Source organism: Prionailurus viverrinus, chromosome A2 (assembly GCF_022837055.1).
Source record: "Prionailurus viverrinus isolate Anna chromosome A2, UM_Priviv_1.0, whole genome shotgun sequence".
Classification (NCBI taxonomy): domain Eukaryota; kingdom Metazoa; phylum Chordata; class Mammalia; order Carnivora; family Felidae; genus Prionailurus; species Prionailurus viverrinus.
Genome location: NC_062562.1, coordinates 54,972,250 through 55,108,422, shown reverse-complemented (window position 1 = coordinate 55,108,422; position 136,173 = coordinate 54,972,250). Strand labels below are relative to the sequence as shown.

The 136,173-nt window shown below is 45.4% G+C and overlaps 4 protein-coding genes across 4 annotated transcripts; 2 read left to right on the top strand and 2 right to left on the bottom strand.

The window, feature by feature from the left end:
- Positions 1–24,085: 24,085 nt before the first annotated feature.
- On the bottom strand, positions 24,086–36,347 carry CHCHD4 (coiled-coil-helix-coiled-coil-helix domain containing 4). Its single transcript, XM_047850764.1, has 3 exons — positions 36,149–36,347; positions 28,426–28,524; positions 24,086–25,191 (listed from the first exon to the last, which is right to left on the bottom strand). Exons 1-3 carry the CDS (start codon positions 36,168–36,170, stop codon positions 24,887–24,889), a joined length of 426 nt encoding a protein of 141 aa, XP_047706720.1. The 5' UTR covers positions 36,171–36,347; the 3' UTR covers positions 24,086–24,886.
- A 171-nt stretch (positions 36,348–36,518) lies between these two features.
- Positions 36,519–54,016, top strand: TMEM43 (transmembrane protein 43). The gene is made up of 12 exons (XM_047849869.1): positions 36,519–36,718; positions 40,925–41,074; positions 41,946–42,080; positions 42,731–42,825; positions 43,854–43,903; positions 44,166–44,235; positions 45,043–45,113; positions 46,000–46,121; positions 46,398–46,472; positions 47,089–47,190; positions 49,650–49,767; positions 51,934–54,016. The coding sequence occupies exons 1-12, from the start codon at positions 36,707–36,709 to the stop codon at positions 52,134–52,136; spliced, it is 1,203 nt and encodes a 400-aa protein (XP_047705825.1). The 5' UTR covers positions 36,519–36,706; the 3' UTR covers positions 52,137–54,016.
- Positions 54,017–55,229: 1,213 nt separating this feature from the next.
- Positions 55,230–84,311, bottom strand: XPC (XPC complex subunit, DNA damage recognition and repair factor). The gene is made up of 16 exons (XM_047846003.1): positions 84,055–84,311; positions 78,355–78,547; positions 75,617–75,735; positions 72,796–72,919; positions 71,696–71,780; positions 70,397–70,554; positions 69,783–69,903; positions 66,651–66,740; positions 64,562–65,455; positions 63,010–63,170; positions 60,112–60,193; positions 59,049–59,183; positions 58,790–58,959; positions 58,176–58,269; positions 57,319–57,408; positions 55,230–56,203 (listed from the first exon to the last, which is right to left on the bottom strand). The coding sequence occupies exons 1-16, from the start codon at positions 84,155–84,157 to the stop codon at positions 55,988–55,990; spliced, it is 2,835 nt and encodes a 944-aa protein (XP_047701959.1). The 5' UTR covers positions 84,158–84,311; the 3' UTR covers positions 55,230–55,987.
- A 62-nt stretch (positions 84,312–84,373) lies between these two features.
- On the top strand, positions 84,374–94,095 carry LSM3 (LSM3 homolog, U6 small nuclear RNA and mRNA degradation associated). Its single transcript, XM_047846015.1, has 4 exons — positions 84,374–84,491; positions 86,689–86,799; positions 89,849–89,944; positions 93,795–94,095. The coding sequence occupies exons 1-4, from the start codon at positions 84,471–84,473 to the stop codon at positions 93,873–93,875; spliced, it is 309 nt and encodes a 102-aa protein (XP_047701971.1). The 5' UTR covers positions 84,374–84,470; the 3' UTR covers positions 93,876–94,095.
- Positions 94,096–136,173: the final 42,078 nt, after the last annotated feature.

The following is a 136,173-nucleotide window of genomic DNA, read 5'->3' as shown; positions in this document are numbered from 1 at the left end:
AATACATCTGCCAACTACGTTTGGCTTTTTTGTGGACATGCTTTCAATTTTCTCGGATAAATCCGCACATAGAATTGCTGAGTAAAAAGGTGTTCGTTTGACTCAGCAAGAAACTGCAAAAACTTTCTAAGTGTCACTCATTGTACCATTTTGTGTTCTTCCCAGAAATATGTGAGCCTTCTAGTTGATTAATATCCTTGCCACATTTTTGTTGTTTGGTTCTTAACTTTAAATATCCCAGCGAATGTGTAGTGGAATATCACTGGAGTACTTACTGCAGTCTCTAAAGGCGAAGTGAGCAATTCTTCCTGTGTTTATTTTGTGTTGTCTAGTGTTTATTGTCCAGACATCTTGCTTTGTGAAATGTCTGCTTATGTCTTTTGCCAATGTTAATGGTCTGCTTATCTTTTTGTTATCGAGTTGTAGTTGTTAAAGAATCTGGATACAAGTATTTGGCTGATAAATATTGTTCACATATTTTCCTTTAGTATATGGCTTTCATATTAATATTTGAAATTTTGACTTATGATAAATAAGAATAGTCTTTGCAAAGTCTAATTATCATTTTTTCTGTTATGGTAATTGCTTTCTGTGTCCTGAGAAATCTTTGCCTACACAACATTGCAAATATGGTCTGATGTTTTCTACAAAAGACTTTTTAGTTCAGCTGATTTAGTTTTGAAGACTGTGACCATCCTGAGTTAATTTTCATCTGTAGTGTAAGGTTCTGGTCAACGTTCATTTTTCTTTTTTTCAAAAAAAAATTTTTTTTAATGTTTATTTACTTTTGAGAGACAGAGAGAGAGAGAGAGAGAGAGAACACAAGTGGGGGAGGAGCAGAGAGAGAGGGAGACACAGAATCCGAAGCAGGCTCCAGGCTCTGAGCTGTCAGCCCAGAGCCCAACGTGGGGCTCGAACCCACGAACCGTGAGATCATGACCTGAGCCGAAGTCGGATGCTTAACTGACTGAGCCTCCCAGGTGCCCCTCCATGTAGATTTTAGATGAAGCTTATTAATGTATGTGGAAAAGACTGCTAAGATTATGATTGCATCGAATCTCTAAACTAATTTGAGAACAAAAATTTAGGCAATTTTGTGTCTTCTGATATATGACTATGGTGTATCTCACCATTTATTTTAGTCTTTTCAAATATCTCTAAACAAGTTTTATAGATTACAGTGTATAGATTTTCCAGGTTTCATTAAAGTAATTCCTAAGTATGTCATCTTTCTTTAATGGCACTTTCAAAGGTTATGATTTTTTACATGTATTGCTGGATTCTGTGTTCTAAATTATTTTTACGATTTTTTTGCCTATAGTCATGAGGAATTTTGTTTCTGTTTTTTTTGTTTGTTTGTTTGGAATGTTCTTGGTTTTGTATCAAGGTAATGCTTGCCTTAAATAAAACAAGTTGAGAATGTGCCCTACTCTTCTATTTTCTGGAAGATATTTTATTACATTTGCATTATTTCTTCCTTAAATATTTGGTATGGTTAACCACTAACTGCATCTTAGAGGAATTTTCCTTCGTGGGAATGTTTTCAATGTTAATTCAATTCCTTTGATAGCCATGGGCTAGTCAACTTATACATTTCTTCTCGAGTGACCTGTGGTAACTTGTGTCTTTAAAAACATTTGTCCATTTGTTTTAAAGTTGTCAAATCTGTCACAATAAAATTTTTCCAGCTAGTCTCTAAATTAGTTTTTTAAAACAAGTTTATTGGGGCACCTGGCTGGCTCAGTCAGAAGAGCACACAGCTCTTGATCTCAGGGTCTTGAGTTCAAGCCCCATGTTAGGTGCAGAGATTACTAAAAAAAAAAAATAAAGAACATTTTAAAGGAAGTTTATTGATTTTCATAGTGGCTGAATCAATTTACATCCCCACTAAGAGTGTACAAAGGTTCCCTTTTCTACACATCCCGACAACACTTACTTCTCATCTTCTTGATGATAGCCATTCTGACAGGTGCAAGGGGATATTTTATTGTGGTTTTGATTGGCATTTCTCTGATGATGAGTGATGTTGAGTGTCCCAGGGGGAGGAATCTCATTTAGCACCTAGTTTAAGGCTGACTGGGAGCCAGACTCTCAGACAACAGCTTTTAAAGTATGCAAATATATATAATCCTGTGAAGTCAACTATATACAGTCCTGTGCTATCTTCTTGTTGAGTATTAAGGATTCTCGTACGTTTCGGTTCCAAGTCCCTTTTTATGTTATTTGAAAATGGTGTGGCTTATTTTTCATTCACTTAACAGTATCATTCAGAGATCATAAGTGTTTAAGTTTCGTAAAGTCTAACTTAATTTTTTTTCTTTTATGGATTACACTTTTGGTGTTGAATCTGAAACCTCATCACCAAACCCAAGGTCATCACATTTTCCCCTGTGTTGTATTCCCAAAGCTCTGTATTTTTTACTTATGTATTTAGGTCTGTGATCCATTTTCAGTTAATTTTTGTGAAGGTGTAAGGTCTGTGTCTAAATTAATTGTTGGCATATGAATGTCCACTTGTTCCTGTATCAAATTTTGAAAACACTGTTCTTTCTTCATTGGATTGCCTTGTTCCTTTGTCAAAAAAATCAGTCGGCTGTATTTTTGTTGGTCTCGTTCTGGGCTCCCAATTCTTTCCCATGAAACTATTTGTCAATTCTTTCACCATGCCATCATGATTATTTAGATTTATAGTAAGACTTGAAATTGGATAGTGTCAGCCTTAGTTCCTCTGCAGTATTTTTATGTTTATTCTGGATCTTTTAAAAATTTCCATATAGGCTTTAGAATCAATTTGTCAATATCCACTAAGTACGTAGCTGGGATTTTGACTGGGTTTATTTTTTTTTTTAACGTTTATTTATTTTTGGGACAGAGAGAGACAGAGCATGAACGGGGGAGGGAGGGGCAGAGAGAGAGGGAGACACAGAATCGGAAACAGGCTCCAGGCTCTGAGCCATCAGCCCAGAGCCCGACGCGGGGCTCAAACTCACGGACCGCGAGATCGTGACCTGGCTGAAGTCGGACGCTTAACCGACTGCGCCACCCAGGCGCCCCTGACTGGGTTTATTTTGAATGGAAACATCAAGTTGGGAACAATTGGCATCTTGGCGATATCGAGTCTTCGTATCCATCCACCTGGACTCTTCATTTATTGAGATCTTCTCTGATTTATTTTTATCAGTGTATTGTAGAATTTCTCAAATAGATCCTGTACATATATTTTCTAGATTTATACTTAAGTATCTCTTTCTTGTGTGCCAAGGTAATGTGGCTTTAATTTCAAATTTCATTGTTCATTGGTGATATATAGGGAAACCATTGACTTTTGTCTGTTAACCCTGTATTCTGCAATCATGCTTGAATCAGTTGTTAGTTATGGGAGGTTTTTTTGTTGATTCTATGGCACGTTCTACTCAAACAATTCTGTCATCTGCAAAGACAATTTAGTTTCTTCCTTCCCAATCTGTATACCTTTTATTGCCTTTCCATGTATTTGTTATTTCGTGTTATTGCATTAGTTAGGATTTCTAGCATGATGCTGAATAGAAGTTGTGAAAGGAACGTCTTACCTTATTCCTGATTGCACAGGGAAGACATCTAATTTCTCACCATTACTATGATGGTAACTGTATGTGTTTTGTAGCTGCTGTTTTTCAGAAGGAAGAAGTATCCCTCTATTGCTACTTTGTTGAGAGCATTTATCATGAATGGGTGTTGGAATTTGTCAAATGCTTTTCCTGCATCCATTGATACAATTACATGTTGTTTTCCTCTGGCCTGTTGATATGATGGTTTGTGTTTATTGATTTTCTTTTCTTTTAAAAATTTTATTTAAATCCATGTTAGTTAACATATAGTGTATTAATGGTTTCAGGAGTAGAATTTAGTGACTCATCACTTACGTGTGACACCCAGCGCTCATCCCAACAAGTGCCATCCTTAGTGCCTGTCACCCATTTAGCCCATCCCGCCTGTTTCTCGATTTTCAAATGTGAACCAACTTTGCACACCTGGAATGAATCCCATTTGGTCATGGTGTATAAATAGTTTTACACATTGTTGGATTTGATTTGCTCATCTTTTCTTGAAGATTTTCGCATCTATATTTATAAGACGTATTGTTCTGTAGCTTCCTTTCTTATAATATCTTTATCTGGCTTTGGTATTAGGGTAATTCTGTCTCATAGAATGAGTTAGAAACTCTTCCCTCTGCTTTTATTTTCTGGAAGATATTGTGAAGAATTGGTATATACTGGTATAATTTCTTCCTTAAGTGTTTGGTAAAATTCACCAGTGAAATGATCCAGACCTGTCGCTTTCTTCTTTGTGGAGCATTTTAGTTATTGATTCAATTTATTTAATAGATGGGGACCCATTCAGATTATGTTTCTCTTCGTGTGGGTTTTGGTGGTTCCTGTCTTTGAAGGAATTAGTCCATTTCATTTCGGTTATCAAATTTACAAGTTTAGAGTTGTTCATAATATTCTTTTATATACCTAGATCAGTAGCGATGACTTCTCTTTCATTTATGGTAAGAGATTTATCAATTTTATTGATCATTTCAAAGAACCAGATTTTGGTTACATTGATTTTCTGTATTGATTTTTCTATTTCAATTTCATTTGATTTATGCTCTAACTTATTATTTCTGTACTTCTGCTTGCTTTGAGTTTAATTGGCTCATTATTTTCAAATTCCTTAAGATAGAACCTTAGATTATTGGTTTTTACATCTTTCTTCTTTTCCAATATATGCCTTCAGCGTTTTGAATTCCCCTGTTGGCACTTATTTCACTGCCTACCACAAATTTTGATGAGTTGTTTTTTCATTTTTGTTTAGTCCTATTTAACTTTTTGAGATTTCTATTTTGAACCATGTGTTATTTACAAGTAGTTGTTTAATCTCCAAATAATTGGGAGTTTCCCACTATCTGTCTGCTATTGGCTTCTAGTTTAATTACATCAGAGCTCTGGAGCATGTATTGTATAACATCTCTTGTTAAAATTGATTAAGATGTGTTTAATGGGCCAGGATGTGCTCTGTCTTTGTGAATGTTCCATGTGAACTTGAGAGAATGTATACTCTGCCCTTGTTGAATAAAGTAGTCTATAGACATCAATTATGTGTAGTTGATTGTTGATGTTGCTGAGTTTAACTGTGTCCTTCTTATTTTCTGCTTGCTGGATTTGCCCATTTCTGATTGAAGGGCATCAAAGTCTCCAGTTATAATAATGGATTCATCTGTTTCTCTTCTCAGTTCTACCAATTATGGATCATATACATTGATGCCCTGTTGTTAGCCACACATACATTAAGGATCATTATGTCTTCTTGGAGTATTTTATAAAAATCAGTCAAGTGTGGGGCGCCTGGGTGGCGCAGTCGGTTAAGCGTCCGACTTCAGCCAGGTCACGATCTCGCGGTCTGTGAGTTCAAGCCCCGCGTCAGGCTCTGGGCTGATGGCTCGGAGCCTGGAGCCTGTTTCCGATTCTGTGTCTCCCTCTCTCTCTGCCCCTCCCCCGTTCATGCTCTGTCTCTCTCTGTCCCAAAAATAAATAAAAAACGTTAAAAAAAAAATTAAAAAAAAATCAGTCAAGTGAAGGTGACTAATGTGTCATTCAAAACTTTGCTTTTCTTACTAATTTTTTTGGTCTTAAATAATTCTATGAATAACTGGAAAGTTAAAAAATCTGTAATTGTGGATTTGTCAACATCTTCCTTTTGTGTTGTCATTATTTCTTTATGTATTTTAGAGTTCTGTAAATAGTTGTACACATAGTATTACTGTGTCTTCTTGAATTGTTTTAACCCTTTTATCATTATGAAATACCCCATTTTATTTGCAAACGGAATAACATCTCAGACATCATGCTTGCTATTTGTAAGGTGTCTCTTTCCCATATAGCAGCCAGTTTTTTTTTTTTAGTTTTTTTTTAATGTTTATTTTTGAGAGGGAGAGAGAGAGAGAGAGAGTGAGGAAGCGGCAGACAGAGAGGGAGACATAGAATCCGAAACAAGCTCCAGGCTCTGAGGTGTCAGCACAGAGCCCGACCCGGGAATCCATCACCAGAGCGGTGAGATCATGACCTGAGCCGAACCACCACTGTGAGTTTTGATGCAGTTTCAAAAACAATGTACACGGAAAAGGCCATAAAAATACTCCTCCATTTCCCATGACATATCTATATAACAAATTTTCTCCTTACACTTTAGCCGTGATACTATTCCGTAAAAGATTGCAGAGCGTGATATACAAAGGAATCCAGCTCTTTTCTCTTAAGTCAGACATTAAGGAGATTGGTAAATATGTAACATAAAGCCATCTTCTCAGTAGATTTGTTTCTGTTTAGAAAAATATATCTACCTTTATTAAAATACCTTCTAATTAACATAATGTTTTCTAAAATCTTTTATTGTTTAGTGAATTAATATAAAATATTTTTAGAATCACTCAGTTTCATTTCTAAAAAATTAAGTTTTTAACATAACCTATGCGAACAAAAGCTCTTTGGTATCATTAATAAGTTGTAAGTGTGGAAAGAGTTCTTATGACCAAAAAGTTCAGAAACTACCACTCTAGAGATTATAATATGTATCCTTAACTTATCCCATATTCTAAGTTAATATTTAATGTAAGTGTATGTGTATATGTATATATATAAAATGTAAGACTTTTGCATTATACTTCCTTTTAACCCATTTATGTCCTTTGTCCTATATTTTAGTTGTACAAATGTTATAAATCCCACAATGTATTACTGTATTATTCTTTTTTCTTTAGTTACTTAAGAAATTAAGAAAGGAGAAAAAACATAATTTTGGTTTTTTTCACATATCTACCATTTTTTATTATTCATTTGATCCATATTTCAATCACTTATTCTGTGAAGAATCTTTTATTATACATTTTATTTATTTCTACTGGTGATTAATACTCTCAGTTTTACTATAGCTGGAAAAATATCACTAATGTTATCATCATTAACCATTATTTTCAGTGGGTATAGAAATCTGTAGAAAAAATTTCTTTAGCTTTTCAGATATTGGTTATTGTCTTCTGGTTGCATTATTTCTGATAGTAAATTGTCTTTCATTCTTACAATTTTTTGTCTATTGTAATGTGTCTACTTTCTGGCCGCTTTTAAGATTTTTTCTTTGTTTTTAAGCAGTTTCACTGTAATGTGCTGAGGTCTCATTTTCATTTCTTTTTATTTGTTTTCTTGTTTGTTAATTTTTTTTAACATTTATTCATTTTTGAGATACAGAGCACGAGTGGGTGAGGGACAGAGAGATGGGGAGACAGAGGATCCAAAGCAGGCACCATGCTGTCAGCACAGAGCCTGAGGCAGGGCTCAAACCCACGGACTGTGAGATCATGACTTGAGCTAAAGTCAGACGCTTAACCGACTGAGCCACCCAGGCACCCCTGAGGTCTCATTTTATTTGTGTTTTTCTTAGAGTTTGTTCAGATTCTTGGTCTACATGTTTTATCAAGTTTGGGAAAACTTTGGCCATTGTTTTCTTCTAATATTTTCCCCCTCTTATTCTGAGACTCTAATGACACATATTTTAGAATACTTCTTTCCTTACTTATGCTTGTTTCATTTTTTTTTCTTTTTTTGAACGTTTATTTATTTTTGGGACAGAGAGAGACAGTGCATGAACGGAGGAGGGGCAGAGAGAGAGGGAGACACAGAATCAGAAACAGGCTCCAGGCTCTGAGCCATCAGCCCAGAGCCCGACGCGGGGCTCAAACTCACGGACCGCGAGATCGTGACCTGGCTGAAGTCGGACGCTTAACCGACTGCGCCACCCAGGCGCCCCTTGTTTCATTTTTAAAAACTTTTTTACCCTCTTTGCATGAATTTGGATGTCTGTTAATTTGTTTTGCAGTTCCTTGAAACTTTTTTTCTGCAGTATCTAATCCTCCATCAGACTTGTGCATCTGAAATTTTAGATTGTAGGTATCATATATTTTAGTTCTTGTATTTCTATTTAGTTCCTTTTAGGTTTCCATTTCTCTCTAGTAACAATTTGTCTTTTCATCCATTATATCTGTTTTAACCCTTAAAATATTGATAATATTTATTTTAAAGTATATCTCCTAATTCCAATACCAAAACATCCATGGGTCTGCTTCTAGTGATTATATTTTCTTTCAATTATAAGTCACAAGGTCCCATTTAGTCACAAGTCTTACAATTTTTTATATAATTTTGTGTAAACTGCATTTGATACTGAAGCATTATATTATCTTGTTTATTTCAGAGAAAGCACAAGATTTTTCCTACTTTCATTAGTTAGAATGAAGGTTGGATTATTCAGATTCCTCAGACAGTTTAATTGAGATGGGCTATGCTTCAGCTTTAATTACATTCAGTATACCTGTGATTACCTCAATTCTAAGCCTCCAGCTCTGCCTCTATTTTTCTCTTTTGTATTTTCTTTTTAAAAATTAATTTATTAAATTGACTCATAGCTTGAAAACTGAAACTATGATTTTGGAAATCATGAAGTACATGACCACTAACACTCAGGAGCTACATGCTCCATCTCAGAACTGACCTAGGCGTGAGGATGCCCATCACACCCTGCAGGAAGAGGACACTCAGAGCCGCTGTGAACTCCTAGCAGGTGGCAGGAATCCCTCACCCCAGTGAGTGGCATTACAAGGAATGAAATGGGATTGTACTAATTTGATCTTAGGATCAAAATGAAAGAACTGGTATTTTCTACTATGATTGTGACTCTTCTGATCTTTCCACACAGATATGGCAAGGAACTTTATAGAGAAGTTTTGAGCACAGATCTTCCCAGATTATTTTCCAGGAGAGAATAAAGTATGATTAAGAGACAGGTAAAATGTTCTACTAGGGACTCCACGGTTCTGTCCTCCCCAGCCAGATCTTTTCACCTTTATACAGACACTAAAATTATGGGCCTACAGAGAGATGAAGTAAGGATATTCTTTCCTTTTGATCATGAAGGTTCTTCTCACATACAAAGATCATCCCACACGTCCATCCGGATAAGTGCCTCTTTATTCCACAGACTTGGAATCAGTACATGGACAGGATCCCAGGCAGGCTGGGGAAAGAGGCAAATCGGGTCTCTACAGTAAGATTTTTGGTAGCCTCTAATAAGCCATCCAGCTCTAATCATCTCCCACAGCTTAGAAGATTATGTTCTGTATAATAGAATAGGGACATGTTCTTGTAAGTATATTTAGTCCTTTAATTTAGTGACTCCTAAAAATAGTCAACCTTTCCATTTGAAATACTGAATTAATTTCAGTTATGCATATATTTTTCTGAATAGAGTTACATTTATTTTCTTGCCATTTCAGTTCTCAAGGAAGATATTACATTTTGTCATTTTATTTTATTTTATTTTATTTTATTTTATTTTATTTTATTCATTTTTAATTGAGAGAGAGAGCGTATGTGCACACAAGTGAACAAGGGCAGATAGAGAAGCAGGGCTCACCCAAAGCAGGGCTCGAGCTCATGAACTGCAAGATCATGACCTGAGCCGAAGTCAGACACTCAACTGACTGAGCCACCCAGGTGCCCCATTTTCTCATTTTAGAGCAGAACATTAGTAATGCATATTTGTATTCTTCATAAAGGGATACATTTTAGCTCTGAGTTTTCATTAAAAATACAGTTTTGAAAAAAAAAATACAGTTTTGCTTCTCTCATCTTCGTAAATCAATCAACTGTTCTTTAATAAGTGCCCTCTAATTTGGATTATTAAAAAATAATGTAAGTCTTCAGAAGAAAATGAGGTTCTTTGTTTAAAACATCATTTTATCAAGAGAGTTTGACCTTACATTCCTAGAAAATATTTACCAGTATTTTCTCATGAAGATCTTTCTTGTCCCAGTTTTAATTTCACAAATTTCAAATTAATGTTGACAGTACTTAACCATGTGCTCTAGCAGTTAGGAGACTTCACATCAGAGGACAGTGAAAATGAGGCTGCAATTAGACAAAAAATAAAGAAAACACAGTGATGATGATAGAAACATCCCTTGCCTATCTGCAGAAGACCTAAGCATATAATCTTACAATATTTGGTGAGGAGAAAGACTGTTTTGTCTATTTATCTCTTCTCCGTGTATTATTCATTTTAAAAATACCCCCTTACTTTTCGTTGAGCATGTGCCAGAACCCATTTCATTAAGACGAAAATTTGGAACAGAATATTTTCATCTGCCCTGATCTCTATGCTTGGGTTTTAGATTCTTTCTCCAAACTATATCTTATCATGAGTTTATTATGAGATAAATGAGAACTAATCCCCTTTTTTATTACTAAAATCCAAAAGAAGATGATGTTAAATTAAAGGGAAAACTGTTCAGCAAGAAAGACTACTCTTGTGTCATTAATGAGCGGATCGTGGAAACGAATTCTCAAGTAGGACTGTTTGGGTTTCCCAGTAATGACTGCTTCGTATTCGTGATAAAGCACCTCTGGGGTTTTCCTGTTTCTTTACTTTGGAATAATAATTACTCTTCTCTTGATTTTTCTCAAAATAGATGTAAAAATATTGATACTATAAATACCCATGTGTAAGAGACCACCCTGAGCTGAACCTCACAATCCTTGAAATTTACGAAAGCAGTGAGTAATTCTCACCCATGTTTTTTTTGGAAATTGCTGCTATTCGTGTATTCAAATGTTCCTCAGGTTTCCTGTTTTCATTCCCTTACAGTTGGTGTATTTCACCAACACTCTGTACACTGACATCCGGGTGGTGGTGGTTTTGCCTTCCCTGACTGTGCCAGCTGTTGCCCACAGTTCCCTCCCTGGTCCCTGTGCCGCAGAGTAGAGCATTGTGTCCAGTAAATCCACATGGGTAGTATATTGTTAGTCTAGCGTCCCAGATCGTTTTTGTTCATTTTCACTTCAATTTCTGGAAGAGGATTATAATGATGACAATGAAGGTGAAATTGACCCATATGATGATATGCTCTTTGCTGTATGTAAGTAAGTGCTGAAGATAAATCATATTATTTAGACATTATCTCCATCCTAAGAAATGTCTGCATTTTTATGCTCATGTTGTACAGTGAAAGCAGATGTGCTCTCCCGTTCTTCCTTCCCCCCTGTAATCTGTCCCACTCACAAGGTCATACTGCCCAAATTTGCACTGGGGTCTGGGGAAGAGTTTCCTCCTTCACCACATTCTCCACTTCTCTGACCACCGACTCCAGTGCAGTGAGCTTAGCATTCTTCACTACTTTGCAGCCGATTGGAAGACACTGTGTCACATGATTATTCATGATTCAGGTAATTGTAGAATGACACAGTGTCTAAAGTGACTGCTTCCCTGATCAAGTTTTTAAAGGGTTGTGTTCCCTTTCTCCTGAAGAAACCTCAGCCTTCATGATCAGTTCTAATGGCTCTTGGTGGTAATTTTCCCATAAGAATGTTCATGTTTTGCCTTGACATTTCTTACTCCCACTGTATTTTGTTTTGTTGTGTTTTGCCTCCTTCTCTCTTTTGTTTTGATTTGCTCACTTAGCCCTTCTTTTCCTCTTTCACAGTGTGGCTCTTAGAGTATGATCTATTTCAGATTTTTCTTTCATATTATGTTTCCTGTGATTTATGTCATTTTGATCAGAACCTCAAGTCACCTTGAGGACATCTGTTTTTCTCCAGTTTGTAAAATGAGATTTTTGTCCTTGATACATTAGGCAAGGCAGGCACTATCTGGGCATCACCCACTCCTAAGAGCCTTATTTGAGGAGGGTCTCCTAGATCAGCCTGCTGATCGCTCAGTTGATATTCTGCTCCCTGCTCACCTAAACAGTGATGTGCGAGTCAGGTGGTGAGCGTGATCAAGGGTAGTTGTAAGAGGACGCACAAAGAGAATTTCTTTTAGCTTGTTTTTATGAAATATTCATATTCTCCAGAACATTTTCTAATAAAGCACAGAAGTAAGTATATACTATTCTTTATAATTATAATCGACATACAAATAAAGAACATAGATATTTGGAGTGTGTGTTTCACTAATACAGTTGTATATGATCCAAGAAGTTTGGATACACTTGGATGATTAGAATTTTATTTCTTGTTTTCTGGCACTTCGTGTGAGCTAATGTAAGTGGGCATTTGTGAATGCATTCAATTGTATCACTTTTCCTGATCAATACTCTGGAGAAAAGAGATCCACTTTTTTTCTCCTGGGAAAAAGAATATAAGGGCACCTGGGTGGCTCAGTCAGTTAAGTGTCTGACTTTGGCTAGGGTCATGATCTCATGGTTTGTGAGTTCAAGCCCCACTTTGGGCTCTGGGCCGACAGCTCAGAGCCTGGAGCGAGCTTCAGATTCTGTGTCTCTCTCTGTGCCCCCCTCCCACTTATGCTTTGTGTCTCTCTCTCAAAAATAAACATTAAAAAATTAAAAAAAAAACAATATTTACCAGTGGGTTTTTAAAAAAATTAAAAAAAAAAGAAACAGAATATTTACCAGTGGTTTTAGGTAATGACCCACATATACCATGATATCCTAAATGTCGAGGTAAATTCATGGCATATGCACACACACTCCTGCCTTTCCTTAAACATTTATTGATTTTTCTTGTTTTTTTTTTAATTTAAATTTCAGTTAGTTAAATACAGTGTAATACTAGTTTCAGATATAGAATTTAGTGATTCACGACATACAACACCCAGTGCTCATCACAACTGCCCTCCTTAATCCCCATCACCCATTTACCCAATCCGTCCACCCACCTCCCTTCCAGCAACCTTCAGTGTGTTCTCTACAGTTAAGAGTCTGTTTTATGGTCTGCCTCTCTTTTGTCCCCCTACGTTCATGTGTTTCCTTTCTTAAATTCCACATGTGAATGAAATCATATGGTATTTGTCTTTCGCTGACAGAATTTCACTTAGCATAATACTCCCTAGCTCCAACAATGTTGTTGCAATTGGCAAGATTTCATTCTTTCTGATGGCTGAGTAATATTCCACTGTATAATTATGTCACATCTTCTTTATCCATTCATCAGTCAATGGACATTTGGGTTCCTTCCATAATTTGGCTATTGTTGCCCCCTAAATAATGCTGAAAAAGTAATATAGTCCTATATCCTCAATTTATAAACCATTAGGACATGCTACTTGGCCAGCTTTACAAATTGTAAGGCTCAATTTTTAAAAACCGAATTAAAGCAAAGCCTGTGTTTCACAGAAATACATGAGAAAAGACAAGTTTAGAATGTTTTAGTTTATTTCTTTTTAAGTTTTATTTCTTTATTTTGAGAGAGAAAGAGAGAGAGAGAGAGAGGGAGAGAGAGAGAGAGAGAGAGAGAGAGAGAGAGAGAACAAGCAGGGGAGGGGAGGGGCAAAGAGAGAGGATCCAAAGCAGGCTCCACCCTGTCTGCAACGTGGGGCCTGAACTCACGAACTGTGAGATCATAACCTGAGCCGAAATCAACAGGTAGACACTTAACCAACTGAGCCACCCAGGTGCCCCTTATTTCGTTCTTTTAAATATATATTTTAAATGTTATATATTTATTTAGTGTTATTATTTAAAACATGATCAGTGTATTTGTTATATACTTTAAAAAATTTGTTTTTACATACTTCCATGAAATAGATGTACAGGAAATATGTGTATGTCACTCATAAGTACATGAAAAACAGAGGAGACCATTTAGGGTCATGTGCTTAATGATAGTGTGTGACCAATAAAACTCAGAGACAGCTGCACAAATAGATTAATATTTTTGTTTTTTCTTCTTGACATATAATAGAAGCAAACCTTAATTTGCTGAATTTATGAACAGAGAAAATTGTATCACTTTACTAGTTCAATATTTAGGGAAAAGGTTAAGTTTTTCTATTTCTTACTATGGAATTCTGTAGTTTTCCAAAGGTTTTAGACCATATACCCACCCAGGCTCTGAAGTTTTACATCCCATGTTCATGACTCATAACCATTTTAGTTATGCCTTAGTAACTTATATAGGACAACTACCCTGAGTAGCTGTGAAAACAATTTAGCCTTACACTCTTGATTTTCAGATAACAAATCCGAGAGTATGTGTCTGGACCTATTTTACAATATTATGTATCTCACATTATATTTAGCCTTATAAAAGAGCTGAATTAAAGAAAATGTCTGCATTGCACAATAAAAATCTCCACGTGTAGGTAATGACCAAATTACCTAGTAAAAGTTTTATAATTGGGCTCCTTAACTCTGGAGAAATGTCCTTGCTTACTTGAGGAAGTTTTCAAGTGAAAACTTGAGCTCCTACATCCCATCAGGATGGGAGTGGAGAACCAACCTCTACGTAAATCTTTAGAAAGGAATTAACACAATCTATTTATTTTTGTTTTCAAGTGTTACCACTCTGATTCCACAGTCTTAATGAAAGGAGAGAGAAGAAATTGGAAATGTGGCCCTGCCAATAATTGATACCTGGACTCCGCTCACTTGGACAAGGTTTTCTTGGCATTCATTTCTACAATACAGAAGATGTATAGTTGTTTTGGTGGATTCAGAGAAAAGACTATATATTCCATCAGTGTCCTATGAATAGAGATTATTGAGAATTATTATTTTGGTACTCATTTCCTTTTGCTCTTTTAAGCAAGGAGAGAGCTAAAAAAAAGTATTAAAATAACTCAATACTCTCAAGTCAAATGTATGATGGACGGCATAATAAAAATAATAGCTGACATCTATAGAGATCATTATGTTCCAGATGCTCTCCCATTTTTGGTGCATTTACCCACATAATACCTCTAGGAAGTACTAATGTGATGATATGTGTCTTACAGATGAGATAATGAGCTCAGATGTGCTCTGACTTTGGCTCAGGTCATGATCTCACAGTTCGTGAGTTCGAGCCCCATGTCGGCCTCTGTGCTGACAGCTCAGAGCCGGGAGCCTGAGTCTCTCTCTCTCTCTCTCTCTCTCTCTCTCTCTCTCTCTCATCTCTCTCAAAAATAAATAAACATTAAAAAAATTTTTTAAAGAAGATTCTCTCTCTCCCTTGCTAATGTCTGCATGTACCCTCTCTCTTAATAATAATAATAATAATAATAATGATAATAATAATTAATATTTTATCTTCCAAAGAAGTTTTCACTTCTCCTTCCTCCCAAATTTCAAATGATGATCTCATTGAGAACTTTCTTCCTCAAATATTTGCCAAGCAGAATTTTAATCCAGTCATTGAATTATCACAGATTTCAAATTTGGGGTGTATATGTAAATTAAGTCAAGCATATTCTCCAGTAATTGATTTCGAAGGAGAAGAAAATGATAATGGAGGCTCTTCCCTTCCTGAGTCCCAATATCTAACAATGTAATCTTGGGAAACATGGGAGGAGACTCGAAGACTCGAGACTCGAGGCTCGAAGAAGGCTCCTACTCTTGAGAAGAAAAGCAACTCTCAGGGCATGAGTGAATACAGTGTAAGACACAGCTTAGGTAAAGAATATCAGAATGTCCTGTGTCATTCAAATAGCAGCCAAGTAACTGAGAAGACTCCCAGTTGTTCTTAAACTTCATGTTGGAGTATCCTCTCCCTCACTGGTGATGTGTGTGCCAGCTGTGGTTCTGAAAAGTGTGATGGGTTGAATTCGACTGGTCCTGTACCAATGCCTGGAATATAGATTTTAAATACTTGGTTTTCCTAGAAATTGACTGCTTCATCCTGTTATGAGACCCTTCTGCTATCTGCTGAGATACAAAAGAATTGGCAGGTTGTATGAAAGTCCCACTTCATTCTTTGCTACAAAGACACCTCCAGACTTGATGTTTCGGCTTCCAGCTAAACTTAGCACTGCGTTTGTGGCACAGCTCCTCCTGTTTTCCCATCTCCTCGCTCTGCAGTACCATTTTCTGTCTTGCTACTTCTTCACAGAACACATAGCAATGCCTTGGGGCAGTAAATTCCAGTAGCAAGGAAGACTATTCGCTCCACCTTTCATCAGGGTCAGCTTCCTTTATTCATCCCAAAGGTGTTTCTTGCTCTTTTTTTTATATAAAGATCTATTCCATAGAACAGTTTGACAGTCAAAGAAGAGCATCACACTTCCTAAAGACCTAAGTGTTCCTCTTCTAGGCACACGGCATTTGTATATTCCACAGACGGGATATCCGGCCTCCCTTCACTGTGCCAGTTGTTTCTGTGTATTTCTCTCAATGGTTTTGGCATTGACTTCATGAGCATTATGTCAAGGGCATGGACTCCCAGTGCCTCTGTCTTCCTTTAGAAATGCATATCGATAGGGGCGCCTGGTCAGTCGGTTGAGCGTCCGAATTTGGCTCAGGTCATGATCTCACGGTTTGTGAGTTCGAGACCTGCATCGGGCTCTCTGCGGTCAGCGTGGAGCCCACTTCGGATCCTCTGTCCCCCTCTTTCTCTGCCGCTCACCCGCTTATGCTCTCTCTTTCAAAAATTAATAAACATTAAAAAATTTATATTGGTAAAATTATATGGCTATGGTAGATCTTTAGAATCATTTATTCTACCATTCTTACTATTCACATGGAGATTCTGAGGGGAAATATGACTATATGTATAACATACATATTATATATAATGTACATATACACACATACATACATTATATATACATATATAAACTCTCTCAAGCCAAAGTTAGGTAGTGATAAATAATAAATCAATAGTTAACAGTTCTATAGTGCTTCATGTATGTCACACATTTTCTAAATGCTTTTCATATGGGGGCACCTGGGTGACTCAGTTGGTTAAGCATCCAACTTCAGCTCAGGTCGTGATCTCACAGCTCGTGAGTTTGAGCCCTGCGTCCAGCTCTGTGCTAACAGCTCAGAGCCTGGAGCCTGCTTTGGATTCTGTGTCTTCCTTTCTCTCTGCCCCTCCCCTGCTCATGCTCTCTCTCTCTCTCTCTCAAAAGTATAAATAAACACTTAAAAAAATTTTTTTAAAGATTTTAAATGCTTTTTATATATTGACTTATACATTCCTCCAACAGTGCTATGATGAAAGAACTAGTATTATCCCCCTTTTAACTTGTGATGTTAACTGAGACGAAAGAAGTTAAGTGAGCAGATAATGTTCACCCAGCTAGTCAGGGGTGGAATCTGGGTTTAAACAAAGGCCATGTGGATCTAGGGTACAACCGACTAAATCCTTTATGATTCTCCCATTTCTATAAATAAACAGGGAGACTGGTCCTGTTGGGATTGCTTACTTGGAAGATTCTTACTTTCTCTTGTCCAAAATTTACATCAATAAGTTTTAGTGAACAATTTATATAAGCATCAGTGTTCCAGGTGCTGTGGATCCAAAGACAAGACAGCATCTCTGCCCTTGGGGAATTTGCAGGAGAGAGAGGAAAGTAAACGAAAGGTCCCCATTAAATAGGGTAATAATGTGTGCCGTAAAGGAGAGGCTAGGTACTGGGGGCTCACAGAGAAGGGTGTGATGTTAGTGCCACCGTGAGGCGAAAGGGAGGTACACGGAAATGATTGCATGGGAGGAATCAGTGTTTGAGGTGACACTCTGATGCTGATTAAGAGCAAGTCATATTTATGTAGAATTATTTGGGTTAAAATGATGATTCTACAGATTGAAAATGTGTGATGTGATGAGTCAGAGAATGTCAATGAAAGCACTACTGTTGCAAAATCTCTTGTTTTTCTTTCCAGAAATAATATTATTTGCTTTAACATTCACATGACGATGAACAAACGTTCTAGTTATGTTGCCATTAAAAAAATGCCTTTTATCCTCAAGCTGGTACAGGGGTCTCAGGAAACACCTTACTTCTTTTCCTCCACATTTGAGTTTTCCTTGTGGGACCCAAGCCCAAGTTCACTGACCTGACCATTACCTACTTAGCTATAATATATATAATGGTACTCCATATATACACCAAGGTACACCATAGGGTCCTTTGTGTCTACAGACATTTTGGGGACACAGGATATCCAGAGTGACTTCAAATGTAAAGTGATTGTCTTCCTTTACAAGGTGCTGAGGGGACTCCCCATTTGGGCCACCTGCCTTTTGAGTGTGCTTCAGGCCATCACCAACATCCCCAGCAGCCCCTGCTTCGCTAAATTCACACTTAAATCTCCAAATCCCATCCTGTGTTTCTTTCTCTTCTTATGGATCCTGAACAATGTAGCAACCTGTTCCTCCATGCTGTAGACATGCCCAGTGAGACCCAGGCTAGTCTTCTGTTCCTCACTGAGCGCTGGTCCTTTTGGCCCATGAGCTGCCTCCACAGGGGATGTTTTTCATGCTGATGGCATTCAGAGAGACCTTCTTCATGGGTCTTATGGTCCCATCAAGTCGATACATGATCATTCTCTTATTCAGACATAAGCAGCAGTCACAATGTCTTCACAGCAAGGGTTTCTCTCCAAGAAGCTCTCCAGAAAAAAAGCGCTACTCAGATGATTCTGCTGCTAGTGAGTTGTTTTGTGATCATATACTGTGTGGACTTCATCATTTCATTTTCCATGGTCATGACATGGACAGATGACCCAATCTTGGTGTGTATCCAGATGCTCGTGGCCAATGGCTATGGCACAGTCCTTCGGTGTTAATCACTCTGCTGAAACAAACAAAGATTATGCATACCATATGGGGGAGGAAAGGTCAGTGTTGAACAAAACAGCAATAGAAATATCTTAAGAAAAAATGTTTCCACTCTCATTAGAACAAGCTTATATTTCACAGAATTTTCTCGCTGAAAAAAATGATTAAATATGGAATTATACATTTTCTGTCACAGCATGGAAATCCTAATATATGTAAATATATGGCTATAAAGCACATGGTAGATAATTTTGGCACTTTTTTGAGAATTATGTTGTCTTCATGAAAATTCTTTTTAGGAAAGATTGTTTCTTTTTCTTTTTAGGAAAATTCCCTCCACTCTTAGTAGTCTTAATTTCTTGTATTAAAATATTCTATATTTTCACTAAAACGTACCTACATTCCTTTTCTACATTCTATTGTGTCTTAATATGCTATTGCTGTATGTGTCATATTAAGCCTCAATCCATGTATGTGATTATCCTATCTGGGAAATTCTATGTCTTTATTGCTTCAAATACTTGTCCTTTTCCCTACTCGTGATTTGTGAAGTTCCAATTCAGTGTGTGTTAAGCTTTATTGTTTTATTTCCTATATCCCCTAAGGTTTTTCATATTTTCCATCTCCACATTCTATGAACTACACCCTGAACAATCTCTTCAGTCCAATATTCTAGCCCACTAATTCTCTCTTCAGCTGTGTTTAAACTGCTGTTTCACACATCCATTGACAGTGTATTATATTTAGTTTATTTATTTTTTGTTCCTAAGAGTTTTGTTTTTTTAATCTGCCTTATAGTAGTTTATAATTACATATTTTGTTCATATTTTATTAATTTTTGTATGTCCTTAAGCATTTAAAGAATGTTTGACTCTACCTAATAAACAATATCTGATATCCACACAAATATAATTCTACTTTAGTTCTTGAGGGCTATTCTTAGCATTTTTAAATTTTAAGTTTAGTTTCATATTTGGCAACTTTTTAATCTTTTTTTAACATTTATTCATTTTTGAGAGTGAGACAGCAAAGCATGAGTGGGGGAGGGGCAGAGAGACAGGTAGACACAGAATACGAAGCAGGTTCCAGGCTCCGAGCTGTCAGCACAGAGCCCAACGCGGGGCTCGAACTCACGGACCATGAGATCACAACCTGAGCCAAAGTCGGACACTTAACTGACTGCGCCACCCAGGCGCCCTCACATTTGGCAACTTTTAATTCCGGGGCACCTGGGTGGTGCAGTCGGTTAAGCGTCCGACTTCAGCCAGGTCACGATCTCGCGGTCCGTGAGTTCGAGCCCCGCGTCGGGCTCTGGGCTGATGGCTCAGAGCCTGGAGCCTGTTTCTGATTCTGTGTCTCCCTCTCTCTCTGCCCCTCGCCCGTTCATGCTCTGTCTCTCTCTGTCCCAAAAATAAATAAACGTTGAAAAAAAAAATTTAATTCAGAGGGAAACTGAATATCCTAGTTGAGATGTACTTATCCAGAGGGCATTTAAATTTTCGTCCTCCAATATATGCAGAATTCTGGGGAATTTTCAGATTCATCTATTGTTTAGATTTTTCTGGACTCTACACATCGGGATGAATTTGAACCCCAAGCCAATGTGAATGCAAGATTCTGTTCCCAAAAAGAAGCCAACAAAGTGGCAGAGTAATATCATTGTTAAATTCCTTTATCGGATTCTCCTAACTCAAATATTTGCTAAAGACATCAATCCTTCTGAAGACAGGCTTTATGTAGGAGTCCTTCTTCCTCCTTTCTACCTTGTATGGATTAATGATATTGTCTCTTGTCTCTGCATAGCTGTTGAGATCCAACAGCTCTGCATAGCTGTTGAAATGAGAACCTCATTTCCAGGTTCAGTAAATGACTCAAGAGGAATCCCACCTTCTCAGTTTCAGATCCCTCTTCATTTTAGCCCCCTGAGGATTTCCCATACTATTTTATAAACTGTTCTGCATTTTTAAAAAGGTTCCTTTATACATGGCTTATAAAATATTAGTAGTGGAAAGTTCTTCTGTATTTCTAATCTGTTAAATTGCCAGAAAAACCACTACTTGTATATGAAAGAAAAACTTTTTAGACTAACTATATAAAACTTTGTTAGACCATAGTATCTCATGAGAAATACCAATTTTGTGATGTCCTTACAAATGTTCCAAAATAAATTCCAAGGGATCTCTGTTTCCATTTTTACCTCTTAATTTGGGAATCAGTATGTTAAAGAATAATTATTATCATATTAAATAGAATTAGCCCTATTAAAACCACCTCTCAGCTTATAAAAAAAAAATGGGAGTCTGTTTATATATTTGAAGCCCCTGTGTATCTTTCTCTAAATGCATGCAACCAAAAAACAAAAACCAAAAAACCAAAAAACGTCTCCCAAATGGATTGCTATCTTGATTATTATCATTATTTCCTTGCTTTTCATTTTAAACTTATTGCCATATATGTATATATGAATGTATCATTAAGATATTTAGTTCCCTTCACAGCATATATATGTAGATAATTCTTGATGAAGTCCCAATAGTTCATTTTTGCTTCATTTTCACTTACTGATTTTTTAAAAAATTGTCTCTTTCCCTTGTAGATATTTAAGATTTTTTTTCTTTATCCTTGATTTATCAGTAGCTTCTCTACGTGTGTGCAAAACCTACCTGAGGACAAAGTCTTTCTGCTTTTCTGGGCAATTCTTAGTAACTGTCTCTGGTTATTTCTCTCAATTATTTTTACTCTCATTTAGATCTATGTTAGACTTATTTTGGAATTGTGCAATTTATTTTCAATATTTAATAGTTGTTCTTAAAAAATCTCTGTATATAACTGTGCTCTATTCTGGTAAAGAAGCTTTCCAAGCCCCGTAATTTGTGGGATTTTGCAAAGGTTCCATTATGTGGCCATGGTTGATTAAATCACCGGCTACTGGTGATGAAACTAGTTTAAACTTGATCTCAGCTTTTGAAGAATTTTTCCTTTCGATGATCTTTTATATTTCTAAGTTTTCCATTTTTTTCATATCTGCATGTATTTTTTTTTTTTAAGTTTTAATTTAAATTCCTTTTAGTTAACACACAGTGTAATATCAGTTTCAGGTGTATAATATAGTGATTCAACAATTTTATACATTACTCCGTGCTCATCATGATAAGTGTATTCTTAATCCCTTCCCCTTTTTCACCCTGCCTCCACCCACCTCCCTTCTGGTAACCATCAGTGTGTTCCCCATAGTTAAGAGTAATATGCTCATTCTATAGTTAACTTAAAAAAAAAAAATTTTAACATTTATTTTTGAGAGACAGCACATGAGCAGAGAAAGGGCAGAGAGAGGGAGACACAGAATCTGAAGCAGGCTCCAGGCTCTGAGGTGTCAGCACAGAGCCCTGCGAGGGCCTGGAACTCACCAACCGCGAGATCATGACCCGAGCTGAAGTCAGGTCCATGATCAACGGACTGAGCCACCCAGGTGCCCCTATGTTTAACTTTTTGAGGAAACCCCAAGGTTCCCATGTTTCCATATGCCTACTTCTTTTTCTCTTTAAATCATAGCCATCCTAATGGGTGTGAGGTGATACCTCATAGTGGTTTTGATTTGCATTTCCCTAACGACCAGTGCTGTTAACACCTTTCATATGCAAATGTGCATATCTTCTTTAGAGAAATCTCTATAGGGCCATTTACGTGGGACAGCAATCCTTTGGCTATGACTTGAGGTAACGAGACGTGCTTAAACATTCTTGCTTAGCATATGCTTTTTCATTTTTTATTATGTGATATTTCAAACATATATGAAATTAGAGTGATTCAATTAATAGCCCCATAGAAACTCCTAGAAATGGAAGCCCTGACAATGTTTGTTTTTTCTAAGGTTAAGGGCTTGGTTGGAGTTTTCATTGCCTAGGGAGCCACTTTAAAGATGGCGATCTCAAATAAACACATTGCCAGCCACACCACACCGTAAAGAGCCAGGTTGTCCTCCCTTCTGTCCCAGGCTCCTTAGTTTTAGGGATCCTAGTTGGTTTCTATAACTGACCATTTTGGCCATTTGCTTTTTTTCTTCCCGAGCTTTAAATTCCAACTTTTGTGTTTTAAATTCACCAGTAAAACGTGAGCCCATGAAACCCTAGGCCCTGCCCTCCTCGACCCCAATAAAAGCATAACCCCAGGCCTGCTTACTCACTGTCTGTCTTCTCCTCCAGCTTCCCCTCAATTTCGCTATGTGGTACATGTAATTTCCAGGTGCTGTAACAAAACTTTTATTTATTTTTTTCAAAGTTTCCTGATGGCTACTGCCATAGGGCATCTTGCAACCATAGTAAGACCCACAAGGGCTGGTCCAGCCACAACACTGGTTATTGACAAGCTGTGCCCAGCACCAAACAACCCTACTGTGTCTTAATGCCCAATTTTGATGAACTGTGTGCTCTTTATTTACCCCCTTTGGTTGATTAGAGAAAAAGGTCTATCTATTTATATCACACTAACATTCTGGGCCTACAGCAGATCTTGAAAGTTATGTGTAAAATTATCTAATGCATGTGACTTTTCTTTGGTTCGTCCAGGTGAATGAGAAGCCTTTTATTTATGTAAGAGCTACTTTCTAGTAGTTTGGGCTACTAAAATGTTATTATTCTGTTAAAGTCAATACCATCACAGAACTTACTGAGAACAAAAACAGTAGGGGCAGAACAATGTTCTGCTCGAAGGCTGGCTAATACACTGCACAGGCCTGCATCACAAAGTTAACAAAGCACAGACAGAAAACACTGTGTATGTAGGTAGCTGGCACAAATCACTGTGATCATAAGTTGCACCTTCTATCTTGCTTGCTCTGATGGAAGCCACCTGCCATGTTATGAGCTGACCTAAGCAGAGGCCCACGTGACCGGGAACTGAGGGAGGACTCTGGCCAACAGGCAGTGAGGAACTGAGGCCCTCAGCCCAACAACCCACAAAGAACTGAATTCCGCCCAAAACCACCTGAGTGATCCTGGAAGGCCTGTCAAGCCCTGAGATGGTCACAGCCCTGGCTGACCCCTCGATCACAGCCTCGTCAGACTCTGAGCCCCAGACCCCAGGTAAGCTGTGCCCAGACCCCTGACCAACAGAAACTGTGAGTTACTAAATGTGTTTCAGGCTGCTGAGTTTTAAGGTAACTTTTTCCATGGCAATAGATGAGTAATACACCTGGGCCAAACAAGGCATTACTACATCACGGCCTGAAATTTGTGCTACAGTTGTCTTGGACGAGTTACTTAACCTGTGAGGGCTGCAGCTCCCTACCTTCAACAAGAGAACAACCTTCCCTACCTCACAAGTTAACTGCAGTGTCTGTGTGAAGGATCTGCTCACTGATAAACAACCGGCTTGCTATGAATTCAACACCGAAAATTTTAATGGACTCAAACTGGCTTACCAGTATCTTCAAGGAGGAATTTCAGTGAACTTTTCATATTTATATTTCCTTATAGCAAAAACATTTTTAGTTAGTAAAAACAAAGGACACATTCAACACCAGGTAAAAGTCATATTTTCCTTTTAAGTGACTAAATACACACCGTTTCTTCTCTTGGCTGCTACTTTGGTAACAATTAGGTCCCCACCTCTCAAGAACATTGCATTGAACAGGCTGACACAGAGCCAGCGTGAACAGAGGCCCCAAACCAGGGCTTGTGGAAGAACAACAACAGCAAAACCAGCCTTTCTCTTCACTTAGAAAGGGACTGTGAATCAGAGTGTCCACAGTTCCAGTTTCTAAACACGGAAAACCTGGAGCTCAAAGTGAAAATGGAAACCAAAATGCATCAGAAATGAACTACAGTACCTCCTCACATACTCAAGGTCAAGACGGTTCATGAGAAATACGTATCTGATCATCTGGCCTTGTACTGGGAATGGCCCCACTCCAGCATTTTTAAAGGAAGATGGTTTTGTTTCTATTTCATTTCCCACAGGGGTATAAAATCTACAAGAGCATATAATCAATCAGAATAAATCAGCTCACTCACAAGATACTCCCAGATAATGATTTCTAGTTGCTGAGCATAGTCAGCACATTATTTCAAAGAGGCAAAATTCAGGATAATCTGAGAATTTGAAAGTGACAGCTACATTTGCCGATAGGTTTATAGGAGACACACATACATTTTTTCCAGTGTATATGTCAAAGGACCAAGACCCCCGATCATCAAAATAAGTTATTTTGTACATTATAGTGCACAGAACAACAGAGGAAAAGACACGTTCTCGGAGAATGACCAAAAGGCATCTTATGAAAGGTTCATATCACTCTGAAGGAGCCCAGTGCCTTATGGCCTTCATTAGCTTGACCCCTCCTCTTCTTTGGTTGCAGTGGCCTCAGTGGGAGCTGTCTCTTCTAAACGTTCTGCTGGCTTCTTCTCCTCCTCCTCCTCCTCCTCGTCCTCCTGAGGATAGAGGTCAGGGTATTTCTGCATGCATTCCTGCATGGCCCGGAACTGGTCTACACAGTCTGACCCCTTGACATCCTCTGTGCTATAGTGGAAGCAGGAAAAGGCCGACTTGAACTGTTCCCCACAGGGGCCACTGGCCATTCCCCCAAGGCACGGGCAGTTCCAGTTAATGTCTCCATTTGGCAGGATCAATCCTACAACAGGAAGATGGGCAAGGAAAATGTGAGACAGGCTCTCTACGGTTTCTGAAAAAGCAAAACCAAGGGCAGTCTTTGAAAGCTACTCAGGAGGTGCTGGACACTGTCCAGCTAGGAACTGTTGCCTCGTAGGCCCTTATCTTTGGATTTGGATTGGGTTCAAATGCAGCATTCCTTGGCTCAGCTGGAGAGAGGCCACCATGGCAGCTTTGTCCATGCACGACACTGATCTATATTCTAGGCCGCCTCCCAGTGCGATGCCTGTGGCTGTGCCCCGAGAGCTACAAACTGGAAAGCTACAAACTGGAAACCGTTTAATCCAAAGAAGCAGCCATCGTTGGGTTGCTTAGCAAGAAGCTTTTTCAAAGCCCCAACACCTTAAGAAGCTGAGGTATTGATCTCTTTCTTTCGATCTCTGCTCCCCTCCCATTCAAATGGGTAAGATTAGTCCCCTCCCCCAAAACAGGCACTTAGCTCCCTCCGGCCCCTCTGGCTCTGCCACTGCCCACAGAAGCTCAGCTCGGTGTGAGGCCCGGTGAGAGGAGGCTGATCCTTCTGCACAGGCAGGAAGATGTCCAAGACATGGTGTACAAGGGAAAAAGCTACGGTCTTGTAACAGGGAAAAACCTCCAGGGATGTTAACCATACTAATCAAACTGCTCAGCTGCACGCGTGTGTCAGAGAGGGGTGCAACTACAGACTGATTTTCAGTTGCTCGCTTACCATTTGTAAGTGCTACTGGAGTAGCACTTTTTCATTTCCTTTAAGAGCTTCTCCTCTGCATTCACAACTTGGCTGTTTGGTTTACGAGGCCTAGTTTTTAGCCTATCATGGCTCTTGAGATGCCTTCCTCGCTAACTCAATCATTTCTAATTTCTGATGTGACATGAGAGACCGCACAACTAGAGGCCACTGTCGGATTATTAACCGGCCTGTTTTCAATACTGTCATGTCCGGGAATGGGGAGACCCAAGGAGAGAGAGAGACAGAGATGAGGAAGAGCCAGTTGGTGGAACAGTCAGAACACACAAAACATTTCTCGATTAAATCCCCTTTCTTACATGGACATGGTTCATGGCACCCCAGAAAAATTACAATAGTAACATCAAAGATCAGTGATCACAGAATCACCCTAACAAATACAATAATGAAGAAGTTTGAACTGTTGCAAAAATTACCGAAATGTGACACAGAGACACGAAGTGAGCAAACGCTGTTGAAGAAATGGCGCCAAAAGACTTGCTTCTTGAAGCAGGGTCACCACAAACCTTCAATTTGTGAAAAACGCAGCATCTGCAAAGCGCGATAAAATGAGGGGGCCCATATACAAACGCTCCCTCCGAAGGCTCGAAACTAGGAAACCTGCACAATCAGTTTCCAAGTGAGATGTTATGATAAGAACATTTTTAAAAAAGAGCCCAGCTCTGCAGGAGTCTTCGTTTGATTCTTTCTCAGGGGAAGGCATGCTAGACTGAGGTAGCTCCTCACAGAGGGCACTGAGGGTGCCAATCTGCATTTCAAGGACAACATGTAGAAACACACAGACGTCAACATGTTAAATCAAGCCCAGATGCAGCAGGTTCCAAACATGCAACCAAAGGCCGGCCACTAACTTCCCTGGCCAGTCCCTACCTCCTCCTCCGTTTCCCCTCCAGACCAGGGGATCTTTAAGACCCTCCTCCAGTCTTCCTGAGTCTATGAAAATGACTTCTGCCATCTTGGTCATGACACTCTTAGCCATTCCAAGTGCTGTCTCAGTCACGGAACTGGGTGCCTCGATACAGGCAGCTGGCATAAACTGGGGGCCTGCCTACTCTGCTGAGTCATTTTGCAATTGAGAGCTCAGAACCTGGGTCCCAGGGCTCGCTGCTGAATGTGCTTCTTGGTACAATCATTCACTGGAAGGGGCTGCAAAGGCAAATGCCTTCACGGTCCACGCAGATCTATCATAAATGACAGAAGTGGGTAGGAGAGAAAACAAGAGGAGTGATGAGGCCTGGCGGGAACTGGAGGGGACGCACAGTCTCAGCACAGACACATTCAGTGTTGAAAAACACCACGAAGCAAAACAAGGCCTGATTTGTCCCGTAGGCCCTGCAGAATGTGCTTAACTAATATGCACCTAAAGAGAGGCAGAGTATTGGAACTGACACGTGGCTTATTTTTCTTTGTAAGGGTGCTGGTTCAAGATTACTCCCATGGCTGCCATTCTCAGAATGCGAACACCGGAGAACATCTGTACCTCCCAGCGTCCCTGGCAGGGTGCTAGACACCTCAGCTCTACTCTGCTCTAACCCCCAGAGGCAATAAGGGTAACACGTCAGGTGTCCCACCTAAGAGCACACACTTTAGCTAGCATCTGAGAAATTCCCATCAGGAGCTCATACTCCGCAGGCTGCTGCTGCAAGCTCTTTTCAACCGTATTTCTCACCAGCCAGCACTGGAAGCTTTGTTAGTTCGCATCACAGGTGTCAGAAATGGCTTTAGACTGGCAAGCTGAGGACCGTTGACGATACGGACTGTTTATAAATCCCGCACACCCACACGTCAGCCTTACGCATGCTGCGGAAGTTCCAGTGAGCCCAGCAGTCTAAAGCCTTTGGAGTGGCACCCTCGGCCCATATGACCAAGTGACCATTCACTAAACTGTGTGCAGCAGTTCTGACTAGGCGAGCTGGTCCTGCTGCCAGAAAGCTGTCCCTCTATCTCGAGTGAGCATCTCGTGGAAGGTGCTTCCTGGAGCACGTACAAGGAGACAGCAGAGCTTCACCACCTCACAGAACAAGGTGTTAGGACTCTCACACGCCTGCTTGCTTATAGTCTGCAGATGTGGCAGCGTTTAGGCTGCAGCTGGACTGAGCAGGAGGATCCGTCGCCGTAACCTGCCCGCAGCACTGGAATCCATTTCCGCCCCGCACCCCCTGCCTAAAACTTCGTCATCCGGAAACATCCAGCCAGCTTTAGTCGCTGTAAAACCTCAAAAGAAAAAGAGGCAGAAGACTTCAGTTCAGCAGAAACTCAGGCTCTGGCCTAACAGCCAGGGAAGAGCAGCAGCACGAGAGCTGCACGGCACTCAGCACAGCCTCTCGCACCTCCAAGGGAGGTGGGCTCACAGTCCCTGGAGATGATCCTTGGCTGAGAGGGGCCCGTGAACACCCAGCCTTGGCCAGGACAAAATGGGAAAGGAATTTTGAACATTTCCTCCAGGAAGGATCTGTGTGTCATACCCACCATGCTCCTCATATGGGTCGTTGGGGTCATCAGCCACCAGCTCTGCATTGCTTGGGGTTTCATGGTCTTCTTTGGTCACAAATATGATTCGATCCTTCCCTAGCGTTTGGAGAACAGAGGAAGAAAGGTTTCACTCAAGAGCAGCCAAACAGCCCCAAACCCAAAGAAGCCACACAAACCAAGTTTTAAGACTTCCCGTGCAAAACCCGAAAGGGAAGAGTGCCCATCAAAATGCCCTCCCTGGGCTGCATCACTGAGTCTGTGTGACAGTCTAGCAGCCACTTCTACTGAGTGCCTACAACTGAAACAAAAAGTCCACCAAGGTCACGGGTGAGGAAGAAGATGCCATATGCACCCTCTAGGCAGGAGATGAAATGCCCGATGCAACCAAATGCATGCTGCTTTTAGTCCCCAGATTTGCTGATAATTCAGTGGTGCAACAACTCCTTTCTTCTTCCCATCAAGAAAGGAGCAGTCCCTTCTCAGAACTCCCATGGTGCTCTGACTGTCCCCATTATGTCCCACCAACCTAGGAAGGCCTCATCAGCCTGCCAGGTCTCCCCTCCTCCCCAGGCCCGGCAGGGAGCCACAAGCTGTCATCCTCCAGACAACTCTAGTGGAATGAAGGTGATTCACTAGGGCGACCCCACCTAATCTCACTAGGGCTCAAATGCCTGTGGGTAGGGAAGGGGTGGAAGGGACAGGGAAGGACTTGCTTCTAGCCCCCTAGGGGTTTACCTACAGTGTTCAGAATGCAGACAAAGTCTAAGGGGACTGAGAACTTTGACAAGAGAAGAGGGCAGTGATGTGGGTGCCCGGCCAGCAGCCCACTGGCTGATATAGCCACTTAAGTGTGTCCGAGAAGATTCCCTGTGGGAAAATATCCTGGTCACCTACCGTTGAGTGCCCACAGTCAAGACTCTCTCTAGCCTCTTGGCTCCTAATCATGGCCAGGAAAGAAGGGCTCATGATGGTAGGGAACACTGTGGCAGTTCCCCACAGCCCACGATGCCTGGGGCAACTTCCCAACAAGTGGAATGACTAGGGGGAGGAGAGACCATTCCCAAAGTGCTGATGTTAGCAACTTCTGTGACAATCTGCAGTGTGTTATTTTTTTCAGAACAATCACCCAACCTAAACATAACAGGCTGAGCGGGAGGGTCAGTCCTGAGGCCCTGCAAGGACCAGCATCAGGAAGCCAGCACTTCTTGTGAACACTGCCTTGGTCAGGCCATAGCCCCTGGCCCTACGTGCCTGGCTTGCCAGAGGGTCCTGAACTTTCAGACTGATGGGAGCCAAATGCATGCTCTGTGAGGAGCTTCTCCTCAAGGGAGGCTGCGTAAGCACAGAAAAGGGAATCAGCATTGATTGAACCAGGATGGGCGTGACCCGTGGCTTTTCATACAACAGAAAACCAGGCCCAGAACGGTTATTCAGAATCACCCAGCTGGAATGGCAAGGCAGTCCCCTCAGCTACCCGACTCCCTCCAGCTCTCCCCTATACCTTACAGCTGTCAACACTACCTCGCCTTCCTAAAAATCCCTAGCCATCAGCCAACCACACAGCAGGTGTCCACCTGATAGTCCTGGTGTGGGTGGGAGCACCTTGTCTTCAGCACTCCACACACTGCATGCTCATCAGTTTCCCCTGCAGTCCCTGGAGGGCAGACTGGGGCTAGCTGCTCTCTGGGTCCTGTGTGTCAACTCCCTGCCGCCATCCCATCACCGCCCTGGGGCAGGAGCCCCATTGTACAGTGGGAGCCTAAGGCTCTGGGAAGTGATGTGCCTGAGCTCACATGGGCCTGGAATTTGCACCCAGCTCTGGGCGGCTCTAAACACCACGCGGTGGAGATCCTTTGCACAGACCCGCACTGCCCCCCACCCCAAACACACCCGGGAATGAAAACGACAGCCCAACTGGGTACTTAGCATGACTCGGATGCTGTCCTGAGAGCTTTGTGTGCTTTGGGCAGGAATAAATGTTTTGTACAATAAATACCGATGCAACTCCTGCCCCCAAAAAATGTTTGCTGAGTGAATAAACAGGAACTTTCCTCTAAGCTACTGGGTACCCACCTGCTGAAGGGCAAGGACAAGTTCAATGGTACTTTGAACTTGGTACTGAGTACCCATTCTGATCCATGAAATATGGGATAATGGGACTTCATCTGGAAGGGGATAGGAGGTGCCTGGCATTTAAGGAGACTTTAGGTCCTGCCCAATGGGCCCTTGGACAGGGCCTTAGTCAGTGGCCTGGAGAGAGTGAGCTACTATGAGGGCAGAGGCTGGGTCTGCAGAAATGTGGCTCTCTGAGAGCTCCTGGCATTTTCTCTGATTATTTCAGTTGTTTTCTCTTTACAACATTTAGGAAAGTTTAGTCACAGGCTTGCTAAGAGAAAGCAAGGAAAAAGGTTTGGGCCCACACTGAGCTCGAGTATTTAAGGAAGAGGCTTGGGGAAAAGTACTGGGGCTAAAACCAGAGCAACACCTCCAGAGAGGACAGCTTAGGAGGCAGAGGGAAGGCACCCTTCCCGTGCTTCCACAGGGTCTCCCACAAGGGATAATGGACAGTAAGGACAGCCGACCGTTGGCACACACGGGGACTGGACCTCCAGCCCACCCGAGGTCTCTGCTGTCCCTGTGGTTCTGTTCTCCCGTGACCAGTTCTTTCATGCTTGTCAAACTGTAGCTCTCCCTACACGGGCTGAACTGCAGTCCCGTCCCTGACAATGAAATCCCAGGTTGGAGTCCTCAATTCCTCTACCAGGCCAAGGCCACACAGCTGGGAAGTGTACAAGATGAAGTCAAGGCCTCTCTGACTGCTATTCTCACCAGAGCACAACAGAGCCTCTCTGGGTCCTGGACTGAGGTTTGGTCCCCTCATCGGCATCTTAGTTCTGTAATTACACAAGCAAAATTAGCTTACTCTGGACCGTCTTTCAGATTCCAAGTGCCTTGAGACAAAAGTCCTGGATCTTGCTGCTCCTTGCCTCTTCCACTAGTCTTTTTACTTAGCGGATGTTTAGTTACATGTTTTAAATTAGGCTGAAGCTTAACAACACCTTTAGTTGAATTTGGTGGCTGAAGCTAAGTCTTAGAGGCTTCATGGACAGAAATGAAGTGTGGGGGAAATGGTCCTGCTGAGCTGTGTCTGGCAGAGAATGTAAGGATTCTGAGCCTCCCTGAGTGGCACTTTTCCTACCCTGGATGGGTGTCTTGGTCTGTTCAGGCTGCTCTAACAAAATACCACCACCGACATAGTTCATAAATATTAGAAAGTTATTGCTCACAGTTCTGGAGGCTGCAAGTCTAAGATCAAGGCACCAGTATGATAACCTTCTGGTGAGGGGCCCATAGCAGCTGCCTTCTTGCTGTGTCCTCACATGGTGGAAGGCGCTAGAGATCTCTCTGGAGCCTCTTTTATAAGGGCGTTAATCCCATAAGTGAAAGTTCCACCCTCATTTCTTAAGCACCTCCCAAAGGCCCCATCTACTAATATTATCGCCTTTGGAGGTTAGAATTTCAATGTATGAAACTGGGAGGGGAGGGCACACATTCATACCATAAAACTGAGGAGAGACTGTCCCCTGGGCGATCGGACTGTGGTTTCTGGGCAGGGACATATCTTTGTATCCCCAATCCTGGTATCCAGATGATGCTCCTTTTGTTGCATGGACAAATAACAGTAAGGGCTAGAAACCATGTGTACAAAGAACAGAAGCACAGATCTGAGCCTGAGATAGAAACCCAGCTTCAGAAGGTCTGGCCCAGTGGCATCAATATCACAGAGTTTAGCACTGCAGTTCAAATCTGGGCTTAAGCACATTAACAGCTGTGATCTCAAGCACATTCTTAGGGCCTCAGGAAACAGGTCCCCCAGAAGCTCAGCCTATCTTCCTCCCGTGGTCAGGGCAAGAATCACAAGACTACTTAAGCAAAAGGGGTGAAATGAGTTTCTGCTCTCACCTTAAATCCCACTCAAAAGACAGTAATTTTGTAAATAGCGGCAAATGACAAGGATAAAATGGCCAAGAAAAGAGACCATCACAGGCCAGAGAGATCAGTACAGTTCTGGAAGTGGGAAAGCTGAGAGAGAAGTGCTCTCTGACATAACAGAAAGCTGAACCCAAAGTCACAAGAAGAGAAGTCAGCTCGAAGAAAACCTATCCCCACCCCAGGACCCTGGTAAGGGCCAGGAAGTGGGGGTCCCAGGGCCCACTCTGGAAAACAGGACTTAAGGGTGAGGTTGAGAAAAGAAAGCCTAACTGAGCAGCTGGATACCAAGATACACCCAATTCGGTAGTTTTACTCTCTGCACAGCCATTCTTGACTCTTTTCTCTTAACCTCCATCATCAAATCTGGTTGACTAGGGGCGCCTGGGTGGCTCAGTTGGTTGGGCCTCCCACTTCGGCTCAGGTCATGATCTCGTGGTTTGTGAGTTCAAGCCCCGTGTCGGGTTCTGTGCTGACAGCTGAGAGCCTGGAGCCTGCTTCAGATTCTGTGTCTCTCCCTCTGTCTGCCCCACTCACACACACACACACACTCTCTCTCTCTCAAAGTAATAAATAAAACATTTAAAAAAATAAAAAAATCTGGTTGGCTCTACCTTCAAATATATCCAAAAAGATCTGCATCTGTCGCTGCCAAGACCCCATCTCCCACCACTGGCTCCCTCCACTCCCACCTCCTTGCCTTTACTGGACATGCTGGGTGCATACCTACGTCTGGCCTGTGCACAGGCTGCTCTCACTTCCGGGAGCACTCTCCAGATACCCTCACAGCCACCCTCTCCCTGTCTTTATACCTCCTGATACCACCTTCCCTGATCACTCCCCATCTCCCTTACTCTGCCTTCTTTTTCTCCAAAGTGCTTTTCCTCACCTACCATATTATATTTGTTTACCACCTGTCTCCCCTGCTGAAATATCAGCTCTTCTGGGGCAAGGATTTGTCTATCCCTTTCACCGCAGTATCCCCAGAGCCTAGAACAGTATCCAGAATGTGGTGGGTAATCAATATTTGCGGAACAAGTGAATGGAGAAACCAAACTCGGAAGACCCCAGCCCCAGCAGAGGACAGGAAGACAGAATGGTTATTACCATTAAGCAGATTACAAAAACAAAACCGAAAAACCCAGGATGGGTGTTCTCATTTCCCCCAGAATGGGCACACACAAACACAGGATCTGTACACAGCAAAATCTTCAGCAGATCCATTCCAGAAAGAGCGGCCATCTTTTCCACCAAACCACAGAGTAGATTACGTCACCTGTGCTCACCACCATGTGCCGAGGCTGGCACACTGCAGGTGCCTAATAAATGCTTGTTTGAGGAACAGGAGAGGGCAGATGGCAATAGAAAAGGAGGCAACTAAAGAAAGGAACAGTGTGGCACTGATACAGAAAAGGGTGGGTGGTCTGAGGCTTGGGAGCAAGGCTGAGTCCAGGCTCTGGAACACCTTGAATGCCAAAACTGGGTGGTGGGTGGACCCCCCGAAGTAAATTTGCACGGGCAAGTGACTCACTCAGAGCACAGAACGAGGAGCCAGCCATGGGAAGAGGTGGAGACAGATGTACCAGGCAGAGGAACAACGAAGAGGCCAGTGTGGCTCAGCAGTAACCAGGTAGTTAGAAATCAGTCTGGAGCCCGATCGGGCAGGGGCTTTCAATTCTCATCCCCAAACTAAGAGAGAGATCTTTGACCCAAGAAAAGATAAGGATCCATGCTTTGGTGACAGATGGAAACAGCCTTTCCTTCCCGAAGAACCTGTGACTCCTAGATATCCTCATGGGCAAGAAGTCTTACTCATCTGCACAGCCTCATTCTACCTAAACAGCTCAAAATTATTCACTAAACGAAGTAAATTAGAAACCCAGAGAAAGAAAATTAAAAACAAGAGGCCTACTGTCGAACAAAGTGGTGAGGGCTGAGGACTTTTGTTCATGGCACAGTTATAAATCAATAAAAATAGTACTCAGTAGACACATCAGTGAGGATTATCGCTCTATGACCCAGGAAAGGAGGGGGTCTAGAAGCAGAATGAGGTACTGGGGAAAAGTCTTGACTTTTAATTTTTTTTTTTTTTACATTTATTTATTTTTCAACGTTTATTTATTTTTGGGACAGAGAGAGACAGAGCATGAACGGGGGAGGGGCAGAGAGAGAGGGAGACACAGAATTGGAAACAGGCTCCAGGCTCCGAGCCATTAGCCCAGAGCCCGACGCGGGGCTCGAACTCCCGGACCGCGAGATCGTGACCTGGCTGAAGTCGGCCGCTTAACCAACTGCGCCACCCAGGCGCCCCCATTTATTTATTTTTGAGAAAGAGAGTGTGACAAAGCGTGAGTGGGGGAGGGGCAGAGAGAGGAGACACAGAATCCGAAGCAGGCTCCAGGCTCTGAGCAAGTGGTCAGCACAGAGCCTAATGAGGGGCTCGAACCCACAAACTGTGAGATCATGACCTGAGCCGAAGTCAGACGCTCAACCGACTGAGCCACCCAGGTGCCCCAAGGCTTGACATTTTAGATTGAAAAGTTCTCCTAACTGGATGCATGACCCTGGGTAGGTCATCTCCTTCTCTGGTCTTCAGATCCCTGAATTAAACTGAGGGAACCAGACTATTCACCAAAGGATTTCTGGGTGAGTTCTAACTCTCTCTGTGGCTTTACCTTCTCATGTGTCCACCATCCCTGTCACCAGGCACAGAGAAGATGCCCATGAGTATCTGCTGAATGAATGAATGAATGAATGAATGAATGAAGACCAACTTGTCATTTTAGAAGACTGGAAGCCGGGGCCTGCAGAGGTCAGGTGACAGCTCAGGGACAAAAAGCCAGTTAGTGGCAGTGTGTGAGGAGGCCCTGGGACTCCAGCCGAAAGACCTCTGGGTTCTTCAGTAGAGATAAGAACAGATGGAGCAAAGAGGAGCTAGGTGGAGAGACGGGCACTTTCTTGAAGAGGTGGGGTGGAGGGGTGGAGGGGTGGAGGTTCCCAGCAGAGAGCTCCCTAGAATCCGGTGGCCACCAAACTGGATAGTGCAGCTCTGTGACCAGACTGCTGAAGCTCAAACCCCAGCTCCAGGACTTAAGTCACCTCTGTGTATCAAGGTCTACTCTTGGGTAAAACGCGGATAATACAGCCTCGCCTAGAATTATAAAAACCGCTGAGAGATCAACGAGAAAAGCCATATAAAGCCCCTTGAACAGTGCCTGGTACATCGTAGGGGCTCGATAAATGTCCCCGTTGGTGGCACTTTTACCACTCCAGCACAGCCCTAACCCGAGTGGCAACTTTTCTTTCGGGACAGTTAAAAGGCGGGTACAAATGGAAAGGCGTGGTGTGCGGTTAAGAGCGACGGTAACAATAAATCCCCAATTACGAGGCAGAGGAAGCGTGCTCAGCACTTCCCGCGCCCCCTCAGCCTGGTTTATGAAATCCGCCACGTGCTGGTCCTTCTGAGGTCAGGGTTCGAGTCTCACTGTGACCTTGGGCCAGCCTCCTTCCTCCCAGTCTCGGTTTTCTCATCTGCAAAACGGAGGTGGCGACCCCAGCGCCCAGCCCTCCCAAGGGTCCTGAGGAGGGTATCCCGGGCCGCCCCTCGCGTCGCCCGCCCCTGCAGTGGGGTCGCGGGGCGCCGGGGCCTGTGGGGCGGCGGGGGTGGCAAAACAGCGTGTCCCCTGCAGGCCCTCGTAGGCCCGTCTCCATGGCAGCCAGCTCTCCCTACCTTCCTGCCGGCAGTAGGCCATGGCTGCAGCCCCGGCACTCAGACCTCGCGGCGATAGCGGCAGCGGCCAGGCGGCGGCAGGCTCCCGCTGTGACCTCTCCTCGGGCTGGGCGGGAGGCTCCGAGGCCCACGCGGACCCGCCCCCTCCAGGCCTGCCCGCCGCGCGCCTGCCTGCGCGCCCTCCCAGCCCCAAACCCTGTTCCCCTTCAGCCGGGAACTACATTTCCCAGGAAGCCGCGCGCGGCTCGGCGACTTTTCTGGAGATAGGAACTACATATCCCAGAATGGCTTGCAGTGCGCAGGCGCATCAATGAGGTACAGTGCGTGTTGCAACTCAGTGGCTAAAGCACCTGATCCCAGACTACATTTACCAGGAAGGCTTGCGGCGCGCAGGAGCAGAAAAGTTGTGGCTCACGGGGCACGTCCTCCCAGATTCTGGGGTTCACGCGGGTTTTCGCAGCTGTCCGGTACGTGGTAGGCCGCTGAGTTCTGTACTCAGGCCATCAACCCCTTCCGCAGCTGAGCAGAACGAGGGTGAGCGGCGAGCCGGGTCTCACCATGGCCGCGAACGTGAGTGTCTCCTGGTCTGCCGGACCCCACCCAGACTTCCCCATCTCCCGGGGCCTCTTCCCCGAAGGGGCCGTCTAGGTCCATCTTGCCTGCCTGGCCCTCCTCCGTGTGGCCGGTCCATCTCCCTCTGCATGCCCTTGTCTCGGCCTTCCGGCAGCTAACCCGTCTGTTCATCTCTCTCAGTCTGCCCGGACCTCGACGTCGGGCTGTGCGTTTGCGGGGAGAGAGACTCGGGAGCGGTTGCTCCCAGCACTGGGATCGCCTTGTGCGCGGCGCCTGCCCGCAGCCCCCCCTTTCATTCCCAGTGCCCACCTGGGCCCTTGGGCTTCCCGTTTACACACGGGTTTTGGGAGCTGGACGGGACCTCCGAGGGAGCCGGTCCGCGGGAAGGGTGGGGAAGCCTACACGGCTCAGGTGGGTCTGTCCATCAGCGGACAGACGGGGCTGTGCGGGCGGGCCGTGAGCTCCGCGCCCTAGGGAAGCGTGTAAACCGAGGCTAGAGATGCTGCAAAGGGATGCGGGCGAGACTGAGAGTAGAGGAGTTAGGATGACTGTGGGAGGGAGCATTTCCCCAGTGCCGGGCCCCTTGGCCTCCTAGGGTGTGTTTGGTTAGAGAGGTCCTGGCTGAAGGTGGTTCCCTTCAAAAGGCTGCTGGCCCTTTCTCCCTGCAGCCAGCCTGTCTCTCGGAAACCTTTCGAATGAAGCCCAACATTCATTCAACAAACGGAGCCGTGGGAGGAGCAGCGCCTCCCGATGGAGCGCTGGGTGTGGGAGAAGCCTGGTGACTCACCACTCCCCTCCTCTGTGAAAGTGCTTCTGGAGCCAGCCCTGGTGCACTGCCAGCCCCAGACGCTCCCTCCCTCCTGCTTTGCTGGAGCGTCCTAGCCACTCTCCCCTGACCTGTTACACCCTCTTGCCAGACCCCTGGGTCCTCTCTGTGCCCCACGCCCCTGAAGAGGCAGGGTTTGTTTCACCCACAGCCCTAGTGTACTCCGCCTTGGTTAGAGTTGTCTGGGAGATCTGGAAACGGTGAATGCTGCACCTAGAAACGCCTCAGGGGTAGTCTGAGACCCAGGGTCTGCCAGGGGAGCCGGCAGTCAGGAAACCAGAGGTAGATTCTGTCCACCCCCACACCGCCACCACCACCATATTTTACAGATGGAGAATTTCCCCAGCAGGACAAGGCACTTGCCCAGGGCCTGACAGCCAGCTTGGCCAGATACTTGGTGAGAAGATGCTGTCCAAAGACAGCAGGCTTGGGAGTCAGGCAGACCTGGGGGGCAAATCCAGTTTCTTCCTCTCAGAAGCGGTGCGGCCTTAATCGCTCTGGCTTTGTGTCTCTTCATGGGATCTGTTCCTGTGAAGTTTAAGGGAGTCAGTCTATGGTTAGCACGGTGCCTGGTACATGCCTAATGCATGAGAAAAATCTGTCTTCACAGTCTGGCTCGGGTGGCCCTGGTGGGCAGAAACTATCTTGGGTACAGTGGCACCTGACCTGGTCCAAGGAATGTGGATGAGTTTGGGCATCTTCTGCTGCCAAACCTTTGTTGAGTCATCCAGTAGCTGGGTGCACATTTACAGGAGCCACCAGGCCCAGTGAGGAAGAAAAATCTGATGATGGTGGGGTGGAGCGGGGAGGTGCCACAACTTCTTAATCAGTATAACAACAAAACTGCCCTGGGACAGAGGGACTGGTAACCATCTCCTTTTTATAAATGACTAAACAGGATCAGAGAGGTAGAGCGACTGATGCAACAAGTAGTTTTTAGGGCCCACGTGTCAACCACTGTGCCATCACTCACTGCTCTTTGCTTCTGAGCCTGGAGTGCGCACGGAGGATACACGTATGTGTTCAACACATATCAAGGAGCCAGAGTCAAGGTAAGGGGCTCAAAGGTGGCCTTGAAGGGGAGGAAGAGAGGCACCCGAGGGTGCCCCGCAGGCTAGGGAGATGGCAGAGTGGGTAGCGAAGTGTGGCTGCAGGAAATCGCCATCCTCCTCCTCTCCAGACCCTCCATGTTTACCGGGATTTTGGTTTGGAATGTGGGCTGGGTGTGGCATGTCACTGCCCACCCTACCCCTCCTGTGGGTTGAGGTATATCCTCCTGTGCCTTTCTTTCTTCCCTCCAAGGCCTTCCATGAGCTCCTCTCCTTGGTGTTGGCTCGTAGAGGTATGCTGAGGGGAGGCCCAGAAGGAAGTCATGCCTTCTGGCTTCCAAGTTTTGGGCTGCACTGCGAACAGCAGGACTGGCTCCCTTCCCTGACCCTCTCTGCAGCAGGTTCCCAGTGTTCAACTCTTCTTACAGCCCAGGAAGTGAGGAATGCAGCTTGGAGCAAAGTGGTAGGAGAGTGGCCTCTGGTCTGTCCATATACGAAGCCTAATTCTGCCCCTTAGAGGCTGAGTGATTTGGGCTTAACTGCTGAGCCTCGATTTTCTCATCTGAAAAATGGGATAGCGATAGCTTTCCCATGCCTGGCCTGTAATAGACTGGCATTTGGCCGTTGTCATCATTATGATGGATGATGGTCACCTGCCTGCCTGCATCGAACAGCTCCACTCATGTCCCAGTGGTGTGGAAAGTTAAGACCGTTTCTGAATGCAATGGACATCTGGTTTCTGGGAGGCATGGGCTGGGGGCGTTCGGGAACAATCAGGGAATGTGGCCTCAGCCTTGTTCAAGCAGAAACTGACCCGAGTCTCTCTTCTGGCCCCCTGTGCCAGGGGCCTGGCCCACTCTGATCACTCATCTCAGAACCACTTTACACCTTTGTGACTTTGGTCAGCGTACCCCAGCCGTGGGTACCTGTGCGTTCCTTCCTGTGCCCTGCTCGTTGAGCTGTCTGATAATTCAGTCCTTTGGTCTCAGCAGCGCTATGGATTGGATTATTATCCGCAGATGAGTGAATGGAGAACATAAAGGGGTTAATTGCCCACCCAAGGCGCCATCACCGGTACAGGGCAGGGCCTAGATTCAAACCCAGTTCTTCTGGTTCCAGTGTTCTGCTCTTAATGATGCTAGTCAGCAGGGGACACTTCAAACCATGCTTCTCTTCTTGGCTGTACAAAACCTGACCCACTGACTCTGGAGTTTGAAGCCTACCATGAACCCTCCTGGATGTGTCTAGCCATCCTCATCTCCCCTCCAGCCCATGCCTCCCCAAACCCAGCCAGAGCAGATGGGCAGCCGTGCTCCCAGGACCACCTCCTGCTTCCTCACCATCGCTCAATGGCTCCCCCTCCTGGGGATGCCCTTACCCCAGGATCTGCCTCTCTGATCCCAATCGAATGCCCCCTCTTCTGGGGAGCCTGCCGTGATCTCCCAGCTGGAAGGGGTCGCTCCTTTGGTGCTGGATCTGCTCCTCACCAGACACTCAGCATGGCCTAGTACTGTTTGTGCCTGTAACTCGATGGCCCTGCAGCCCGTCTTCCCCTTCCCTTGCTGCTATGAGCCCTAGCGTGGCCCTCGGGAAGCTGAGCCACCATTTGTTGAATTGAATTAATAATATATCTCTGATAACCCCTTTGGAAAACGTTTGGCAAGTTTCTTAAAAGCATACATCTTTTCTATGATCAGCAAGTTCACTCCTTTGTGGGTATTTGTTACCCACTTTCTCCAAGGAAAAGGAAAGCACCGTATCTGCATACAGATTTCTGCGTGAATGTTCATAGAGGCATTGTTCATTACAGCTGAAAACTGGAAACAACCGACACACCCACCCACTGGCAACTGAGTCAACAAATGTGGTATATTCTTAAGTGGAATACTGTTCAGCCACGTAAAGGAATGAGCTACTGATACACACACCACAATGTAGTTGAACCTCAAAAGCTTTATGCCAAGGCAGAATCCGGACAGAAAAGAAATTTGTGCTGTATGATGGTCCCATTTACCTCAGGCTCTATAAGAGGCCAAGACTGATCTATAATGATACAAATTCAAATACTTGTTACCACTAGAGGGTGGGGAGAGGGGAGTATTGGCAGGAAAGAGGCACAAGGTAACTTTCTGAGGTGGTAGAAACATTCTTACCTTGATCTGGATGTTGGTCAGATGGGGTATGCCCATCAAACTATACCTTTAATACCTGTGCATTTTTACTGTATATAATTTCAGTGAAAACTGAATATAAACAAATAGCAGAATTCAACTTATTTTTAAAAAGCTAATTTCCATTTTGATTTTTTTAAATATTTTTTTTTCTCAGTATTCCAGTACAAGTAACAGGAGAGAACATGTCAAAACTACAAGCAACCCCCAGCCAGGCTTCTTGGAGCGGCTCAGCGAGACCTCGGGTGGGATGTTTGTGGGGCTCATGACCTTCCTGCTCTCCTTCTACTTAATTTTCACCAACGAGGTAAAATGTCTGGGATTCCCCTGTGCAGTATTAGAGAGCAAAGGCTATGAGTCCAGAGGCTGGATGTGGTGACAAGGGCCTAGATTTTACCACAGGCGGGGCCGGGGGTGGGGGTGGCAGTGCTAAATTAGTCAGAATGTTTTCTCTTAGGACTCATGTCACAACTGTCGTAAGTAGGAAGACAAGTGCATTGTTGCACAGTCCTGAAATCCTGGGATGGCCTCAGCTTCGGGCATGGTTGGATCCAGGTGTTCATGTTGGGTCACCAGGAATCTCCATTTTTCCACTCTTGCCTGTTTTTCTCTTTATGGATTCTTCTTTGGCGGACTTTTCCTTTGTGGTGGTAAAGATGGCCAACAACTGCAGGGTCACATCCAACCAGCTTAGCAGCCCCGTCTCTTCCAAGACCAATTTAGCAAAAGTTGCAGGGAGATGTTTCAGTGTCCTGGCTCATCTCAGTCCTCTCTCTGAACTAATCCCTGAGGACGATGAACCCGTGTTCCGACTGGCTAAGCCTGGGTCCCGTGATTTGGACAGCACTACAGACAGGCCCATCTAAACCACATAGACTGGGAGGTGAGGGAGAGGGAGAAGGCAGAGAGAGATGGCATAAGGGCACACAGCAGACAGAAGCACCAGCACAGGGTAGCAATGAGACTGGTGAGAGTGTGGCAGGAAGAGAACTGCCTGGGAAAGCAGGAGTCTTGGGTTCCAGTTCACCTGTGCCACTTGCCAGGCCTTGGTTTTCCGGCTGTGAAATGGGGAGATAAGCCCCATGCTTCCCGAGGCCCCATCCTGACATGATACACTGCAGTAAGCCGCAGTGCTGAGCCGCATCTGAGGTGAAATCCCCACTCGCCTTTGCTCCCAGGGCCGCGCACTGAAGACAGCCACCTCCCTGGCCGAGGGGCTCTCCCTTGTGGTGACCCCTGACAGCATCCACAGTGTGGCCCCAGAGAATGAGGGAAGGCTGGTGCACATCATCGGGGCCCTGCGCACGTCCAAGGTAGGTTTGGTGAAGCTTTCTGACCCGCCGGAGGCTCGGGGCGCATCGCTGGTTGTTGTCTGGTTGGGGCTTTTAAGCACGTGGGCTTTGGAGAGGGACACACAGGTGTGATTCCCGGCTGCCCCACTCAGCAGCTGTGTGGACCTGTCAGTCCTGAGTCTCAGCATCTTTCTCTGCAAAATGCAGACAATAACTGTAACAAACTGGGGAGCCGGCTTCAAGGATTTGGTGGGATCAGATGGCCAACCTCTTGGCCCGGTGCTCAGCACGTGGCAGGAGCTTCACGAAAAGGTGCTTTAGCAGTTACGATAACACGTGTGTCTAGCACAAGGCCCAAAGGTACTCTGGTGATCAGACCTCCCTCTCCTGTTTGAACCCTAAATACCCCGTGGTTGGCGCCAGGGCATTGGTCGTGCAGCCCGAGCCGGTGCTGTGAGGCTCCCGGCCCCAGGCGCTGGGCATTGTGGACTCGGGACAGGCAGCGTCACCCGGTCCTCCCGCCCGAAGCAGCTGTGGTACCTGCCTCCGGGCCCTGTCCTCTCTGCCTGTTTTTCATCCAGTCCGGCTTCCTCTGGCATCCTGGGCTGGTGTGAGCCTTGTCCTGAGTTTTGTGTTGCTTGTGTGTTTTATTTGTTTGATTCTTTTTGAAGCTCTTGTCGGATCCAAACTATGGGGTCAACCTTCCGGCTGTGAAGCTGCGGCGACACGTGGAGATGTACCAGTGGGTGGAAACGGAGGAGTCCCGGTGAGCTGGCAGGGAGTGAAAACTCCAGGATAAGAGGTGCAGACGTCAGATGTCAGGATCAGATGCAGGTGGCTCTTTATTTGGACACTTCTGGAATTTAAAGTATGGTATCTTCCTTTCAGAGGGGGCACCTGGGTGGCTCAGTCGGTTAAGCGTCCGACTTCAGCTCAGGTCATGATCTCGCGGTTTGTGGGTTCGAGCCCCGCGTCGGGCTCTGTGCTGACAGCTCAGAGCCTGGAGCCTGCTTCAGGTTCCGTGTCCCCCCCTCTCTCTCTCTGCCCCTCCCCGGCTCATGCTGTGTCCCTCTTGCTCTCAAAAATAAATAAACATTAAAACAATTTTTTTTAAATCTTCCTATCAGAAGTGTTGAATCATCCCCAAGTTATCAGCCAATGATCTTCTGTTTGGAGGTGGCAGAAAACCTAATGCGAGTGGGAGGATGGGTTAGCTCCCGTGTCTAGGGAGTTACGCAGGGCTGCCCAGGCTTGAGGCATGACTGGATCCAGGCACAAACAGTGCTTTCCTGCGTATGGGTTCCGTGCTCTCTCCCATGATGGGGCAGAGGTGGCACTGGGTTACATCCTGTCCCTTCTGACAGAAGTCTGAGAGCATCTGTCATTAGGCTGGAGTCACTTGGAGCCAAGCAATGTGGACTGTGAGTGAGGATGGGGAGGTGGTTAGGGGAGCCAGGGCAGCTGCAAGGGGCCCTCCGTGGGGCTGGCCTGGGGCAGAGGGTGCAGCGAGGTGTCTGAGCCCAGAGGGCAGGGCTGCAGCCCTTGGCATGAGCCAAGTGGAGCCACATTTCAGCCTAGGAGGATAAAGCTCTTTTCTCCAGGGTGGGCCTTTGAGGGATGGAGCTGGCTGTCTGCCAGGAGTAACACCTGTCTCTGGCTGGTATAGACAAGACCGGCTCCATTTGGAGATTTTGACCTCATGGGCCCAAGTTGTGTCCAGCTGGAGAAGCTTAGACATGGGACTGCCCTGGGGGTGACAGGCTAACTCTGGAGTGCCCTGTGCTTTTCCCACAGGGAGTACACCGAGGACGGGCAGGTGAAGACAGAGACAAGGTACTCCTACAGTGAGTACCGGGCCCCCACCATCCCTGCACACATGTGGTCTCTGCCCCTGGCCGAGGCTGACGGCAGTGGGGAAGGCGTGGAACCAGATGTCGGGATTGCTGGGTGTCAGTCCTCAGAGTCTGGCTCTGTCATGTGTCCACTGAGGCTCCAGGAGCTGTCCCTCTGGCCCTGGAGTGGCCAAGGGCTTGGATAAAAGGACACAGAGCCTCAGACATGTGGCCACTCTTACCATGGTTCCTGAGTTCCCTCTCCCTGTGACAGACACCGAGTGGAGGTCAGAAATCGTCAACAGCAGAAACTTCGACCGAGAGATTGGCCACAAAAACCCCAGGTGAGAGGTGGCCCTGAGCACAGCCTTGCCGGCCACTGGTGGGTCCCCAGCCTCAGCTTCCTCAGCAGAGTGATGGGGTTGAGTTGCTTCTGCCTCATGAGTTGATGAAAGTCTGGGACACAGTTCTGAGGCCAGTTCCTGCGCTGGGCACCGGGAACGCGGAGGGAAATCCCGATTCCTGACCCCCACAGGTCCAACAGGTCACGAATGTAAGGCCTGGACTGAGTGCTGAGAGGCACTTGCACATACGGTATCCGGGAAGCATTTGTTAACAGCCATGGGGATGGGAGGGCAATCAGGAAGGGCTTTCAGGAGGCAGTGGCATTTGATCTGGGCCTTTGTAGGATTTGGGCGGAAGGCAGTTAGCTCAGAGACACGGGGATGGTGAGATGGGCTTGGCGCTGGAGCGTGGCTGGAGCCACAGGCAGGCCTGTGCCTGGAAGGGTCTTGAATATGCACAGTTGAGCTTGGGAGCCACCTGGGGCTGGGAAGGCTGGGAAGGGTCAGGGATGATGTAGAGAACCACAGAGGGTCCATGTGATGACTGGTGGCTGGGGTGGGCCAGGCTGGTAGGGGTCTAGATGTGAAGCTCTGGGGGACAGGAGACAGGAGGAGGGTGCTCCACCAGGCGAGGGGACAGGAGCGTCCGAGGAGTAGATCAGGCGGTAAAGACAAGACCTCCGCAGTACCTGGGCTAGTCGGGACTTGCAGGAGCCCCGGGGTGGAAAACCTGCCCAGCGCAACCCAAAGAGATGGCACAGCCCCCAGCCAGTGCCCCGCTCCGCCGACAACTCCTTCTCTTCACAGCGCAATGGCAGTGGAGTCGTTCACGGCTACAGCCCCCTTTGTCCAAATTGGCAGATTCTTCCTCTCGGCGGGTAAGTTTCTGGCCCCTTCAGATGAGCCAACAGCACCCAGAGGCCTTGTACTTCTACTTGGCCACCTCCCAGGAGGTGGGGTCCCCACTGCCCTGGATGTGGGATCAGCCTGCACTTTCCCGGCATCGTACTTTGGGCTGGGGGCCAGAGGGAATGCAGACCCCCAGGAGGTGGGGGACTTGTGCAGAGCGGCCCCACCTGAGCCAGTTTCCTTTGAAACACGGTCTCTTCCAGAGAATAAGTACCAGGCACCCCTGGTGCCTGATCTGACCAGACAGAGCTGAGAGCCCTTCCTCAAGCAGCCCCAGAGCCAGCCACAGAGATAAGGCTGCCCCCAAGGCCTCCGTCTGTGAGCCCCAGCCGGCATCCTGCCCTATGTGAGGGAGAGGGTGGTTCACTGTAGGCCCCCCAGGTGACACCAAGGAGAGGCTTTCCAGGGACAAGGAGGCACCACCAGCCACCTGGGTCTGTCCTTGGGCCTGCCCCAATAGAGTGGGAGAGAAGACACATAGGCCCCAAATAGCCAGGGAGAGGGAGGATGGGCCGTGCCCTGGGGCCTGGCTTGTCTGCCATCTGCCCTGTTGCCCAGTCAGTGGCTGCTGTGCCTCTAGTGCAATGCATACAGCAGGCGAGCCAGGCTTGGACAGGTAGGGGGATCTGAGGCAGAACAGGTGCAGGGCTCGGGCTGTTTCCAGAGCTGCAGCCACTCCCACCAGCTGGAAGGGGGACGGGGAGGCTTTCCTGGAGGAGATGGAGACTGAAAGGGGCCTGCGGTACGGAAGGAGGGATTGGGGAGGGTGTTCCCGGAAGGCGGTCGGGCTGAAGGGTGTACCGCTCGGGGGTGTTGTTTGCACAGCATCGTTTGTGACTCCCGCACTCTCCTCAGGCCTCATCGACAAAGTCGACAACTTCAAGCCACTGAGCCTGTCCAAGCTGGAGGACCCGCACGTGGACATCATTCGCCGGGGAGACTATTTCTACCACAGCGAAAACCCCAAGTATCCGGAGGTACACAGGGGCTTGGGCTGTTCACACAGCAGAGGTGGAGGCCCTGACAGTGCCAGCCCCCGGACAACACACAGGAGCCACATTCCTGCTTGGGACTCTGATTCGGTTCAGTTGCATCCACTTGGCCAAATGAGATTGGAGGGGAGAAGCCTTGAGATGGGAGCCCCTGGGCTGAGGTGTGGAGGTGGGAAAAGAGCTTCGGCTCTGGGTGCTGGGGACACAGGCCCAGGCTGACTGCTCCCGGTCTCAGTCAGCCCATGTCTCTCCCACCCCCAGGTCGGAGACTTGCGCGTGTCCTTTTCCTACGCGGGGCTGAGCGGCGATGACCCCGACCTGGGCCCGGCTCACGTGGTAAGTGGCTTCCCCAGGGCAGACCCAAGCAGGGCGTCCTGGCCTTCCAGGGCACAGGCACCACGTACAATGCCGTGAACACTTTGGACCCTTCCTGCAGGAAGTGTGTGCATGTGCTCACACCCGCACACAGACGGCTGTGCCTTGGAGCAGTTTCAGAGCTCCGTGTGCTCCACAGCCATCCGGGGACATCCATGGGCCCCAGGCTAAGAACTTCTGTTGTAGGGGGACCTCCTAATCATGCCTGCCCAAGTTCTTCCAATCACATGCAGCTCTTTCCCCCACCCCCGCCTCCCAGCCCCCAGCCCCCAGTTTTTGCTCTGTAAATACTTGGTCTCCGGTTCCTGACCCTGTCACATGCAGTCCCACCCCTGGCCCCAGCCCCTGCCCCACACTGACACATGCTTCTTTTTGCCAGGGTCTTCCCGGGAGCTTGAAATGAAGCAGCTCCACTGACCTCTGGGGGGCAGGTGTGCCCCAGGCCGATAGGTGGAGAGAGGGGCTCCGGGCTGGCACGGGTCTCCTCACTGTCTCCCCCAGTTGGCGTTCAGTGCGGAGGGGTGCTGGGACCCGGCCCGCCAGTCCCCTCAGCTCTAACACTGAGTTCTCCCATCAGGTCACTGTGATTGCCCGGCAGCGGGGTGACCAGCTACTCCCATACTCCACCAAGTCTGGGGACACCTTGCTTCTCCTGCACCATGGGGACTTCTCGGCAGAGGTGAGTTGCTGCTGCCTGTCTGTGGGATGGAGGGGCAGGCATCTCCCCTCTCCCCTCCCGTGGTTATTTAATAAGCTCCCACACTACCGGGCGTAGCCAGTGCAATGAGGCAAGAAAAAGAATTGGAAGGAGCAGGAATCTCCCCGTATGGGCAGTGGACTGTGTGTAGGATCGTACTTTGGGCATAGGCCCAAAGGATGCCGACCGAGGATAGAACAGGGGGCACAGCAGACCCCTCCTCCTCAGGCTTCCCACCTCCTGGGGGGAGGGACCCATCAGAAGAAAGAGCGAGTGAGGGCACCATGTGCTGAGAGCTGCGTAGGGGAGGCAGATGCTCTGAAAAACAGGATGATAGAGCTGCAGAGTCCCCATCTGTACAATGGGGAGGGTCATGTCTCACCTAAGTCCCTAACTTTTGATTAGTTCGATTGCATGCCTTAAAAGTTAGCCCCTCTTTTCCAGGCAGAAACCCTTCTCTTCAACAGAAAAATTGTTTTTACATTGTTGATGAACACAGTGTATCACTGGTGGGAAATTCTGTATGTGCCTGGAGCAGGATTGCAGGACTTTTCAGTCCATAAAGCTTTGAGAAGGAAAGGCAGTGGGTAGGGGTCCAGGCATAGCTGTGGCCCATTTGACTGTTATCATCCTTCTCACTTCGGCTCCTGGCCCCAGGTGATGATGGGCCTCACCTTGTCCTCTGTCCAGCCAGGACCAGGGTGTGGGCAGGCTGCCACCCAGGAGCCCGGTGACCAGCCTCAGGGTGGGGCTGCCACCTCCCAGTTGGGCGGGCGTGAGTCACCCTTTCCATGGCAGCTCTCAGGGAGTCTCTAAAATTAGGAGGCCCTGCCCAGGCTTCTCTCTCTCCTGCAGCCCCAGCCCGATCCCGCACTTCAGTCTTCTGCAGGTGGAGGCCCAGGTCTCAGAGCCATTGCCCCCAGAGAGGAGTGGGTGGGGCTCATGGCCTGCTAACTCCCAGGAAGGCAGGCTCAGGCAGTGCTGACCACCCCGGGCCTCCAGCACAGGGCCTGGGGTCTCCGCGAAGCAGGGAGAGAAGGCCCGGAGCCAACGAGGTGGCCAGGGCCCTGAGGAGAAACCCAGACCTCGCGAGTCAGGATGCCCAGATTCCAGCCCTGGCGGCAGGAGGGCTCAGTGTGGACAAGTGTGGACACGAGCTGGCCCTAACTCAAGCCCTGCTCTGTCTTCCACTGGCTACAGGACCTTGAACCAGTTGTTTATCCTCTTGGATGATAACAATGATGATCCTTATCTTATTTGGTTATTGTAAAGATTATTCATTTATTCAGAGCCTTGGTTTCCTTATCTGTAAAATGGAGATAAGTGTGTCTACTTTGTGAAGTTTTTTTGAGGTTTAAGTAAGGCAGTACTTGTAAAGCACCAAGGACAGCAACTGATAAATGGTAAGCACTAAATGTTAGCTGTCCTTATCGTTATTGTCATAGACAATGGGGGTGCTCTCTATAGAAATGACATTAAGGCTGGCACTGGCAGAATGTGTAGGAGCTGGCTGGGCATGCTCCAGGCAGAGCAAGCACATGTGCAAAGGCCCTGGGACAGAAGGACACTTGACCTGGACCCCTGACAGGCACCAGGGTCTCGGCAGGTTGCCATGGGGAGGAGGTGGCGGAGGGGAGGAGGCTATTGCAGCGGTCCTGGTGAGGGTGACTGTGGTGAGAGGTCTGGGGAAATGTGGATGACAGGACTTGCTGACAGGCCGGATGGGAGGTGGTCCTTGTGGGGAGCAGCAAGCTGAGTCTGACAGCCCGGTTTGGGCTTGTGCAGGCGGTGGGCAGTGGTAGCATTTGCTGAGGTGGAGACAGGAGGAACAGGTCGGGGACTGGGGGGAGGCTGCAGTGTGGGTGTCGGATGGCATGTGAACAGCAGGAGGCCCCGGGCTGCAGCTAGAAACCACGGGGCGGGGGTGGGCAGGGTGGCGTTCTGGCACGGAGGCGCAGAGAAAATGGTTGGGACCTGCGGGGAGGGCACGCTGTGAAACTCCAGCGTGCGGAGGGCAGGCAGAGTGAGGGGGGCAGCTGTGGAGACTGCGAAGCAGGGGGGAAACGGAGCGAGGTGCCCGGAACCACGTGAGGAGCGGCCAAGGTGAAGCGTCACACAGGATGCACTATTGGGGATGGTGGTAAATGACCCCAGAAAGGAACCCCTGGAGGAAGGAGTTTGGGGTTCATTCCAGATGAGGTGGTGGGCTAAGGACTCCTCCCTTCCACAGAGGTCTCCTGCCCCATCCTGTGCTGTGCGAGATGGGCAGACACCTAGGCCCGGGCAGGAGACGTGCCCTTACCTCCCCTGGTCTTCTCAGAAATGGCCAAACAGCTCCTGGGTTGGATTGGACCCTCTGGCACCTGCCCTGCCAGCTAGGGAGGCTGGTGGCCCCTCAGAGACATGAGACGTGACGCCCCTTCCCCCGCCTTGCCCTGCAGGAGGTGTTTCGTAGAGAACAAAAGAGCAACTCCCTGAAGACATGGGGCCTGCGGGCCGCTGGCTGGATGGCCATGTTTATGGGTCTCAACCTCATGACGCGGATCCTGTATACGCTGGGTAGGTGTGCAGGGACAGGCGGGGGCATCTTGCTCACCCTCATGCAGCCCACATGCCTCCCTTGCACTTCTCACACCATCTCTAACCCTTTCCGGCCTGCTGCGGTGCTCTTTGGGGCAGAGGCCGGGCATTTGGCCCATGTCTGGGTCCCAGTGCACAGCCCTGGGATGAATGGGCGGAGGAAGACAGAGACGATGGACAGGTGCTTTTGGGGGCAGGGGCGGGGTGGGGTGCCAACTCCTGGGAGGGAGTGTGTGGGAGGGTTCGGTGTGGCTCCTGTGATCTGAGGGTCCAGCCCATCTGTCCCCAGCTGACCCGCTCATTCCTTCAGCCCTTCATTCCACAAGTGAGCAGCCCTGACGGAGAGAGCGGCCAGGCTTTGCAGTGAGCCAGGTCTGTCATGTCAGAGCTCTGGGTACTCGGGCCATTCCCCTTCCTGCCTCAGCGTCAGTCACCTCACACCTAATGTGCAGTTTTGTGAAACGTTTGGCAAATAGGAAACACCCCAAAACTTTTATGCTTCCTCACCCTAAGACCTGGGCTAGATTCGGGGCAGCCAGCAAGTTGGAGTGCGAGGCAGAGTGCTGGGCCGCTCACTCGGCACCCGTGAGCCCAGCAGTTGCCAAGTGACCCAACCTGGCACAGGACTGAGGCCCCAGCTGACTGAGTAAGCACTAGCCCCACACTGTTGATCTGGGCGGACAGGGCATCTCAGGGGACTTGTGTCCAAGCCTTTACCCCAGTGTGTCTGTGTCCAGTCCGATAATTCTGTCCAGGCCTCGCCAGGCCCCAACAGAACCCTCTCCCCCATTTACCCTTTCCAGTGTGGGGGGGGGTGGGGTAGGAGGTCTGGCTGCAGTACATCCCAGGCTAGGAGGGAAAAGGACACTTCCTCCCTTCCAAGGCTTTCTCCGGACAGCTGAGTTGTGCTCAACCAGCCAGACGCATCTTGTGCGCCATTTGGGAGAGATTAGAATTTGATCAAAATCCTCCACCTTTCCTTTGCATTGAACGCGACCTTGGGTTAGGCCATTTCCCCTCTCGGAGCCTCAGTCCCCCACTGCCAGATGAGGAGGTGGGAATCTGTCTCAGAGGGCCCTTTGATTCTCTGACTGCCCACGATCCTCCTCTTCGCTCTTCATCTGGGATGCTGACGCTCCAGACCGAGGACAGACATCAGAGCAGGGACCGATCGGGGAAGCGACAAGCCAGCATTCGTTCACTCCGGCATTCAGTCAGTAAGCACTTACTAAGTGCCTGCTGTGCGCAGGATACCGCTCTAGGCCCTGGAGACTATGCCGTGGGCAGCACAGACAAGGTTCCTGGCTCTGGCACTTTCTAACTGTAAGACATTAGGCAAGTTGAACTCCCTGGGCCTTGGTGCCCTTGTGGATAGAATGAGGGTAAAACAGTACAGCCTCCCAGGGCAGGCACGAGGGTTTGAGGAGACGGTCCACATAGTGCCTGACACGTGGTCGATGCACAAAAACACGAACCCTGCTTACTGTGAGGGCCAAGGCGGGGTATGTGTGGCAACAGACCAAGCTGAGCCAGGGTCCTCTGTTCATAGCGCCAGACCACTGGGGCTTCCTGGAACTGAGTGAAGATTCCCCCTGTGGACTGCCATCAGCTATAGAATGCTTACCTGAAGGGGCAGACAGGCCAAGGACAGGGTAATTCCAGATGGATTAGCCGGACCCTAGACTTTACCATATGGGGCCAGTGGCCCGTGAGATCCTTGAGGTGGGAGCCAGCTTAAGCTGATTTATTTCCCTCAGCGCAGAGCTGTGCACACAGGTAACGACCCGAATGGCCGAGAAGCCCACCTGGGCACCCACAGAAGGTCCCGCCCACAGTTTTCGTCGAGGTGTGAAGCAGGCGTAACTTGCCACCATTACAGGCAGATATCTTCCCAGACTGATGGCACCAAGGCACTCCCACCCGCCTGCTCCCCTGGGGTGGCGCATGGTGCGTGGTGTGCCTTCCTCCTCTGGGTCCTCCAACTTTCATGGGAGCCTGTTCGCGCCACCGTGTCCCCTCCCTCCCTCCTCCTCACCTGGCGACATGGGCCCCTCCCGGTCCACAGACACGGGAACGATCCGCTGACCTCGTGCGACGCAGAGCACCGTGGCCCCGGAAGCCTCACCACCTTTCTCTTCCCCACAGTGGACTGGTTCCCCGTCTTCCGAGACCTGGTCAACATTGGCCTGAAAGCCTTCGCCTTCTGCGTGGCCACCTCGCTCACCTTGCTGACCGTGGCTGCCGGCTGGCTCTTCTACCGGCCCCTGTGGGCCCTCTTCCTCGGCTGCCTGGCCCTGGTGCCCATCGTCATTGCTCGGACCCGGGTGCCGGCCAAAAAGCTGGAGTGAGGCAGGCCCTGGCCCCCGCCCGACACCCGCGTGCTCCTCAGGATCCAGCTCACCCCCCGCCCCCGTGACCCCGCTCCTCGCCCCAGCACGAGCCTGCATCGGTTTTGGATTCTGCGCCTGCTCCACTCCTCAAGGGGCCACGCCTCGCGGTGCGCGTGGACGTCAGGTTTGGTGCCCACCAGCTCACGTCTTCCCACCCTCTTTCTCGCCAGCAGGCAGCTCTGGTGAGTGGAGGCGGCAGCTCCCAGCTGGCCGTGTGACAGGCGACAGGCATCCATTCTGCTTGCTTCCCTCCCTTCCCTCGGGACCGTGTGGCTGCTTCACGCGTCCCGTTTGGCTGATGTCTGCCAACAGTGAGCTGGTGACACTCCACACGGACCTGCTGCCTTAACACTCACCGGCCCCTCACCCTCACCCTTGGAGACAAGTGCCAGGGCTCTGCCCAGCCACCCCTGCCCCGTGATCCCGCGTGGCCACCGTCACCAGCGGCCTCTGAGCGTGCTGCGGTGCCGGACAGACCGGGCACGGGCCCCCACGCGGGGCACCACAAACCCAGTTCAGGTGCGGCACCTGACTTGGTACTTAGAAAAGCCACTGAGGTCACGGTGAAGAAGCGTGGGATATTTGTTGGGCTTTATTTACACGTAGTTGATAGTTTGGCAGAAACTTCTTAGTGTGTAGGATTTCCAAAGCTCTCATTTGTTATGTTTCTCTTTGCTACGCTTCATGTGTATTTTCCTACTCTAAGAGGGTGTTGTTTCAACTAAGATTTAAAAACACAAAACACTGCTTGAATGATGAGCACTTCAGACTGTTAAGAGAAAAACTCCTCTTAATCTGTCAGTTGAAGTTAATTCAGGGCACAGAGAGGTGTAAATGGGGGTGTGACTTACTGCTTAAAAAAGAGTCACCTCCGTCAGAACTCTGGTCACTGGGAGGCTCCAAGGTGCTTTTGAAGCCAGCGTTGGCGGAGGGATCCCACTCTGGGAGGAGAGGGAATTTGGAGAAGGTGGAGAGAGGCATTTCCGTTTATCCTCTGGCATCAGAAACTACCGATTTACTTGAAGATGGTTTTGAGTTTTCAGTCAACCGTTCAAGGAAAAGGCTGGACGCTTTCTCATCCTGAGTGGGCTCCCTCGTGCCCCCATCACCCCAAACCAGAAATCTGAGACCTGACGCTTGTGCAGCGCCCGGGCCTCATGCCTTTCACCGTGGGAGGCGTTCACACTAGCAGCTGGCCCCCGGGTAACTCCTGTTGTGCCCGCGTCCACAGCTTCTCTAAGTAAAATGTACCCACACTTCATTGCGCTCCTGCTGTTTCCCAGCTACTCTCACGCCCTCTGAAGCATAAAGTGTGTTGTCCCCTTGATGTCTCAAAAGGTCCTTCGTATATCCTTTATCTGTTTATTACTTGGAAACTGTTCTGCCTTGCTGGGAGCGGTCGCTTTAGCAAATTAGTTGGTAGTTGAGTGAGTGATGGGAGACCTAACAGTCTCTCATCGGCCTGGGAGATCTGTGGTGTAACTTCAGGTTCTTCGTGCAGAGAACAGCTGGCCCCAAAGAGGACTTAGCTGGATTTAAGAATCGAAACAGTATTCACCACTGCTTATCACGTGAGCAATTGTCATCGAGTGTCTCCTCGTGAAGGATGCTTTTGGAAAACAATACAACTAGATGGTGGCTGAATACAAACTCTGTGGGATTTGGTTTGTGTAATTTTTTCTACTACAGATTTTAAATTACTGCGAATTTCAGTAGTGTTCTTAAAGAGCAAAATAATGTTAAGAAATGTTTGAAGTCTTTGGGAAATCATGAAATTTGTATCGTATTTGTATTTTTGATAAAAATTCAAAATAAATTTCAAAAGAGCTTTTATAGGACCTTGCTGTTACTTTTTTTTTGAAATTTCTATCTTAAACTGAACTGTGTAAGCTGTAGAACTGATGAAGGACCGTGAGTTTTTAGAACTCCGTTCTAAGTAGCTTTTAGTGGTTAAAATGGGTTTCAATTTTTCTGAAAAGGGCAACTCGTCATTTTTAACACATGCTTTGTTTTGGATTGACTCAAGGTAAATGACTCAGACTTCACACAGCTTCAGAATGCATCAGAAGAGGTGGATGGAGCCACGGTGTGGCACAGTGCAGCAGGCACCCTGGACGTTAGGTTGGCACAGACCCGGGTTCCAGCCCCAAGTGTGCCACTGCCTGGCTGTGGCTGTGTGACGCTGGGCCACGTCCACGATCTGAGTCTCAGCTTCCTCATCTATAAAATGGCCCCAATGCCTTTCTCCCTTACCATGGAAAGGACTACATGAGATAAAGCCCATGAAATGCCTGACGTGTGGCATGTTAGTTTTTCACTTTTTGCCTGTTCTTTTTTTTTTTTTTTTAATGTTATTTATTTTGAGAGTGCACGCGCGGATGGACAGAGAGAGAGAAGGGGGGAGAACCCCAAGCAGGGGTTGCAGCTCCGTGCAGAGCCTGACGCGGGGCTCGACCTCCTGACTGTTAGATCGTGACTCGAGCTGACATCACGAGTAGGACGCTTAACTGACTGAGCCCCCCCGGGGGCCCCACTGCCTCCTGTTCTGGATCCATGGACAGCTGCTGACTGTCCACACTGGGGCCGGCAGTGTGTGTCCTTTTTGTTGTAAGATGTGAAGCAGCTGAGTTACTTCCCAAAACCTACTCTCCTCATCCGCGGGACCACTGCCATTCAACCCCCACAAAACAAGTCGCTTACCTCTAGGAGAGCGTGCGGGAAGTGTGAGGCTCTGTGGTTTCCACGGCAACTCCGGTTTGTTTCTCAACACCAGCCCTCCAGCCAGGCTCTTGCCGCATGAGTCACACCCCAAGTGTTTTGTTTGTTTCCCTTGGATAGAACTGGCTGGAAGTTTGCTCCTATCAAAGGTTAAGTAACATCTCTCCTGGCTTAAGAGTAGAAAGAAAAAGGTCAGTTTGTGTAACGATGAGTTAGTTCCCAGTCAACCTGAGAACAAAACCCGACCTTGAGTATCAACATGTGGAAAAACCACTCTGCCATGCAGGTGTTCTTAGCTGACGTGAAATCTGGAAGAAAACGCAGAGCTCGGTCTTTTTAGATAAATGCTTTATTTTTTCCTCAAAATGTTACAAAAGTTACTTCTCTTGAATATCTACAATGCATAGAGCTTTTATAAATTTATCCCGTAATGAATAAAATCTAGTTTAACACTGATCCACGTTCACTAACATTTAACTCTCAGTGTTTTTCTTTTCTTTCCTGATTTCAGCTCTTTGTTCCAGTCGTCTGCCACCCTGAACTGTTACTTTGAAAAGCATATCCCGACAATCCCATAATCTGAGATGAGGGCGTTTGCTTCTGCTCTCTCCCACACCATGGAGGGGCGGCATTAGGCAGTGGTAGTAACCCTGAAGGAAAGTGAGTGGCCCGCAGAGAGAGGGCCCCAGGTCTGCAAGAGAGGGAAAAGCACGCACGAGGGTCTGACAGATGAAGGATCCACCTGGAAGAAAGGACCGGTGTCTTCCTAAATTGCCCAGTAGTTTCTGTAAAAGAACTGACTCGCGTTTCCAAAGATGCGATGAGCAACGTCTAGGTGGGCAAGTCTCCAGGGAAGTGCTCCGGAGCTCAAAGCATAGGGCGGGGGAGCAGAAAGCGTGGGAAGCCCTACCCGGGGTGAATCTGATGAGGACGGGGGCCAGACCAGACCACCTGAGCCTGACCGTCTATCCCCTGCCCCCAGCTGCTTCTCTGCCTTCTCAGAGGAGACAGCACCACCCCTGGGGCCCGGGCAGCTCCCAGGGCAGGTGTGGGGCCTGTGGGGCACAGGGTACGACAGGTGGCCACCCCCATCACAGCTTCTCAAATGGGAACAGGTGGGAGGCTGCCGCTTTCTTTTCCCTTTTGGTCTTCTTAGGGCACTGTGGCTTCTGCTCCTCTTCAGCCTCTCGGTTTTGGGGCCAGGAGGCAGCCAGGATCCTGGATGCTTCTGCTTGAGAGCTGGTCCCCTCCTCTTCATCAGAAGAGAGTCCACCTCCCGCATGTGCCTGGGCAGCGACGGCCTCGCTCTGGAGAGGGAGGGACAGTGGAGGGGAAGGGCAGGCCCAGGTCAGCAGTCGGGTGGCAGGGAGCCCTGTCAGGGGCAGTAGAGCCCCCAGCAGCAGCCTACGCAGGGCCAGTGGCTCTGGGATGACAAAGGCACCACATGGGGCTGGGGAAGAGCCTTCCTCAGACTGGGGACTCCTCCATGCAAGTACTGGAGAACTCACTCTGGGCTCAGTCCTGGGAATCGCAAAGATGTTTATGCAGGAAACTGCTCTCCAGGAGCGTACGGCCGAGTCTAGATCACCGGACTGGTGCTTTGCACTTACTACTCTACCTCACTTGGGAAAAAGCGCATTAATGTCTTCAACTGCAAAGGACCAACTCTCAGTGCCAAATGCTCCGAGACGGCACCCCCTGACCGCCAGGCCGGGGAGCTGGGCAGGGAGGGCTGGGAGGCAGAAGGCGAAAGCACACAGGTGGACGGGGTCAACATAAAGCCTGGTGAAAGGTCACCGAAGGGATGTGAGGGAGAAGCGTGACAACAAAATATTTTTTGAAGGCAAATTGGCAGCATGTGGGGTTGGAGATGGGGAAGTAAATAGGTGTGGTTACAGCTGTTCCCAGAGCACATTTCTGTGTCTGACCCAGACTGAACACACCACATAACTGTGGGGAGGGGCCTCCCTGGGGAGGCCCTTGAGGGTTGCGTGTCAACTTTGCACCTGCGCCCAGAGGCCGGCCCAGCCGGGGCAGGTGCTCGAGGATGTGAATTAAATGAGCAACCCCGGGGCCTGGAGGATGGTCACAGGCACAGGGCACACTGCAAGGCTAAGGGTGACATGTCAAACACAGAAATGCAGGGTGCCTGTCCCTCCCTGGATGGGTTTAGCATGAGATCAGACCCAGAGTGGGCACTGGCTCGTGCAGAAACAGAATAGGTGGTGTCGGGGTAGGACTGGGGTCTCGAAGAGCCAGCTGAGGCTCATTTTAGGGACACCTTTCCCAACAAAATAAGGACACGGGGCCTCAGAGACACAGGACCATGGTGTCAAAACATAAGCCATCTCTGGGCAGAATCTGGGCCCATGGTTCAGAGTCCCACTTGGGCTTGTCTTCTTTCCAAAGGAGCCACACTGACCTTGTCCCCGTAGCGAATCTTCAGCCTCTCCCTGATGAGCAGTCCTTTGACCAGCAGCTTCCAGTTCCCGAGGGCCCGCTTCTCCCTTTTCTGCAGGCAGAATAAAACGGAGGGCACAAAACGTTAAGTACTGCCATTTTCAGGAAAAATGTCAAGATGGAACCTGTGAACATATAAAGATCTGAAATAAGATTTTGAGCTTAAGTGAGTTTCTCAGTTGTGCAAGTCTGTTTCAAAATCGATGTGACTGGGGCGCCTGGGTGGCTCAGTTAAGCATCCAACTTCAGCTCAGGTCATGATCTCATGGTGCGTGAGTTCAAGCCCCACATCGGGTTCTGTGCTGCCAGTGCAGAGCCAACTTCGGATCCTCTGTCTCCCCCTCTGACCCTCCCCGACACGCACGCGCGCTCTTAAAAATAAACATTAAAAAAAAAAATCAGTGTGATTTATAAAATGAGGCACATAAAAGGCAGCAAAACAGAAGCCTCTTGTGAACTGTTAGCGACCCTAACATCCTCCAGGAGGAGGCCATGCAGACCTGGACCACGAGCGATTCCTTTCAACAGAGGCAGCAGGTGTGGCCAGCAGGTGCAGGGTCCCCAGAGCTGGGATCCAGGCAGACTGTGGACAAGGATGGTGGATTGTGAGGTGCAGACAGGACCCTGTTCACTGGGGCTGGCTCCCTAGGGTGCCTTCCACAAAGTGCAAGAGCTGGAAAGAGCTTTCAAGCACACATAGTCTCCTTTCGTTCACGGTGCAAGTGAGGCCCCTGCCCCACCTGGGGCTTGCGTCCCCCTGCGATTCTGCTTTCGCACCTCAGGCCCCCCACCCAGGCCCACCTTGGCCAGGCTGCTCACCTCCTTCTCCTTCTTTTCGATGAGTGCCTGCTCATTTTCCCAGGCAGCCAGGAGCACGTCTTTGTATTCCTCACAGACAATGTAGCCGTCAGTTCTGTGGGGATGCAATGCGGATCGTCTTACGAGCCTGCCGCCTGCTCTGGCCTCTCCTCCTCCCCCCTCGTGGAGGCCAGCAGGTGGCTCCTAGACACTCAGAGCCCTGAAGGATTCCCTGCATCAGCCGCCCACAATCCCAGCCGCAGCACCGTCCGTGCAAAGGAAGGCCTGTGGACCCTAACACCGCATGTTCTTCCCCAGGCCTGCCTGAGAAACCTGGGAAGAGGGCTCCCACCCCCACCCCATGGGAGGACAGAGGCCACCAAGCAGGAAGCATGCTGTCACCACCCCCAGGAAACTGTTTTCATCCAGCATCATCGGCATGCTGGTTTCAGTAGTTTTGCTGCCTGTGGTTGGAAGCCAGAGTAGAAGTGTGAAAGTAAAAGGTAAAGTGCTAAGGCTGACTGTGCAAATCCAGAGTAAAACCCGGAAAATGGCCTCCACCCTCACACGGACTTCCTGCCCCTTCTCCAGGACGCCCTGCCCCTCCTGGCCTCCATGGAAGGCCCCGCACGCACATGGGATGGGAGTAGCCTTTATGGAAGTCGAAGCCAGTGATGGCCTGGACACAGTCAATGTCCAGCTTGCGGGCTATGCGGTGCAGGTTGGGCAGGTTCAGCTGGACACAGCCGACAGGCATCATGCTGGGCAGGAAGAGGTACACGTTCCCAAATTCATTCCGGGGGACCTGCGGGGGGGGGGGGGGGGGAACACCAGGTCAAGCCAGCTGCAGAATGGAGTGGCCTGGGTCCTGACCCCACTGAGCACCGCCCTTACCTTGCCGTCCACAGCCACAGGGGGCTGGTACTCCTCCGTCTGCCACCTGCCAAACAGACCCAGGTCATTTTGGTCCTGCAGCTGGGGCTCGGCGAGGCGGGCTTTCCGGGCCCGGTTGGAATAGCCCTTCACCATCTACGCCAGAGGGAACAGCCAGTTTACGACACAGACACCCACTTCCTAAGCACTGACTGTATACGGGCCACTGTGCTGAGTGCTTTACAGCCGCAGCCTCATTTAACCGCCCCAACAAACCCGAGACGGGTGTGTTTTTTTACCCCCTTTACAGGTCCTAGTACCACCAGGACCCCTCAGGCCGCTACCACTAGCCAACGCCTGCAGAGCGCTCCCCGTCCCGGGCACTCGTCCCCGTGCTTCTGTGTTAGCTTATTCAGCTCTGCCGACAAAGCCAGCAGGTAGGCTCTGTCACTGCGTTTTACAGAGGAGCAGCCCAGGAGGTAGAGTGTCCACCTGCAGCGGCAGCTCCTGAGGGCCAGACCCGGCCTTTCCTGGCCATGCCATGCTCTGCGCTTTCACCACTCACGGGGTAACTGGACTCAGAAATGAAGTCACTAAGGCCCCATGGCCAGGTGAGTGACAGTGCCAGGATTCACACCCGGAAACTGCCTATGTCACGTGCCGTGCAAGGCGCGGAGTTTGGGACCCCCGGCACACTCCCCAAGGAGGTCTAGTGGCCAAATTTTTCACTCGGGAGGACTGGCTACAAGGCTGCATAACTTCTACAAGGAGGAGTGGTACGGGCGCAGCGTAAGGGGCTAAGGACTGGCGCCTGGGCACATGAGCTGCTCCAGGGAAGGGTTTTCTGTAAAGGGTCACCTGCAGCCTCTGTTTTCCAACCCTTCAAAAACATGAAACTTCTTGCATGCTCTGAATGATCCATACCTGGCAAATTCCTCATTCAAGTAAGCCATATTTGAATGCTTTTCCCTTCCTCCAATCTTTCTCAAGCCAGGGAAGTCAGACTTGGGTCCCTCTCCTGGGCGCGCACTCAGCAGCCCTTAGTGCCCACGCCTCTGCCCTCCGCGCGCCCCCCAGTGGTTACCTTGTAGGGCACTTCTCCCAGCCTCACCACTCTCGCTTGTTTCAGCCACGTGTCCCGGGAGTGCAGGGTATGCACGCAATCCCTGCAGGAACCAACAGGGGGAGACACAGGACAAACTCAGTTCACACGCACCGAAGACACGCTGTGTGCACAGAGGCAAGGCCTCACACAGCCTCTCAGAAGGATGCTCTCAGCCCTCAGTTCTCTTCTTAAGGCCCTGCTGCTGAGGGAACTGGGGGACCTGCGTTAGGCAAACAGCTAACCTGGACTTCCTATCTTCTGGGGGGATGCATCCACTTACAGGTCCTGACCTGATGGAGTTATCTGTCTGTGTTAGGCTTCATGCCAAGGCCTCCCCCCTTCTCCCACAGTGAGAGTCCCTTTGCAGCTTGTAGAGGACAAGATACCTGAACGAGTGCGTGGTTGCCGAAGGCCTGGTCTGCTGCTAAACACAGAGATGGGGGCAGGGACGAGTGTCCAAAGAAGGGGCAGTGAACCCCAAGGAAGACTACACGGAAACTATACTAAGCTAATGAATTACCACGGAAGTAAGATCCATGCACATGAGAGAGTCATTAATTCCCAGCAGCCTGATTAGAGACAGCCTCTGGTTTCACTCTCCTTCCAGGGCTAAGAGCTACAGCCAAGCCTTGCAAGGCGACTTTCCAACAAGTTTCAACTGCCGTCCTCACTGCGCCCTCTTTGACAGGGCACGGCTGTCTCTTCCTCAGCTGCCAGCCCTGAGCTCTGCCCAGAGCGCGGCTCCAGTGAGCAAGGGCACTGAGTGCCCTTCCAGTGCAGAAATCAGGCCCTTCACCGACTGCCCCGTCTGAGGCTGACCCTCGGCACAGGATGGGGCACAAGGGGCGCACCGCCTCCTCTGTGCCACTGCCTAACGGAGTGACCCCGGACAAGCCACTTTCCCTTCCTGATCCTCAGCGTCCTCCTCTGTCGATCAGGGGTAATGAGCTCTGTCCTCTCTGCTTTGCCAGGTTGCTGGAGGACCAGACACGTTCCAGGCCCACAGCGCGGGGGCAGCGCTCCTCTGTCCACAGCATCCCTGTCCGAGCCGGGAGCGCTACCCACACTCCTGCTGAAGGCAGCACATCTCCGATTGCCCAAAGGAGTAATTATGTCGTGGTCACGGTCTTAGGCGGGGCAGGCGGGCACTATCTGGATGTTCCCAAGGAGCACAGCAGGGAAGTGGACACAGCCCTGTCGGAATAAATCTCGGCTCCCTATTTCACACCCAGGAGGGCAGCTATGACTACAAAAACCAGAACACAAGTGCCGGCAACAGTGCGGAAATATTGGGATCTTGTCCTCTGCTGGGGAGACTGTAAAACAATGCAGGCTTTGTGGAAAACAGCGTGTCGGTTCTTCACTAAGTGAAACACCCAAGTCCCACATGATCCCGTAACACCACTTCTGGGCATACACCCCAAGGAGCCGGAAGCAGCGTCTCAAAGAGACAGCTGCACAACCCCTGTCCACAGCGGCACGGTTCACAAAAGCCAGGAAGGAAAGCAACAAGTGTCCACCCCCGGGCGTCAGGCACACAAGGACAAATACTGCATGGTCCCACTCATGTGAGGTCCTGAAAGGAGTCAAAGGCACAGAGACAGAAAGTAGGCGGGTGGGTGCCAGCGGCTGTGGGAAGGGGGGCGGGGAGTTAGTGTTCAACGGGGACAGAGTCTCAGTTTGGGAAGATGAAAAAGTTTTGGAGATGTGGGGGGGGGGGGATGGTTGTACATTTAAATGTACATTATACGTACATATATGTACATTACATACATTATGTGTGTATTATATGTCAATGTACTTAACAGCACCGGACTGTATGCTCTCAAAGGGTTAAATGGCACACTTTGCTTGGTGTCTTTTACTACCAGAAAAACCGTCCACCTCTAATGCTTTCTTCCTATGGTGGACATGGTGGTTCCTGTGGATCATGCTGGCACTTTCTTCCAACCAGACCTCCTCTCCCACAACCGCGTCAGGAAGCCTGTGCCTTACTGCCTGGGTTAGGGAGGCCAGGCCCCGGGGGCCTCTCGTCGTCGTAGCTGAGGCCCTGAGCAGGCTGGAAGACGAAGTCCCACCACAGACCCTGAACAGGGGCTGTGGCCGTCTCCCTGCAGGGCCGACTCCTGCGCACAGGACTCACTCCACCCACCCGTGTGATTTCCCGGTTTCCTGGTTTTCTCTTTCCTCTACTCTACCTTTGGTCTTGCATTACCATGTTTTAAAAAAGTCACTTCTGTTAGTTATTATTTCTCCCATCTGCTATTTCTTAAAAGTGCTGCTTCTACATTTCTCTGTTCCACACATTAAATTGACATTAAAGTGATTTGTTTTCATTTTGTGTGCATTTTACATTCATTTTCTCTTATTCCCTTCCCCCATTCTCTGGCAATTTTTTTTTTTTTTGGGTGTGGAGAAAATATACATAAAATGCATCATCTTCACCGTGATTAAGTGTGCAGTTCAGTGGCATCAACTGCATTCACACTGTCGAGTAACTGTCCCCACCATCCATCTCCAGAACGTTTTCATCTTCCCGGAGAGAAGCTTTGTCCCCATTAAAATATCCACTCACTTTGTCATGATCAAATCTTTTCTTCCTTCTATTTTATGGGTATGTTTTTTTATTCTTATACAGACCTTGTTGTACTTTATATTTCTCCCCATAACCTTTCTTCACCTGCTGGTCTTTTAATCCTTGTTGTTCTCATCTTTAAGCTACAATCCCTCTACCCACGTCCCACGTGGGACGGCGTGCACACACACCAGAAAGCTCAACCCTTCTGACTAAAGGGCCGACATTAGCAGCCCCCTGCCCCAGAAGGCCGCCAGTCCGGGGCCATCGGGAAGACAAAGCCACCGGGCTGCCTCACGCACCTGGAGTAGACAGCCTCTCCTCGACAATACCCCAGAATGGCGGCTGTCTCGGGGTAGATGGCCTCGTATTTCAGGAGATGCCTCTTCAGGGCGTACAGAGGGTGGTTCTTATACGTGCCAATGACCGTTGGCAAAGGCTGGCCCAGGTGCTTTTCCTGAAACTGCAAAGGCCAGAGAGACAACACTGAGCATGTCTGGAAGAGGAGGGGAGGTCTGAAGTGGGCGATCCTTAGACCCCCTTGTTCGGAAACAGTGGAGCAGAGGTTTAACAAGCACCAGTAACAGTAACGTCCCCAGGTAGTAGATTTTACATAAATCAAAAGCTGCAGAAGCATGTAATTCTGTGGCTCGTGGCAGCTCGGAAGGGTCACCTAACCTATTCACTCTCAGCGCTCAGACCCCTGGCAGCCCTCGCAGAGCAGCGCCTACTCTGTTCCTCGGGGAAGACACACGGGGTTTCTTCAGGCGGCCTCACGCAGAAGTGACACCACTAGCCTGCAGCGCGCGTGTACTTGACCCTGCTCTCCCGGAACACTCAAAGGGGCCATTCACGCTGTGTGACTCGGCTTAGTCTGCTATAACTAGTACTTGTTCTCCTAGCCCTTCTTCAAGGCTCTGGATTTCTCAGTAGGCGATTCCCCTGCTGTAGTTCACACCCTATTCCCCAAAGGCCCCTGCACCTTCCCTGGCATCTTTCTAAACGGCCCTCGTAGACTGGCAAGGACTGGCAAGGCGGAGTGGTCGGGAGTAGGAGCACGGTCAGCCTCCACCGCAAACACTTTAATCAGGACGCCACCTGCACAATTCCCACCTCCCCATCACTTCTGAGTAAAATGAGCCCGAACGCCGCCGGACTGAACTCTCAGCAGAGTGAACTGCATGGCTAGGGGGAGTGGCACATAAACCCACGCTTCACTGGTCCTGACAAGGTAGGACTAATTCGTTGGCAAATCTGGGCAAAGGCTGAGCTCTACCCAACATAACTCATGCATAAGGGGCTTGGGTCAGTGGGGGGTCCTAGGACACACACACTGTACTATGTCTTAGCAGTCTGCTTCCCAGAGTGCCTTCCGGAGTCCCTCCCTTCCCAGGAGAGGAGTGTTCTAGATCTGAGGAGGGACATTTGTGTGTGTGTGCTCCTTTGAGTGTGCATGGGGGGGGGGGGCACAGGCGGGGACACAGAGGATCATCACATTCATGAGTTTTTCTTCACGGAGTACAATTTATAGGACTTGCATAAATTATTTTCAAGCTCCAAATTTACAACTAGGCAATAACTAAAAACACACAGTATATGCCTTCAAACCCAGATAGACACGGGTTCAAATACGAAGGCAGTTTATCTCTCAGGTCCTACATTTTCAGCTGGTAAAATTAAGGCAATAATCATCCCAGCTCTATAGTACTGTTGTGATAATTATAGGAGCTCACACTCAAAGATAACCCCACATGGGGCTGGGCACATATAAGGTGCACCAAGATGGGCCTCGAACCTGTGGCAGCTGAGGCCTTCCCTCTGAGTCCCCTTCTCCTCCCTCCCCGCCAGCCTTACCTCTGAGTCCTCCTTCTTCTCCCTCTCCACCAACGGGCTCTGATACGGTCTCAAAGTTTCAGCCCACCACTTGGCATCAACTCGGCACTTGCGGGTTGTGGTCATCCAGGCTGGGTCGTACCTCTGGGTGACATCCCGGACCCAGCCGTCACCGTCGATGCCCACCACGTAGGTCATGGGCTTGGTGGCGTACTTGTAACAGGCCACGGCCTGGCCCACCACACCGTGCACACAGTCCACACACACCCACTTTTCCTCCTGCTCACAGAACACCTCCAGCCACTGGTCTCTGCCGGCCGCTGTCCCTCTCTGTGCCCCCTCACCATCACTGGAGATTTTCTTGCCTTGCTTGCTCTTACTGCTCGAAGAGCTCGTGGACGCTGCCGGAAAGCCAGAGCGCCTAGGGTGCCTTCCACGGTGGGTCCTGGAGTCACTCTTAGACCCTGCCTTTGTCCTCTGGGGGCCCGGGGCCCTCCTCTGCCTGGGAAGGCCAGGCTCAGAATCCTCATCGGATGAATGACGGGCTTCCCCACTGGACGGCTCAAAGTCAGAGCCACTGCTGCCCCTCTCACTCCCACTCTCCTCTTTGTACGACACCCTGGAGGCCACCTGCCGCTCCCGGCCCTGCTGACGTCTCCGGGCGCCCTCCTCCTGCCCCCCCGCCTTGCGCTCCTCTTCCTCACTGGAGGAGGGCCCACGCCGTTTCTTCCCAACCGCGGCTGCCTTGCTCCTCTTCCCTCTGGTGCTCGGACTGCCAGTGCCCGCAGAAGGAGTGCCCTCTTGTCCGGTCCCCTCGCCGCTCTTGGGTTTAGCTTGGTTTTCCGGAACTGGGCTGGAAGTTTCCAAGGAGCCTCCGGGACCCTCTGTAGATCTCTCCTTGGAAGCTTTCTTTCCCTTAAACAGAAGAGGAATTTTTGTTTTTTCCTTTTTTTTTTTTTGCTAATGATAGGAGATCCTATAATCTACCAGGCCCAAGTCACCGGCTACAGAACCCATGTACACAGGATGTCCCCAGCTCAGACAGTGACAGGCTGGCTCGACTTTAGGACTGTAAGACGGCATTCACTGAAATCCAAGGCACCTTAGACAGGCCACAGTGTGACTCTTTCCACTCTGGAGTGTGGCCCGGGGAAAAGAACACTGGAAACAAACAAACCTGGGCTCCAATCCCAGCTCTGTTTCTCCTTTCTTCTATGGTGCCAGTAAAGTATGCAGACGTTTATTCACTTGCTTTCAAATATTTTTTACATATAGGCTTATTATACGTAAACACCTATAAACGTCTCCGTATGTACCCATAAACATATCATTAGGTACGTATGAACCTCTGAATCTCAGTGTCCTTGGCAATAATACCCACCTTGCACACAATGTACCTTTTTTTTTTTGGCACATAACGTATCTTGCAAACAAAATACTGACAGACTTAATAAAGTTGTTGCATTAAGAATACAGAATTTCAGGGCCGCCTGGGCGGCTCAGTCGGTTGAGCGGCCGACTTTGGCTCAGGTCATGATCTCATGGTTTGCGAGTTCGAACCCTGCATCTGTGCTGTCAGCACAGAGCCCACTACGGATCCTCTGTCCCCCTCCTTCTCTGCCCCTCTCCCACTCATTCTCCCTCTCTCAAAATAAATAAATAAATAAATAGATAAGTAAACTTAAAAACAAAAATAATCCACCTCTGACACTACATTTCAGACCGTGCTAACAGTGCAGTGAGTACAGCGCCGAGCCTCCTCCTTAGATGATGGCGGAATGCAGTCCTTCACCCACTATCACTCCACACTGGCGAGGAGGAGGGAGAGGAGGATGGGGCCTTTCTACTGCACCTCACGGCAGAAACTAACCCACCAAGGAGCCAAGATCTCTCTCAGGCCCCTCTCTACACCTCAAGCTCCATCAAGCTCAGGCTGCCGGAGGCCCATTGGTGTCCAGTCTTCCCAACACAGGGGACGTGCAAGGCAGGTCCAAGAGGCCCATGCCCTGTGAATACCAACCCTTGAAAAAAGTCCAACGACCAATTTTTTTGTGAAGTGCAAGAATTTCTCCCTCCTTATTGACACAACTACCCTCTGGGAGAACCCCACCTTTGCTGTAGGTAACTTCAGAGGAACCGGCTGCAGAGACAATACCAGTCGGGTGGGGAGCTGCAGGGCCCGGAGAATCAGTAAAAATATCTACAATGAAAAACAATGACACATTTATTCTAAGGGAAAAAAAATGAGGATTTAACTAATTCCATGTTGTTTCTTGTGGGTAGATTTTTATAACAGGGAAAAGTCAGAAACAACCAAGCAAGAGAGTCTGGAAACCTCCACACTATTAAAAATAATCCTGGAGAGGGGCACCTGGGTGGCTCGGTCGGTTAGGTGTTCGACTTCGGCTCAGGTCATGATCTCATGGTTTGTGAGTTCAAGCCCGGTGTCGGGCTCTGTGCTGACAACTAGGAGCCTGGTGCTTGCTTTGGATTCTGTGTCTCCCTGTCTCTCTGCCCTTTCTCCCACTTGTGCTCGCTCTCTCTCTCTCTCTCTCTCTCTGAAAAATAATGTAAAATAATAATAATAATAATAATAATAATAATAATGCTGGAGAGATTTATCTTCGTAGAAAAATGGTTTGCTTTTTATGTGTAATGTTAATTTTTGTAAAAAAAAGAAAGTATAGAAATATAAACATATAAGCGTGTTTAGAAAAGGACCCATTTTGGGGATATGGGTGTTTACAGGTGATATTTTTTCCAGTTTATCTATCTTCTGATTGTTCTGTATTCAACATATGTCGTGCATGTGATTAAAAGAAAATAATTAAATGACATCATCACTCTAAGAAGAAAAAACAGAAAACATCATTATCACCAGATCCCCAAAGTCTACTCCATTTTCCATTTTTCCCACAAGGAGTCTTTCAACTGGAGGCTGCGCCTCTAAAAATCTGTTACCCTGTAAGGATGGGAGCCTGGTTGGGGGAATAAACCTCCAAAACAGCGACAGTGACAAAGTATCTGAGCAAGATCTTCCCACGCGGACCTCAGGGACCCGCTTCTCCTGAATTACTGTAATGCCCAGCTGAGAAAGCCAGAAATAAGAGGGTGAGTTTTCCGTGAAAAGCCATGTTGTGACAAAAAAAAAAAAAAAATTACTTTTGCACGTGTCTTCTGAAGTTAAAAGCAGAGAGGGTGAGAAAACATCAAAGAAACCCAAATTGAGGGACCCTCTATAAATTCCTAAGCAGTACTCTTCAAAAGTATCAAGATAGCAAGGACAAGAGAAGACTGAGAAACTGTCAGAATAGAGGAGACAAGGAGTCCTGGTGGATAAATGGAATTAGAATTAACCCATACATCCTCGGGCAATTGATTTTTGATGAGGGTGCCAAGACCATGCAATCCCCACTGAAAATCTTGTCTCTTCGGCCAACAGTGAAGATAACACAACAGATAGCTGGGAGAGTGGTCTCCTCAACAAAGGGTGCTGGGACGACTGTGTCTCCACATGCAAAAGGATGAAGGTGAACGCTCACCTCACATCATATATAAACAATAACTCAAAATGGATGAAAGACCTATATGTAAGAGGTCTACAAGTATAAAACTCCTAGCAGAAAATAGAGGAAGAAATCTACGTGAGCTTGGATTTGGCAATGGATTTTTAGATATGACACCAAAAGTATAAGGAACAAAGGAAAAACAGAAAAACTGAACTTTGACAAAATGAAAACTTTTGCACATCAACAGACTTTATCAAGAAAGGGAAAAGACAACCTACAGAATAGGAGAGAATATCTGCATATGTGGCAGGTGCCTAGTGTCTAGAGTACATACAGAACTCTCACGATTGAACAAAAAAAAGACAGAGAACCCAATTAAAAAACAGGCATCAGATTTACTTGGGTATTTCTCCGAAGAAGGTATACAAATGGCCAATAACCACATGGAGACGCTAACCAGCATGAGTCACCAGGGAAACATAAGTCAAAACCACAACGAGATACCACTTCACACCCCTTCGGATGACTACAATAAAAAAAAAATTTTTTAAAGGAAAACAACAAGCGATGGCGAAGATGTGGAGAAAGTGGAGTCCCTGCACCCTGCTGGTGGGAATGTGCAACGGTGCAGCCGCTGTGGAAAAGTCTGACGATTCCTCAAAAAGTTAAACACGGAATGACCCAGCAACTCCACTCCTCAGAAGAAGTGAAAACAAGAGCTCGAGTAAGTACACGTATGCACACGTTTACGGCAGTGCTCCTTACAACAGCCAAGAGATGGAAACAACCGAAATGCCCACCAACTGATGAATAAACAACATGTGGTCTATCCAGTCACAGAAGGTCACAGGTTGTATTGCTTCCACATGAAACATCCAGAACACGTAAATCCGTGGAGATGGAAGGCAGACCAGTGGCTGCCAGGTGCTTGAGGGAGGAGGAGGAGGAAGCAGAATGCCAGGTAACTATTTAATGGGCACACGGTATCATTTTGGGGTGGGAAAATACTTTGCAAATACACACAGGAACAAAGACAGGGAGGACAGAACTCAAATATTAATGCTTGTCCCTGGGAGGTGGCATTTTGGCATCATTCCTGGCCGTGTCAGATATCTGAGACTTTTTCAAGCCAGATCAGAAGACGGGTAAAGATGCCTGTCATTTGGGCTCTTAAGAGATCCAAGAAGTCTGGTCTCTTGCCCTGAACAAAGAGAAAAGCTGGAGCTCAGATACAAGCATACATGATTAACAGGAATCTTTCAGGGGTAAAACTGCATTTCTACCTCTGTTTTTCAGACACAACAACATCTTGGTGGACAGAATTCTCCTCGCCGCACAGCAGCCGGCCAGTGTCGCTGCTCAAACTGGAAGGGAGGAAAACACTTCCTGAAGGATTTCGGCAGCCAATGTTTGAAAAACCATTTCCCTGGGATGTCTGGACGTAATTTCTGGATATTTAATGGAAACAAGTCGAGGGCGCCTGACCAAAACTGAAGTGCTCTGTACTCCAGGACGGCAAGCAATAGTCATTGGTCTCGATCCGGACTCCAGGGCTTCCCAACGGAATGACCCTGAGAAAGTTTTTTGGCCTCTCTGAGCTTCAGAACCTATTTTTTTTATTTTACAAGGACTGAGTAAGAACATGGAAAACACTGGAACGGTATCTGGCACACGACTGCCATGGTCTTTTGCTAACAGTCCTAAAGAACAGTGCTGCCAGGAAGACCACTTACGTGGACCAACTCTTCATCATCCCGCGCAGAGTAAATAGCAAATCTCCTTTCCAATGTGGTCTGTAGGCCATCTTCCTCGTTGGTTGAAAGGTCTGCATTAACTGTAAATGTTCCAATGAACCTGGAAAGAAACCAGGCGTTCCCTGTGTCACAGGTCATGGCAAAGAGGAATGCTCGCTATTCTTTTATAGCCAAGAAAATCAGAAGGGACGGTCTCGTAAGGGAACATGAGCCTCGGCTGCCTATGCCCTGCTGTTCCCAGTCTGAGCGGCTTGACCCCTGCTCACCACTGAGGACCCTGTCACACTTCACATCCCTGGTTGCCTTCCCAGACCCCTAGATGCTCCGTACACCCACAGGCCCCAGCACATCCCCTCCTGAGCACTCCTACCAGCACGCTACCCTGATGAACTGAGTGCACCGGTCTTCCCTGCCAGCCTGGGAGCTCTTCGAGGGCAGAGATCATGCCTGACACTTCTCTGTCTTCAATGCTGTGCCCAAGGCCTGCCATATAGGATCCTTTCGGGGAAGGTGTGTGGAACTGACCTGCCCCCAGACTCTGAGAGACATAAGTCCTACACTGGGGCTCTGCAGGACGGGCTGGAGGGCCGTACCATTTCACCAGGTTCGACAGGTAGCAGGCATCCACGTTCTGAGGTGGCACTTTGGTAAAGCGAGCTGGGATGATGGACAGGCCGATGGCAAGCAGATCTGGCTGGCTGCAGATGTTACTGCGATAGAAACCATTTGCCAGCAGGCACAACAGGTGAACCTGGGAAAAAGGGGAAGATGGTAGGCTGAAAACCGGAGGGGTTTCTGCCGCCAGACTGAGTGACATTTTGTGGGCAGAAGTTCTTTGTTGTTATTTCTACATACGAGGAAGAAAAATTCCATGTCAGCCATTTCCCAAGACTTTGCCACACTGTCCCCTCCCAACTTATTCCCTCACAGAAATAATCAAATCTCAAAATTGCAAAATAAAAACTTTTTTTTTTTTTCTTTTAGAGGCACTGTCTTTTAGATATATGCTGTAGGATTTACGGATGACGTTCTACAACGTCTGGGGTTTGCTCCAAAAAGATCGGGAGGAAAAGTGAGTTGGGGGAGAGAAGGTCGAGGCCGCACAAGCGCCAGCAACTGTCCAAGCTGGGGGTTGGCACGGGTTCACCACGCTGCTAGCCCCCCAGCCCTGGAAGAACCCAGCCCCTCCCACTGCAGACCCCACATCTGCCCTTCACCTGAGTTCCAACTGCTCCCCAACCTAATGAGACGATCACAGGACTGCTCCCCATCGCCCCACAGCTTTACATCGTTTTCCCTGCAAAACCGTCTTCAAACCCACTTATGACCACCCCATTTGAGTCAGTGGCTCACCCTTCTCCCCTCACTGAAGCTTACGATCTGGGAGCTGTATTAACTCTTCCCCTGCTTTCACCTCTACCAAAAGGTACAAGCAGCACAGCTATCTCATATACTCCTCAAGGCTTTGGGGTGGGGGGTGGGGGGGTGTCTCATCTCTTCACTGTCCTTGCTCTGCATTCACCTCACCTCCATATTTCTGCGGCTGCTGCAGACACACGGGTCTCTTCCACCTCTGCCGTCTCTACCTCCTCTGGCTGCCGCTGCCGACCCGAGGGACATCAAAGTGCCCTTCCCTCGCTCTCCACGGGCCTCCGATGCACGCACCCCCCAAGATGCAGACACACTGGTCGTCCCGCCATGTGCTCTCAGCTCGGCCTGGGCAGTCCCCCCAGCCTCTGTCCTCTGCCCTTTCTCTTCAATAAAGCCTTCCTCCGCCGCTCAACCCACGCCGATCCCTTTCCTTATTCCCAGGCTTCACTGAGACCAAAGTTCTGGCACCACACCACCTTGCCTTGACAGAGAGGACACTGTCCTTTCACCCCTGCCCTTACCTTGTGTGTGTCCTCACGGACTTCTTTACTGAAACGGTTCATCATCCTCCGAAGATATGTCTCAAACTCCATTTTTATCCTTTCACTGCCATGCATATGGAAAAATCCGAGGATGAAGTGGGAGACGGGCGACGCCTGACCCCAGCCCCCAGTCACTTCCTTTCCCTTGTGATGTCTCATGAATGGCGCCCCTTGTTTTCCCACACGAGGCTGTGCAGGCGAATCTGCAAGCTGGCTACCTTCTGCAGATTTTCTGGTCCTTCTCGCCTAAATGCCTCGACTTTCTCTACCCGACACGCCGCACGGACGTGCTTTGAAGTGCACCTTCTCCAAGCAGTCCTCTCTGCCTGTCTGACCTCCCGATTGCAGATTCCCCCCCTTAGCATGGGTACTTTTGTGCTACATTGGTGCACACTCATTTGTTGGTGCTGCTCTGCTGTAAGAGGTCTCTCATGCCGGTGTCCCCTGCATCCATAAGCCAACTTAACACTTCTTGAATGACTTCTATCATCTCCTTTCTTCGTGCCTGATGATGTGCCCGTCACACAGCGGGAGCCATTGGCCATTAACTACCAGGTGTGGTGTTACACATTCCCAAGCCACCAGGGGCCACAGCGGTCCCAGGGACCTAGGGATGGAATGGGGGCTCCCTACCACAGTGGGGCACTGCCTCAAATCGTGCAGTGTGATGTGGTGCGACAAGATGAGGGTCAAGTTGGATGGAGAGGGATTTAGATCTTGGCTCATCCACTTCCTGTCTGAGTGACTCCTAAAACGTTACTGAATTTCTTGGAGCGTCCAGGTCCTCACTCACAAACTACCTTAAAGTTTAAGTTAACAGACAACCCGCAGAGCCCTTGGACACAACAGACGTTCAATACCTAAGAGTTTCCTCTCTCTCCACGCCCTGCCCCAGCCAGAGAACAAACCAAGATTCTTGTTCAAGTCCTAAAGGTGACCTCAGGGCTTTCCCACCTAAGGCTCCTGACCACTTTGGTACTCAGCCCTGGTCTCCTACGTGTTTCTCAAAAGCTCTCGTCACATAGCAGCTCTTGCTGATTATATGCGATGGGAATCTAGAAGCAAATGCCTAATCTTACCTTCTTTCTCTGGCTTTTGCCTGCTGGGGTGTTTCAATTTCTATCTCCACTGGCTTCACAGGCAGGACAGATTTAGAGAAGGCTGCATTTTCTCCTGCATCACTCGGCACAGGCTCACTAAGTTCTATCAACAAAAATATTCAAAAATCAGTGATAATAATGCTTACAACAGTGATCACGCGAACAAAATTGAGTTCTGCTGAGATGGAGGGAGTAAGGAACAGAACAGGACAGATGCGAGGCAGGAGTCCCCTACTCCTATCCTGTTTTTGAGTACCTCAAAAATGCCACACACTGTGCTGTTTTATTTTATTGCTCATTGAACTTGATTGAACAGCAACCCAGAGACACAGGAAACTAGGGCACAGAAACACTGAGTTGAATTAAATACAGATCTCTGGTATCAAGGAGCTGATGCTCAAGTATGCGTTTTAGTAGAGACTTAGCCTTTATCCAAGGGAAAAAAAGCGCCAAACAAGAACAATTTTCTATTCTCTGTTTTACTACAGTAACACATATCACAATTTGCTCTGTATAGAGGAATGGCTGAGGGGGTCTCACAGCCCCAGTCGCAAACTTGTAATGACAAGGAATGCATCTTTTTTTCTCTTTATCCCCTGCATCACTTGTAAACGCTAGCTGACATAAACTGAATTCAATGAACTGGATCTAACTGTGAATGTCATCAGCAAAGGCCCTTTTAAAGCGGCTGTGGGTCCAGACGCACTGACACCCCGTTGGTAATGAACACACCTAATGTCAAGACCTGGTTTGTATATACGGGTCCCTACTGAAAAGAGCCAGGACTTCCTGCAGAAACAAAAGCTGATTATAGGTCTGGAGCAAGAAAAGTATAGGGTGGGCCTGGCACATCTTCTCGTGCCAGAAAACAAAAATGTTCTCAAAAATGAGTAAGGCCAGAGCAACAGGACACAGCAGGGTAACTGGCTTAAAGGGGCTCCCACGAGCCAAATCTGGGACAGTCTGAAGATCAAAAAGTATAACGATAATAACTGATAACATATTTCAATTTTTAAAATATCTGAGTCCACAGCGATACTCAAAATAAATTCTTAAAAGAGAAAGTTCTTCTTTACAGATCAAAGTCACCTGATCAATGAATATGAAATGAAAGATTCAGAATATTCCATTTTGCAATGCTCAGTGTAATAATCTCTGACTTGGTAAAGATCAAAACATACTAAAACCATTAAGTAGGGGCACCTGGGGGGCTCAATGGGTTAAGTGTCTGACTTCAGCTCAGGTCACAATCTCACTGTTTGTGAGTTTGAGCCCCGCATCAGGCTCTCTGTTGACAATGCAGAGTCTGCTTCAGATCCTCTGTCTCCCTCTCTCTCCACCCCTTCCTCACACACAGGTGTGTGCTCTCTCTCAAAAAGAAACATTAAAAGGAAATTCTTTAGTACCACCCAAGATGGCTAATTAAAGAGGAAAAAAAATGTACCTTTATATTGTTGCAACCTGGCAGGACCACCTTACACGATCGAACTTTGCGCCACTAGTAGGACAACCTGATATTAGGTGCCTCTTAACGGATGCAGTACTAAGACCTGAACCTAAATTCAGGTAAACCTTACATGTATAAGAAACCAAGAGACACTGAAACCCATTACCACCACCCTGAGATGTGTGACTGTCTGTCAGACAAAACTAGACTATGAGACATCCCACAAAGGAAGAGGCCACGACTCTTCAAAAACAGCAGTGTTCCACAAGTGAAAAAACAGGGCTGGGTAACACATACTATTCTAGACTAAAGGAGACTAAAGCGGTATAACCAAATACAAGGCTCACACCTTAGATCCTGGATTAGCAACAAACAAAAACATACCTAGGAAGGATATTTTTGTAACAAATGGGGACTTTTCATTTTCTTGGGTGTGAAAATATTTTATCATGTAGGAGAATGTCTTATTCTTGAAATGCATGAAGTATTTACAAGTAAAGTGCCAGGGTGTCTACAACTTATTTTCTTTTTAAATGTTTATTTTTCCGAGACAGAGAGAGCAGTGCATGCATATAAGCAGGAGAGGGGCAGAGAATCCCAAGCAGGCTCCCCACTGTCAGCTCAGAGCCAGATTTGGGGCTTAACCCGGTGAACTGTGAGATCATATCCTGAGACTGAGCCACCCCGGGGCCCTTGCAACTCACTTTCAAATGGTTCTACAATGTATATATGCAGAGAGAAAGACACATTCAATATGGCAAATGTTACAGTTAGGAATCTAGGTGGGGTCTATGTACTACATTAAAAAATTTTTTTGTTGGTTTTCAAAAATCATTTTCCAAATCAAGAGCTGAGATAGAGTCAAGCTACACAGAAGGAATCAGGGATGATAATATTAGCTGCCACTTACTGTGAATATATGAGGCTTTGGGCCCATTACATTTGCAAACCTTTCCTCCGCCAACACAGTTCTGGATCCCAGCCTGTGCACAGCTCACAGGGAGCATTCAATGCTTACTGAATGTCATCGGTGAAAAAACTCAGCTCTGACAGGTGGATTTGCTCACTCCACTATAAGTGACAAAGCTGGGCTCTGAACCCAGGACTCAAAGCCTGTGTGCTTTCTACGAGATGACGTTGCCTCTCTCTTTCACAATCTACTCCTGACAGCCACCAGAGGAAGACCATACCTTTTCGGTAACCTGGTCATGAATTTTTCCTTGCATCAAAAGCAAGCCCCTACTGCAACCTTATTAGATCTTAGTTTCGAAAGGGAACAACGGGTAGCTAAGTGACATGCCTCCAAGCCGATTCAACCAGAAAAACACAATCACACAGCTCTGATGTTTTTACCTTCTACCTCTTCCCAATCATCGTCACTTTCTTCCTCCTCGTCTCCTTCACAGCTGCCTTTGTCCACAGCAGCCTCTCTCTTTGGATGGTGTGCCTTCTTGGGGGCACTTGCAAAGTCCCTGTGTAAAGATCACAGGAGGGAAGGTGAAGAAGATTCCCATACCCTAGAAGGACTCCTATTTGCTGAGAACCTGTCGCAATTATGTAAAGATGACGTGTGAGCTCTGAGCCTCATACCCTCCATCGGCGTAGGTCCCAAGTGCTCCTCAAGATGTGCTCTGATCATCAGTCTGACGCTGGATGTGCTGTCAGAAAGAACGCAATGACCCTACAACCTAGAGCTGTGTGAGGGAAAACGCAGCTGAGCCTGCAGGGGGTACAGGGAACATCAGAAGGAACCACAGTAATAATGGGAGTTCCAGAAGTAAAAGCTGTGGTGTCTGGGTGTCTACACGTGCAGGTGGGCACCACAACGGAGAAGAGGGGATTCCCATTTGCTGGTCCTACCAGGAGCCAACTCAGATGATTGTTTCCCCCCACTTTAAGAATTATGATGTAAGGAGACAGAAGCTGGTGGAATTCTAACTTCAGGGTATGCAGGGATGTGACTGTATGCAGGTCTGTCATACACAACAACAAAAGCTTGGCAGCTAGCTGGTTCAGTAGATAAGGACACGGGGAAGTGGCCACAGCTGACTAACTGGCCCAAGAAGAAATGGTTGTTAATATGTAACCTACTCTTTGCAACTTCATATACATTCTAAAATGTGTTTAGAGCTCTGAGTTACTTTTCAGCTTTTGTAACGTTTGACAGTGGTGACAACATCATCTCGGATTTCAGCACAGACATTTAAAATAACTGATCCGCGGGGCGCCTGGGTGGTGCAGTCGGTTGGGCGTCCGACTTCAGCCAGGTCACGATCTCACGGTCCGGGAGTTCGAGCCCCGCGTCGGGCTCTGGGCTGATGGCTCGGAGCCTGGAGCCTGTTTCCGATTCTGTGTCTCCCTCTCTCTCTGCCCCTCCCCCGTTCATGCTCTGTCTCTCTCTGTCCCAAAAATAAATAAAAAACGTTGAAAAAAAATTAAAAAATAAAATAAAATAACCGATCCTCAGTCTTCAGCTCTAAAACTCCACATTTTGCCTTTTTAGCCTGCTTCTCTCTCTCAATGCCACAGAAACAAAAACATTTCTCCTGAGTGAATGTAATGGAAATGTCCGTGTGCTATGGGTTTGACTGCAGTGGACTCTCAACAGAAAGGGAAAGGAGGTCCCAGAGCTTCAACTGACTGTATCCTGGTCTATCTGTATGTGGATTTCTCTGGAGAAAGAATCCAACTAATGCGGATGGGCAGCCAGGAAACAGTAAGCTCAGAGACAGACTGAGGGAAAGCCTAAGGGAAAGGGAGATGAACTGAGTGCAAAATTGACCTGCTTCCTCATGCTCTTGTCTACTGTTGCCCTCTCCTGGGCGACTGTTCTCTGCCAGGACTGGAGGTTGCTGGAAAAGCCAACACTAAGATTGAAGATTTGTTTTTGAAGGGACTACTGCCTCTGGTTTTCCTCTTCCTCTCTTCCCCACAACTTTCCTGGGAGGTGGAAGATCACTGGGCTTGTAATCCCTGTCCACCACATATTACTAAGAATGTGCATTCACTGCAAAAATCTTGCTCAGTTTCTGCCAAACAAAAGGTCCTTTCCTAGATGCCACAGGGCACACGAAAACGAACCAGGAGTGGTTCCAGGCCTCAGAGAGCTTCCAGGGGAGCAGGTGCAGTACGTGACATGGGCACAAATAAGCACAACACGAGGCAGACAAGCTACACTCGTAAGAGACGCTGCAAGAAACCAGAGGAAAGGAGGGAAGAATCAATGAAACTGTCAAGAAAGTGGATTCTGATCCACATCTTCTAGGTGGAAGAAAACATTCCAGGTACAGGGAAGAATGAGCACAACTCAGGTGGCAAAGCAGGAGGGACAAGAAGTCCAGCTGGGTGGGAGGAGAGTGTGCTCGAGGACAGTACAAGAGAGAGCTGGAATGGCAGGCCAGTATTTTCAGAATGGAGTACCTTTATGCAGGAGAAAGAGCACTGGACCGCGAGTCAGAAGACCTGGGTCTCACCTGGTTTTTGCCACCATCTAGCTGCGTAACCACAAATAAATCACTTTCTGCACACTGTCACTGTTATCTGAAAAGTTTGAGAGGTAAACTATATACCCTTGAAAAATTGAAAATCCGCACAGAACTTTTAACTCCCCGAAATACTACTAACTACTACTAGGCTTCTGTTGACTGGGAGTCTTACCGATAGATAACACACACAGTGTTTAACACATATTTTGCATGTTACATGTCTTGTATGCTGTATTCTTACCATAAGGTCAGCTGGAGAAAAGAAAATGTTATTTGAAATATCACAAGGAAGAAAAACTACATTTACAGAGCTTACTGTATTTATCATAAAACACACACACACACACACACACACACACACACACACACACACACACACAAAACCCACGTATAAGTAGGCCCCTGCAGTTCAAGCCTGGCTGTTCAACGGCCAACTGTAACCGCTAAGAAGAATCTTACTAGTGGTCTGAGCTCTAGCTGGAAGAGTTTAAAGATCCCGTCTTTTGCACGGATCCTAGTGACGAGCAAAAAAGGGGAGGTTTTATTACTGACACCTCCCTGATGGAAGCAATCAAGACCTGGCAGGAAGCTTCTCAGCCATCTCACCTGAAGTCCTCCCCATCGCTGAGAGCTTCATCCTTCACCTCGGCATTTTCAGATTTAACAGTCACCTTGGCCGCCTTCCTTTTGGCTGGACTGTGTGCGGGGCCCCCGGGATCACTGCAACCTCTCTTCCTCGTTTCTCGTGAGACTTTGGAGAGAAGGCTCCTCTTTAGAGGTTTCTCATCTTGCAAGACATCTAGACGACCACATGGAACATGAGGTAAGGGACATGGGAAAGGCAGAGGCAGTGTGTTTTCACAGGCACGTGATGAAAAGCCCCTTTCTGTCACCTCTCTCCAGGCCACATCTCCGTCACCGGGTCACCGTCCCATCTGTTCAGCAACCAGCCTGCAGCCTTGTGTCTCTACTCCAACTTACACCTGCACTCACAGTAAAAACTCACTCCTTTTACCAGCATTTTATTCTACTCCTCCTGGGACGACAGACACTGCCACATGACTCAAAAATCTAGCTTTCAAATCTCAAACTGCAGCTAGTATCCAGGAAGGAAAGTACATCAATCTGCTATGAGCACCTTGCTTATTGACTACCTGCCAAGACTAGTTATTTATTTTAGGGGTAACTCACTTCTAAGTGAAATGTTTGGAGTTCAGAAGCATGTCCAAGTTTTACCACAACCCTACTGCTACTAATCCATGTTTCCACCACCTTTCACAACCAAACCCTGCTCACAACAGTTATGAAACCTTTCCAATCTAACCCAAAGGCACTCATTTACCAACCACCTCAGCAAACTTAGGGTTGGAATAACAGTAGTAATTCAGAAATACCTTTGCTTCCTTAAAATAATCATTGTTGGTTTTTGTTAAAGGGAAATTTAAAAAAGGCACAAGCTGCTGGCTTTCGTTAAATCAGGGTATCTAGAAATACAGTCTGTTTCTTAACAGGTATCAGTAAATCAACTTTTAATAAATAGTAACACGGCAGGGGAAGATGGCTTCTATTTTGCAAACATGTTCATAAAAATAATCAATCCTGAATCTGAAATAAAGAATCCTCCTTTGCCTTTGCATGACTCTGCTTCAATTAATTTTGGAAAACAAAAATACTTTAGCCTTTATGGAGGTGCAGCAATATTAACCTAGTATCAGATTGATTCGTTCCATTTATGGTTTGTCTTACTGACTCTATGGATACATACTTATATTCCCCAAGAATATACTTTTGCATGGGGGAAAAACCCTATGATGGTCATAATTTTCATAAATTTCTCTTATAATGGAACATATGTTCTAATGCTAGATAAAATCACTGATCAGTTTCTTTAGAATGTTTTATAAAAGGACTCTATGCATTCTTGTGTTTTGAACATTTTAATGGAAACAATTTCAAAAATATTTAGAATCTGGAGACATTTCTTATTCCACGGCCAAAACCTGCTTGAGGGTTTATGACTTCACAGTTTGAGTAGGGTGTCAGAATTCCTGGATCTTTAACGCTTCTTAGCCCTCTATGAATAGATGTAAAACAAACAGATGCGAAACTCTTTCATTTTCACTAATCTAAAAATGCACGCGAGAGGATACTTCAAAAGCACTGTTTCCTCCTCACCAAACTTTTTTGGTTGCTTAAAAAACACAATTGTGTTTCTGTGCTTTGAAGAGAGAGGTAGAGGAGTTAAAAGGGGGCAAGAAAGGAAACAAACTGTGAATCAAAAAGATGCCCACAGTATCATCATTCATACAGTAATCCCCCCCTTACCCACGGTTTTAGTTTCCCACTCAACCCACTGCTCAACTGCAGTGAGGAACAACCGAACCTCCTGACAAACTCCTAAAGGTCAACAGTGGCCTAAGGCTACTTCACAATGCCTGTTATTTACCTCATCAGTTAGGCATTTTATCATCTCACATAAGAATTAGAAGGCTGGGGCACCTAGGTGGCTCAGTAGGTTAAGTAAGCATCTAACTTTGGCTCAAGTCAAGATCTCAAGGTTTGTGAGATCAAGCCCCACGTCAGGCTCTGGAGCCTGCTTTGGATTCGGATTCTGTGTCTCCCTCTCTCTGCCCTCCCCTGCTCGCACTCTCCCTCTATCAAAATAAACAAACATTAACTTTTATTACAATATATTGTTTGAACTTCTATTCATTATTAGTGTTGCCAATCTCTTACTGTGCCTAGTTTTATCAATTAAACTTTATCATAGGTATGGAGTCTAGGAAAAAACCAGCATATACAGGGTTCAGTACTGTGCTTCAGGCATCCACTGTTGTGGGGGGAGGGGAGACTTTGAAACATAACCCTGCAGATGTGGGGCGGGGGGGGGGGGGGGTGGCTACTGTAATACCCCCAAATTTTAAAAATCTGAATGCCCAACCATGACATAATAATTATGTACAGTCACACAATGGAAGGTAATTCAGTCACCTTTTAAGACAAAGAAAAATGACATCTAATAAAATGTTAAGCATGCAAATATGTTTTTACTGTGTGGTTTCCACTACTTAGAAAAACAAACTTGAACAAAATATACCACTATTCAGTGGTGCTTCTTTCTGGATGGTAGAAACATAGGTTATTTTTTTTCTTTATTCTTTATGGTTTTTTTGGGTCCCAGAGAATCCAGAGAGCTATTTTCTAGCACTCTCCAAGATCTAGAGTTACCTAACCTAGAGCCTCCTTGAGGCCAATGTGGTTATTTCAGAAAGGCAGGAATTACCACATGGTCTACTTGACCTTCCAGTGAGATTTAATAATACCTGCTTAAAACTGCCAGCGGCATCCCATAGTGCTTAGAATAAAATACAAACTTAGTTTGGTCTCCAAACTAAGAGTCCTGTCCACTTCTCCCACCTCAATTTCTACCACTCGCCCCCCACTCACTGTGCCCAGCCAACTGGCCAAGCTCATTTCATTTCCTCCTAAGTTGTTAAAACTTACAGCTTCCTCTGCCTTCCCTCAGAACTTCCTATGAATGGCTCCTTCAGGACATTCAGTAATTCGTTCAAACTATCAATCACCTCCTCAAAGAGGCCTTCCTTGACTACCAATTCTGACTTAGCTGCTTCTTCCTCACCCCCATGGCAGTTCTATTGCCTGTTCTACTTCTTTTCGTAACTCTTATCGCTGCATGAATTTATTTAAGTTGTTATTGTCTGCCCCCCCACCTCCCCCACAGATTGTAAGCATCACGAGAACAGGGATCGTGACTGTCCTGTTCACTACTATTAATTCCAGGACTGAGAACAGTGCCTGGACATAGCAGGTTCTCAGTAAATATTTATTGAAGGAATTAATGATTCACAGTGACGAAAGCATTAACATAGGGAAGAAACATAAAGAAATTAGACATGCCCTAATAGAAACAAGGAAATAATGTGGAAGACTGTTTTCTTTGTCCCTAAACGTTGAAAGCAGCCAAGTGTCACCTTCTTTGGCATGCAATGAGGTGCTCAGAAACTATACTGTAAAGTCATCAAATCAGTGTGAACTGTAGCCCAATCCACAACCAGACTGTTCTTCGACCCAACCACAGCAAAGATTGTAACTCTTCCTTGAAGAGAACTTACTGCCAAGCTCCTCTAGCTAGCAGGGTCTGACTCATGCCCGGGTGCTTCCTCACCTACACCTAGGCGGAACCGATAGAAGGTAGCCCATCTGATTACCTAACGTGGACCGTGGCAGATGCTTCTAGCTCACTCGCAAACACAACTACCCTGAAAGGTAGTATTGTGTTTCAGAGATGAGGTTCAGAGAGGTAAACTATTTGTCCAAAATAATTTGCACTAGTGCATATAACTACTAAGTTGCACCAACCTGGAGTCCAGATCAAGTATTAAGCTGGAAGAAATGGTACCCAGACAGGTGGCATTTCCATCAGGTTAAAACTTCGAACTCCTGAAGTGCCACATATTCGGAATACATTCCCTCTGACTGCAATAACAACCCCTTTTCACAGCCATCTGCTGAAATGTTACCCATCCTTAAAGTCACAGATCAAATGTATCTCCTTCAGAGAGCATTTCCCAATCTCTCCAAACTTGATTGTTCCTTCAAAAGCCACAAAGCCTGCTACCTTCTTCCAAAATATCATTGTCTTGAATACTTTGTGTAAAGGGCAATTTACCTTTGTGTAAAGGTAAATTACCTGAATGAGTAAATCAATAAAATGGAACTCACAGCATTAACTGTGGGGTAAATTACCTTCTAAGTTTGGAAATGACTTCCATTTGCCTATTTACTAATGAATGTTGAACTTATATAATCATAGTATTGAACCTAGTGTCATAGGAATCCTTGCTGGTTTCCTAAACTTCTATTCAGATTATTTTAGGAATGCCAGAAATCCCTTCTACAGCATGCACTATGCAATTATTGAAAACATTTATTGAGCACTTGGCATATGCAGGGAAGAGGGAGAGGACAATACAGGACACAGCAAAAAATAAAACACATTTGCATAAACTTAAATGGTAGTAAGACGGGCTACCCTAAAAGGAAGCAAATAAATTAACAAGATCATTACATTATGCAACAGAGGCTGTGAGGGCCTGTGAAGGAGTACCTGGTAAGGATCACCTTAGATCAGACACTCAAAGCAGTGTAAGTTCAGATGTGAAGGAACAGAAGAAATCAGCCACCCTAGAGCCATGGGAGAACATTGCAGGCAGAAGGAATATCAAAGGCAAAGGCTCAAGGTGAGAAATAACATGGCATATTTGAGGAACAGACAGGAAGCCAATAAGGAGGGTATCTGGCAAAGAGTCCTAAAAGACAACAGAAGTAGCAGCAGCCAAATCATGTAAGGTCTTGCAGGCCATGGTAAGGAATTTGGATTTTAGGCCAAGAGCAATGGGAAGCCACAGGTTTGAGGTAGGAACATGGCACGATCTGATTTTTTTTTTTTTTTTTAATCATTTGGGCTGCCAGGTGGAAAACCATTGCAGAGAAGTGGGGAAGTAGGGAGACCAGTAAAGCAACTGTGGTCCTTCAAATGAAAAGTGATGGTGGCTTAGGCAGGGGCTGTAACCACGGAAATAAAGAGAAGTGTAGGGATCTGAGATACAGCTCTGAGGTTGGATTGGTAGAACCTGCTGACGGATTAGATGTGTATGTGTAATGAAAAGGAGAGGCTTGCTTTAACAAGTGGGTGAAGGGATCATTTATTGAATGGGAAAAGGTGGGGAAGAAACAGGCTTAAAGGGGAAAAGCAAGAGTTTTGCTTTGCCCGTAACGAATATAAGAAACCTATTCGACATCCAGGTGGAGAAGTCAGGTTGGATCCGAATCTGGAACTCTGGGGTGAGATTTAACTGAAGATATTATTCTGGGAGTCCGCACATTACAGCACTCTGGTCCATCCGTCTTCTGGGGGCCACAAAACAACTGTAATGCCTTTTGCCTTATTCAGCCCTTTGCATCTGCAGGAGGCTGGACAGCAGCCTGTGGGCAACAGGGAGCAGGAAAGAGGCAACGCCGGAGAGCAGGTTGAGCTCCAGGGGAACCCCCAGGGCGCATCAGTCCTCCCGAGGACTAAAGCACAGCGACGTCGGTGAGGACCCAAGCAGTGGCACAACCGCCCGCCTCCCCGGGCCGCCGTTAACGCCGGCTCCGCTCAAGGCAAACAGGGTATTCTCCGCCCCGTCACCTCCAGAAGTCAGCCCCCCCCACCCCCGCACCTTGTTTCCTGCCCTCCTTGAGCATGAGCATCTACCCCTAAGCCCGGCTCGGTCTCGCTCTCACCCGCCTCCTTCTCCTCACGCCGGGCCGTGCTCTTGCCCTTGGCCTTCCGGCCGCACGGTTCACGTCCCTGCGGCTCCCTACCGGCCGCACGCTTCCGAGCCATGTTGCCCAGGCAAGACTCCCGGAGATTGACGCACTAAGCCACGGGAATGGGAGCGCAAGCTCCGCCCCCAGCGGGGCGAGGCATCGCCAGCCCTTTCCTTATAGGCCAAGTCTACGCCGATGAAGCTCCGCCCCAGCCTCAGCCTCAAATGACCAACACAAACTGTACAAAGCAAGACGGCGCAGAGCGAATTTCTCTCTACTTCCGGCTCATTGTATTTTTCGCGTTTCCGGAGACAGCGGCGGGGGGAGGGGGGCGCGCGAGCGGCTCGCGTACTCTCGCGAGAGGCAGGAAAGAGCGCAGGGTTTGAAGCATGGCGGACGACGTGGACCAGGTGAGTGTATTTTGAGGGGCTCACTCCAGAGCGGCTTTTCCACTGCTAGCCCTCACTCTGTTCGGCTTTGCGTCCCAGGGCTACTTTCTCCAAACTCACCGAAAGGTGGCCTGCATGCCGCCCTGTTTCTAAGTTATCACGACTTTTAATCTTCCCTTTGGTAACCGCGCCCTCTCCGAATTTTGTCTCACGCCCTGAGATGGTTTCCCCTTGGAAGCCCGCCTGAAAACTAATTATTCTTCACACTCGTCACTTCCTTTCCCTTGTATCTCATCTTCATCAGTGGTATGGGAATGATTATCCCTGCCTGCCTCACGGAGATGTCGGGATTCTGGTAGAAAAGGTGATAATAAAGCTAAATAGTTACTATTATGAGCGCAACGGTTGTTACTCGTTCAGCAAATGAGTAGTAAACATCAACTTGTATGGTTAGACTCCGCTCTAAGCACCAGGGACACCGGCATTGACAAACGTGAGCCCTGTCCCCACTTGGAGCTTATGTTCTCTGGAAGGGCAGATAAGTAAACAAACTTGCAATATGTAGGAACTGTGATGTGGCATGAAGAAAACAAGCAAGGACCTGGTATATAAAATAATATGATGGTCCTCTAGGCTTTCTCATCTTCTCTCCTTTTCCCGAAAATGCTCTTCCTAAGATATATTTGTGGATCAGGCCACAACCTAGCTTTCTCCTGAAATTTCACCTCATCAACGAGGATTTATCTGGCCGCTTGCATAAAATAGCACTCTTTCCTAGTCTGCTTTATTTTTTTTCGTAGCATGTTATTTGTTCATATTAAGTAGACCCTTCGATGTTCAACGTCTGTCTTTCCCCACTCGAATGTGAGATCCTTAAGAGCAGGGTTTTGTTCACCATTCTGTCCTCCAGGTTCAGAACAGTGCTGGAAACCCTGAACAAATATTTATTGAACAAATGAATTGGTTCATCAGGGAGGCTTCTTTGAAAAGGCAAATGTAAAGCTACAGGATGAAAAGTATGGACAGTGGGTATTGTAGACTATAGCCAAAGGAGCAGTAGGGCTCTGTGGTGTGTCTGTTCTTGTAGTATTACTATATATTTATTCATACCCCTCTCCCCACTAGAATGAACTCCTTGAGGGCAGAGACTGACCGCTCTACCGTAATGTAGTAGTTGGTTAGCTGGTCTTTGACAATCACCTGTTTAATTGGGATTGAGGACCAGTTGAGGTTAGGAATTTTTTTTTTTTCTAGATTCTAGCTTTTTTAAGACTGTAGAGCCTGTAACTTTCAGTCGCATTCTGCCACTGGCCTGATGTACTCACCAAAGAAACTCCTTGAATAATCTTACCAACTTTCCTGCCTACCCATCCCTCGCATTTGGATGACTCCCAAGTCATCCTAGCGCTGATCTCTCTGGGACCTATATTTCCAGCAGTTCTTCAATTGGAAATAACAAGAACCATTTTTAAGTACTTTCAGTTTGCCACTTACTATTGTGAATACACTTAATACGTTAACTTAATACATTAGCTCATCCAGTCCTTGCAAGAATCATGAAGGGAAGATTATGGCTTCCTCATTTTACGAACAAGGAAGCTGATGCTCAGAGATGGCATGATTTTTTTTTTTTTAATCCGAATTCACAAGTTTCAGATTCAGGAGTTGAACACACACTGCCTGACTTCAAAGCTAGTGCTTTCAACCAGTATTCAATACTCCCTGCTAAATATATTCATCTTAGTGGCCAGTTGGCACCCTAAACTCAACCTGCCCCAGATTGAATCTCTCCTTGGCATTCTGATTACTGTGTGGTAGTCATTAAATGAAATTTTTTCAAATCACTAAGTGAAATTTGAGGTAAGGTTGAAGTCCCAGACAGTGACTTCCTGTACCCTGAAATTGGGTCAGGCGCTTTGGATTTTGAGAGAACAAAGTACATGCTTATTTTGCTGTATAACTCCTTCCTGTGTACGTGTGTTTCAGCCTTCACTTACATAGCACTCACTATGATCCAGGCACTGTTTTAAGCTTTCATAATATGCCCTTTGAGCCTCACAACAACAGTATTAGGTAGGCGCTATCATCATCCACATTTTACAGAGTCTGAGACTGAGGCATTGAGGTTTAAGTAACTTGCCCACCGTCGTACAGGATAGCAATGACTTGAACACTGCACTCGCTAGTACTGTATTACTAAGCCTGTTTCTTTCATCAGCAACAAACGACCAACACCGTAGAGGAGCCCCTGGATCTCATCAGGCTCAGCCTGGATGAGCGAATTTATGTGAAAATGAGGAATGACAGAGAGCTTCGAGGCAGATTACATGTAAGTAAATTTATTAAATTACCTTGAAATCAGGTTATTTCTCTGTCATGCCTCCCTACCACTACCCCCTTGAAATATAAACACTGTCTGATGTAGAAGAGTATTTTGAATGTAGATAAGAAGGTGGAAGGTCACCCATATTTCTACAAGTCAAGTACAACTGCATTTAATTCACCTCTTTAATATTTTTTCTAACAGAAATGATGTAATTTTAAAGAACATTTTCATTTCTTTCATTTTTTCTATTTATTTGTAAATAGCATTTATTCTCCATTCTTATTTAAACGTTCTATCAGTTACTGATGTGTACATAAGTTTGCGTTTTCTTGTGAGAAAAATTAAATAGCGCAGAAATACATAGAGTAAAAGGTGAAATCCCATTTTTTTCTTTTGCTAGCCACTTAGAAATTGGGTCTGTGATCTTTTAGGTCTTTTCTATATATTTACACATAAATACATATACATGTGATCCCACGCATGTATTTGCACTATATACACCACCTGTAAATAAAACTGGGATCTTGCTGTACATATTTTTGAGCAGCTTTCTTTTTCACTTAATCTTTCTTGGAAATTATTCATCATGAATGCATATAAATCTCCATTCAGCTTTATTTTTTTTTAGAGAGCGAATGAGCGTGAGCTGGGGAGAGGGGCAAAGGAAAAGAGAATCTTAAGCAGGCTCCATGCTCAGCACAGAGCCTGATCGCCCAACCCTGGGATCATGATCTGAGCTGAAATCAAGAGTTGAAGGCTCGGGGCGCCTGGGTGGCGCAGTCGGTTAAGCGTCCGACTTCAGCCAGGTCACGATCTCGCGGTCCATGAGTTCGAGCCCCGCATCGGGCTCTGGGCTGATGGCTCAGAGCCTGGAGCCTGTTTCCGATTCTGTGTCTCCCTCTCTCTCTGCCCCTCCCCCGTTCATGCTCTGTCTCTATCCCAAAAATAAATAAACGTTGAAAAAAAAAAAAAGTTGAAGGCTCAACTGAGCCACCCAGACACCCCTCCTTTATTCTTTTTAAGGACTGCATAGAATTCTGTGTATTGTAAAAGTGGTTTTTAGATTGTTTTCCATTTCTTGCTGCCGTAAATAAGTCTGCAGTATGTATTTTTATGCATATTTCTTTGTGTATATCTGTACGTATTTGTATAGGATTGATCCCTTGAAGTGGTCCTATTTATTCATAAAGAGAGTATACTGAGGGTTTTGTCTTTTCTTGACAACTTGTCACTCTCCTGTATATATTGTTTTTACTACCATCATTCTACCTTAAAGTGATTTAAAACGGCTCATATTTGTTGAGCATTAATTACATTCCAGGTGCTAATGTCTCATTTAACCTTTATAACAGCCCTATCAAGGTAGACGCTAATTAGCCTGGTTATGCAGTAGAAGAAGCTCAGGCCTAGAAAGGTGAAGTTACTTGCTTAAGTTAAAGGAAGGTCCAGAATATGACCCTAGGCAATCTGACTGCAGCCCCATTCTTAAGTACTTTGATTTCACCTTCCATAAGACCTAAAGGTAAAGAGTGTCCTGTACTTAGAAAGCAGGGACCTAGGAAGACAGTGATCTTGATATACAGCTGGCTTTATGAGAAGAGGAACCCCGGGAAATGGAAGAGTGGCAACTTTACCAAGAAAAAGAGAATTGCGCTTAAACACATGGGCCAGTGGCATGTGGAGACACACCCCGGGACAGATATGTCGCCTTAGCTCTTGGAGGCTTCTTTAGTTCCCTTCTAGACTTCATTGCCTCTATACTAAATGGCTCCCAACATTTTGTTTGTTTTCTGGCCCTCATCTATAGATTTTTGCTCTTGTTGGTATGCTTTGCTAGAAGTGGCTGCTATGTGGCTGATGTGTTACTTTTATTTTGATGTGAGCTGGTAAACCATTTAACGCTTTGTTAGAAGTGAGCATGAGTGAGAGGCACCTGGGCAGCTCAGTCGGTTGAGCATCCAACTCTTGATTTCAGCTCAGGTCATGATCCCAGGGTGGTGGGATTGAGCCCCATGTCAGGCTCTACACTGAGCTTGGAGCCTCCTTAAGATTCTGTCTCTCTCTCTCTCCCTCCTTCTCTCTCCCTCTTTCTCCCTCCCTCCCCCCCCCCCCCCCGCCTCAAATAAAAAATAAATTTTTTTATTAAAAAAAATTTTTTTTTAATGTTTATTTATTTTTGAGAGAGACAGAGACAGAATGCGAGTGGGTTAGGGGCAGAGAGAGAGGGAGACACAGAATCTGAAGCAGGCTCCAGGCTCTGAGCTGTCAGCACAGAGCCCAAATGCGGGGCTCGAACTCACAAGCTGTGAGATCATGACCTGAGCCAAAGTCAGACACTCAACGAACTGAGCAACCCAGATGCCCCAAAATAAAAGAAATTTTTAAAAAGAAGTAAGCATAAGTGGGTTCTGAACAAGGCCCCTGGAGTTTCACCTTTTAGTAAAATACATGAGCTTTAGAGTTTGGATTAAGGCTATCCCTATCAGGATGGCAACATTTATTGATTGAGCCTACAGGTGCCAAACACAGTTTATTTTGGCTAGGTTTTACGTGGGCCGGGTATTGCTCTACTGGTTTCACGTGGTGGTGTTCAGTTTAGCACAGGGAGGTCTTGTCTTGTGCCTTTGGGAGACTGAAGTGCCATCTTCTTCGCAGTTAAAGAATCGTATTTCTTTCACTGTATCTCTCTTGTCATGCTGTTACAGAGGGAATTGAAAGAAGTCTACTGAAAAGTGATGAATTTGCTTTTTCTCATAAATATTATAAATGATGTGACTGTCTTGGATGACCAATAGGGTAGACGCTTTAAAAAAATAATAATTTCAAATTATTTTGAGTAAATTCATTTTAGGCCATATAAACAGCTTTGTATTTTTATCAGGTCAGTTAACTTGTCACTGGAAATAATTTGTGAAGAAACAGCTTATTAGCACAGCAGAATTATTTTTTATTTGTGTATAAAAGTGTGTGATATAAGTATTGTGCGTAAGCTCTGTTCATTGGTCCTTTATTTGATGATTAAGTTTCTTGATCGCTCACCTTTCCACTGCAGGCTTATGATCAGCATTTAAATATGATATTGGGAGATGTGGAAGAGACTGTGACTACCATAGAAATTGATGAGGAAACCTATGAGGAGATATATAAAGTAAGTCATGGAATTCTGTTCTTCACTTTTAAAATGTCAAATGTTCTCAACATCCAACAGCGTAACACTTATTTATAAAAAGCCCGTCATGATTTGACACCTACTTGTGGACCCAGTAAAGTATAGCAATCAAAAGCAAAGACTTTAGGGTCAGACGGACCTAATTTATAGTGCTGTTGTGGCCATGTCCCACCTGGGTTATGTTGGGCCAGTGGATTAACTTGGCAGATTTAAGTTCCTCATTGTTAGGCAAGAATACTAGCACTTGCCTCATCCGGGATGCTCATGTGTGTTAGTCTGTAAGAGTAATGCTGGACAGTGTTCCTTGTTTGATGTGAATTTAAGCTATCAATAATTAATAAAAACTAAAACGGAGAAATTTTAAAAACACTAACTCTGTAATAGTGAGCCTATTACATGTTGATTTAAGTAACATCAACTACAGGACAAAATACTTAGAAGTGTCTTTGTTTTACCTTTTTGCAGATTTCTTTAATGCCTGGCTTAATTGAAATCTAGATTCTCACATCTTTTTCTGCATGTAATCTGTTATGATATGTCATAGTTGAAAATCCTTCCTCACAGGTAGTTACAAAAGGGAGGAGTATTTTTTGTGGGTATTCGCGTTTGATGCTACATTAAAACTCAACAAGTGGTAGTTTCTTAAAGGTTAATTGCAGTGTGGAATCTGAGACCACATCATTGAACTTTTCATACTCTTACTATATGCAAATTCATTGGTCTGCCTTGTTCTTTTTTTTTTTTTAATGTTTATTTATTTTTGAGTGAGAGAGACAGTGCAAGTGGGGGAGGGTCAGAGAGAGAGGGAGACACAGAATCCAAAGCAGGCTCCAGGCTCTGAGCTGTCAGCACAGAGCCCGACATGGGGCTTAAACTCACAAACTGTGAGATCATGACCTGAGCCAAAGTTGGATGCTTAACCGACTGAGCCACCCAGGTGCCCCCCTACCTTGTCCTTTTAATGGATCTTTTACATTGTGTGATTCTGTGACATCAAGCACTGGTCATTTGGAAAATATTAGTTCGTGGAGCTATGCAGATCTTCTGAATGTTGGCACATTTCATTGTTCAATGTGAAAAAAAAAAAAAGGAAATTACCTATGTCTTTTAAGTATTTGAAAAGCCAGTCTTTGACCCTTCTAGAGTATAGTGGTTTAAAATATAGACTCAGATTGCAGGACTGGAATTAAATCTTGACTCCCTTGCTTGCCAGCTATTTAATTGTATCAAACTACGCAATCTGTCTGTGACTAAGTCTCCTTGTCTGTAAAATGGGGATGGTAGTAGGACCCACTTTATATAGCTATTTAGGATTCACTGAGAGGTTACATGAAAAGCCTTCAGGTTAGTGACAGGCACATAGTAAGTGTTCATCTGTTAGCCTTTTATGGTTTTTGTATTTCTGCTTTGTCCTGGCTTTCCTTCTGTCTTCAACGACTGCTGACTCCTTTGCAAATTTTCTTTCTCCTTCTGAACATGGGTTTTGAATTTTTTAACCTATGTGTCTCTTTTTCCCCTCAGAGGTGTGATGTCATTTAGTAAGTAGGAGTCTGTAACAGTAATCAGTACAGCACCAAAGCTTGAGCTCTTCACAGATCTGGGCTCACATTTTTGCTGCTAGTGGTTAGTTTCATGACCTTGAGCAAGTTATAGAAACTTCCTAAGCCTTAGGGGACCTCTTTTGTAAGATGACAGTAACTGTGCCTGCCTCCCAGGATTATAACAGGAGGCACTGAACTTGGTATGTGTAAAGCCATGGCATGTGGTGACTGGTAGCTGTCATGATTGTGGATCAGTCTGTGTCTCCAGTTTGTTTCCTTTTCTGAGCTTCACTCTTTCATACCCAGTATTCTAATTGAAACTATTTTCACATTGGATATTATCTTGAACTCAGTACATCTAAAAGTAAATTCCTTTGAAGGTGTTCTTCACCTTCAAAATGAGATCATTCTCAGTTCCCTATCCTCAGTGCATGATTTTCTGTTGTTTAGACCATAAATCTCAGAATTTTCTTGGACTTCTCTCTTTCAGTCACACTGATGAGTAACTAATTCAGTTGATTCTTCACGTTGATTCCAGTGTGTCATTGCTGCATCTTGCTCTCTGTGACAACTGTTACTAATATTTTTGTTCTCTCTGTCAGATCCACATGTGGTCACTTGTGGTATAGATTCCTAGAACCTGAAAAGGAGGAATTAATTACTACTGCCCCTCCCACAGCCATTATAGCGGAACAGGGACAGAATTTTCACCAAAAACAAAAAAAACAAAAAAAACCTGCCTTCGGAAAAGGGAAGAATGGAAACATACAGCAGAATCCCCTGGGGAGGTGTGAATGTTCCCTGTCCTAGGATTTGAAGTAATGGCTTTTAGGTCAAGTGTGTCCCATGTAATATTTGGGACATACTTAGACCAAAAAAAAAAAAAAAAAAAAATTATCTTCTATTTATCTAGAATTCAAATGTAGTTGAGCACTCTATATTTTTATTTGCTAAATCTGGCGACCCTAAATGGGGGCTTCAGCTTTCACAGCCAAGTACTTGCTTATGCTGGAAGACTGAAAAATAGTCAAAAGCTTTTTTAGCCAGGCTGTTTCTTTGCATGCAATTTCTTTAAAAGCTTAGGACTTTGTGTGCATCTGATTTGTTCATTTCCAATCAATTCTATGGGCCAGTAACCTCAACATTCTTGCCTACACATAGCCTATAGATGCCTTTATTTATTTTAGTTCCTTCCCACTGTTCTTCCCACCCTTAGGCCGTTTGCTAAAGTAAATTTGGGTGGGAAAGCAACACACTTAAACTAATTCTTGCCTCAGGGCTGAGTTTGTTTAACTGAGAAGGTTTGCTGGGCTTCAGTCTGCAAAGCTTTTGTGCCTGTTCATTGTCTATAGTTTGGGATCTAAAAACTGTTGGCTTTTCAAACCCTGTGAGTCCTATTTCTTGTGATCTCTGCTTGAAAACCAGCTAGTTCTTACCTGGGCTCATCTCTTACTGCCTTGCTGAATGTATCAGGTTAATAGCAACTAACATTTGGCTTGTTCCAACCTCTTCCCCTAGAACCTGTAGGTTAGGGAGGCCCTTGGGCTACCTTCCAAGCCTTTGCAGGCAACATTTTTACCTAATGTTTTCTCCAGGCATAAGAGGATTTCAAATATTTGTATTCCATATGTTTCCTTACTGCCTAAGGCTCCACCTATAGGCTAGTGCCCCAAGGTATTCGTTCCACATATGTGAGCACAGTAGTAGGACACAGGAGCAACATGTAACGGCTCAGTACAGCAGCGGAATTTTATTTCTCACCCACATAACAGTCCTGAGTGGAGTTTTAGTTCAGCATGATAGCTTTCTTCCAGGTACTTAATCAAGGGCCCAGGCTTCCTCTGTCTTACGGCTCTGCCATCTCCAGAGTTCATTATCTGAGTCCGGCTAGTCATGGGAGGAAGACCATAGAGGGGCATTCGTGGGAGGCTTATGGGTCAGTCAGTCACTTCTTTTTACTTCCCATTGGTCAAAACCCAGTCTCAGGGCTGCACCAGGTTGTAAGGAAGCGTGAGTAATGTAGTCCAGCTCTGTGCTAGGAAGAGGAGGAACGTGGGTTTTGGTGAATGCTCTAATCTTTGCCCCAATTATTGACATCCTGGAAAAGTAAACAGTTAATAAAGTGGTTCTTTGTGCTACAAAGGTAAGTGAGTGATGAGGTTTTTAAATCAGTTGTGTTATGATGTGTCTGTGTGGCTTTTGTTGTTGTCAATTTCTCAAAAAATAAATAATACTACTACATATTTGTATAAATGTGTTGTGTTTTGTTTTTTTTTTTCCTCTTCCAGTCAACAAAACGGAATATTCCGATGCTCTTTGTCCGGGGAGATGGTGTTGTTCTAGTTGCCCCTCCATTAAGAGTTGGCTGAAACAAAGAATTTATCGTGTTATGGAATATAGGAGACTTTGTATGATTGCCTCTTTAAATGTAGAAGACATTCAAAAGAGAAACCTGCGTTAATTTCGACATTAAGAAATGACCAAGGATTCTTGCACTCCTGAAATGAGTTGATTTGCAGATAACTCAAAAATTCTTAAGCTAAAGAGTATTATTTTTTCCAACCCTTTCAATAAATGTGATCACCAAGATGCAGAACTCTTTTTCAGGAGTTGATTTGCTGTTGTTTTCTCAGACAATTTCTGGGTTTTTTTTCCTTTAAATTGAATTTGATGTTTCCTTTTTTAATTTTTTTTAATGCAAACTCTTTAAAGTAAACACATCTTATGTTGACTTTACTTGTATACACTCATCTGTGCATCTCCTAGGTTTGAGGCACCAGGTGGACCACTGAAAATTAGTTTTGCCAATATGCATACTTCCTTCAAATCCTCTGGGAAGGCAGTTCTTTAAACCAACAGTTGCAGGCCAGGGAGGTAGATAGAATAATGCATGTACAGGATGCCATAAGAGCACAAAAAAGAGTGCCCAAGGAACAGGGTGGGTGGGTGGGTGGTGGTGGTGGTGGTGGTGGTGGTGGTGGGACTGTGACATTGTAGATGTTAACACTGCCATGAATATGAAGCATGATTTCTGTTACTTCTGCTTGGTCCGATTTATCTCTAAGGTCAGGCTTCAGAGGTTATATACCTGTGTGGTTCAGCCTCGTCATATCTACCAATGCCACACATATTTAATGACTCAAAGAACATATTTCCGCTCTTGGATCACAGGCCATTCATGACGAGAGGTCTTCAGCAACATATCTCAGTAGCACAATAAAACACAGTGGCTAAAAAGCAAAGCTCTTTTTATTTCTAGCTTCAGTCAGTCAGCACTTAATGCTTGAAAGAGAGAGGAAAGTACATGTATGTGTGGCAGTTTCTCAGACTTTATTTAGACAGGACTTAGAACCTGACGTTCTCTACCAAGTAGGTTGTACCATTTTGAAATGTAGAAAGTCTGATGTGTGGATAGCTTGCCTGTGAATATGCTGAATGTGTGTGTTAGTCCATCATCAAGCACAATATGCTAACATATGCACAGTATTTTCAGCCATGTGCAAGAAAGATGTTTCTGGTAAACACTGTAAAAAGGTTTCGTTTTCATTATTTATTGTACCTGCCCTGCAAGTTAATGGAGAAGAGGAAGACGAGTGTGAGCAAGCTGCCAGGTTTTATCTTATGTGAGGAGACAGGAGAGAACCTTCCTTCGCTTTTGCTCACCCCCACACTTTGTCCTTAGGCCTCAGTAGTCCCAGAGGGTAACCTGTTTACATCAACCCGTTCAATATTGGAAAAATAGGACCTGTGGTTCTGTGGTGGCGAATGGCAGATACTTTGGATCACCGTTTCCAAGTAAAACTTGGCCTAGATGCTGCTGCTGGTGATACTGCACAGTAATGATTGCCATAAAGGGGCATCAGGCAGAAGCAGCTTGTATGTATATCCCTCTTCAATCCCTACACTAGCTCTTCAAACCGAAGCTCTGAGAGCTTGCATTGCTTGCCTGTGGCCCCACAGCTAGCACTAGACGGTGGGATGTGAATCTGCTGGACTCCTACCTGTGTGTGTGTGTGCGGAGACGGGCGTGCTGTGGAGACTTTGGCTCAGGGTAGTGCACTGCTCCTGATGTCTCCCACAGCCACGGGGTGACTGGAGCATCTGGCCCTCTTGCTCTGCCACACCCTCCAGTTCTTCCTGAGCTTGTGTTTTATTTTTAGTGGCTTCCAATATCCATGGTTAGTTCCTGGAACTAACTTTATTCTTGGCCATCTTTCTCTTTTTTCTCCCAGAAGTGATAGAACTTTTTTTACACTAGAACTTTTGGTGTGAGGGCTGTTGTGTACACACGTAGGTTTCTAAAAACCGTGGCCCTTAAAATCTGACACAGTTGATTTCGTGTGCCCATAAAACTGATGTGACCTACAAATGTCCACTTAGCTCCTAGCTGTTAAGATACAGGAAGAAGGGCAATAAAAGATCAGCTGCAGGATAACCATTTGCACGTTACCAGACGGAGGAGGAGGAAGCAGGGTGGGTTTTGTGAGCCCTTCTGTGGTTTAGGCTACCTGCCTGGAGGGTTGGAGCTGGGACTCCGTCTGCACCCGGGCAGCTCAGGCAGCATCCTGCCACAGCCCTCCATGTCAAGGCTTCCTCTACAGGGCTGCACAGGGCTGCCCTCTGAGGGCTTATGCAGTCAGAGGGCACCTTGGAGCCATGCCTTGGACTCCTAGGCTGCACAGCACTTGGAGCTCCAGCCAGCTGGATGGCCATGGTCACTGGAGCTGGTGATGAGGCTTCTGCAATGTGGTGTCACATAGCTCAAGCCGAGCCTCTTGACCATCTCCTTTGGAAGCCTCTCAAGCAGATGCCATACCTAGATCCCTGTCTTGGTGGTTTCCTGAAAGAGATTGTTATGAATTATTGCCTCATACAAAGGAGGGTGGACTGACAAAATTTAGGATTACGCATTTCTCTTTCAGACAAAATGTGCCCAAACTGAAACCCAAGTAACTTGAGTATCTCAGTTTAGGCTAAAATCATCAGCTACAAATTTTCACACATCTCCAATAGTGACTTTTAAAGATCTACATAAACTCAAGGCATTATCTTTCTGTACACCAAGAGAGAAACTGGTTCCATACACCCTTTTATTATAAATAATACCTATTGCCCACAGTGTTCTTAGCCTGTAGCCAGAATGAGAGGAATGTTCCACTGTGAGCAATTGTCACCTGTAGAGCAATACTCCTCTGTATTGGACAGGGAAAGGAACTAAAAATTCCGGGATTCATCCTGGCAGGATCAAGAGGCTCAGTTGGTGTTTCTGTCACCCAGCTCCACTCAACTATGTGGGCAAGCCCTCCCCTGTAGCAGATCCAGGCTTAACAACCGACTTGCCAATGGCAGTGCTCTCCCTTGAGATTGGTTTGTGTTCTGGTCCCTGGCCAGTCATTAGGGCTATGAGAACGTAAGGCTCTGATTGGCCAGGCCTGAGCCACATGTCCCTCCTGAAACTAAGCCAGATTTTCCCCACCTGAGCCATATGGTCTGAGCTTGGGGTTTGGGGGGGTGGTGGGGAGTCGTTCTCTAAAGGGAACCAGAGGAAGGGGTGAGTGGGAACTGCAGACAAAAGGTGCCTGACATAGAACTTGGAGCCTCCTGGTTGATAGAAAACTCCTTTGATTTACTTGATTATTGGTAAAACTTCTTGAAACACACCTTATAGTGGAGACTGTATGATTTGAAGCCATTACTCTGGAATCTAGTTGGAGGCCCTGGAGAATCCCGAAGAGGAGTCAGTGTGGGTGGAGCTTAGACTTGTTCCCTGAGGGGGCCTGATAGCAGCTGGAGTCTCCTCTGGGAGTTAGGTATGGGACCTGCCACACAGGAAGGGATGAGGCTGAGAGTGGGTATTGGGGTCTGTGGAGCTCAGAGGCAGACAGGTTACTTGCTTGAGGTGAGTGAAGAACACTGAGCCCCACCAGACAAGTTCCTGCTTATGAGCAGGGATCAGGCACTCCCCACCTCTGGCATGGGGCCTGGCCAAGAGTTTGTCTTCAGTAAATGCTGAGTGAGTAATTGAACCACAGGAAAACCAGTAACAACACTGTTAGTGGAGGGGCAAGTAGTACTTTTTCCTCAGCTTTATGAAAATGTAATTGAAAAAATTACAAGACACTTAAAGTGTGCACTGTGGTGATTTATGTATAAGTTGTGAAAGGATTCTCACCACCTAGATAAGTAATACATCCATGACCTCACATATTTGTCTTTTTTTTTTTTTGTAAGAACTTTTAAGTTCTACTCTCTGAGTCAAGTTTCAGTTATACAATGTCGTGTTATCAACTATAGCCACCATGTTTTACATTAGATCCTCAGGCCTAACTCATCTTATACCTGAAAGTTTGTACTCTTACCAACCTCTCCCTGTTTCCCCCACCCCCGGCCCCTGCCAACCACCTTTCTATTATCTAAAGGTTTGACTTCTCTCTTTCTTTCTTTCCTTCTCTTTCTTTCTTTCTTTCTTTCTTTCTTTCTTTCTTTCTTTCTCCATTTCCTTTCCTTTCCTTCTTTTCTTTTCTTTTCTTTTCTTTTCTTTTCTTTTCTTTTCTTTTCTCCTTTCAGGTTCCACATATAAGTGGTAGCCATGGAGTGTTTGGTGTATTTCACTTAGCGTAACTCCCCCAAGGTCCATCCATGTTGCAAATGACAAGATTTCCTTCTTATGGCTGAACAATATCCATACACACATGCATACATACCCATGTATTTACACACACACTTCTTTATCCAAATGATACTTCCAAGGTAAACTTCGCACATTGTTTTCCAGATACTTGCGGTGTCTTCCCTATAAATTGGACAATGCTTCCCACTTTTCTGCCCTTCTAGCCATCTTGTCTCCATTACCATTTACCTGAGAATAGCGATATGTACTAGCTGTAGATACCTAACGGAAAACTAGCACCAAGAAATGAGGAAGCCAAAGCCAAGTGTTTTAAATTCCTTTTAGATCCATTGCTCACTCTTAATACCCAGAGCATGTAGATTCTTCTTTTCTTGGCTGCTTCTAGAAGCTTGCTAGGTGTGGAAGCAACACACCCCACTGTAGTTCCTGATACTGATTACTCCAAAGGAATTTTTTTTTCTTGCCTCCCCTCCCACCCACCTACAGGACTGTGGGGATCTGGGCTCTGGGTGTTGACAGGACCTCCACAGTGTTGCCCTTGGTGAGTTGGAAAACTGACCATAAAGTCTGGAAGTGTGGAATCATGAACCTGGCTTCAAATCCCAGCTGTGCCATGTACCAGCTGGGCAAATTACATCTGCCTTAAGGTCAGCAGTAAGGATTGGAAAGCATTTGTATAAACAGCCTAGGATAGTGTCTGGAATGTTACTGACACATCACGGGCACCAGTTGCACAAGTCACAGAAGTGGATGCAGTATTGGAGGCCAGTTCATCACTCATTCATCTTATTCCAAGTATCCCTGCTCTTTTTCTCCCTAAGTACTTTTCAGGAGATGTGAAATAATTTAATTCAATCAATTAAAAATTGTGATCAAACATCTACTGAGTGCCAGGCCATGTAAATAGAGGACTGAACAAAACAAAGGGAATCCACAATGCTAAGTACTATAGACATGGAGGGTAAGGTGATGGGGCATGACAGTGGCAGGAGAGAAGGAGGAACACCAGAAGGGCTCAGGGAAAGTGTGTCCAAAGAAGTAACATTTGAGCAGACATCTAAAGAGCTGGAGGGAGACAGTCCTGTTGGGAATTGGCAAAACAGCATTTGTCCAGGCAGTTGGAACCTGTGCAGAGGCTCTGAAGTAAGAGCAGTTTCACACAGTCAAGGGTCAGCAAGGAGGCCAGTGGGCTAGAGGAGAGTGAGCCAAGGAGAGGAGGTCGGAGGGGCATTGGATCCCAGAGACCTCAGTGGTCCAGGTGTAAGTCAGCATCTTCATTGTACACATGGGGAGGAAAAGGCCAAGCCAATCTAGTTCTAAAACCTAAATTGAAACCACTTTGTGCTGCAGTCCCTGGAGTTATGCAAGGTGTAGTTTGTGTAGCTACACAGTCCCCTTACTTCTGATCACATGCTATTTCACTTCCTTTTTCTTTTACTTTTTTTCTTATAAAAAAAAGTGTTTATTGGGATGGTTCCCACTCATCTTGGTTCAGAGTGCTGCCTCTGTCTGAAGGAGCTACCTTATGCAAGTTTTGCCTTTCCTCCTGTGGGCTGGCAGAGGACAGTGGAGCAGCTGCTGTTTGCACCTGGCTACAGAGGGTGCTGACTGTATAGCCTGGCGGGCACTCCACATCCACGGAGCGCAGGAACAGGGGCTGTGCATCGGGCGCTTCTTGTGCTTTTTTTCTCTCCTGCAGAGGGATGAAGGAGATCTTTGCATGAGGCAAGTTCTAGTGGGAGGTCATCCCTGCCGGAAAGGTCATCCCCTTTGCAAAGGAAGGGCTCTTCCTTCTGAGTACCAGCTGCCATTTAGACCCAGCACGAGCTAGTATCCCATGTTCACCAAGGGCAAAAGAACTGCTCTCTTCCCCTCACTTGGGCTGGGTGGAAATGACACAGAGTTGGAAACCAAATGGTCAGGACTCAGCTTCCTCATCTCATGTTTGGTGAATTTTGGCAAGCCTCTCAGCCCTTTGGGGCTCAATTCCTCACCTGAAGGGAAATGCAGGGGGAAGTTTTACCCCTGCCAGGCTCGCGCTAGTAAAGCTGCTTCTAGCTCGGTGAGGGCACCTAAACTTATGTGTCTTCATTGTCAACACCAGGTGGCGCTGTGCTCTTTGCTTTTCAACTTGAAATTTTCCTTGGGTTTGCCATGTATATTAGTATTGGCCAGAAAAGTCTGTATCATTTATTTTCTTAAATCTAAACAGTTTGTGGAATTCCAGCCCAACAGTATCTGTTGCTGCCAGGAGCAAAGAAGAAAAGAAAACAACATGCTGTTTAGGCCCCAGGGAGCAAGTTGTAAGGTAAAATGCCCTTCTAATTGTGCCCACATCCTGTGGAGCTAAAAGGAGATTGTCGACAAGGCCACATTCCAGACTAGATGGCTTTTGTCAGCACTCTGTCCTTCGCGTGCAGTTGACTGGTGGCTGGAGAGCGCTTTGGTCAGGGTTTGAGGCTGGATGCCACCACTCCATAGAGCAGATTCGCTTACCTGCTCAAAGCCTCTTTGCAATGTCCTTTCAGTTCAGACCTGTTGTGGCGGGGCAAGGCCTGGCGTAATTCTGTTACTCATGAAAAGAGCCTGAGTTTGGAGTTCCGGAAGACTCTTGGTGACAGTATCTGAGAGCCAACAATTGTGTGTGCTAGGTAAAGAGTACAGATTTGGAGTCAAGAAACTTTGTGTTCATATTCCAGTACCACTACTTACTAGTTGAATAACAGACTTGGCCTCTCTGATCCTATTTCCTCCTCCGTGAAATGGGGTTGGTGGCACGGCCCACCTGCTGCAGAAGGGCTGAGGCTTCCAAGGCATCCTTGCTCGGGGCCTGGGATGCAGTAGGAGTTCACGTATCATTGTTTCATTTCATTAAACCAGCGGCTCCACATAATGTGCTTCCTTTCTCCTAACTGCCTTTCGGACTTCTGTGGTTGGTCCACAGTGCAAAAAGACCCCTTGTAAATACATACCTGCCTTTATTACAAGGATCAAAGTCGTTCTTTACGAGTCCATAGTTTCTGCCTTGCTGAGTCCATTACATTTAAAAACTAATCTCATTGATCTCTTCTCACATTGTTTTTCCTTTATGGCTTTTCCAGGCTGAGGATTGCTAGAAACTGGGTCAAATAAAAGCTAATCATGATAAGGGTTTGGAAATCGGGTGCGAAGGACTGGGGCGGGGGTCGGGGGGTGCTTCCCTTTAGCAGAGTCTAGAGCCTCCTCGTCCTTGGTTCTCAAGACTGTTTTTCACAGTTCAACTTTAGGGTATAAGAGAAAAGAGTGGAACCAGCTCCGTGAACAAGGTCACCCAACAACATCACGAGATGATGACATCACTGTCAGCTCCTGCCCAGGAAAAACCCAGGGCTCAAATAACCGAGGGAAAGGGCAGGTCATCTCCATGGCAGGCTGACAGGGCTAGTTGCAGGCCACCACCAAATATCAGGCCTGGAAGTGTTGCTAAAAATTACCCAGGGGCCACACTGGCCTCTGCTCGGTTTGCCCTGGGCAGACTTGTTGCCCTCACATGCTCGGGACAAGAGAATATCACCAACAGGTTTTTTTTCCATTTCCTAGAAGAAAGGTTACCAACTGCCAGAATCAAAATAGAATGTGAATCGTGTCACAGGAATCCTGTCCAATCCAAGCACACTCATATTGTGCAACGGCCTTGAGGGGATAGAGCAGATAAGCAAAATCTCCAAGTTATTATCACTTTGTTGGAATTGACATCTCAGAAGGCCTCTCACCGTCCTCTCTCTGGAGGCTAGTTCTGTTTCTACAATGCTACGTGTCAAGTGAATCATGTTTTTAGTGCCCTAGAGAGACACTATTACTTAAGTCAACCTGATGCAAAACCCTCACGTCAAGAATCTTTGTGTTAAAATGAGTAGTTTTCCCCAACTTTGTTCATCTCCCAAGTTCATGGTTTTATACATTGTTCTTTTATCTTTTTGTCATTCTTGGCTTAAACTCTTTAGTATTCTTAATGGTATTATATAGTTTTTCCAAATGGTAGTGAAATACCCACGGTAACTTTCCTGAAGAACAAATAACAAGTTAACAAATTGAAGAATTCAGTGCTTTGCAGATTTGTCTTTCACATGTATGATGAATATTATCCTTTTAAAAAATTGTGATAAAAAACATTAATATAAAATTTACCATCTTCACTTTTAAGCAGTAGTGTTAGGTGTATTCACATTATTCTGCAACATATATTAGTTTTCTTAAAGCACTCTTAGATGTCTTTTCAGTAATTAGAGATGTCCCCTATCAGCCAAGTCCTTCTCCCATGACATAAAACTTTATTACTGTACCTAAACTTACCTTTCAAGGATTTCAAAGCCTTGAACAGTAATTCTAAACAAAATCCATGGACAGTACTTAAAATATGTGCAGGGGGGGGGGGGGCGGTACTTAGAGAAACCTGTGAAGCCATTTCATACTTTGTCACAATCCAAACTCCTTTGGGTAGAACGGCCTGGCCGGAGATCTGGCCTCAAGACTGTTGGATGAGGGTCATAATTAAGGCATTCAGGTCACATCATCCTTCCTCAAAGACTCCAGCGGCTTCCCTTTCCACCATAGAAACCTCTACACGCCTGACCCATCTCATCCCCTTCTAATCCCATCCCTGCCTATCTCTCTGACCTCACCTCCTTCTGCCCAGCCACACTGGCCTGCCTCCTTGATGGCCCTCAGAAATGTCAAGGGGCACCTGGGTGGCTTAGTTGGTTAAGTGGCCGACTTTGGCTTAGATCATGATCCAGGTTTCATGAGTTCTACCCATACATCAGGCTCTCTGCTGTCAATGCAGAGCCTGCTTTTGATCCTCTATCTCCCTCTCTTTCTCTACCCCCTTCCCCGCATGCTCTCTCTCCCTCTAACTCTTAAAAATAAGTAATAAACATTTTTTAAAATGTCAAGCTCATTCCTTCTTAAAGGTTTTGTATTCCTTCCTCCAACAATCTTCTCGACTCGTGCTGAGCAGTAGACCACGTACAGAACTCAGAACATTCTAAATGTCCAGGCCACATCCTATACCAATTAAATCATAATCTTTGGGGGCTTAAGGATCAGTACTTAAAAACAAAGAACAAAAACAAAACAACCTGGGAATTCCAATGTGTAGCCACCTTTGGGAACAAAGGTCCTAAATTAGTGGTTCTCAAAGTGTCCCAGGTCAGCACTAGTAGCATCAGCTGGGAACTTGTTAGAAATGCAAATTCTCAATCCCCACTTCAGGAACGAGAAACCTGGAGAGTAGAGCCCAGGAATACTTATTTTAACAAGCCCTGCAGGTGATTCCAATGCATGCCTCAGTTTGAGAACCATTGCCCTACATTCTTGGAGCTCAAGATGTGGCTTATGGACCAGCTGTGTCAGCATCACCTGGAAGCTTGTTAGAAAAGCCGAATTTCTGATACCATCCCAGCTCATAACCTGACCAACGGGATCAGAATCTGTACTTTTAATGTTATCCCCAATGACTCATAGGCATGTTAAAATTTGAGAAGCCTTCTAGCTCTATCCCCTGAGAGAGTCTAGAAGCAATAACACGGGTAGCAGCAGCCCATCTGGCACCTACATCTTGGATTCCAAATACCATTTAATATCGATGGGAACTGGGCTCACTGGAGAGAAGGCTGATTCCAGGGCTAGTGCCAGGAAAGTGCAAGATAGGCCTGAAATACCTAGTGCCAGAAAGCAAGGGTATTCTTGAAGGATGATGGGACATGTCAGAAAGACAAAGGGGTCAGTTTAAAAGGCCTCCCACGGGCCAAATCTGAGAAGAATCTGATAATAGTGGATTATAACCTGTTGAATAAAATAAAAACTGATGAGTTTGTAGTGTTATAAATAAATAGATTATCATATAAATAAGTGAGAGAGAAAGAAAAGTCTTCCTTGCAATAGAATGTTGGCTAATAAGTAGAAAAGGAAAGATGGAGTAAGAAAATCATGCATGAATGCTAAAACTAATGGGTGAAAGTTTGAGGAGCAGAATGTTTATGCCTTAAAAGTAACCTCCCCACAAATGACATACAGAGGGGAAGATAGTAACTTTATATGGAGAAACCTGGCAGAGACCACCTTCACCCAACAGTCAAAGTTAACATCACCCATATCGAGACAGTCTGGCACCACATGCTTCCTGCAACAATGCACGGAGGAGGACATGACATTACTTCTGTGGCATTCCTGCCAAAAAGGCATTACCTCAGTCAACTCCTCGAGAATCACTAGGAACCCCAAGAGGAGCGTTCTACAAAATAGCTGGCCTGCACTCATAAGGAATGTCAAAGTCAAGAAAGACAGCAGCTAAGGAATTGTTCCAGATTAAAGGAGACTAAAGAGACATGAGAACTACATGCAGCATGTGATCCTGGACCCAGAAAAATGTATGTAATTTCAAAAGGTTGGAGCGACCAACAAGATTTATACGGATGGTGGTTATGTAAGAGAATGTTCTTATTTTAGGAAATACACACTGAAGTATAGGGTAATGGGGCAGTATGATTGCATTTTGTACTCTCAAACAGTTCTGAAAAAGTATGTGTGTATGTGTAAAAGTATGTGTATATATTATATATTTATATAGAGAGAGGAGAGAGAGTGGGACAAACATAAATAATTGGTGAATCTAGAAGATGAGAGTTCCTTGCACTATTTTGGAATTTTTCTGCAAGTTTGAAATTATGTCAAAAATAAAAGTCCTTCCCCCCCCCTTGAAAAAAGACCTGGGGGGGGGGGGGGGCAGACACCAAAATAAACCAAGGAAGAAGCAGTGTTCCAGAACACTTGGTTCCAAATTTAGTACGACTCTGTCCTTCCTGTCATTCAGGTCTCTGCTCCCCCATTACCTCATCAGAGAGGCCCCAGCTGGTCACCTCATCTAACATAGCCCCCTGCCCCCCCCCTGTCAGACCCTGTTTATCACAGTACCTGCTTTTTTATTCTCATAGCATTTTGTTAGCTGTATAATTATCCCAGTTTATGGATTTGTCCTCTCCTTTACTGTCTCCTCCCACTAGAATGTAAATTTTGTAAGTGTAGAGATTTTTTTTTTTTGGTCTTGATACATCCCCCAGTACAGTGCCTAACATCTACAGGCACCTGGGGGGGCTTGTGTTACACGCATGAACAAGTAAACAGATCTATATATGAGTCCCAGTTTTCACATCTGTAGGGCAAGGGACTCTACAATTCAACACCCAGACTCCTTTCCAGCCCTGACACTCAGAGTCTGGCAATGTAAGAGCTACTGTTTAAGGAGCATCCAAAATGTCCTAGCTTTTATTTACAGTCTCTCATTTAATCTCCACAATAATCCGGCAGCACTGGTGACGGTACCCTTGCTCCATCCATTCATTTAGCGGATGCGGACTAAGTGCCAGGTGTCTACAAGGCACAGAGAAAACACTAACACGTCAGTAACCGCCCCTACTCCCAGTGGAGCTTGCTGCATTAGCAAGAGCTGACTGAGAAAACCAAGGTTCAGAGAGGTTGCCCAAGCTGCTGCCGTCACACAGCCAGCACCGACAGCTGGGAAGGTGAACCAACGTCTCAGTGCAAAGCCCAAGCTCTCACATCGCTGCTGACGAGCTGCCTCAAGGGCGGGAAGCCGCTGTGAGTCCGTCCACTCCTCAAGTGGTTCCCTCAGAGCTGTCACACCACCTGTGTCCCGTGACCTCGACACTAGTTCCCCCGTTCACCAGCATGGAAACAGAGCGTGCTATATCTCAGTTATTTCTGATTACGTTTTTGATTATTCCATGGCCTCCTGGTCCCATTTACTTCCGATAAACTAGAGGCGGTTCTGCCTCAACGGGCAAAAGTCAAGTTAAATTCAGCCTGAGAAATAATCTAAGTCTGAGATGTGATCAAATAACCTTGCCAGAAAAATAACTGAAAAAGCAAAAACTGAGAATCAAAATGAAAACCCACTTCAAAAAATGTTTATTGAAGAGACTGAGCATGAAGAATTAAAACAATGTAAGGGAGTTGGGAAAACTTCCTAAAGGATGTTTAATTTTTCCTCAGCTCATTGATCCTTTCCCCCTTGAAAGCTTTCTCTGCCAATTAATCACTCAACTTATTACCAGGGCCTGTTTCCCTGTTTATGATTTTGAGCCTCAAGAATCCCTCTGTAAGACCACAGTAAATTTCCCTGGTTAGCAAGACAAACATTTATCTTAGGGGATCAATTACTATGCTGGGAGGTCTCAGATTCCTGGGATTTAGTGCATGCCTTTGCCCTTGATTTGTTGGGTGACCTTCGCTTCTCTGCCTTGGTTTCTGAAGCTATACAAGGAAAACAATGTTACCCCTGAGTCGTGTCCTAAAATTGCTCTGGATTCCCTATTGGAAAGTAGAAGAGGATATTTGGCCAAAGATATGCCCATAAATGCTTCTCCTTCTCCTTCTGGAAGTTAGCTAATTATGTTGAGAATTGAAAATACATTCTCTGTGGGCATCTAAAGTAGATTCCTTGCGGGAATGTCTAGCGGGTGGGTGAATAAAAGAGACACATTAACAGACTTTTGTTATTCTAGAGGAAAATGTCATATCTCCATTTTTTTGTGGCCACAAAGTTCAGAGTTGGGGACAGGAGTGGACAAGAAAACAGTATTGTTCTTTGGAACTACGACTCACAAATTGCTTACCCATGAGAAGCTTTTTTGTTGCTGTTGAGTGACCTTTTTTTCTAGTGAGCCAGGCAGCTAATTGACCAGTGGGTGGATGATAAAATTACCCACTTTTGCATTTAGTGAGTTCCCCGTCATTGGAGGCAAGTAAGAATAGACTGGATGTATTCTCAGCAAAGGGTAGGGTGGAGAAATTTCAAGCACCAGAAGAGAGCTTCAACTGAGTAACATTCATTCCCCTCCAACTCTGAGACTCAGGGATTCTGGTTCTTGTCCATGCCACATGCTCTTCTGAATAGACAGTCAGAGCTGCGCAGCAGCACATGGGGACCAAGGTGGTGACAGGTGAGCTAATGGGTAAGTTTCAGGCTCAAATCACGCAAAGAAAGGGTGGCTTTATACTCGCTGAAAAGCAAGAACCAGAATTAGGATCCCAGGAGAAGAGGGTAAGTAGGGTACTGTGTATTTGAGGACACACCTTTCAATAGGGAACACTACATGGACCATGGACTCCAGCCTAAGAGGAATTTGGTGTGGCCACTGAGCTCCCTCTGGATGTAGCTTTCAGCCATAGAGGCCCCATCACTGATTAAAGATAGGAGGAACCCCGGCATCAAAGACCTAGAGAGGGTGAGCACAGGGGTGGAAATTAGGGGCAGTATCAGCTCTTAATCAGGCACTTATTTGTAGAGTAAATAACATCCACAGTAACAATAAGAGCTGTCAATTACTGGGGCGCCTGGGTGGCGCAGTCGGTTAAGCGTCCGACTTCAGCCAGGTCACGATCGCGCGGTCCGTGAGTTCGAGCCCCGCGTCGGGCTCTGGGCTAATGGCTCAGAGCCTGGAGCCTGTTTCCGATTCTGTGTCTCCCTCTCTCTCTGCCCCTCCCCCGTTCATGCTCTGTCTCTCTCTGTCCCAAAAATAAAAATAAAAAATGAAAAAAAAATTTTTTAAATAATAAAAATAAAAAAAAAAGAGCTGTCAATTATTGATCATCTGCAATGTGCAGGCATGATGCATGGTTTGCCTCACCCATACAATTCTTCAAGCTAGATGCTATATGACTGTTTTACAGATGAGGAAACTGAGGCATCTAGAGAGAGAGGAAGTGCCTTGCCTTGCAGATGGCAGTGCCAGTGTTCAAACTCAAGCCTGTCTGACTCAAGATTCATGTTCTTTCTGTCGTGTCCACAGCCTTGATTTAAAGGTAGGAATCATTAACCCCATTTTTGCTGATAGAAAAACAGTTCAGAAAGTGGAGGTAATATTGGACAATCTGAAGCTTGGTTGGCTCCAAATCTCTGCCAGATGTCCTATGAGAGGAATAGTTGTACTTTGTAGAATGCCAAAACTGGGGGACTGCCCAGGGTTGCCTGATCTCATCCCGTCAGTATGTGAAGGAGAACCTGACTCAGAGGTAGGAATGAGCAGCTCAGGAGCACGAGGGAAGACAGGCAGGCAGGACAAAGAACCCCTGTCTCCAGACTCCTGGGACATGCTGAGTGAATTGCTTTCAGGTAGATCTGTGCTGACCACTCTCTGGATGTCTTTGGGCCTGGTAGGGTTGCCCTGCCCCAAGGCTGGGATAGAGGCACGCGTGTTACCTCGGAGGATATCCAAGGGGCTAGAGTAGTGGGGGCTGAATGTCTGACAGGGAATCTGGCTCCCTGTGTGAGGATGTAGACCAGCAGGCAGGACCCTCGGGTCAAGGTCACCAGCCTAGCAGCTGCCCACATCGATGAAGCTGGGAAGTCTTGGGGGAATCGGGTGATGGGCAGGCAAAAAAGCAGGACTTTATTTGGGAAGGTGAGCCACTATTCTCAGATGCTCCTGCTCATCCTGCACCTTCTTTAAAGCGTCTGCCTGTAGAATGAAGCCTCCCTGAATCTAACTGAACTCCCTTCTCCCCTTCTGGCTGCAAGAGCCATAATACTGACTGCTGTGTCTAGAAGCCACTTAAGCACCAGACCCTAGGCTTGATGCTCTCCCTGAAAAATCTGACATTTAGTTTTTCAGCAAGCCTGGAATTATGTGCAATCCTGTGATCATTTTGTCATGAGCTGAGGCTCAGAGAGGTTACGAGACTTGGCCAAGCGGACACAGCTGATAAGTAACAGAGACAGGATGGCAGTACTATTAGGATAGGGATTTCTGACTCCTTTGTTTGCTGCTGTATTCCCAATGCTTGGCACATAGTGGCCACCCAATACACATTCATTGACTAAATGTCTGACTCCAATGTCACATACCTCACTTCCTGTTGAAAACCCTCATGATGGGAAACTTCAGTATGAGTGAAAATAGATTTGGAGGATTTCAGTCAAGAATGAATCCTTGAGGGGGGGCCTGGGTGGCTCAGTCGGTTGAGCGTCCGACTTCGGCTCAGGTCATGATCTCATAGCTCATAAGTTCGAGCCCCAAATCGGGCTCTGTGCTGACAGCTTAGAGCCTGGAGCCTGCTTCAGATTCTGTGTCTCCCTCTCTCTCTCTACCCCTCCCCCACTGTACCATGTCCCTCTCTGTCCCTCAAAAATAAATAAACATTAAAATAAATTTTTTAGGGGAACCTGGGTGGCTCAGTCAGCTGAGTGTCCGATTTCGGCTCAGGTCATGATCTCAAGGTTCGTGGGTTTGAGCCCCATGTTGGGCTCTGTGCTGACAGCTCAGAGACTGGAGCCTGTTTCAGATTCTGTGTCTCCCTCTTTCTCTGTGCCCCTCCCCTGCTCATGCTCTGTCTCTCAAAATAAACACACACACACACACACACACACACACACACACACACACACACAAAGAATCCACGAAGTCCTTTTCTATGGGTACTTTTTATACTCACCAAAATATGAAAATAAAGAAAGCTCCCTGAAGAGAATGTCAATTGCATTGTGCACAGTTTTAAAATTGCTAATAAGGCTGTCATGGAATCCATTTCTTCTCCAGGCAGGTTCAGCGAGTTGCTTGTTTGCTCATTTTTATTTGCTTTCCTGCAGACAACATACATGCACACCACCAAACATTTGGTTTTCCTCTCTCCAAAACTTCAAAGCCATTTTGGTTTTACAACTCAGAGTCTCTAGGTCACTGTCCTCCAGCCATGAAGTTTATGACTTTATATCCAACCCAGAATTTGGTGGTACAGAAATGGTAATCTGTGCATCCTGGAATTTCTAAAAAGGAAACTCATAGCAGGATCCGCTTTCAATATAGCTCCCTCTATTGCCCAGCCTGGTCCAAGTTCATGAATGTTCTGTTTATTGGGTCATTACCATCCATTCCACTCACAAAGTCTCATTTTCAGCAACTGGAATTCTACAAATTACAGCAGAACTCCATCTAGGCTTGACTGACCATAATTGTTTGTTTGTTTGTTTGTTTGTTTTGCTTTCCATGATTCAGGGTGTAGTTTAGCATCCCACAGAGCCCTAAGTCAAAATAATGAATTTTGAATTACAACTTCTCAGAGCTGAAAGAGAATCTTCAGATCCCCTAATCTAACTTTCCTCAAATTCTGTTTCACAAAACAACTCCACCACAAAATAGTGCACCCAGAAAAAATTCCTTCGTCAAGTAAATTTGGGAGTTCTGGTGCTCTATCTCCCTGTTTGGGAGAAGTTGCAAGGCACAGGAGCAGAGTGAAGTTTCTGAGAAGTCCTGTGGTAAATATGCTTTTGTTTAAGTTTGTCCTACCCAGTGTTCCCCAAATTCCTGGACCAGGGAAGGGTTGGAGGTGGTGTCTCCTTTTTATAACTTCTGAAAAATAACTACTAGAAAACACTTTGGGATCTATCACTCTAGTCAGACACCCCCTAACACACTTACCCATTTTGTAGGTGTGGAAGGTAAGGTTAAGAGAGGGGTTGAAAGTGACCTGAAGTTGTACATAGTTAATCCACAGCTAGGCCTGGAGCCCCTCCATCTCTTCACTCCTAGGCTCACAATTCTCGTCGGCCTCAGTGCCCAGGTTAGACTGGCAAATGGCTGGAACAGAAATAGCCAGGTAATAAAGTAGGGATTGACCTAGCTTCTATTGTACCAAATAAACTGGTTCTGAAGCTTCATGTATTGAAATAGATAACTGTGGAACAAGACAGCTTTGAGTCCATCCTAAGTGACTGTCTCCATCTGGAAGTCCTAACATGGCTACTTTACCTCTCATCCAACTATAGATTACTTTTTAAAAGTTTGTTTGTTTGTTTGTTTGTTTATGTATTTTGAGAGAGGGAGAGAGCAGGGAGGGGCAGAGAGTGAGGAAGAGGGAGAATCCCAAGCAGACTCCGTGCTGTCAGTGCAGAGTCTGATGCAGGGCTCGAACTCACAAATAGTGAGATCATGACCTGAGCCAAAATCAAGAGTGTGACACTCAACTGACTAAGCCACCCACACACCTCCAGCTATAGATTACTTTTTATAAAGCAAATTTGGGGCAATTGGAAGATGGGGAAGGGCCAGTGATCAGGGATAAGAAAGCCATCAGGTCATCAGCCTTGTTGGAGTTGATTATTACTGTTAATAACAGCAATCATAGCCACTTACTGGATGCAGACAGTCTACTTCAGTGTAGACAATGAGCTGAGGAGCCACATGCCCTGGATTTGAATCCATCATGGATTAACTGTGTGATCTTGGACAAGAAACTTAATCTTTCAGGGTCCCTGTTTCTCACTGTGAAAAGGAGATAATAATAGCACCTACATTTTCCTGGCACTGTACTCAGAGGATTTTATGTCATGATTTCTTCACAGGGAACATTAGGTAACAAACACAATAGTTCCTGTCTTAGAAAAAGAGGTTTTTCCAAAAGATGCACAGAGGCTTGCCTGGCAGCCAATCTCTCATAAACCCTGGAGGAGTTTGAGCAGATAGCCCAGAAAGTGCCTGTAGGTTGGCATGCAGCATTAATAGTGGGGAGAGGGGTAAATAAATTAGAGCAAAGATAAGTGAAGAGATGCTTAATCTTCATAGAAGATTAAGGAAATATTTTAAAATGATAACTGAGGCAGAGAGCAGTTATAGAAAACAAATAGATTATGCTAACCAGGATTTTTTCATTGGAAACTATCAAAAGAAAAAAAAAGCCACAACTCCCACTGGCTTAGGGGAAAAAATGAGCAGGGAAATGACTGTAGATATGGTTACATCCAGGAGCTCAAGTGATAGCACCAAGAATCTGCCCTGTCCATCCCTGGCTCTGCTTTACTTACTGTTCACTCTGCTCTCAGCCAGGTGCTCCTTTCATGGCAACAAAATGGCCACAGAAGCACCAAGTGGACATTCTACAGTTTAGCTGTCCTGCCTCGTTCCCAAAACTTCAACCCAACTCCCTGGGCCTGGCCCAGCTCATGTGCTTCTTTCAGTTACCGGGCCTGCACGGAATGTGTAGATTGCTTTGGTTAGTATAGATGTTTTAACAATAGTTGCTCTTCCAATGCATGAGCATGGAATGGAATGTTTTTCTATTTCTTTGTGTCTTCTTCAATTTCTTTCATAAGTGTTCTATAGTTTTCAATATACAGATCTTTTACCTATTTGGTTAGGTTTATTCCTTGGCAAGTTATGATTTTGGGTGCAATTGTAAATGGGATTGATTTCTTGGTTTCTCTTTCTGCTGCTTTATTATTGATGTATTGAAATGCAACAGATTTCTGTACATTGATTTTATATCCTGCCATTTTGCTGAATTCATGTGTCAGTGCTAGCAATTTTTTGGTGGAGTCTTTCAGGTTTTCTACATAGAATATCATGTCATCTGCAAAAAGTGAGTTTGACTTCTCCCTTACCGACTTGGATGCCTTTATTTCTTTTTGTTGTCTGATTGCCGAGGCTAGGACTTCCCAACATTTATAAGCAGCACTATCAACAATAGACAAATTATGGCAAGAGCCCAAATGTCCATTGATGAATGGATAAGGATGATGTGGTACACACACACACACACACACACACACACACACACACACACACTGGAATATTACTTACTCATCAAAAGAATGAAATCTTGCCATTTGCAATGATGTGGATGGAGCTAAAGCATATTCTGCTAAGTGAAATAAGTCAGTCAGAGAAAGAAAAATGGATTTCACTCACATGTGGAATTTAAGAGACAAAACAGATGAACGTAGAGGAACATAGGGGAAGGGAAAGGAAAAATAAGATAAAAACAGGGAGGCAAGCCATAGGAGACTTAAATACAGAGAACAAACTGAGGATTTCTGGAGGGGAGGTGGGTAGGGAGATGGGCTAAATGAGTGACAGGCACTAAGGAGGGCACTTGTTGGGATGAGCACTGGGTGTTATATGTAAGTGATGAATTGCTGGGTTCTACTCTTGGAAACAATAATACACTATATGTTAACTTACTTGAATTTAAAGAAAATCTTGGAAAAAAATTACTGGGCCTGACTGGCCAGGCCTGAGTCATTTGCTTCATTCTGGAAATGAAGCAGATATGGGGCTGGGACCTTGGACATATGCCTTCAGTTCCTCCAATTTCTTTCAGTTTCTTGACCCTTGTCTCTGTCTTCAATCGGTGCCCAGCTTCCCAGCTTCACATCTCATTCTGCTCCCCCCCCCCCCCAGGTAAGAAATGGCCACGTTGTCTAGAACAGTCTTCTGGATTGACTTGGACCTCAATGCTGGCTCAAAGTAGACCTCAAAACTGGCTCAGGAGATGCCAGTTCAGATAGAGGGAGTCAGTGTGGTGTGTGATGCTAGGATGACAATGGAATTTTTATCTTATTTGCCAATTATGATTGAGAATGGCTGTCTTGCAGAGGATGGTAAAGCTGAATCCAGACTCAGAGGGAAAGGAAGCCATGATTGATTAATAATGTCTGCCAGGAGCACTAAAACAGGTAATTGTGGTAGACATGTCATGTATTTGCCAAGCCTCATTAAAGAAACATCATGAATCACAGAGTGCAACAGCCCTGTTCACGGTCACCTTTACCTCTTAGTCCTGTGATCACAGTGCAGTGACTTAGCCTTTTAGGCAATAATTCCCACGTTTGCACAGTGAGGATGTTTATCTTGAAGAGCCTCCAAAAGAATCAATGGAGACAGCGTACATAAGGTGCTAACCATGTTGCACCACAAATGGAAGCTTTGGTTTTTAACAAAGGCAGAAAGTCATCTCATTTTTCCAGGGATCCCCCCTGTAAAGTGCTAGCATTGCCTAGGGCATCTCAGGAAGATTTTCATGAGTTTGAACTTCTTTTCCGAAAGACGCACTCTTGGTTCCTCACCCTTATCTCAGTAGGCCTTGATAATTCATTGTATGCAGGCACAACTTCTAGCAGCCAGCATCTGCTTCTCATTGACTTTCCTGCCAACAATGCCTCAGTCGCACCACCGTATGAGACCTTACAAAGGGTCTGACTTATCTTCCTAAGATCCCACATTGTCTTATACCAAGGGACCCACTTGATGGCAAAGGACGTATGACAGGGGCACCTGGGTGGCTCAGTTGGTCAGGCAGCCGACTCTTGATTTCAGCTCAGGTCATGATCTCATGGTCTGTGAGACTGAGCCCTGCATTAGGCTCAGTGTGGAGCACAAAGCCTGCTTGGGATTCTCTCTCTCCCTCTGTCTCTTTCTCTCTCTCTCTCTCTCTCTCTCTCTCCCACTCTCTCTCTCTCTCTCTGCCCTTCTCCTGTTTATGCTCTCTACCTCTAAAAATAAATGAATAAACTTAAAAAAAAGATGTATGACAATGGGCACATGATCACAGGACCCATTGATCTTCCCATGGAATGCATCACCAGAAGCTACTATTCGCCTGCTGGAATGTTGGAAGGGTGTCTTTATTTATTTATTTATTTATGTATTTATTTATTTTTCAACGTTTATTTATTTTTGGGACAGAGAGAGACAGAGCATGAACGGGGGAGGGGCAGAGAGAGAGGGAGACACAGAATCAGAAACAGGCTCCAGGCTCTGAGCCATCAGCCCAGAGCCCGACGTGGGGCTCGAACTCACGGGCCGCGAGATCGTGACCTGGCTGAAGTCGGACGCTTAACTGACTGCGCCACCCAGGCGCCCCAGAAGGGTGTCTTAAAAGCAAAGTTAAAATGCCAGCCTAAGAGTGATATCCTGTAGGATTTGGTTGCTGTATTTTTTTATTGAGTTAAATATCACATAACATAAAATTCACCATTTTAGCCTTTTTAAAGTTATAATTCAGTGGTTTTTAGTACATTCATAATACTATGCAGCCATCACCACTATCTAATTCCAGAACATTTTCGTAACCCCCAGAAGAAACCTTGTACCCATTCAACAGTCAGTCCTCATTCTTCTCTTACCCCAGCCCCTAACATCTAATTTGCTATCTGTCTCTGTGTTCACCTATTCTGGATATTACATATAAATGAAATAACAATAAGACATGTTTTTTTGTGTGTCTGGCTTCTTTCACTTAGCATAATGTTTTCAACATTCATCCGTGTTGAAATGAGGTCAGTGTTTCATTACTTTTTATGGCCAAATAGTATTCCATTGTATGGATATACAACATTTTGTTTATCCATTTACCCTCTGATGAATACTGGGTTGTTACTGCCTTTTAGCTATTGTGAATAGTGCTGCTAAGAAATCTTTGTAGAAGTTTTTGTTTGAACATCTGTTTTCAGTTCTTTTGGGTATATACCTAAGAGATTAGAATTGCTGGATCACATGGTAAGTTTATATTTAACTCTTAGAGGAACAAACTCTTTCCCAGCAGTTACCCTGTTTTACATTCTCACCAGCAATGTATAATAAGAGTTCCAATGTCCTGATGTCTTTTCCAACAATTATTATTTTACATTTTTTTAAATTATAGCAATCCTAGTGGGTGTGAAGTGGTATCTTATTGTGGTTTGGATTAATATTTCTCTAATGACGAATGATGATGAGCATCTTTTCATGTGCTTATTGGCCATTTCTATATCTTCTTTGAAGAAATGTCTATTCAAGTCTTTTGCTCATTTTTTAAATTGAGTTGTTTTGTTATTGTTGTGCTTTACATATGCCAGATATTAATGTCTAATCAGATACGTGGTTTGCAAGTACTCCCATTCCATATGTTGGAATCCACTTTATTTCTTGTACTCTTTGATACACAAAAGTTTTTATTTTGATGAAGTTCAATTTATCTGTCTTTCTTTTGTTGCTCGTGCTTTGGTGCCATGTCTAAGAACTTATTGCCAAATCCAAAGTCATGAAGATTAACCCCTGTGTTTCCTTCTAATAATTTCATAGTTTTATCTCTTATATTTAGGTCTTGGATCCATTTTGAGTTAATTCTGAATATTATCTAACTTCATTCTTTGCATGTGGTTATCTAGTTGCTCCATTGCCACTTGTTGAAAAGACTATTCTTTCTGGAACTAGGGTCTTGGAACCCATGCTGAATATCAGTTGACTGTGGATATATGGATTTATTTCTAGATTCCCAGTTATATTCCATTGGTCTATCCTTATGCCAGTAGGATACTATTTTGATTAATATAGCATTGTATTAAGCTTTAAAATTGAGAAGTGTGAATTCACCAACTTTGTACTTTTCTCAAGATTGTCTTAGCTATTCAGAGTCCCTTGCAATTATATATGATTTCTCTAAATCAGCCATATGGAATTTGGATAGAGATTGCACTGAATCTGTTGATCACTTTGGGGAGTATTGCCATGTTTGGATACCTTTTTTTTCTTGAACAATTGCCCCAGATCGAACTTCCAATACAATGTTGAAAAGAAGTACTGAGTAGACATCCTTGTGTTGTTCATGATTTTAGGGAGAAAGCATCCAGTCTTTCCCCATTAAGTATGATGCTAATGGGTTTTTCATAGATGCCCTTTATTATCTCTTTATAATGTTGAGGTATTTCCCTTCTATTGCTAGTTTGTTAAGCTTTTTTTATCATGAAGGTGTTTTGGGTTTTGTCATATTCCTTCTCTGCATCAACTGAAATGATGGCAGTTTTTTGTTTTTTCATTCTATGTGGAACTACTCTTCTGATCTTGGGACAAATTCAACTTGGTTTGGTATACAATCCTCTGTATATGCTGCTCAAATATTTTTACTGGTATTTTGTTGATGACTTTTTGCATCTATATTCATAGTGATACTGGTCTATAGTTTTCTTTTCCTTGATGTCTTTGTCTGGCTTTGCTATCAGAAGAAGGCTAGCTTCATAAAATGAGTTAAGAAGTGTTTCTTCTTTGGTTGTTTGGAAGAGTTGAGAAGAATTGGTGTTAATTCTTCTTTAAACACTTGGTAGAATTCACCAGTGAAGCCATCTGGTCCTGAGCTTTTCTTTGTTGAAAGCTTTTAATTGTGGGTTTAATTTTTTATTTGTTATGGCTCTGTTGAGAGTTTCTGTTTCTTCTTGAGTCAGTTTTGGTAGTTTATGTGTTTCTAGGGGTATATAGCATATAGCATATAGCATATAGTTAGGAGTGTGTCCATTTAATTTAGATTACCTACTTTGTTGGCATGTAAATGTTCACAATTTTCCCTTATCCTTTTTTTCTTTTTAATTTCTGTAAAGTTGTTAGTAATGTCCCTACTTTCATTTTGCTTTTGGCAATCTGGCTCCACAGTCCAGACTCTTAACCACCATGCTCTGTTTGTTGTCTCCACCTGCTTTTGGAAATTTGTCTCTCTCCTTCTGTCTCTCTCTCTCTGTGCTTAGTATTACTAAAGTTTTGCCATTTTTAAATTTTTTCAAGGAACCTACTTTTTTTTTTTTTTTTTTTTTTTTTAATTTTTTTTTTCAACGTTTATTTATTTTTGGGACAGAGAGAGACAGAGCATGAACGGGGGAGGGGCAGAGAGAGAGGGAGACACAGAATCGGAAACAGGCTCCAGGCTCTGAGCCATCAGCCCAGAGCCCGATGCGGGGCTCGAACTCCCGGACCGCGAGATCGTGACCTGGCTGAAGTCGGACGCTTAACCGACTGCGCCACCCAGGCGCCCCTCAAGGAACCTACTTTTGATTTCATTGATTCTATTTTTCTATTCTTGAGTTCATGCATCTCTGCCCTTCATTATTCTTTTCCTCCTTCTTGCTTTGGTTTAGTTTCTCTTCTTTTTCTAGCTGGTTTATAGTATTGTTCAAGTCTTCTATTTCTTTTTTATATTTTCTCTAGTAGTTCTATCCATTATAGAAAGTGAAGTATTGAACTCTCCAATTGTGTAACAGTCTACCTCTCCCTTTACTTCTGTCAGTTTCTGCTTCCTATATTTTGGAGTTCTGTTGTTAGGTGCATATATGTTTATATTGTTTTATATTTTTAATGTATTGTCTCTTTTATCATCATATAATTTCCTTCTTTGTCTCTAGTTACAATTTATGTCTTAAAGTCTCTCTTGTCCAATATCAGTATAGCCATTCCAACTCTCTTTTGGTTACTGTTTACATAGAATACAGTTTTCCATCCTTTCACTTTCAACCTATTTATATCTTTGGATCTAAAGTGGGTCTTTAATAGACAGCATATAGTTAGATCATTTTTAAAAATCCACTATGCCAAAGTGTTTTAATTGTAGAGTTTAAACCATTTACATGGTTTACTCCTTTAATTGTAGAGTTTAAACCGTTTACATTTATTGTAATAACTCTTGAGGACAGCCTTACTTAGCCAGTTGTTGAGCCAGTTTGCTATTTTTTTTATGTCATATCTTTTTTATTCCTCAAATTCCTCCATTGCATCACTGCCTTCTTTTATGGTAGATATTTTCTACTGTACCATTTTGATTCCTTTCTTATTTATCTTACTATCTGTATTTTTTAGTTACTGTCTTGGTGGTTGCCTGGGAATGACAACTGACAGCCTATTTCATAACAATCTATTTTGAGTTAATACTAATTTCAATAGTATACTTAACATTGCTCTTATATAGCTCTGCCCCCCTCCCCCACTGATGTTGTTATTGTCACAAATTACATCTTTTTACGTTGTGTGCCTGTTGATGTAGTACTTATAACTGTTGTTTTATATATTTGATCTTTAAATTATATAGGAAAAAAGAGGAGTTACAAACCACGAATACCTTAATACTGACTTTTATATTTATCTGTGTAATTACCTTTATTTCTTCATGTTGATGCAAGTAACTATTTAGTGTTTTCTCATTTCAACCTGAAGTATCTCAGTGAGCATTTCTTGTAGAGTGGGTCTACTAGCAATGGATTCTCTGTTTTTGTTTATATGAGAAAGTCTTAATTTCTCTTTGACTTTTGAAGTATAGATTTCTTGGATATAGACTTCTTGGTTGACCATTTTATTCTTTTAGTTCTTAGAATATGTCATGTCACTACCTTCCAGTCTACATGGTTTCTGAGGAGAAAATTATCAGTTAATCTTATTGAGGATGGCTTGTATGTGAAAAGTCATCTCTCTGTTGCTACTTGTGGGATTCTACCTTTGGCTTTCAGCAGGTTGATTATAATGTCTCTCAGTGAGGATCCTGAGGTTTATTAAGATTCTTGAACATGTATATTCATGTTTTGCATCAAATTTGGAAAGTTTTTGGTCATTATTCAAATATTTTTTTCTGTTCTTTTCTCTCTGCTTTCTTTCTGGGACTCCCATTATACATATGTTGGTATATTTGATGCTATACCACAGGTCTCTTAGGCTCTGTTCATTGTTGTTTAGTTTTTTCTTTCTGCTCCTTAGACTGAGAAATCTCAATTGACCTATTTTCAAGTTTGCTGATTCTTTCTCCTGGCTGCTCAAATATCCTGTTTATTTTTTCATGAATTTTTCATTTTAGTAATTATACTTTTCAACTTCTCTATCTGTGTATTGACCTCTTCTTGTTGACCCATCATTCTCATGATTTCCTTTAGCTCTTTGAGGATATTTTAAATAGTTGGTTTATAGACTTTTTTTAGTATGTACAATGAGTAGTGACACAAGGAAATTATGAACACCAATTGTAACCTTGGAAACAATTGCAGAAGTGGGGCCTGTAGCTTGTCCCACAAACCCTTTTGTGTTTTTTGTAGAAAATGTAACTGGCAACCACCTCAAAGAATAAGTATCAACAAGGAGTGGAACTTAATGTAGGGCATCAGTGCTCCACCCATACATACCTCTCCAGGTCTTACCATTTTAGTGCAAGCTTCCTTGACTTCCATCTGCCAGCTCCTGCATCTCTACCTGGGGGCTTTCTCTGGCTGCTGGAGACTGCTGTAATCACAAGCATGGTAGTCTAGAAAGTATGAGAGTATAAATACCCTACCCCTAACATCAGCCCGCAGCCAATTCCCCTCCTTGGGTAGGATATCACAGAATATATCAGGATATCACTGTACTCTATGCTGGCTCCCAGACTCCCTAGTGGAATTAACCTCCAGTTTCCCACAGTGGTAACTTGTGTGGTATCTACTTTATTGGCTCCTTCCCTCTCTATCTCAGTTCCTACTTCCATAGAAGTGCTTCCTGTCATGAAATAAACTACTTGCACTCAAATCCTTGGCTCAAGATCTGCTTCTTGGGGAACCCAGGCTAAGACACACCATGTCTATCCTTCCCTCAATGAAGCTTAGTATCTTCCTTCTGACTGCTTTCCTTCCCTTTCAAGCATAAAAATAGTTGGCATTTAGATGGACATAATGTTTTGTTCATTGAGTGGCTGCCCATTGCACTTGGAATAAAAAACCAAAACCAAAAGCCTCTTTAACATAGTCCACAGGACCCCACCACAATCTGACCTTAGCCTCCTTCTAGTCACTCTTAGGCCCCTGTTCCCCTCACTCACTGGACCCAGCCCCACAGGCCTTCTTCTAGTTTTATAATATGCTCTGCCATGTCCCACCTCAGATTCTTTGCACGTATTATTCTACCTGCAATGATCTTTCCATCATTTGCCATTTGGTGAATCATTACTTATCCTTCAGATTTTATCTTTAAAGCCACTTTTTTAAAAAAGGCTTTCTCCAAACTCGTAAAATAAGCCATTTCCCTCCACTATTCTCTTTCAGAGGGCATTTTGTCTTTCTATATTCTGCTTGTATTAAATCGTCTTGTATATTTTTGGTGTATTTATCTGATTAATATCTTTCTTTTAACCAAAGCACACAGAACGGTTGAGATGCGCCCTAAAAGTCTCCAAAGCAGATGGGTGGCAGTGATGAGGCTCTGAGTGTTCAGGAGGAGGGAGGGGGATCTGCCAGGGGAACACAGAGCTCTGGGGCATGGCCTTTACTCCCGGTGATGGGGACATTGGGGTGAGGGTAGGATCATCATTTCCAAAAACTTTGTGAGGTATCTTCTGTCTTGACCCTACAACCCCCCCCCCCCGATTGTGCCTCATTTCTCTCATTTCTCTGCTCCTCTTGACGGAAAAAGTCTTCAAAGTAATTTTCTTCACCTCCTGTCTCCAATTGCTCTCCTCTCAGTCTCAAAATCAGGCTTTTGTACCCATTACTTCACTGAAAATGCCCATCAAGGCCAGCAATGACTTCCAAGTTGCTAAATCCCATGGCCAGTGGTCACTACTCAATCTTTCTTGGCTGATCAGCAGCAATGGACAATGTTGTTAACTCCCTCTTTCCTGAAGCACTCTCTTCCTCTTACAGAGCACTCCTCCTTCTCTGACCATGCTTAATACCTCCTCCTGCCTCTTGTAGATTTAAAATGCTTTTTGTAGGGTTCCCAGGTGGCTCCGTCACTAAAGTGTCCAATTCTTGGTTTTGGCTCAGGTCATGATCTCATGGTTCGCGAGTTCAAGCCCCACATCGGGCTCTGTGCTGACAGCACCAAGCCTGCTTGGGAGTCTCTCCCTCCTTCTGTCTCTCTGCCCCTCCCCTGTTCATTCTCTATCTCTCAAAATAAATAAATAAAATAAAAAATAGAATAGAATAAAATAAAATAAAATGCTTCTTGTAGGCTGACAACTCCCAAATCACTATCACTATCACTACCTTGGGGCTCCTCCCTTGGGACTCCACACTCCATGTTCAGCTGCCTGCTTGCCATCCCACCTGGATAATTGTAAATGTGTCAACTTCAACATGTCCCAAACCAAACTTCCAATTCTCTCTCTACCCTAGCCTGCTCATCCTGTATTTTCTCCACTTCAGCAAATGGCAACCCCATCTGTCCACTAGCTCAGGCCAATTCTTGGGGTCCCTCTTGACTTCTCCCTATATCCAGTCCATCAGCACTATAAGAGTTGCTCCTGCTCTTGCCTTTCTACAGTCCATTCTCAACCATGCAGCCTGAGTGACCTTTAAAAAGGTGAGTCCAGTCATGTCAGTTCTTGGCTCAAAAACTCCAGCTACTCCCATCTACTCAGAATAAATCCAGAGTCCCAACAAGAGTGTACAATGCCCTGCATGATCTGCCCCCATCTCTCTCCCTCATCTCCTATCCCTCTTCACCTCTCTCCCTTGGCTCCAGCCCCACTGGTTTCCCTGATGGTCCTAATATATAGCAAGCTCACTCCTGTCTCAGGGTTTTTTCACTGTTTCTTTCCTGCCTGTAGTCCTCCCCACAGATACTCCCAAGGCTTGCTCCTTTATTTCTTCAGATTTCTGCCCAAATTCGAGCTTCTCTGCAACACCTTCCTCAATAACCTGATCTCAACAGCAACCCCATGTCCTCAGAACTTCCAATGCCTTTAATCTACTTTATTTTTTTAAAGCACTTATCACCATTTAACATTTTCTATATTCAATATCCTATTTTCTCTATATTCAATTAAGTTCTAGGTTCTCTACATGCTGTATTCCTCTTTATTATCCATCCCCCTTGCTGAGTAGAATAGGAGTTCCATGAAAGTGAAAGCTAGATGTCTGGTTCACCTCTGTGGCCCTCTGGAACAGGGCCTGCTAAAGGAGTGAATGAGGCCACAAATATTTATAGAGTAAGTCAACGAGTAAGTGGATTTTTCGTCACTCCCGTGTGGACCTCAGGAATGTATTAAGGAACTCATCTAGTAATTAGAGTTGTGAACTGGGATTCTTTTTTTTTTTATCATTTGTTTTGTCATGAAAATATTTTGTGTTTCATATGTAGCACAGCAGCTCCCTCACACTGATCTATTGAAAGTCAGTCCTCAACATAAGGGTTTGTAAAAGAAAGAGAGAGGAAGGAAGGAAGGAAGGAAGGAAGGAAGGAAGGAAAAGAGAGAAAGAGAGAGAAAAAATGTTTTATCACTCTAACTATGGGGATGTACAAACTTTCGTATATTTACTATTCCAGGTGGTTTTGCAGACAACTATGAAGTATGTGTGTGCCACAATTAATTCTAAGCACACTTTTCTTTAGGATTTTTATTTTACTTATTTTTGTTTAGTAAGAACATGGTTTTATCATGGTGCTGTGCTCCAATTAATATTTTCACCTGAAAAAGAAATGATGTTTTCTTTAAGAGTTGAATTTTAAACCAAATTTACAATGGCCTTCACAAAAATGTCGGACATCATACCTTTGGCAGAATGAACTTCAATGAGTTGGATTTTAAAAAACCAACATTATTGGAACCAAAGACTTTTATATTTGAATCATTAATGCCATTAATATAAAACTATCATCATATGATAGTTCACAATGTTTCTTTTTTTTAAAAGAAGTTTTTGAAAGTAATCTCTATATCCAATGTGGGACTCAAACTCAGAACCCTGAGATCAAGAGTTACACACTCCACCAACTGAGCCAGCTAGGCTTCCCACAATGTTCTTTTTCTCATGGAACCAATAGCAATCATTGTCATTTTCTTTTTCATGTGTACGTACATACAAAAAAAAACCGCTAAAGCTGAAAATGAGTGAATTATTTTTAAAAATACAGACATTTGATGTAAATAACAAGTCATGTTTCAGCTGGGATTCTAAAGAAATAGCTCATCTCTGGCTCCTTGCTTGCCCCTTTTATATGTTTTAAAGGCAGAAAAGCAAAACATTCACATCCTTGAAGATTTTACTCCTCCTCGAAGCCTGTTTTTTTTTGGGGGGGGGGTTGTTTTTGTTTTGTTTTTGTTTTTTTTTTTTTGCAGAGGGCAAAGGGGCCCTTGTTTTTCTTGTAGACCTGAGTCTCTGACACTGTCTCCCTGTAGGATCCTGGGCAAGTGCTGTCCTCTTGCTGGGTCTCGTTTTCTCCCTCTGCAAAGCCTCCAAGGTCTCCCAGCTCTGGTGCTCTATGGTTTCCGCCTGGGAAGATGGCCATGGCACTGATATTTGACCTCACTGGGAAAATATGTCAGATAAGGAGGCCCTGCTATCTCAGCAACCTTCATCTTCACCTCCATTCCGTCACACAAAACCCAATGCCAGAGTTTTGGGACAGCCTCCCTCATTGATAAAGTGTCCCGAAACTTCTCAATGAGCCCACACACTGTAACTGCAATGATAATGGGCTATATCTGGCTCGCCCGGAATCATGCCCATGTTCCACAGAGTGCTATGGCTATCGGTTATCTGCTGAGCATGAATGACCAGAGGCAGAAAAAGCACAAGGAGCCCGTACTGTCGAGAAGTGGAAGTGATTAATTTATGTCGCATGCTCCAGGGCTGGTCTTAGCAAGTGATAGGCAGAATGTATGTTGACAGCTGCCTTGGAGTTCACACCACACCGTCAGCACTCTGCAGGAAACAGATGACTTTAGGGCAGCTCTCAAGCTTGTTGACAGCTCAAGCTTTCTGATAAGGTTGTCAGAAAATGAAAAGGACAGTCCTAGGAAGTTGAGAGCTTCCTGGCCATGGATGGGATGTAGAAGAGGTTACAGATGCACTGAGTGGAGAGACCGTGTCTGTCTTGTTCTCCATGATGTCACCATAACCTAGCACAGCACCTCTCCTCCCTGCTCAGGGATTTGGGGCCAAGGCTTATCTACCAGGCATCAGTTAGGGCCACAGGAGGCAGAGGAACAAAGAGGAGCTAGGCTAACCCTTAGGAGAGCCAGGACCCAAATGTCAGAGGAGCGGCCAAATCCAGAGATGATCAGAAAGAGGGAGGAGTTCGGGGCAGAACGAGAAGAATTCACAAAGAGGAGATGAGATACAGTGAAAACAAGTCAAGATCAAGTAAGATTGGAGGACAGAGATACTAACTGGTCACTTTTATAAGCCTGACAGGATGTGATGCCTGGTGCATTAGCCTGGCTTTAAAAATGCCCAGAAGTGGAGTGCTTACTGTGTCTTGCTATTCACACTGCCCTGTAAGAGCACCAGTGAGCGCACCTGTTCAGGAAGGCCAATTCATAAAAACAGAGATGCTTAAGGGTCATGCCCCATACCACCACCACCACACATACAGAAAATTAAAGTACCTCTGTTAACATCCATGAAAAAAAATGAATATTCTTCTAACCTCATTTACCTACTTCATACAACATCAACTGGAGGATCAGAACTACTTTTAGCCACTTTGGTGTTACTCTTTAGGCCCATTTGAGAAGAAGCCATAAAGTGTTGGCTCTCCAATCCTTCATCTCAATATAGCCCAAGCAATAAGGTATATCAGGCCCATGTAGGCCATCCACGTGATCCTGTCTTTCCTGTAGAATTTCAGGTAGTTGAATTGCAGCAGTGAAGAAAGCCTTGTAAACTGTCTGGTTGTGTAAGGAGTCCACAACTCCAATACTGCCCACTCAGCTTGCATATTCTCTTGATGGCTCCGCCCCTAATCTTTTTACTTTGATTTGAATATAGTTTTCAGTCAGGCCAGAAACAGCACTAAAAGCTCTATGTTCCCCAGTCTTCCCCCACCCCGCCCAAAAGCTCGAGGCCCATTATTAGGCTTTGGCATCAGTCTGAAAAGATCACGTTCTTTCTACCCGGAGTGCGCACAGGAGGGAGGCTGACCTGGGTGGGGTGATTTGAGGAAACTGGATGACTTCCCAGCCTCTCATGAGTCAGGTGTTCATGGCCTCATTCTTTTGTTCAAAGTGAATTCCTGGAACATAACCCGTTTTGTGATATCAATGCAAAAACACCTTCAGTGCCAAATGATGTCTTTTGGGGTCACATCAGTGGACCCTCCAGGCAGCCCACTCTTCACAATGGGAGAGGTGGGTGAGCAAAGGCAGCCGGGAGTCTGTTTTTGCAGGGTCTCCGGGGCAATAGTGAGGAGTGTGGATTTTGAGCAATGGGAAGTTATTAGGGAGTTTAAAGCAGTGACAGGCCATGATCTGGGTACTCATTTTTAGAAGGTGTTTCTGTCAGCTGAGTGGCTAAGGGACTGGAGGGAATGAGCGGATGAGGGAACCTGGTGAGGAGGCGATTCATTCATTCTCTAAGTCTGTGCTGCACTCCAGCTTTATGGGTTGAAGGCCGTGGGAATAAGGCTCTCTATCCTCCTGGAGCTCAAGGGACAGAAGGAAAACAAACAAACAAACAAAAGTAAGCACTCAAAAGAGATCAGTTCAAACCGGGATAAATGCTGTGCAGAAAATAAAACACGTGCTATGATAGAGTGACTAAGGGGGGAGGTGGTGGTCACGTTGGGGGGTTGCAGGGATGGCCTTTCTGAGGAAGTGCCATTCTCACCAACACCTAAATAAGGGGAATGAGTGAGTCATGTGAAAATGTGAAGTGGGGATGGGGGTGGGGTGTTCTAGGCAGAGGAAACCATGAGTACAAAGACCCATGTGCAACTGGGGGGTGGTGAGTGAGGACTGGGGCCCAAACAAGGGTAGAGAGGTAGGCAGGATCCAGCCAGACCAGGCAGCTCCTTGACACCCATGGTTAGGAGTTTGAGCTTTATTCAGTGGCGATGAGGAGCCATTATAGACTTTCAAACAGAGGCACCAAGGAGCAACAAACTACAGCCCATGGGCCAAATCCAGACTGCTGCCTGTTTTTTTGTAAATAAAGTTTTATTGGAACCCAGTCTCACCGATTTATTTCCATATGGTCCATGGCTGCTTTCATGCTACAAAGGCAGAGCTGTATTGGGGACAGATGGTAAAATCCTGGCCCACAAATAGTAAAATACTTATTCTCTGGCCCTTAACAGAGTAGTTCACCGACTCCTGATCTAATTGATATTTTAGAAGGTAATCTGGCTGCCCTCTGAGGTAGTGCCATGGAGTAAGGTTATGAGGACGTGCTGCAGGACACAGAGGAAGGTGGGGGCTTTTCTTAGCATCCGTCCTTGTTGGCTGATGTTCTCTCCGCCATCGGAGAGAGGGAGGATGGTGGACTCATCTCTCGGGGCGCGCGTTGCTCTGAATACAGAGACAATGTCTGTGCAGGGGATGCTGCCTGCCGTACTGTGACCGGCCGAGCAGACTCTGCCTCGCCCGGTGAACTTGGCAAGAGAAGTTAATCACTGCTTGTGAGGCCTCCACCCAAACCATAACCGCCTGTCTTTTGTCTGCGGCACCTCGTCACCAATTTGGGGCTTAGAGACAGCGCAGGCCAAGCAGCTGTTTCCCATTACCTGCTTGTCCCATTTCAGCAGCCCGTCGTGACTGCCAGGCATGCCCACACCACTCCCAACAGAGAGCAAGAGACACTGTGAGAAACGGATCTCGTTTCCAAATTTTAGGGCAGATTGGTTTTGTTTTGTTTCTTGAGAAAAACATCAAATAAGTAAAATAGTTGAGCATTGTGTTAGAAAACTAACCCCAAACATCTGGGTTCTCTGTACCATGGGAGCTTATTTTCATTCCTTTGGTTGTAACTGATAAATATTCACAGGATAATTGAGTTAGTACATTTTTTAGAAGGAAAACCATCCGTGTTATATAAAGAAATGGTGGAGATGAAGGCAGGGATAAGAGAAGATTCTGGGTGACAGCAGCAGTCCCTAAGTAGCTCACTATAGGTGGGGTGGGAGGTCAGAATGTTCTTCACATTTATTTCAACAAATATTTATTTATTTTTATTTTTTTAAGTTTATTTACTTACTTTGAGAGACAGAAAGAGAGAGAGAGAGGGAAAGGGGCAGAGAAAGAGAGAGAGAGAGAATCCCAAGCAGGCTCCACGCTGTCAGCACAGAGCACGATTCAGGGCTTGATCCCACGATTGGAGATCACAACCCAAGTTGTTAGTCTGTTGCTCAACCGACTGAGCCACCCAGGTGCCCCTCAACAAGTGTTTATTGAGCACCTACTCTTTGCCAACCACTGTCAAGTGCTGGGGAATCTGAGTTAAATAAAATGAGGTTCCTGCTGTCCGGGGCCTCACAATCTGGTAACGAATAAAACAGCAGCAATATGATAAGATAACAAAAACAAAGCACTTGTAATAGCTCTTTCATCCCTACAACATCCCTGTCACATGGATATCATCATTCCAATTAAAATTTTTTTTTATGTTTATTATTTATTTTTGAGAGAGAATGTGTGTGTGTGAGCAGGCAAGGGGCAGAGAGAGAGGGAGACACAGAATCGGAAGCAGGCTCTAGGCTCTGAGCTTTCAGTACAGAGCCCAACGCGGGGCTCAAACCCACGAACCGTGAGATCATGACCTGAGCCGAAGTCGGACATTTAACCGACTGAGCCGCCCAGGCGCCCCAATTTTAAATTGAGATTTGAAGGGTAAATTTTGGAGTTGGGATTGGAAACCATATCTGTCTGCCATTAGAGCCTTTTGCTGCCCCTCCAATTGGTAGAACTAGACCAGTCAGTGTAAGTTCAGAAAAGGTAGGTTTCAGTTTAGGAACAAAAGGGGCTACTTCGGAAGGTGATGAGCTGTGTGTGAAGAGCAGTGTGTAAATAGAAGCATATGGAGGCATGGCTGGATCCAGAGTCTCAAAGGATATTGTCAGAAATTAGTCTTTCTCCACATTTTGACTCCACTTTCCCCTAGTTTGGCTTCCATATCCAGTGGGTCCTTCCTCATGGAGTGGCCAGGGTGCCCCCAGCAGCTCCAGGCTAACATTCTATCTGTTTAGAAGCCTCAACAGAAAGGGCAATTTTTCCCAATAGTTCCAGCAAAAGTCCCAGGATTAACTCTGGCCTGGCTTGAGTTACATGCCCATCTCTGAGCCAATCCCTATAGCCATGAATGTAGGAGTCTTACTGAGTAAACTTATCCAACCATATGGAGTGAGGACAGTCCCCAACCCCATGTTCTGAGGTCCCCCAGTGCAGCTCCTCTCAATGATACAAAGGCACTGGCTCTTTGGGACCTTCATATGGGAGGTCATGGTAGTTCAACAGGCTTGGTTAATCACTCACTGTGTGACTTTGAGTAAATACCATCCTCTCTCTGAGCCTCGTCCATAAGCTGGGTATTCATCACATCTTCCTTGCTGGCTGAAGGCATGCTCACCACAGTGCCTGACCCAGGAAATGATGCCCAACAACCCCAGGGAGGGACTTATGTGAGAAGAGGCAGGGTGGGTTGGGACAAGATAATCTCAGGACCAGGATGCAGGGATGGGTAATATATGGGTGGATGGCCAGTGATTTGGCCAAGTGGACAGTCGTTAGGCCACGTCTGAATGCATGACAGATGCTGAGTTTCCATATTGAGCTCCTGGAATAGAAGCCACTCCAACAAGGGCTGTTTGTAAAGGCCAAGCCAAGCTTGCTTCCCTCTTCGGCTTCTTAAGCTCCAGCCAGATCACCAGAAAGCAGCATTCCCAGAATGAATTGGCTCAGCTCCTTACAGAAATGCTGCCAGAAAAGGACAATTAGCTATGGGCCTTTGGCTTTTATAGGGGTCTGCATTAGACACAGCTGGAGTGGGAGGAAATGCACATTCAGGGTCTTGTTTGTGGCCCCTTTAGAGGAAAGGTGGGGCTGTGTGGCAGAGCAAGCATGAGACTGCAGCCAGCCTGCCTGCACTGAATCCTGGCTCTGCCCATAGCAAGCCATGTGATCCTGGGCAGGACCTCAATTTTCTCATCTGTAGTTTAGGGGAGACGATGATAAAAATCGTAGCTGCCTCAAAGGTTTGTTGTAAGGATCCCACATAATAATTCAAGCCATTTTTACAGGTCAAAAAAATGTTGCTGTCAGCAATTTCTTATCGGTCAACCTGAAATTCTTGACCCAGAGTATGTGTTAACCATTGACATACGCTATCCACGGCCCTCCCAACGATCTTACGACGAGGGTACTGCCAGGCCTGCATTACAGGCCAGAGAGCAGAAGAGCAGCATAGCCGCCATTCCAGTAGGAAAATCAAACGTCAGAGAGGCAGAGCTCTCCACCAGGGGTCGCGCAGACAGAGCCGGGCCTACAACCAGGGGCTGACAAGTTTTCTTTGCTTATACATTTCTGGCTCCTGCAGCAGGATTGTTTCTAGAAGACATGATCCTTCATTCTATCAGAGTCCCTTATATGAGGATCTAGGTGATAAATTTCTCTCAGAAGTCAGTGCCAAGGAAAACAAACTTGTCCCTTCTGGTGAACTGGTATGTTTCCTTTAATCAGAGAAACCTATGAGAACAGGGCAAGATACCTGGGCTGGGTTTCCAGAGCAGGTGAATTTTTATTATCTTTATTGTGGGGCATTTAATACATAATTGCATACAGTGCATCACATGAACAATCCCCTTGCTACTCAAAATGTGGTCCATGGACCAGCTGCAAAGCCATCACCTGGGAGCATATCAGAAATGTAGAATCTCCAGCTCCTCTTGAGACCTGCTGAATCCAAATCCGCATTTTAACAAGTTGGTCAGGTAACTTGTAGGCATATTTCATATTGAGGCATCCTGCAAAGTAGCATTTAATTTCCACCACATCCAGTGAGATAAAGACTATTTTCCCCATTTTACGAATAAGTAGTCTGTTTATTGAGGTGAAGCCACCTGACTCAGGCCACACAACTAGGATTCTGACTGATTCTGGAGCCTGCACTGTTACCACTGCCCAGCCCCTGGAAAGTAGGAGGAAGTGTCGTGAGCAAAGGCCTAGGGGAAGACTGAGAACCTTGGGACAGATTATTGACAGTGTTTCTTGGCCAACTTAAAGCTCTGGGCAGCTTTCCCAGAGATTCAAGGAACTTAGACCTGGCAGAACTCCTAGATGCCCAAGTTCAGGTGTCTACAGCCTTGGAATCAAGTGCTATTGTAGAGGTGAAGAGGAGAGGCTTTGGGGTCAAATCAAAACCCACCAGGTGAGCATCCTCAGACCTGCTGATATAACCTTGCTGAGTCTCAGTTTCCTCACTTGTAAATAGGGCCAAGGGTATCCACTGTGTCAAATTCCTGGGAGGATAAAACAATCTTATGACATTAAATTCCTTCATCCAGTGCATGACAAACAGCATAATAAATGTTAACTGGAATTAACAAATGAGCACACACACACACACACACACACACACACACACACACAAGGGAACCCTCTTATTCATAACATGGAGTTACCAAACTAGTCACAAGTAATTTGAAACTGATGTAATGTGCTGACTCTTCCTCCATGAAGTGGAAACTGGGCAGCCAAATGGTCAGGTGAAAAATATGACTCTGCTCTTGAAGTTGCTTGTGGATGGAGTCCAACCCCATGGGCTCCTGCTCTTCCCAGGACATTTTTGTACTGTCTTTGCCTGGTTTGGCATCAGGGTCATACTAGCTTTAAAAAATGAATTGAGAAGAGTTACCTCTTTGTGATGATCAGTTTTATGTGTTAGCTTGGTTAGTCTGCAGTACCTAGTTATTTGAACATTAGGTGTTCCTGTGAAGATATTGTTTTAAGTTTATTTATTTTGAGAGAGAGAGAGAGTTCAAGAGCTTGGGGGAGGGGGGGTACAGAAAGAGGGAGAGAAAGACAATCCCACGCAGGCTCCATGCCATCAGCTCAGAGCCTGATGCAGGCCTTGAACTCGTGAACTGTTCTGATCTGAGCTGACATCAAGAATCGGATGCTTAACTGACTGATCCACCCAGGTGCCCCATGCTGTGAAGAAATTTTGTGGATCTGATTAACATTCATAATCCGATGACTTTAAGTAAAGGAGATGATCCTAGATCATCTTTGGCATCCTGTTTCAATCAGTTGAAAGGCCTTAAAAGCCAAGCTGAGGTGTCTTCGAAGGAGAGGAAATTCTGCCAGGGACTGCAGCTTCAGTTTGTGCCCAAATCCTGACAGCCTGACCTACAGATTCCAGATTTGCCTAGACAGCCTCCACAGATGTGTGAGCCAATTCCTTGCACTAAATCCATATGCATTCATACAGAAAGACTTAAATGTATGGTTCTGTTTCTCTGGTTGAACCCTAACCGAAACAGACTTTGGTACCAGAAGTAGTTCTGGGAAAATACAATCTGAAGGAAGAGTTTTTTGAATTGGTTCTGGGTTTTCCAAAGTTGGTTCTCTGATGTGATTACAGTTAAGAACACTAATGAGTATTTTCAGTGGTAGAGGATGCTGGTAGACCATGGTATAATGTGGCACTACAGGTATACAAAATATGGCCATTGCATAATGCAAGGAAAAGTATGTCTGGAATACAAGAGATCCATTAGGCTGTCTCCTAATACTGCCATATCATGTAATTAAAGTAAATGGAAAATGACAACAATCCAATTCAGGCAGAACTATCAGTGGCCCAGACCATTCAGGAATGAAGGTTTGGGTCACCCAAACCTTGATAAAGAAACATGACCAGCCGAGGGCAAATGGACTATGGAATGGGTAGTAGAAGTACCTAGTTAAAAACACCAACTACAATCAGCTGACCAGTTGTGGAAATGGGGGATATAATAGTTATGAGTATTTCTTCATTATTTTGTTATGAATATGTTTGTGTAGACCTTAAGCAAATATTTTTGTTTCAGCATGGGTCCACCTCCTTTGTCCACTTATCATCTAACATAAGATGTATTAATAATAGTTAACTTTATATTACAGTATTTAAGTTACAGGGTATCAAGGGGGAGAAAACATCACTCAATGACTTTGTGTTTTCTTCGGGGGAAACAGTATATTTTCAGTTGTATACGAAACAGTTATATCAGGGCACCTGGTGGCTCTGTCCACCAGTGTCTGACTCTTGATTTCGGCTCAGAGTATGATCTCATGGTTGTGAGATTGAGCCCTGTGTTGGGCTCTGCACTGACAGCATGGAGCCTGCTTAGGATTCTCTCTCTCCCTCTCTCTTTCTCTGCCCCTCCCCAGTTTGTATGTGCATGCTCTCTCTCTCAAAATAAATAAATATTTTAATTTTTTTCTTTTAACTTGTTTTATTTTTTATTTTTTTAAATTTACATCTAAATTAGTTAGCATATAGTGCAACAATGATTTCAGGAGAAGATTCCTTAGTGCTCCTTACCTATTTAGCCCATCCCCCCTCCCACAACCCCTCCCATAAGCCTCAGTTTGTTCTCCATATTTATGAGTCTCTTCTGTTTTGTCCCCCTTCCCTGTTTTTATATTATTTTTGTTTCCCTTCCCTTATGTTCATCTGTTTTGTCTCTTAAAGTCCTCATATGAGTGAAGTCATATGATTTTTGTCTTTCTCTGACTAATTTCAGTTAGCATAATACCCTCCAGTTCCATCCACGTAGTTGCAAATAGCAAGATTTCATTCTTTTTGATTGCCGAGTAATACTCCATTGTATATATATACCACATCTTCTTTATCCATTCATCCATTGATGGACATTTGGGCTCTTTCCGTATTTTGGCTATTGTTGATAGTGCTGCTATAAACATTGGGGTGAATGTGGTCCTTCGAAACAGCATAGCTGTATCCCTTGGATAAATGCCTAGTAGTGCAATTGCTGGGTCGTAGGGTAGTTCTATTTTTAGCTTCTTGAGGAACCTCCAGCCTGAACCAGCCTGCATTCCAAATTAAATACACATTTTTTAAAAAGAATAGTTATATCATGTTACGTGAAGCTATGATGTAGCTCTTCTTTTTTTGGAGATTGTATATGGTTTAAGGAAATATGTATGGGTGCCAAGTTGACAAGGCATGACTGTGATGGTCAGTCTTATCTGTCAGCTTGGCTAGGCTTTAGTCCCCAGTTATTCCATTAAACACAATCTAAGTGTTGCTGTGGAGGTATTTTATAGATTGATTATCATTCATAATTCATTCATCTGACTTTAAGCAAAGGAGATTATTTTAGGTTATCTGGGTAGGCCTAATTCAATCAACTGAACTGTTTATAGAAGCAGAACCAGTGGTTTCCCTGAAATTCTGCCTGTGGACTGCAGCATCATGTCATGGCCAAGAGTTCCAGCCTGCCCTTACTGGCTGCCACCCTCTGGGTGTTGGAGTGCCTAGCCAGCCACCACAGCAGCATAGGCCAATTCCTTGCAATAAATCTATATATTTGTTGGATTCTATTTCACTGACTGAATTCTGACTGATACACACCTCTTCTATTTTCAGGGAGATTGTGTAGAATTGGTATTGATTCTTCTTTGAATGTTTAGTAGTTTCTCCAATAAAATTATCTGAGCCTGGAATTTTCTTTTTTTTTTTTTTTTGAGACTTTAAAAAATTATATATTGGATTTCCTTAATAGTTATAGGGCTATTGAAATTATTTCATATTGAATGAGTTGTAGTAGTTTGTGTTTTACAAGAAATTGGTCCATGGTCTAACTTATGTATGTAAAGTGTACTATTCCCTTATTCTTTTGATGAGGGTGGGGAATGTTGTATTATCCTCGGTTTCCTAATGTTGATAATTTGTGTCTATTTTTCCTCTGTCAGTCTTGCTGGAGACTTGGCAATTTTATTTATCTTATTCAAAGAACCAGGTCCTTGTTTCACTGATTTTCTCTATTTTTAAATGTTTCCCCCCGCCCTGAGTTTTATTGAGCTATAATTGACATATAACATTATGTAAGTTTGAGGTGTTCAACATAATGATATGATGTATGGATATATAGTAAAATGACCCCCACAATAAGTTTAGTTAATGCCCATCATCTCACATAGTTTTAATTTTTTTCTTGTGATAAGAACTTTAAGATCTACTCTCTTAGCAATTTTCAAACAAACAATACAGTAATGTTAACTATAGTCACCATGCTGTATATTACATCCCCAGAACTTATCTTAGAACTGGAAGTTTGTACTTTTTGACCATCTTCACCCATTTCCCTACTCCCTATGCTGGCAACTACCAATGTGTTCTCTGTTTCTATGGGTTTGGTTTTTTATAAGTTCCAAATTCCACATACAAGTGAAATCATATGACATTTTTCTCTCTGTCTGACTTATTTCACATAGCATAATTCCCTCAAAGTCCATCTATGTTGTTGCAAATGACAGTATTTCCTTCTTTTTTATAGCTAAACAATATTCCATTGTATGTGGGTGTATATCACATTTTATACATATATATACATGTATACTGTGCGTGTGTATGTGTGTGTGTGTGTGTGTGTGTGTGTGTGTGTGTAAACCACGTGTTCTTTGTCCATTCATCCATTGACAGACACTTGGTTATCTTCATATCTTGGCTGTTGTATATAATACCGTAATGAACATGGGAGTGCATATATCTCTTTGAGAATGGTTTCATTTCCTTCAGATATATACTCAGAAGTGGAATTGCTGGATCACATGGTAGTTGTATTTTTAATTTTTTGAAGAACCTCCATACTGTTTTCCACAGTGGCTGCACCAATTTACATTCCCACCTACAGTGCATGAGGGTTCCCTTTTCTCCACATCCTCGCCAACACTTGTTACTTCTTGTCTTTTTGATTCTAACTGTTCTGACGGGTGGGAAGTGACATCTCACTGTAGTTTTGATTTGCATTTCCTTGGTCATTAGTAATGTTGAGCACCTTTTCATGTGTCTGTTGGTCATTTGTATGTCTTCTTTGGAAAAATGTCTGTCTATTCAGGTCTTCTTCCTATTTTGAAATCTGATTGCTTTTTTTGCTATTGACTTGTGTGAGTTCTTTGTTTATTTTGGATATGAACCCCTTATCAGATAATATGATTTGCAAATTTTTTTCTCCCATTTGATAGGTTGCCTTTCTACTTTTTGATGGTTTCCTGTGCTGTGCAGAAGCTTTTTAGTGTGAGGTAGCTCCACTAGTTTATCTTTGCTTTTGGTGTCAAATATAAAACGTCATTGCCAAGACTGATGCCAAGGAGCTTACCCCCTATGTTTTTTTTCTATGAATTTTATAGTTTTAAGTCTTACACTCAAGTCTTTCATTCATTTTGTGTTGATTTTTGTCCATGATATAAAATGGGGGTCCTGATTCACTCTTTTGCATGTGGCTGTCCAGTTTTCCCAACCCCATTTATTGAAGAGAGTGTCCTTTCCTCATTGTATATCTTTGGCTCTTTTGTCATAAATTAATTGACCATATATACATGGGTTTATTCCCTGGCTTTCTGTTTTGTTCCATTGACATATGTGTCTGTTTTTATGCTTACACCATACTGTTTTGACACCGTAATTTTGTAATATAGTTTGACATCAAGAAATGTGATATCGATTTTCTCTATTTTTAATCTCTTTGATGTCTGCTACTTACTAATTTATTCTTTCTGGTTTGCTTTGCTTTGCT

What these genes read in the sequence shown, in the direction of transcription:
- CHCHD4 (XM_047850764.1), bottom strand. Translation starts at nt 36,170, where the DNA reads ATGGCCTACTGCCGGCAGGAAG. An exon ending in GGCCTACTGCCGGCAGGAAG is followed by an intron (nt 28,525 to 36,148) that starts GTAGGGAGAGCT and finishes TCCAAACGCTAG; the next exon opens with GGAAGGATCGAATCATATTT. An exon ending in CGACCCATATGAGGAGCATG is followed by an intron (nt 25,192 to 28,425) that starts GTGGGTATGACA and finishes TTCCTGTTGTAG; the next exon opens with GATTGATCCTGCCAAATGGA.
- TMEM43 (XM_047849869.1), top strand. An exon ending in GTGGAAACGGAGGAGTCCCG is followed by an intron (nt 42,826 to 43,853) that starts GTGAGCTGGCAG and finishes CTTTTCCCACAG; the next exon opens with GGAGTACACCGAGGACGGGC. An exon ending in AAAACCCCAAGTATCCGGAG is followed by an intron (nt 46,122 to 46,397) that starts GTACACAGGGGC and finishes TCCCACCCCCAG; the next exon opens with GTCGGAGACTTGCGCGTGTC.
- XPC (XM_047846003.1), bottom strand. Translation starts at nt 84,157, where the DNA reads ATGGCTCGGAAGCGTGCGGCCGGTAGGGAGCCGCAGGGACGTGAACCG. An exon ending in TGAAGTTACCTACAGCAAAG is followed by an intron (nt 65,456 to 66,650) that starts GTGGGGTTCTCC and finishes CTTCTGTTTAAG; the next exon opens with GGAAAGAAAGCTTCCAAGGA. An exon ending in GGAGAGGCTGTCTACTCCAG is followed by an intron (nt 60,194 to 63,009) that starts GTGCGTGAGGCA and finishes TGGTTCCTGCAG; the next exon opens with GGATTGCGTGCATACCCTGC.
- LSM3 (XM_047846015.1), top strand. Translation starts at nt 84,471, where the DNA reads ATGGCGGACGACGTGGACCAG. An exon ending in AGCTTCGAGGCAGATTACAT is followed by an intron (nt 86,800 to 89,848) that starts GTAAGTAAATTT and finishes TTTCCACTGCAG; the next exon opens with GCTTATGATCAGCATTTAAA. An exon ending in CCTATGAGGAGATATATAAA is followed by an intron (nt 89,945 to 93,794) that starts GTAAGTCATGGA and finishes TTCCTCTTCCAG; the next exon opens with TCAACAAAACGGAATATTCC.